The 144179-nt window shown below is 38.4% G+C and overlaps 1 protein-coding gene across 9 annotated transcripts; it reads left to right on the top strand.

Annotated features, from left to right (window-relative positions):
* The first annotated feature begins 26034 nt into the window (after nt 1–26034).
* ETV1 (ETS variant transcription factor 1) lies at nt 26035–91373 on the top strand. Of its 9 annotated transcripts, XM_059818426.1 has the most exons (13): nt 26035–26156; nt 26918–27005; nt 28769–28816; nt 38572–38625; nt 59628–59757; nt 61320–61508; nt 65841–66088; nt 78902–78969; nt 79640; nt 81360–81428; nt 84461–84630; nt 88389–88490; nt 91076–91373. In XM_059818426.1, exons 1-13 carry the CDS (start codon nt 26112–26114, stop codon nt 91295–91297), a joined length of 1434 nt encoding a protein of 477 aa, XP_059674409.1. In that variant the 5' UTR covers nt 26035–26111; the 3' UTR covers nt 91298–91373. The 9 variants fall into 9 exon arrangements, with proteins under 9 accessions (XP_059674409.1, XP_059674411.1, XP_059674412.1 ...); XM_059818428.1 differs by lacking the exon at nt 28769–28816; XM_059818429.1 differs by lacking the exon at nt 38572–38625.
* The last annotated feature ends 52806 nt before the right edge of the window (nt 91374–144179 follow it).

The raw sequence follows: 144179 nt of genomic DNA, 5'->3' as shown, positions 1-144179 counted from the left end.
CTGCAGCTCTTACATAAAATCCGTTATGTCTAGCTTGGTCTTTGACATTGCAAAAGCTTTGAATGGGTCTGTGCCTTAAGCAGAATTTCTTCTCTTTTGGCCAAAGTAAATTTACATCTTTTGCAAAGAGTTTTTACACCAACTCCATATTGGCTGAGGTGCATTATGCATGGTATTCTGGGAGCAACAGGCTCACTGTTTCTCTCTCTCTGTTTGGATGGGTGAGATAACAGTTGTGAAGTTTTCTCTCTGCCTTTACTTTTGGAAAATCCTAACAAAGATGTAGGAAGCTATTTTGGAGTGCAGAAGGAAGTTTTTACTTACCTTCTTTCTTTTCTCCGTGTAATTTTGTGTGTTGTGTGTGTATGCAATCCAAATCACAATCTATCACTCAGCATTTCTACTACAGAAGTAAAAAAAGCCCTCTTTCTGGAAAAAAATCAGCACCAGCTATCTGGTCATAACTGACAGAATACACTGGAAATAGAAAGTGAGTTTTCATACTGAACGTCCCCATTTCTGTTGTTTAGATAGGCTAGTAACATAGCCTATCTAAATATGCTGAATATTTACATTTTAAATACAAACCCTTTCCTTTCAGTAGCCAAATTGTGTATAGACTTTTTCCATTGACACCATAATAGTTGAGAAGTCAAAGGAAGTGTTGGAGACAGTGATCTATTACAATATCAATGGAAGTATATGAGCTCTGCAATTGGCATCCTCAGTGGAAGTTTAAAAGTCACTTTTGAAAAGTGTAAGATACATTCATTGACATGGATGGAATACATCTATAGATAGACTTGGTGCAATGTCATTTTGAATCATTACTGCATGTCTTTTGACAATTAAATCATACAATGCATGAAAGGTCATAAAAATATCTACAGTGCATACACGTGAGCATTTTAAAGAAAGCTAATTTCTTACAATATATGTATTTTGTACCTGTTACAGAACTTCATCTTAGTAAGTTCAGTTGCATGAAGAGTGCTGTGGACCTTAACTGGACTATTCACACGAGTAAAGCTACTGACATACTGCAAGATCAAATCCCGAGGACAGTAACCAACAGTTACTCTGTATGGCTAAAAGATCAAGAAATGAAGTGAGGAAAGAAAAAGTGTGTTTATTTTATTTTATATTTTTAAGAAGTTGGCTCAGAGTAAACATAATACTGTATTTGACTGCTCTACAGTTGGAAAGATGTCAGTAGAAAACAACTGTAATTAGAAGAAAATCCTATTTTTAGCTAACAATTTTCATGTCAGATTTTGGTTTCTTGGAATTTAAAGCAACTGCCATATGAAAAACAAAACCTCTGTAGAAGATGATGAGGGTAATGCTGATAACACAAAAATCCCATGGAATGTCTAATTACATGTACTGTTAAGGAGCTTCTTCTAGTAAATACTAATTTATGTCTTCAAGTTGTAGTTTCTTTTATATGGTCCACAACCGCAATAACCTCTTTGATTCATTTACATTATTACATCTCAAATATTTTTTCTAAAAAAAAAAGTTTAGAATGTAGCTTTTATCTATGTGCTACTTTATTTAAAACTCCATATGCAGCTAATGCTGATCTTCATTTGAATGCAGGTAGCTATAAATACCTACATGTGAAAAAAGCTACTGTCGTCATACCTGATTTTTAACATTCATTTCTGTAGTAAGGAGATGATACCTGCATAAACAATAAGAAAATATGGTGAAGGTTGTAAGACTATTAGATAAGTTTGCATTTGCCTTCATGGAAGAACCTATGTCTAGGTAATTATGGTCTTCTTTCATTATTATTATCAATACAGGACTGTAGACTATTAATATTGGACTGAGTACTATTTTATATTTCTATCTGCACTATGCCCCCTCGTGTTTTACCCAGTTACCTTCTCTTGGTGCTAGAGGATGAGTTTTGTGCAAAGATGGAAGAATTAAGTCATAGAATCATAGAATCATTTAGGTTGGAAAAGACCTTTAAGATCATCAAGTGCAGCCGTAAACCTAACACTGCTCAGTCCACCACTAAACCATGTCCCTAAGCGCCTCATACACGTCCTTTAAAAACCCCCAGGGATGGTGACTCCACCACCTCCCTGGGCAGCCTGTTCCAATGCTTGATAACCCTTTCAGTGAAGTTTTTCCTCATATCCAACCTAAACCTCCCCTGGTGCAACTTGAGGCCATTTCCTCTTGTCCTGTCGCTAGTCGCTTGCAAGAAGAGACCAACATCCACCTCTCTGCAACCCCTCACCAGCTTCGTCGCCCTTCTCTGGACACACTCCAGCACCTCAATGTCCTTCTTGTAGTGAGGGGCCCAAAACTGAACACAGGATTCCAGGTGCAGCCTCACCAGCGCCGAGTACAGGGGCACGATCACCTCCCTGCTCCTGCTGGCCACACTGTTTCTGATACAGGCCAGGATGCCGTTGGCCTTCTTGGCCACCTGGGCACACTGCTGGCTCATATTCAGCCGGCTGTCAATCAACACCCCCAGGTCCTTTTCTGCAGGGCAGCTTTCCAGCCACTCGTCCCCAAGGCTGTAGCGTTGCATGGGGTTGTTGTGACCCAAGTGCAGGACCTGGCACTTGGCCTTGTTGAACCTCATACAATTGGCCTGGGCCCATCGATCCAGCCTGTCCAGATCCCTCTGCAGAGTCTTCCTACCCTCGAACAGATCAACACTCCCACCCAACTTGGTGTCATCTGCAAACTTGCTGAGGGAGCACTCAATCCCCTCATCCACATTGTCAATAAATATATTAAACAAGACCCACCCTAATACTGAGCCCTGGGGAACACCACTTGTGACCAAATACCAACTGGATTTAACTCCATTCACCACAACCCTTTGGACCTGGCCATTCAGCCAGTTTTTTACCCAGCGAAGAGTGCACCTGTCCAAGACATGAGCAGCCAGTTTCTCCAGGAGAATGCTGTGGGAAATGGTGTCAAAATCTTCACTAAAGTCTAGGTAGGCTACATCCACAGCCTTTCCCTCATCCACTAAGCAGGTCACCTTGTCATAGAAGGAGATCAGGTTGGTCAAGCAGGACCTGCCTTTCATAAACCCATGCTGACTGGGCCTGGTTGTTGTTTAGTATAGAAAACAGAAGATTCCAGAGAAATGTTAGGGTTTCTATATGTAAAAAAGTTGATGCTGAAAGGGAAAGAGTAAGCTCTTTTCCTCTCGGGCAGTGATTAGTCTGACCATTAAGAACAACAATCTTACTGTAAAGGACAGTTAAGCACTGGAGTAGTTTGCTTAGGGAGATTGTGGAGTCTCTGTTGCTGGAGGTTTTTAGGAACTGGTTAGACAAATGCGTTAGGTGTGGGTTTTGTGCCCTGTGTGGCTTGGGTCTGGGGATGAACTAGATGGCCTCCTGAGGTGTATTCCAGCCCTATTTTTCCATTTCTTCTATAAAGGTTCCAGGACAGATAGCATGAAAACTGTTACTAAAATCTATTAAAACTATTACCATCACTTTACCCAGCAAACAATCTCTTTTAATTTTTTCAGAGATGACTTATGTTTATTGTGGCCTGATAGGTTTTATTATATTAATCCTTGTCATTTATCATTCACCGTCTACTTCTCTCCTACGTGTTTACGTATTCATTCCTTTGTTACTTAACTTTGACTTAGTAAGAAGAAAAAGTAGTCATCATCTTCAGTCCACAGAGCAACAAAAAAAGGTAACTGACACCTGTAGTGTCACCTGTCCATTCCTATCATGTTTTTATGTTGATGGATCCATTCAGCATTTTCAGTGGTCTGGTCAGTGCTGCTTTGCTGGCCTGAGTAACCCCTCAAATCTCACAGCATGGAGGATTTGTGGCATGCAGTTGAGATTAGATACCCTTGACAGGATTTACATAACCTCCACCACCCTGAGAGGAAGTGCTTTGATTTAGCTACACTTGAGGCCATTACCATATCAGAAGTTTTAGTCCTTTTAATCGCACAGTCATTTGCTATCTGTAATGTTAATAACAATTTCTTAAAAACAGAAATATTATATTGTACAGTAGCCTTATGAAAACTGGAAAGGGAGAAAAAGCCAAGAACAATTTGTCACAGCTAGCTACAAAAACTTGAAAATAGAAGAAAAATCTCAATTGAAATCTGCTTTGGATTTTATAAATCAGTGATTTGAAGAGCACTTCTTAAGGATCCCTCATACCACCTTTCTTTTTTCTACATGGAGACTGTGATAAGCATTTTACACTAAAAAGGACAGAAGCAAATTCTGTTCTGAAAAGAGAAACATTAATTTGAATAACAACTTATAATTGAATAAAAACTTACCAGATTTTTATGACATAATTTTATTTTGGCATTCCTTTGTCCTTCTTGTCTCTTACAGTTTGAGTATCTGTTCTCTAAGATTGGCACCTTCAGTCCTGAAATCAAATCCAAGCACAAAGAGTTATGTGTTCCTCCCATTAGAAAGTCAGATGTTTTTTAGGTTTTTGCCTAAACTAGGCACAACTTGTGTCATATGTTTACAATAACAGTACGTAATGACACTAGTCATATTTGCATTAGCAATAAAATTTTGGTGGGTAAGATTTTATTTTTGTAAGGTGTGAGACTGTAGAAGCCCAACATTACAATCAGCCAGTCATGTACCTGAAAACTGAGTGCACCCTGTTACAGATCCTGTAAAAAATTAAAGAAATTCTCGTGGCTTTGTTATTTACAATTAGCAAGTCCTGTTACTCCAAACAAGTATTTTACAGGCATTTGATTGTTCTAACACAGCATAACCTTCCAGGAAAACTTGTTATTCTGAATTGAATTACTGAAAGTTTAAATGTTAACTAATAAAGCCGCTTTGCTTTAAAAATCACTGTCACATTTCTATAGAGCCATTCATTAGTGTGCATTATATCTATACAAAAATCAACCCTATTTTGTTTACCTCTGTGCCACTATATTGCTTATTTCCTGAAGGCTTTCCTTTGGAATAACTGATGCAAAGCAGAAAAATGGAACATTGAGAGTAGAGGTATTGAAATTTGCTTTGAAATTTGAAATTACTGGAAGCATGTTTATGATATGACAAAAGCCGAGGTAGCTGAATATTCAAAGCTAATGCTTATGCTCTCCTCTTTGGCTTACAACTTTTTTTGGGGGGGGCGGAGGACATGGAGCACAAATTCAGCACAGTCTGAAACTTAAATGGATGATCCTTTAAGCCAAATTGTTAATCTACTATTAGAGCTAAATATTCTCAGGGAATATATCTTCCATTCCAATTAAGTTTAAAACAAGCAGCTCACCACCTTCACCTACAAAATGCTACAAATTTAAAACTCAATTTCGAAGGCAAGTTTTACTCTAATTCCTTCACAAAAGTTGATGTAGTAGTAGTAAAGCATATGACATATATATAAACATTTTATATGTGACATTAGGGTAAATATTCCTTAGAAAAGATGTACTGGGATGGTGAAAAAAATGGAATGTATGAAGGTTTCTTTTCATTGTGATTAAACTCTTTTGAAGTTAACAGAAATGTTTCCACCAACATAATATGGATTTACACAAAGATCTAAGGGACAGATCAAATAAACATGATAACTTAAAGTGAGTGTAGTAGATTTGTTGCCAAAGTTGAAAATTATTAATTCCTACTTCTCTGCTCTGTTTCTCTAGATGAAGTCAATAGAACAGGCATCTTCTTTCCTTTTTATTTTGAAGTTAATCAGAACTAGGTATTAATGAATGTGTAGAATTGAAAGGACAAAGCAGCTGAAGAGTCACCATGCAACAAAGCTTAACTGGCATCCAGAAACTTTTCAGCCCAGTAAACCTTCTTAAAGCCTTCTTTGGAGAGGTAGGAGTCGTGTCCACACCACTGCTTGTTACAGTCGGTTACGTCCCATGTGTTGGCACAAACCTACCTGTTCAAAATGCCTGTTGCTATGGCACTAAGATTAAAACAAGTTACAATGGTCTGAAGTGGACCAGTTTCCATGTATTTGGAGGCCATGTGTCAATGACAGTTAATGAATTACACTAATTTTTGAGAACCTAGAATTAGACTTGAAATACATGGGTATTATATTGTTTCCAAAAGCAATATACCGAAATTTTGTGTCTAGTAGCTACAGTGACATTTTAATCATCCTACAAGGAACACTATTTTGGTATGCAATATCTATACATGGAAGTAAACTATTTGCTTCATATGCAATTTTATGCAATTATTTTTAAGATGAAGAGGTGTTTTAATGCGGAAGGTAAGAGGAGTTACACTTTCTCAAGTATTACACAATGACCTTTTTTTAAAGTCCTCTTAAGCCATCACTAGAGACTTGATGATGCTCATACAAAACACTCAATTATTGATTTTTAAGCACTTTTAAGATTCTCAAGATGCAGTTTATATGCTTGTATAGTTTAGAAGATGCACCACAGCTCATGCTTTGGAAAAGATGACAGATATTTATGGCTGTATGTCACACATGACCTCCCAGGCAAATACTCCTATAGTTGAAGTGCAGTCAAATCAAAGGAATAGAAAAGAGTGAAATGCTTTAGCAATAATTAACAGTATCTAAAAACATCAGTCTCTAAAACCCAATAGACATGACAACATGAAGCACAAATGGCACTTTTTTTTCCATGTAATTTCTTTCTTAAAATGTTTCTCAAAATCCTTAGAAATTTTGGCAGACACTTCCTTTTAATTCATCTATGTAGACAAATGTCAAATCAGAAAAAGGTGTTTAAGCCCGTAGCATAAAGTGTTTTTGTTGTTGTTATTGTTTTTTTGGGGTGGGGTTTTTTAGGGCTTTTTTTTTTTTCTTGCATTAAGGAACTTAATATACAGCACTTTTTCAAGCAGGTAGTAGTGCTGCGGTTCAAGATGAGCTGAAATTTGTACGTGGTCTATTGGAAAATCCACAGGAAGCATTGCCTTTTTTTCTTGCTTGAGCCGATGTGGATTAAATTCCCCAAATAGGGACACAATCTCATTCACATACACTGATAATAATGTTTTCTTCCAAATTGTTGACATTTAGAACTAGATTTATATTTGCCTTTAGGCTTCTGAATATGTTGGTAATGTGTAGTCCCTATTGATTTCAATATGGGTTAGGAGCTACATATCCATCTGTCTTTAGACACCTTTATATCTGTCAAAACCATAGTTTTAACTCTCTAAATGCAAAGTATTTTCTTTCAAAAACATAGGGATTAAATCAATTTGTTGATAAGTCATAAGAATGAATGCTCTAAACCAAAAGTTTATTTTTCGTAAGTAAATCTAGATATAAATAATTTTCTCAAATATTTTAAAGTACTTCTCAGCTTCATTTTTAGAGTGAAATTTAGAGAGTATAAAAAGATAAACTTTTATTAATTTATATTTTGTGACAAAATTTTAAAAATCTATCCTTTATATACAAATACATATGAGCTGTACTTATTAATGCTATTCACAATTTCTGTTTGTAGTATGCTATCAGAAATATTTTAATAATTTTCTATTTCCTGGTTAACAATCTAGTCTCTAATAGAATTTTAAATAGACTTAACTGTAATTTTTGATGTGAGAAATGTTTGTTCACAGACAGGACTGAGGTGAAATAATTTACTCACCAATTTGATTTTTATGGTCAATGAGAATTTAAAAATTATGCCAACAGTTCTGCATACTACTATAAAACCCAAATCATGGGCTAACTTTAAGCTTGTTATTGTTATAAAATCTGCTACTTCTGATAGAATATTTTTAAAGTCACAATTGTCAGTTTTCATCAATGAGTTATACTAATATTTTTATAAATATTTCCATACATAATTAGTTTTACATTGCTTCTTTTCAGCAGAGGAAGGTCTTGCACAATATATCCAGGTGAATAAAGAGGATAGCTCAAGAACAGATAATCTGTTTTTACATGTCCAGACAGAACAGTCCATTTCAAGTTCATATATGTATAAAACTGAATGTTTGTTCAGACATTTCAGGGGAAAAACCATGTGTGATTTCATGACTGAGAACTTTCCCTGGCAGGCTCTTTCTCTGCCTTGTTTCTTTGTAGCCTCTATGTTGCAGTCTGTTAAAAGCCATGCAGTTTGGAAAAGCTTGTGTGCTTTGGCTTGGCTGCGGGATACTGGGCGGGGAAACCTTCCAGATGAACAGGGAGATTAGACCTTTCCCCGGCAGCAAGTGATCATGCACAGTTGGCAGAACCTTCTGGGGTACAGCATGCAGTAGTTGAGGTGCTCACGTTAAAGAATATTACTTATTCCAAAAAAATCCACCTTTAGAAATGTAAAGCTTTGCTTTTTCTAAGAGGAAAAACAAAAAGCACTCACTTCAATGAGAATTTGCAGGAAGTTCTTCTTAAGATATTGGCAAACTTGGGGTGTCACTGTGCAGATAAATAACAGACCATTTTGTCAGATACCATTTTACAGTTGGCTGTGCTCTAAAAAATTGCTCTACTGCTTAAGGATAGTACTTTAAAAAGTAGATCTTACTGAAACCTTTCCCAGATTTTCCTATTGACTTAAACCAAAAACCAAACCAAAAAAACAGCAACAACCCCCACACACATTCAGTTGCAAACAGCACAGATGGAATGTCTGTATGACCGGGTTGATCTCAGTTCTTAGGGATGGACATGGCTGCAGTATTGGAGGACAGAGGGAGGTGTGCTACGTAGCACCCTAACTGTTGTCTTACTACGCGACAAGGAGAATGTGTAATTCTGATCAGTATTGTTGGGCATGGGTGACATCCTTATCACCCTTCTACTTTTATGTTGTCTGTCCCCAGTAAATCCCTCTCTAATCTGTATGAGAGATCCAAGACTTACAGTCTTGATGAATCTCTGTGTGGTGTACTGGTTTATCACCTACAGAAATGAAGTACTGGCTGAAGTGAAGATTATAACTGAATGCAGTGGATGCTTGTTAAAATTGTCTATTCCGCTCTATTGCAGTTTCATAGGAGAGAACGGATGGATTAAAATGTGTGCTGATTACTATACAGCTGGGACTTTTTAACAAAACATCTGCATACTTGTGGTACACCAAAGAGCTAAGCTATGTTCTCAGAAGCACTTAAACTGTGAATCTATGAGGACTCTTACTTGCGGGGATGAGGTCCCAGTTTCAGTCCCTTGGCACACTGGGCTGTGTTCCTTGTGTGGGTGATGTTTCTGGGAAGCATGGGAAAGTTCTGGGAGTCTCCTTGGTTTGATATGGTCAAGAGAAATACAATGCACTCTGCTGCTTTTTGTCTCCTTGTTTCTTCCCACACGCTTGTTCTGTTCAAATACAGTAAAAGGAAAATACACCATATTGCATAAAAACCTCACAAACATTTGAACTGCATTCTCTTTCCACTTTAAGGAATTCATTTCCTCCAAATGCTAGGCAAATCAGGTGAACTGGAACATACAATTAACACAGCCAAACCAAGCTCAACTCTAAATACGGTCATTGCTACCACCTCATCAGTAGTGTGTGGTGCGTGTGTGCTGAGATCTAACATCAAAATTCATTTTGACTTGAAATGTGAGAATAAGTTTTTCCTGTCATCTCCATCAACATTTTTCAAACTTTTCACTGAAATTCTGAAGTATATATGAAAGCCTTAAGCAAAATTTCTGCCTGTAAAAATGTCAAATACCTGTTACTTTGGCTATGCCCATTCCATCTGACTATCTAGCATTGATATGATTACATTATTTTTTACTGTATGTGCTCTTTGTTTTGCCCATCTTCCTGGGGGAAAAAATTATGTACTTCCTGTAAATCAGACTCCCCAGGTTATATTCCATATCCACCACGACCTCACCCCTTCCAGCACAATGTTCTTCCTCTTCCCAGTTTCAGTGAACATAAAGGCTACAGAAAATTTAAAGATTTGCCTTCTGTCCTTCCGTACAAAACTAAATAATTGCATATGACAAGTATGTATTTTCCTAGTCCCATCTCAAGACCTCTAGACCCCACTAGTATTAGTTACACTGGGCATTACCAAGGACAGCCCTCTAGCTGTTGTATTAGACAAAAAAGTCCTGAGTTCATTATTCATAATTGGCATATCTATGGAAATTTTAGTCAGAACAAGAAAATTAATCTGAATTAGCCTAGAAAATCAGACTAGTATCAATAATTAAAATGAAAATAAAAACTGTCCTATCAAATTTGTACTGACAAGGCAAATTTTGGTTTAGAATTAGTGAAATGTGCTCTGCTCCAAGGGTCATTCACAAAATTTGACCAATTAAAGCAACAACATTCTTAGCCTTTTTTTTCTTAAAAAAAAAAAGGAAACTCAGATGAACCTTTCAGATCATGCCAAAAGTCATGCAGCTGATGACTATGGAGTGAATTGGTCAGCTCTTGAAGTTTTCCAAATCTCTTCTTTAGGGTTGCTAGATGTGGCTCATTTGATATTTAACATTTTTGATAGCTCTTTCTCTTTTACTATAACTGTTACTAAACCACTGCTTAAAAAAAATACTGCTATTAATAAACAGCATATGACACTATCATCATCAGTCTAAGTAAGTAAGCTACATTTTTTTTGTACTTGTCATTCTGATATTTACTAATTTATGTTAACAGTGATAAATAGGATGAATGTGGTTTTGTATTCATGCTGAGGTGAGTTATGTTTAGTGTTTCACTCTAAAGCCATGTGTAGTATTTTTGTAACAGTTGGTTCTGAGATGTTTGTACAGATAAGAGAGGACTTCTGAACATGTTTCTATATACTTATATTGCACCATTAAACATTCAGAACAGCAGATGATATCCATATGGAAAGCATGACAAATATGAGAAATGCTATATTCAGACAGAAAAAATAAATTGTGTTTAGTGGTCTTGCAAAAGCACCACTACAGTTGGCAGGAATACTTTTCTTGTTGACAGTCTTTGCTCAGAAGCTTAATCCTAAATGCTCATCAAGGCTCAACTGCACTCTTGCCTTAGAAGTGGTCCCCTAGGAAAAGCTGAGGGATGTTTGTCAGACAGTACTGGCAGCACAGATTTCTCTGCTATATTAAACCTAATATAAAACTGCTACTTCTTTAAATGCGCAATGTGGATACTTCTTTAGTTGCCATTCCAGCATTTTCCCAAAGTGCTCAATTCCCTGCAAGTCTATGTGGTTTTGTTGGTGTTTTTTTTAATGAAATGCCAGACGTATTTGCTGTCTTTTATCTCTGAGTGGGGAGGTGCTTGTGCTTTCAGGAGAAAACTCTGAATTTAAGCTCTGATAAGAGCTTTATGAGTGAGCTTGCAAAATTTCATAGACTGCACATCCCTGTAAGCTACATCTAGCTGGCTGCCTCACATGCAATAAAAGACCTATTGCTAAAAAGAGACACAGAATAAATGAGAAATATTTAGAAGTTATAACAAATTATTTCTAATATTCTTGACTTACTATGCTGTTGCAGCAAAGTGGCATGGAAAGACTATAGAAGAGCCTAAGCTAGTTTATGCAGAAACTACTTCTGTATTGTCAGATGCCTTCTGGAGAATCAAAAGCCGCTAGGAAGCAACGATTAGTTAGAAAATGGTGAAATCACATCCCTTCTCTGAAGCTGTCGAAGGAATTTTACAAACACTGGCTCAGTCTTTCGTGATCTGAGATCAAGTCCTTTCTTTAGCCCTGAAGAAATCAGTGCAGTCTACAGTCGCTCTTTTCTAGTAAGGAGGAAAGCTAAAACAATTACAGAAGCACTAGTTCAATCATCCTTCATTACTGTACCATATACTGGAAATTAGGCCAGCATCCCTCTTTGTAGCCGCTGGTCATTCCGGATTAAAACTATGTGAATAATTCACTTTTCTTGGGGCAGTTCCAAAAACTTGAAAGGTGAATTTGTTTCAGAACAGCTAAAATATTTTTTAAAATTCAGTCATTAAAAATAGCTATAAACTTAAAACCTATCATTTAGGGTAATTTGAAATATTTCTTTCTACTATTTTCAAACATTTTTAAAAAGTGTCAAGGACATTTGTAAAAGAAACCTAGTATTTTTTAAGTATCAAACCAAAAATGTTTTGATTTCTTTAAAATTGGGTGGTGGGCTTTTTTGTTTGGTTCGTTTTTTTAATGAGAGAAAATCAGGAATACTTGAAAAACAAATTAGTGATACATTTTGGTATACCTGAAACTGGACTTCTCGGCTGAAAAAAAAGCCTCATCTAGTAAATTTCACTGAGAGCTAGTATAGCAAAATAATACTTCTGGTGAAACTAGAAAAACTTGATGTGAAAAGCACCAGAATGCCTGCTACATGAAGTATCCAATCTACCACTTTTGAAAGTGGAGCTGCAGCTCAATCATCCATCCAACATTTTCCATTGGTTTACTTACTATCAAATATGTGACAGCACATAGGAAATGTACAATTTTGTGAGGGATGATTTAAAAACAATAACAAATATAGCTGCTTAATGGCTGTGGAATGGTTTTAAAGTCGTGGTGGTAACTATGAGAATTTCACAGATGAATTACCATTAGAGAAGACAGAGTATCATATTTAAAGCCCACAGACTGAGTAGCTTTAATTGCGCCCCCCCCAGTTCTCCACAGTATACAATATACAGTGATACAGAGAACACATTGAACTAATAAAAAACTGGACTAAAGCAGTAATAGAAGAAGTGATATGTATGAGCCAAGGTCTCAAATGTATTTCAAGTTCATGCTGAGGAGCTGCCCCACACCCAACAGATAAGAGAATTCAGGATTAGAGATGCCAAACAGTCCTGGTTAAACTATTAAAGCAAATGTGGTGGTGACACATTTCTCAATGTTTAGCATCATACTTAGACAATCTATCAAATTTTTTTTAGTAACTAGTAAAATTCATGGCCAAGTAAATGGTCTGCAGGCAATTCACAACAGCTTCTAACAGGTTCCGATCATGGAGGTGCCCACAGTAAGAAAGCAAGCACTCCTCTTCCCGTGATCTATTACAGAAGCAAAAGGCTAGAAACAAGGAAAATAGATCTCAAAAACTAGCCAGCAGCACAAAAATAAAGCTTGGGAAAATTTGCAACATTTATTAACAAAATATATTTAAATGTCTGGGAAGTTCTCTACTTTCTGTGAACTTCCAAATGCTATTTTTATATAAAAAAGGAATATGATAAAAGGAAGCCGTATTGATTTCTCAACTTGCCATATCTTTGTTTCATATTTTTCTTATTTCCTTATTTCCTCTGGATGAGGAAATAAGACTGTATGTGCATAATCCTAATAAAGGAACAGTGGAAGGAGAATGCCTTGGCAAACCTGTCTTTGGCTTCTATGTGTTAGTACAAGACAGAAGGAGGAAGGGGAGGATTTCTAGTCCCATTTTTAAACTCAGGATGATGTTCCAGGACCTGATATAGCCCTTTTAAGTAATAATTTTATTTATAAATGCCTTTTTTTAAATTCAATTTTAATTCTCTGATTTCTTTGGAGAAGCAAAGTTTCAGTTAAGTCATCAAGCTGAGTCAGAAATCATAGTTCAGAAAGCAAATCTAGGCAAAGTTCCCTACGAAAGTGATTGTGCATAGCATGATTACTCCTATAGACCAACAGATTCTTTCATGATCCTCTTTAGACTGTGAGAGGAAATGCGTTTTTAACCAGCTAGTACAAAGCGCTTTAAATGTAGACAAACATTTCTATATTCATGTCAGTGAAAATGAGCACGAACACATGGAGATCTCAAGTGCCTAGGAGAGATCCAGTAGGTGAATAGAAAACTTTTGATTTGTGTATGTGTAAAAGGTTTGTGTAGTGGAAGTTTCTTTAAAGAGGACACTGAGCTGGTGCTTAGTTAGCAATATCTGGCTTGAGAATAATTACTCTTTGGATGATGAAGGCATTTTTGACTTACTCAAATGCAGACTTTTGGCAGAGAGTGGATTCATCTTGCTTTTGATCAAGGTAAGAGAAGCCGCTTTGATCAAAATAAATGACATAAGTGATAAATTGAAATTTGAATGACATCATAATGAATCATGATGACTGTTAGTAACATTTTGCTACAGGTTTGTGAGATTGTGGAAAAAAAGGAGAAAAGAGTCCTTTTCATTATGGTTTTATAAGCAGACCTTAGAAAGTTGGAAAATTTTTTTTACAGAATCTAACAAAATAAATCTCATGGTATGTATCATAAGGTTGCTGACTGACGTCTTTGAAGGAACAAAGTATTTTTATGTCTGAAATGATAGGATCTATGGAAGATGTTTTCTTGAATCTAAACAATGGATTGGTGTGTCTGCTGCTTCTTTTTTTTCTGATTTTCAATGTTATGTTTGAAATAGAAATGCTCACCAATTTTGAACATCGAGAATTTCCAAACATTTGCTTCCCTGTTCTTTATTCTTTTCCCTTTTTGATTCTATAAAGATATACAGAGAACAAATCAGGAAATCTTAATTGTAGATATATTTATTCTAGTTCTTTATGGGAAACTTTCGGCTCCATTTAATATAAAAAGGTCTTAATGCATTCCTGTATGAATAAATGTGGGAAGATGTTAAGGGGGGGGGGGGGAATTTTCCCCTGCTTTTGTAACAATTATTTATCTGACATTGGTTGTCTTTAAGAGGTGACACCTTCTATTTTAGAGAAGTAATTTCAAATTTCACTTTCTTTAATTTTTTAAGCTCTTAGCTTCAAGGCTTAGTTTACTCTCTTTCTGTTTTTGCTGGTCTGGATTCAATATTTAACTCCGGAAAATGGATATGTACTTTATAGTCATCCATATTTTTACTGTGTGATTCAGCCAAAATACTTAGATATTTTGCCGTTTTACCATTACGATTTTTTGAAGCCTTTTTGAACTAATTTGACTTTATGTATATAACCATGGCATCCTTGTTGTCAATAGTTTCAGCTGAGTTGTATTATGCACGGCTCTAACAATTTACTCATTGCTTAAGCTTTTGAGCATTGTCCAAGAATGTCCTAACAAACTGACCGGTATCAGTCAAGTACACCCTTTTTACTATCCTAAGGATAGAATTGTGGATGGAATATTTAGGTTTTGAATAATTTTAGGTATGTCTGTGTGCCTAGGTGCTCCTTTGTATCTGTGTCATCCAAGGAACTTGTACCAAAGATGGCATCTTTATGATGATGACATGAACCTCCCTGGGAGGCAAGGGTGATTTTCAACCTGCATCATTTAGTTTTTGAAATCAGTATTTTGACACCCTATGAAAAGAACTTGACAGTAAAGAATGGCATCCAGTCCAGAGAATGAGGCAACAAAATCATTGTATCAACTTAGAAGACTGAAAGTCCTCCCTGGAAGGTTTTTCTTTGACTTGTAGTCCAGCGCTAGCCCTCAAACAGTTGGTACGTGTTTTTGCCATGAATTACATTTACAAAATGTAATTTAGTAATCATAGTTGAAAGTTCCATAATTCAGGTATGTTTTCCTCTGTATCTTCCCTGTGCAGGGGCGGGGGGTTGGGGAGGTGAGGGGGGCAGGGGGGAATAAAAATCACAATGACTCAGGGAACTGTGCTTAGTAAATTTGAGCTTTCCTTTGTGAGATGTGAATAGAAGCCAGCTTTCTTCCTTAGGCTGTCATCGAAAGCATAGTGATGATAATAGAAAGAGTCAACAGAGTTTGTAACTGGAACATCCTGAATAAAGTACCAGATTTCAGAGATTGTAACCTTAGATATAAGAAGTCTTACATTCTTATGGTTTTCCTGAGGCAAATCTACAATCTGAGGACTTTTATGTCATTCAGAGCTTCTGTTCTTATTTGCACTGGAATCTAACTGAAAGAGAAGATTTTTTTTTTAAATATAGCCTGGCCCTGTTCACAATGGGATTCCAACATTTCCTGTTAGAATGTGATTTACCAGGAATTTAATTAATCTCCAGTTCAAACTGTATTGCAGGCCTCTAAAATTAAAAAGAAAAATAAACGTAGCAATTAACATTGAAAGAGAGCTAAACTTAGCACTTGAAACTAAAATGACAATAAATAAAAATGAACCCAAACCAAAATTGAAAAAATGAATGCCAGTGAAGCTGATTATGTTCAAAAGCCAAATATGATTACTGTATTTTAAACCTTAGGTTAAGAAATAAAATGGATCATGATATGAATGGCATAATGTAATTACATTATCTGAGTCCTATCTAACATAAACTGTACCTTTTATATTGCTGTTTTTCTTAGAGATGTTTATTTCTTCTCCTTCCCTCTTTCTCAACCAAGATGTGATTTCGAAACACAAGCAAATAAATGTCAAATCCTTCTGCCTCTGTTCTGCCATTCCGTTTCTGAAATTCTGCCAAACTGAAAATTTCCATTCAGACTGACTGGCATTTGTTGAAGTGATTTTTTTTTTTTCTTATTATTATTATTTTATTTTAACACTCTTTTTCAAAAGTAGAGGAAACTTTGTGCAACCCTTGCTGTGGCTATGCATGACATTTTAAGGGCAGCTGCTTCTGTGGATCTTTTTCACAATAGTACATTTTTTCCTGCAGACGCTCTGAAAACCCCTCACAAAAAGCTTCAGTTACTTGTAAGTCTTGGTCTATGGTGTTTCCAAACTCATATGTAGAGCAGGTACCACCCAATTTAACACCATGCCAACCCAAGAAATACAGAGACCAAATAAAAAGCTACAGTAAAGAGTAAATAACATCAGTGGAAAATTTGTTAAAATCTCTACCCCCTCCTCCTCCTTTAAAACAAAACAGGAGATTGTAGAGACTTTGGCTTCAAAATATCTGCTCTACTGCTCAGTTACACTTTTTTAATGATAAAAATGAATAGGTAGAATAATATACACAAGGAAATAGATGGAGCAGAATGGCTTATGAAGAATTCCTCATGTAAAAAAGGCTTTTCATATTTACAGTAGAGTAATTTCTCCGGCCTGCAATGTGTTAGAAAGAAACATAAGACCATGAAATGTCACTATGCTACAAGAATCCTTCTCGCTCTTTGTGGACGCTACACACGCTGTTCGCTTATTAAGGCAGCAGACAGTTCTCAGAAGATGTAGTATTTTAGCTATAGAACCAATTTTTTTAATATACAATAATGGAAAGTCACTGGTGAATTCTTCTATGGATGTGCAGACCTGAAAAGCCTAAAACTGTGTGGATCCATAGCAAGATATTTCAGAGAGCAAGATGCTCCTTTTCTGGGCAGCTTCCTTTAAGTTGTAGTCATCTCATCTTGTTTACCTCCCTATGGTGAACCTGTAGCTGTAACAGCAGCAGTAGCAAGTGGGGCTAGACCATACTTGCCCTGTTTGGCCCTTATCGCATATAATGGAACTTCAATTCCACCTCCTGCTTTCCAGTTCCATCTTTTTTGTTCGTTTGAATGCAGGAGATTTAAAATATAATTTATTCTTCAAAACAGACAAAAAAACCTTAGGGCAAAATAAAATCCGATACAAACCAGTAATTTAAAGAAAAGAATGCCTTATTAAAACATGATACTTTAAAAATTAAATTCCTGACATTCAATGATTGCATGTTCTTTCCTTCTCCCCTCTTTCTCAAATACTGAAAACTAATGAATTGCAAAGTTGCGAATGATGGTAACCTTGTGCACTCTATGTGGAAGAAGCCTCTAAAATCAGAGCTGAGTTTGATGACCCACTATAGCTAGGTCAGAGAAGCAATGAAGTCCTTGAATATGACTGAAATCCTCCCAGCATGCAACATTTGTCCCCCTTACTGATCCTTGGTATACTCGCAAGAGCCTAATTTTCTTTTTTCAAAAAACATGGGTAATTATGCTTTCCTATCTTGCTAACAGATTTTGGGAGGTGCCAATCAAAGTTTTTAAGCACATTAAATTCACTGAATTAAAAGATCGCTTCCTGCTTTTAAATATTCTCTGCCTGTTATGTTTTATAATTCTAAGGGTTCAAATGTTACTGTGTTGGTATATCCTCTGTGATATTTATTATTTCTGTGAAGACTTGCATAACTCATTTTGGGGGACTCTTGCCTGTAGTTCCTATACATCCTACTCCCATCCATACATATCATTTTAGGCTCCATTTTTAGGTGATTTCTTCCCACCTGGAATTTCTTTCCAATGAGGAATTTACCACATGACTAAAATAGTTGTTCAGTCCTCAATCTAAACCTTGCTTTCAAGAAAACATTAGCTTTTCCCAGTCACTGCCTACCTGCAATTTTCTTATCTCTGAACATCACTTTCCCTTTTGGCACCTCTGCCTGCACATGCCATGTAATGCTACCAACGATTAGCTCCTTGTCTGTATTGCCATCCTCCCCCGGTTTCCACATTCTTCTCAACCATCTTTCATAGAAGGACTCTGCCTTTGGCTCTTTGCAATGTAGTTTACCCTAACTGTGCTATTGTCTGCTCTAGGTAGCTGTCTAACAGCTGTGATAGCCGTATGAGCAATAACGAAAGCCTGCAGTGCCCCACACTTGCTACTTACTTCCTATTTTGTATGAGAAAAGTTCACCTGGAAAGCTCTGGAACCTCATATGTTGTGTTCTTTCAAATGCCGCCTTAAAACCTCTGATTTAAAATGCTTCTGCCTGGCGTAGAGAGAAACCATAACTTGGTACTGCCTATTTCATTACCTCTGCCTCTCAAGGATACCAGTTTTGGGGGAAGGAGGGAGGATGCATTTTCATTTCTGTCTGATGAACGAACGGCTATGCTCTCTAGGGCAGAGACTGGCATCTTTATTGAGCACCTTCACAGGCACAACAGAGTCCTGGTGTAAGGCTGGCATTCTCAGCAACTGAAAATTACAGAACATATTATATATGGCAAAATTGAGAATGTAATGTAAATGATCTGATTATCCTCACAGAAGTTAACATAGTCCTTTTCCCCTCCATTAGCCACTCCATAACCCGTACATGCTCCCTACCACCAATGGACGCAAAAAATTAATTCCTCACCTGAACACAAATGGCAACACATGCCTCTCACCCTCTTGCCAGCAAAGCAGCTTCCTAATTAACCGGAGATTGGGGCAGGGTTTGTCTCTGAAACAGCATTTACAACAAATATGCTCTTCAACTAGTGTCACGGTTTACCTAGATCTTTATTATTTTTTTCTGCTATTAAGACAGGTCTTTACTATTTGGAAAAGCATTAAGAAATACTATTCACTGCCTTTTATTTGTTTTTCTTTCTACAAGTAATCTATATCTGCTTTTCAGTATCTTGTTATCTTATGTGCTTGGAGCTGGGCTTAGATTTTGTTATCTTTCTTTGACTCTAGTATTGTTTCTTTTGGAATACTCAGATGTTGTATTCAGACATCTGGGTTTAAGGATGGTAGGCATGCAAAAATGGATGGTTAGATCTTAATGGTTATAAGTGTTTATGATTTCACATGTGTATGCATAGCTCCAGATGGGAAGACTAGGATATATAGAGAGTCATAGATAACATATTAATAGTGCAGATATGAGAAGAGAAGAGAAGAGAAGAGAAGAGAAGAGAAGAGAAGAGAAGAGAAGAGAAGAGAAGAGAAGAGAAGAGAATAATTTAGGTTGGAAAAGATCTTTAAGATCATCAGGTCCAACCGTAAACCTAACCCTGCTAAGTCCACCACTAAACCATGTCCCTAAGCGTCTCATCCACACGGCTCTTCAATACCTCCAGGGATGGTGATTCAACCGCCTCCCAACCCAATAATGCCAATAATATGATGTAGTATCAACATAGCCATTGCCTGCTAATAGTAATAGTTCTGATCATCACTGTAACTGACAAAATTCATAAATGAACATTTGTAGACAGGTCATATTTTTTACTAGCCCAGTTGATGCAGTTACTAAAAAAGAGCAGATAAACTTAAGGCCCTTCTTTGGCTCCAAAAGCGGTTTTGGTTTTTTGTCATTATAGCACTTGTTTAATAAATGGCATTGCTTTTTCCTACAGACCTCTTGCTGCTATGTTAATATCTGTGCTCAAGCCCTGGGCATGTCCAATAGTGATCTTAAGTGAAAGTCTGTAATTCTGAAAGGGCACTTTGTACCATCTTTGTGTCTTCCGGATTTCAGGCTGTCAGGAGGGCTTAAATCATGACCAAAGCCATTTAATATGTACTGAACAACTTCTAAACAACAGATTTTCCAGCAAACTTAGTAAACATAATCTTTAAGCATTTCTATTCCTTTTCCTTCCTTCATGTTTGTCTTAGACTATAACTGCATCAGGAGATTTGAGGTTTTCTACAACCCCTATGAACTATAGTGGGGCAGAAATCTCACACAAAGTATGTGAAGGATTCTGAAGTGTTTGCATGATTCTCTCTTGGTATTCATAAGGGAGGACATGTAAATTAAAGCCATCTGTGAGATTATGGGTTGTGCACAAATTCTTTGACTGGCCTAATATCCAAATGACTTCTAGGCTACTTCATTATCACTTAATCATGGCTGGCCATTTAGTGAGCGTAATTTCGAGGAGAGCAAGCTGGGAACTTCACTGACCCTGCAAGAACCTATTACAATTTATATCTACATGTTCTTACTTGGTTTGTTCTTCCAGTGACTCATATATTGCTGTATTAGGTCCTGGGATAGTATAATTTTATTTTATTTTGATTTGCTCAGTTGATCAGAAAATGAGCATTATTGAGAAGATGATTTATACGAGTCAATCAAATGGTCATTTAACTTGTTCTCTGGTAGTTTGTGGTAGAGGACTGCTTACTGCTTTGGTTGTGATGCTATGCAGAGCTAAGCATTCTTTCGTGAGCATCATTTCACAGGTCTAGATGATCCACTCCTGTTTTGTAGCAACTGTTATTGAAGTTACTTTGTATGCGTAGCACGATTTTTGCCCTTCACCAATTCCGAGGGAGTTACATCAGGACAATCCAAGGAGCTAGGTGCAGCCAGGATCTCCACAATCAATAGTAACAGACTTTCTATTATTTTCAACAGTACTTCTCAAGTGAAGAAAGTATTGTTGTCTCACTTTATAGGCACAAAAAAACCAGTGAGATGGCAGGGATTGCCTGTGCAGGGATTACCCAGAAGACTACTAGCAGAGCCAGAGCAATACTGAGGTTACTTCGCTCCAACAAATGGGCCAGTGCTCTAAGAGAGTTGCCAGGCCTTCTCCTTTCTAAAGATTTTACAGTCAACCCTAAGTTTGAAGTCTTAGTTATGATGAAGGCTAAAAATACTATTAAACTAAATTTACTTTTCATCTTTCTGTAATAAAAGATTTGTTTGGGTTTTTGGTTTCTCGCACTGTTTGTGGAATATCTTAATTTTAGTTTTCCTGGCTAGCATAATTTTCTAGCACATAAATGTTTACTGAAAATTGCCTTGCATTGCCTTATCAGGTGAATGGGCATTTGAATGCAGTTACCTACGGAGGCGCCTAGGTTTGTGCAATGCTAGTTCTAAATTACAATGATGTATGCAATGTGTTATCAATCCATATGTTAAAAACAGTCAAATTGGGATTACTTCTTTGTTTTCTTTCCTTCTTTCTTTGAAGATACTTGTTTGCATGTACTTTTAATTCCACATCTGATAGTTTAGCATATGGATATAATCATCATGTGTTTTCTTCCTGCTGGTACTTTCCTTTTTACTAATTTAAGGTTCAGTGCTGGATGCTGCATTTGAATCAAAGGCTTTACAAAAAGCTATGCTGTTGGGCAAGTATCTGCCCTATTAATTTCTTCGTTTTTTCTTTTTAATTTTGCTACTATACGCTACTTTGTTGTATGCCAGTAGCATCATGATAAAATAAGCACTGTTAACCTGCTGAAAGAGTCAGCATCAGGAGGTTAAAATGTGGTCAAGGTTTAATTTACCAGACAGAAATCTCATTAGGTTTTCATGGTTTTGCTGTAGTCAGTCACATACTTAGTTGTTATTTTATTGAGTCTGCTACAGACTATGTTTTAAAAGTTGCTGCTCAACTGTTGTTTGGATTGATGGCATCCCTTTTGTTCTGTATCAGGCCCGTAAGTACATCACATTTACTGGGAAAATGCCTGGAAGGAACGGTTAGGCTAAACAGTTCAGAAAAAAAGTGGGATTTTTTTTAACTTAATGCTGTTTTGAAATTTACTTGCCTATTATATTTCAATTGTGACTATCCTTTTTCTGAAGGATTTTCTTTGGTGTAAGCATAATTTCATGAAGGTGTCCAAAAGGTTTATTTTTTCAGCATAAAGCATTTTTGAGTGTAATTCTCCATCTTGTTATCAAGTCAGTTCATATTCTTTTTTTTTTTATATTGAATTTAGATTTTATCATACTGGATTATGATGGTTATTTCTTTATTTAAAAATGTAGTTAAATTATTCTCACATTTTCCAGGAGAAACCTGTGTTTATCAAATCTTCTCTTTGCTCTGTCTGTCTGGATTTACTGTTATTTTTTTATATTACAGCAATTATTTGTAGCTCCATAGTTGTCAAATCAGGCAAGAAATATATATTTCATTGTCCTCTTTCAGATAAGTGTGTGAAGTATATATTGTCATTATGAAATGGAAATAATATATAATTTTCAATATATAGTGAAGCTTTATAGTGTAATTTAACATGTCTGTTTCTAAAAGAAAAAAGTGTCTTGCTTCTAAAGCAGTACCATTAGAAACACTGAATTTTTAAAGCAATTTTTTCTAGTCAAATAAATTCAGCACATTTTTTAGAATATTTTATATTTGGTAAAAACTGGTCAGTCCTTTCAACTAAAAAATAAAGTGATTTTGAGGTTATGTTTTAGTCTTCTAAAAGGATTATTTTTAAAAAAGATATTTAAGAGTACTGTTTTTTGAAAATAGAAGTTAAAACATAAAAACTTTATTAAAAGAAACAAAGTTGCAAAAATTCTGGACAAACATACAAAATTGCAAAGTAATTACTGGGACTGCACCAGTTTACATCTAAGACAGGTATGATCGGTGATGGTACAAGGCTGCATTTCTGCACACAGACCTTGGAGTGGGTTGCCAGTAGATATGGGGGTTGTTTTGTTTTTTTTTCCCCCTGTAAGCATCTACCTCTTAACAGTTAATGAAGTTTCCCTGAGTACCACTCAGCACTGTGGATGAACAGAGAGGAGGATAAAGAGGGCTTCAAAATAGCTTTACTCTTCCTTTCCCCCCAGCATGTGTGAAAGGGCCAGATAGGGGTAGGAGGGAAGGAAGAGGCCTGTGGTGTGAGGGGAACAGCAAGCAGTACAGTGTGTCTCCTGCCAGAACACCTTTAAGGCACAGCTTCTCTTGGAGTTACAGCCCAACCGGGAGCACAGAGAGCTCGGCTGTTGCAGAGTGCTGACCTCCTCCAGCTCCGTAAACTGGGGTGCCAAACCTGTGGCCATGGAGGTGTGTATGCTGGAAGGTGGCCACAGTGTGCCAGCAGCCTGTGAGGTGCAGGGAAGCGCAAGATGGGATGCAGCGGTGCAAATTTCACAGGCGGTACCTAATATCTGATGGGTCCGAGGCCCCTCGGAAACTTCAGTTGGGGCTGGTTTAATTAGCTTGTCTGACACACCAACAATTTTTAGTGCACTGTTTAAAGACAAGCCAATCCATCACAGATTTTGGTTTGGAAAGGGTACACAGTGAACTCTGGCGCTTCAGGAGCTGTTTGACGAGCTGGTCAGCAGGGTGGGAGGGATGACTGGAGACAGTAGCTTCAGTTCTGCTGGTCCATGGGTTAAAGTGGCCATGTGCTCCCCAGGGCCAGATCTGTAGCCACAGCCTTCCCACAAGGCCATCATCCCTGGCTCGGCAGCTGCTCTAGTCTGGGTATGGGTATAAATAAGAAAATGATGGCCTCGTTATCCAGGAAATGTCATAGCATTTGGTAGAGTTTTATTCCCCTATTGTATCACAAAAGTGGCTTACAGGAGCAGCAACTCAGAGACTTGGCCAAGAACACAATAAAATGATTACAGGTTTATAATGCATTTAGAATATCATTACTTTCATGTAATTCCAGGTGTGCTGGAGTGTGTGTGTGGAAACAGAAGCATCAAGAACACAGAAAGCAAGCTGCTGGTGGTGGACATTTTCCCTGACAAGGCAGTATGGGAAAGACAGAAGTGGCGGGAACATGGTGCTTCCCTCTTCCTTGGCTGGCTAGGACAAGTAGCAAGTGAATATGAATAGTGAGAGCTGAAAGGAGGAGAAAGGAAAAAAAACCCAAAACCCAAACAGGTTGTGGCAGAAAATAATATGCTCCAGAATAGAGTGTAGTGAAACAACTGTAATTTTCAAAACAAAGTAGTAGAGAAGAAGTAACCTGAATATTGTTAACACCGCTGCAGGCAATTTATGCAAAAGCAGGTTTCTTCTTCAGCTGCCTTTACACCCGCAGCTATAAAGAAAACCCTCAGCAAGGGCTGAGGGAAAAGTTGGACTTGCTAGCTTGGGGCTCTGCCTGTTAATTGCTGAGCTACATCAGATCATAAAAATCTGAAACTTCGTATCTCGCAGCAAGACAGCGTCATGAATACCTAAATTTACCGCCTGATTCCTGTGATACCTGGAATTCAGTGCTCAAAGAGAGGACAAATATAGCTGCTATATGAAACCACACAATCTGCTTTGGTGCATTTTGGCAGTTCAGAAAAAGCAGAGTTTTTGGACACAGCCCTCCAACAGCCACTCTATACAGAGAAAAGAAAGCTCACTTTCTTCGAGAAGTCCTCAGAACTCCTGAGCTTGATAGGTTCTGGCACCACTGCACCAAAAAAACCCCTAGATCCAGTGCCTGGCCGCTGCCAAATTCTGTCCGCAAAACCTAGAAATTATGTCATCATCGTAGAAATAACAATTGCTTTCTACGATTCAGCTAAAAAAAAAAGCACCCACCCTGGGACGCCAGCAGATCCTGACAGAGCGGTGCAAAGTCTCCGCCGATGCGGCGGGAGCCTCTCGCCGCGCTCACCTCGTCCTCACCTCTGGGCTCCCGCGAAGTTTTGCCCAACTGCGTTACCACCAGAAAAGGCGCGTGTGGGGGGCGGGTGGGTGTTGTTTTGCTTTTCGGAGTCAGGGAGGCGAAACTTTTTTTATTTTTTAAAATAAATTATGCGAGAGGAGGGGGTGACTTTGCCACCCGGGGGGTGTAGGAGACGGGATGTGCCCGCACCAGGATCCCGGCATCCGTGTGGTGGCACCGCCGCGCACCCGAGTTGCGCTTTCCGATCCCCCCCACCGCCGGCAGAGGAGCCGAGTGGAGAGCAGAGGCTCGCCCCCCGCGCTGGCAGCGGGGCCGGGGCGGGGGGCGGCGGGGCCGGGGCCGGGGCCGGGGCGGGCGGGCGGCGCGGCGATCCGGCGATCCGGCGGGGGGCGCGGGGAGCCAATGGGCGGCGGGGATCCGCCGGCGCGGCTCGGGGGCCCCTGGAGGAGGAGGAGAGGAAAAACCACGGGATTGAGCTCTGTCAGTGGCGCTCGCTGCTTCCGAGGGGGAAGTGCCGGGGAATAATTAATGTTTTTATTAAATTTGGAGGGAATTTTTTGCAGCCGATCGCCGCGCTTGGCCTTCAGGTGGGTCTTCCCCGCAACTTTGTCCGCCGCCGCGCAGGATTGCGTGGTGGTGGGCTGCAAAAGCGATCCTGGGGGGAGAAGGCGACTCGGTGCGTGTGGTGTGTGTGCGGGGGGGGGGGGGGGGGAGCGTGTGCGTGTGGTTGCGGCTGGCGGGCGCTGCCGCCGCCGCTGCCGTGAGGTGCGCGGCGAGCCCCGCCGTTCGCCATTACGAGTTGAGCACACGTTTGCCAGAGTCGGGGCTGCCACTTGCGCGGATCGCCCGGGGGATACGGCGGGGAGTGTAAATAAAACCCTGCCTCTCGCCTTGCTTTCTGCTGCTGCCTCGAAGTGCTTTTGCTCCGTGTTTTCTGGCAGAAGCGTGTAACCCAGGTGAAGGCAGAGAAAGGAGGGTTGTTTTTATGAATGGGACTCTTTGAGGTTAATTAGCTATGCAAATTCAAGCAGTTCATTCATGGTTTTTTTTTTTTTTTTTTTTAAATCTAAAAGCCATCTTGTATTCCCCTCTAGGCTGATTGGAGTCCAGATCCCGAGGAAATCTCCAGATCAAATGCCCAGTAAATAAAATACTGAGCTAAGACTTGTGGAAGAGCTGCAGAATGGATGGATTTTATGACCAGCAAGTGCCTTACATGGTCACCAATGTGAGTGATCAGTTCAAAGTCGGTGTTTATAAACTTGACTCCGACTTATTTCTGTGGGGGAGTTTTGCAGGCAGAGTATCTGCTTTGTTACCGCTGTAGGGGCGACTCTTCATTTGGGAGCTTTGCCTGCAAGATGAGCCTGTCTTCTTAGTTACTTCAATAAAGCATCATGTTCTTTTAAAGACAGTTTTGGGATGATTAAAAAATCATGCTCATGATTAGCAGATGAGAGGCAAGAGCAGCAGCAGCTGCATTCAAAGTTTCTGGCTGTGTTTGCCTGCAACACTCAGAAGAATGAAGTTGAGGCAAACGTGGTTTTTTTTTTTCCTTTTTTTTTTTCTTTCAGGACTTTGCAAACAATGTTATAAGCAACACAGGGAAGCAAAGCAGCCTATTATAGTCTCATATCTGGGTTCTCCTGCATAGCTTATGCAGAGGGGATTTATGTGCTATTGTGTAGGTTTGTACTTCAGATGCTAAAAATACATGGTTGGTATTGTGTTGCTGCTTGAACACATTATATATGTATCTGTACAAAGAGATATCTACATAAATAGAAATGTGTTGCATTTAGACACAGGAATCTTTTGGAGGTTGTTAGGTGCTCAGCAGTATCTTTTGCTAGAAATTGGAGGCTGCAAGATGATAATTTCCGTGTTTGAAAATGTAAAGAATTCATGCCGGCTTTGAGTATTCTTGATTAAATGAAAAAAACCCCAAACCCTCAGATTTCTAAAGTAACTGATCTTTCCTGTTTATAGAATCCGCGTGGGAGAAACTGTAATGAGAGACCGACAAATGTCAGGAAAAGAAAATTCATTAACAGAGACCTGGCTCATGACTCAGAAGGTGAGGGCTTGTTGTTGTTCCCCCCACCCCCCCCGCCCCCCACTTACTAATGCAGAGAAGCTTTTTGAGAGCTATTTATTTATTTATTTTGGAGATAAATATATCTAGATCAATCTGAATAAACAAGACAAGAAAATTGCATTTACTACTGTAAAACAAGCTGGCAAAGCCAATAAACTGATAAAGTTAATATTCTTTCCTTGACTTACCCTGTTGCATTTTAGGTACTGCTGCACATGCAGCACACGGATGTCATGCACTGAGGCCAAGCCTTTGCAGCATCTGACACAAGTCATGGCACCTGGCTTTTTCACCTTCAGGCCTCTTGAGATTCAGGGCTTTCCTCATTCTTCGCATCTTTTAACATCCTTTTCACTGGTGTGTGTTCACTGGTGGCAGCAGGAGTGCGAATGCCAGTGTGGAGACTGTTGGTTTTCACTCTAGCTTTACTACAGAGCTAATAGTTAGGGTCCTGGTGCTGGTAGCCTGTTTCTATTGCTGTAGGTAGGGTTAAAAGTCTTGTGAAATTTGATTGAAAAAGTATAGAGTGGACGAAGTTTTGGAGGGCCAAAGATTTGTAACTTAGTCCCATCAGTAGCCACTCACATGATTGTAGCTTGAGAACTGTAGTCTAGCAATAGCTGTTAACACTTCTTTAGGTTACAAGGTCAGTATAGACACTACGCCTACACCCCTGTAAGTATGTAAGACATTCAGGAAGGTATATAGAGGCCTACAACTTACCCCTGTATAAATCTTACCAGGGTGAGAACACATTGATACACTCTTCAAAATCCCTACTTACTTGTTTGGAAAAGTTTATTCTAGGGTAGGCTGAAAAGAAAACAACTTTCTGATTTTCAGTTAAATGATTTCCCAACATGAACATGAGGTATCAGTCCACAGGATAAATGAATAGCCTCTGTCATTTAAGTGTATGTAAATAGTTATCTGTCAGCATTCGTAATAGAGGAAGTCTCTCTCAAAATACAGTAGCTTAAAAATAAACCAGTTGTCAGTTCAAATATCCTACTTAGTAAACATAATTTTCATAACTGAGTTTCTGAGCAATGCAAGTAAGCCTAATGCTGCTCCGGTTTACACCTATTATAAGCAAATGATTTCAGCGAATTGCAAAAAAAGGTCAGCTGCTGCAAAACTCAGTGCATGGAGAAAGTGGTTTCACTTTAAAGAAGTACAGTGAGTACAGCATAGAGGAAATAGTGGTGATTCTCTTGTCATACAAAGTAAAACATAAGGGGAAGTACAAAAGATTTCCCATTTCTGTTTGCTGTTGCAGCATCTCAGGTCTTTGCTTTAAAATTTATATGATAGTTACAACCCTACTAATAAAAATACTCAGTCATTGCTCAGGTAGAATTCCCGTTGAAGTCCAAGAGAGCTTAATCTGGGGCAGATACTGCAGGAGGAGGCCTGAATTGTATAAAGAGAAATGGTTCACCTGTAAGAAAGATTATTATTTTTAACTTTTCTATGTATTGCTGAATAAGCCTTTTATACTATAGAACTTGATTAAGATTATGGTTGATAAAATAATACAGTAAGTACTTCTTTTTTTATTAACAAGTGTAGAAAAGTCGTTAACTGCAACCAGAAAAATATCTACTTTGTCTGTATGTTTGACTGCCAAAATAGAATTCACGTACATTGTTCTTCAGGAAAAATGTATTTTTGAGCATATTTTAATCTTGCGAAGAGATTAAAGGTGTGAGTCTTTTATCCATGTCTTCATCTTTTTGCAGAACTCTTTCAAGATCTGAGCCAATTACAGGAGACATGGCTTGCAGAAGGTAAGGGAAAAAACTGCCTGTAAAAAGAGGAAAAACAACTCTGGAGGGGGAAAAAAAAGTCCTGAACTTGCTGTCTTAATGTTCAGCCCAATTAATTGAGCTCTAAAAGAGCCACCTCATGTGTCATGCATACATTAGAGCCTCTGATGAGTTTGTCTTTGGGGACTCTGGGGCTGCTCTACCCAGTGTCATCACAAATTACCAGGAGAAATTGCTTCCAGCTCACAATCACATCTGCTTTTGGCAAGAACTAATGCACCAAGACTTCAAGTTCTAAGCCTCTGTTCAGATTTTAATTGCAATTGATCAGGTTTATATTATTGTACCTCGAGAGACTACATACAGCCAGAACTAGGCTTGCTGTTTCCTTTAGAGCAGTGCATAGAATTATTTGGTGTTCTGGTGGAGTACTTTTCTGATGGCAGAAATTAGTTTCTTTGGGTTCATCGGGACGGGATGCTTCAAGATTTAAGTGCAAGTGTCTTCTTTCCACCTTGTTCACAACACAGAACATTAGGTGTGTATGGAATACTTAAAAAGTACTATTTCTTTTTTTTTTTTCCAGAAACCTTTAAATATTTTGCATGTTGTTTTTGTCTTCATATTTATGGTTGTGAGATTGTGTACTGGGTGATTAGAAAACTGACATCGGTCTGTTTTACACCTGCTTGTGTTTCAAGTATTTCAAATAATCTTGCAAAGCAAATTCTACTAAAGAGAGAAGGTTTAAGAACAATAATGTAGAAATCTGAATTTAGAGTAGCTGTTGAGAGATTAATTTAACAATAACAAAAAATGAGCTGCTGCATTAAGAGAACTTTAATAAAATGAAAGGTAGCTTTCTGTTTGTTGAAGTGTATTTGTTCTCTTCAGTAATGTTTTCTGATTTTTTTTCCTTTGATATTTACAATACTGTTTATTTCAAACATAAAGATTTTTATGCATTGTCTGTTCTTAGTATTTCTGGTTGAATTTTTTATGTAAACTTCTGCATCTGAAATAAACATGATTTTGATGCAAGTTGACATAATCTCTCCAAATTTATCCTGATTTAAATGAATGTGAGTATTCTGATATGTTTAATTTTTATCATGTACTGGACTATGCATAGTTGTTTATAGAATAGATGTTATGCTTTTTTGGGAAAGGAGGGGTGTTGGAGTGAACTGCTTGCTGTTGGTTTTCATAGAAAGAGGGAAATATTGCTGATAACTACTTGCCTACATACTCGTTTTGTTTTAACAGCTTTTTATATAGTTAGTCAAGTTCTTAACCTATAAGTAATTGTGGGGGGTTGTTTATTTTGCTGACGGTTTTATTCTCCTATATTATTTTTAGCATGTGGTTATTTGGTATATAATCAAAAAGTCCTCTTTAAATTAATGGCTCAGAGGATATATTTTTATGAATTAATATGGTTCTTTCATAATCATTGAAAAGAGAATGTCCTGTACTAAGATCATTTTTGCAGTATAATGATCAGATACAACTGTAACTGTCTCCCTGTGGTAATTTTCCTAAGGATGTCTTTATTTTGTATCATCTCATTCATTCTAACAAGCCAGAAGTATGTTAAAATACTACTCCAAAGATCCTATTTTTTGATGGAGAAGAGAACTTTTAGTTTGATTTTTTACTGAATGGACATTTTTGTTTCTGAAAATGATTAAATTTCTTTGATCATAAGTTAGAAAAATACAGGCAGATTCATAATGCATGTCTAGATAATAATCTAAGTTTGAAAAATAATAAGGAATTTAAAACTGATTTAATAATTTCTGCAGGTACATAAATTACTGTAATAGCAATTTTTATTCCAGAGGCACTGCTTATTTTAGACTAGAATGAATTGTTTGAAAGCCTTTTTTTCTCTTTAGCTGAGTCTGTTTCACTTAATAAATTTAGACAGGTTTTGAGAGAGAAAGGTATCTAGTCCTGTGTCAGCTAGGTTAGGGAACCTTTGTAAAAGTAGATAGTATCATCTGGTAAGTATTTAAAAACTAAAAAAAAAAAGTCGCATTTTCATGTAGCAGAGAATAATAAAGCTAAAGAATGTTATATTTTTCCACAGCATATTACAAATAAATATTATAGATTTTTCAGTGTTGTAGAACTATTTTAAGAAATTTATGTGTTTCAGGCCATGCCATGGTTTTAGCTGTTCCATAAAACACAAACTTTGCACAGCTTTTCGAAAGGCTAAACTAAAACTGAAATAAAAAGTCAAGATGAGAAAATCAAATATTGAACTATTAACTTGATTCCAAGTTTTTATTAAAAAAACCCCACCCAAAACAACTTTATAATATACTAGTGTTTGAGGATATTGTAGCTGTGCTCAAATGTATACGTGGATGAGCTTAGCAAGGAAACAGATTTTGAAATCAGACTTGTTTACCCATTGTTAGATGTGTCCATTTATGTTCTTCTGGACCTTCATAGGCTAGAAGTCTGCCAATTTGGCAGCATCAGTAATGTTTACATATTTCTTTTCATAATGCTCTGGAGCCAGGGAAATGACCATGAAATTTTAAAACATCTTGACCCTTTTTAAGAAAAGCAGTGGCAGCTGACCAGGTTTCTCCCACGAGTTCAGATCCCCACTGGGGAGTAACCAGCTCAAAAATCTACTTAGGAGAAGAAAGTGAGTTGCATTTTATGACACACAAAAAGTGCTTTTGGATTTTTTTGTTTGGCTTTTCCTGAAGCTATCCTTACTACATCACATATTTTAGCCTGGATATTTTTACAGTTAGTGTCACCTGTGACAAGTTGGTGGTAAACAAGTAAACACAAAATATATGTATTCTTTTCCTAGTGAAAATGGTGGGAGGTTCATATGTATTAAAGAATTAATCCAAAATGTAAACAATTCAGTAACCTCTTTAGTATTTTATTACTCCATAATTAACAAGCTGAATACTACTTACAGAAAACTTACAAATGTATTTTACTAGCTGCATACTAGATCTTTATGGAAATGAGTTTTGCTTACTCTGTGTAGTATTAAATATGTAAGAAAGAATTAAATTATTTTGATGTAAAACTTACTCTGAATAAGATTCCTTCATGTGAATGGTTATGCTGGACAGAAGATAGATTATAACTATCTCCTGATGTCAGAAATTGAAAGTGAGAAGCCTTTAATAATTGTTTCAACCTTCAAACTTGAAAGGAAATAGTTAAAATTGCCTATTGCTAACCAAGGCAAATATTATTCAGATATTATCTTTTGGTTTATATTTAAATAACTTGATGGCAACGTTTTGTCATGATAATATTATAAAATTACTTTATTGATTCTGTGTATTTGGAATCAGATTGGTTTTGGCAGAGAGCAATTGTTCAGTGACTTGAAAAAATGGTTCAAATATTAATCTAATGGTAGCTGTTACTTCTTATTCTGCAATAAAAAGAAGAGAGAGAACAAATTCTTAGTGAGTGAAAGTCTCCTTTCCATGGTGAAAGCATTTGGTTTTGGGGGAATAATAGATTAACAAAAAACCAGATTTTTATTTAAAATGACTCTTTCAGATACTAGTTTCTCCTACAGCTTGTTAAACATATGTAAAAGGCATCTGAAGCAAAGACAAATAATGAATTTATGTGCTAGATCTGCTTCTTAGAGCAATAGATAATATGCTTCTCAGATGGTAATAAACTGAAAAATAAAATACAGTGTTCTTTGGGTGACTTGAAAAAATACAAAAAGATTAAGTGAACAGTAAGTTGTTTGAAATAATAGCTACAGGTAATGAGTTCATGCCTCTATTGCAGCTTAGCTAAATTGAGCGGATGGTTACTACAAGCTACCAGTATTTAAAAGCCAGTTCTTGGTATCTGAAAGTAAGTTATTTCTCTCAAATAATTAATAGCCAAATTTGGAATGAGCGTCAGGAAATAAGTTTCTGCCCTCTGTTCTATTGTGAAGCATGCACCAGCATCGCAGTGATGTCTAAGCTAGTGTTGACTTCTAGTTTATTTCTTAAATGAGGAGGTATGAAAATAAGTAGTTTCTAGTTCTCAAAGGATTATTTTTAATAAAAGAAAGTACTAGATCTTCCAGTATTAGTCTAGTTAGAGTGGCTTCGTTTAAATCAGTGAAGATGTGTAGCAGCTTACTCTGGCTAACTAGCTTTCTTCTGCCAAAAAGTTGTGAAATTTACCCAGTGTAAGGCAAATGCTATGTAGTCATATTTAAGAACTATCCACGTTTTTAGAGGAGCAAAAATAGTCAAGAAATGATAATTTAATAACTCCATGGCTGAAATCTGTCACATGGGGACAAACATTCTAAAAAACAGTGAAAAGATTTTCATTTTGGAATTTGTAATACAGAGAATAGCACTTTTTTTTTTTTTAATTCTAGTGATCTGACAGATGTGGCTTTCAAATACTCATAACTCTTGATCTTACATATCTATGCACAAAAAAAGGAGAAAAGTTAGATTAGGCAAAATAGAGGGGCGGAAGGGGGTGTTGTTTTAAAAAGAAATCCAAAAGAAATAAAGCTACCAGAAATCTACAAGTCTGAAAGTCTGTGTAGTAATAAACTTCCTAACGTTTTTCTTGTTTGCTGGAAAAGTAGACGCCTTTTACTCAAAATAATAATTTTCAAAGGCGTAGTGGGGTTTGTGAACTATGAGGAATGTAGCAAAATGTTAAATGCGAGTGTTCCTTTTAACCTAACTTTCTTCTCATTTTTAGTATAGCAGCAAATGAAGAGCAGATTCTGCAAAACCATCTTCATATTCCTAGGGATTATTCACATAAGGAAGAATTTTGAGATCTGGAGCTGGTTTTGAACTGCATTTAAGTTTATTAGTCAGAGCATCTTGCTTTATGTAAAAAGGGTTTTGGGTTGTTTTGACAGCAAATCCAGTGCTTATGGGAAATAATATTTTTTACCATCTTGAAATTTGTCACTGTTTTGCCTTCTGAATGCTCCTTTGTTAGAAACAGTTGTTCCCGTGGAAAAAAAACAAAACACAACCACAAAACTCCCCCCCCCGCCAGCTCTTTCAGGAATACTTAAAACTTATACAATCTTTCAGATATTCAGAAGTGACAACGAGTCAAAGAAAACTCAATAGACTCATTACTGTTGAGGCCTGAAGTCTTATTTTAGCTGAAGCCAAAATACTACTGTTCGTATATAATTTCCTGTCAATTTCAATTTCTTTTGCCACTTTGAATAAATCATTGGTATTTTAAAACTAATTGCTTTTAGCTCTAAAAGTGAAGCGTGAGGTCAGAGAACACAGTACCGCAGGAAGTGTTCTGCTACCCAAAATAAAGTTTTAAGTGAAGCGAGGAGGTTTGCAGCTTCTTGTTTTTCTGGAAAGTTTCTGTTTTTAACAGGAACACCTTTCCCTGGAGTGCAGCTGAGCTTTTGGAAGCAGTTTGTGATTGGGAGAAGGAAGAGTTAAATTTAAGCCCTTTATAGTTCACTTAACTTTTCATTTATTAAATACGTTCCTCAGCAGGTCTGTGCTGCATCTTGAGACAAAGCAGTGAAATCAGTGTGTTTATGCCTAAAGTTCAAGTTTACTTTGCTGTAGCTTTCTGGAAGGGTGTGACATGAAAAGCTTGTGGTTGGGGCCACATGGTTCATGCTGGACTGTGTTTTTGTGAATGGAGGCAGAACTCCAGTTCTGACTGCTTGTCTTGAGGAATTGCTTCGGAGATCAGCTGTCTCATTCACTGGCAGAAAGAATGACTCATACATCTTCTGCCTTGTTTGGCTCCAGGTCATTGTTACAGTGGATAGAGCTGGTTTTAATTAAATATTAACTCCTTTTGTTCTGGATACTTGTTAATGGGGACTTTTTATTTTTGTTTACTTGCAATGAAAGCAAGCTAACGGGCCCCAATTTTAAACTTTTTTTTTCCATATTGCTTTCCCTTTGCAAAATGTGCTGTCAGTTCAGCTTTTCAAAGGCTTTTTAAAGCTCTGAAAACTATAAACAAGTATTAAGTATTTTTGTGCTGTGAATGTTTGCTTTTGGCAAACTGATTTTAACTCAGTAGGTAGTGCAACTGTAAAATCTAAACTGATAACATCCTCAAGATTATCATTAACATTTCTGTACACTTCCCAAATCCTCTTGAGACATTATAGCTATAATCAGAAGAAAAAGAAAACTTTTGGTAATAATCTAGACTGAGCTGGATAGCTTATGCTGCAGATGTTGTCTGCTTCAGGAGTCTGAGACTTGATGGCTTTGAATGTGGAATGAACTAATGTAGCTGCTTCTGCTATTAGCAGTAAAAGCCACGTGCTTAATATCCTTCAAAACCTTTTATTAGTCTTTTAGAATATACTTGCCTTCTCAAACTCCCATAATTAGGTAGCTCAGGGAAATATTCTCATTCAGTCAGATGATCATTTCAGATATCTTTTTCAATTTTCCTCTGAATGGCAAAGTAAAAAAAAAAGTTTTGGTGATTTATACATTGTGTCTTGTGTAACGGAAGACCAATGAAGATTTTATGGCAGCCTTGCTGAATTGCAGTATTTGTGAATAAAGGAAAAGAGGAAATGAATGGTATACGTATAGAAGTGCACAGGCAGTTGCAACACTGCAAGTTACATTTTCCTTTCGGACATTCAGGTTGAAGTGTCTTTACCTGTCTGTTTAATTTGCTACGAAGTCTGCCTATAATTATCCAAACTCAAGGTACAAAAGCCCTCTTCCCTTTGAGTAATGGAATGATGTATCCCCACGATTTGCCCTCTCCCAGCAAAATGCTGGTGGAAGAAGTATATGTATTGGGCTGATGATCGTTGGCTTCTGCATTCTCATTTCTGCAGTATGATCATGTGTGAGTTTCAGTTCTGCTAGTTTAAAAATAATATCAGATTAAACAAAGGAATAATTTAAGTTCTCATTTCCAATAGTGGGTCCTACTAATTTCTTTGTATAGGCCTGGGGGCTCGTTTCTAAGGTACTGATGCTACTAAAATCAGATTCCAGTAGGAAATGTATATTCCTGGTATGAACATTTTGGATGTTGTTATTGTTTTGTTTATATTTGGCAGGGTTTTAAACACTTCTTAAGTTACTGTATTATTCCTTTTCCTACAGAGGCTTTTAAGGCTATGTCAATATTGTATTTAAAACACATTTTGACAGCATAGTCTCCACCTATTTCTAGAGTACTGATAAAGTGGTACGCCTTGATCTCTATTAAACATACTTTCATAAATTTCGGGGATCCGTGAATGAAGTACATTTTTCTTGTTTACTCCAGACCAAATCAAGGGTAATGACAGTGTCTCTAAATACTGTTTTTCCATGACGATTCAACCAGATGTATTTTATTTTTTCTTACTCTTTGGCTGGTAAAAAAAGGACTTCATTTACTGATATATATGTATATCTCTACAACAGATTTGTTCTGGAGTAAGTCAAGTTAAATTGATAAAACTATTATAAAGCATTGGTAAAGCAGTCTGGTGCACAGAGTATGCTCTAGAAAGTTATATAAGATTGCTGTCCCAGTTCCGCAATCACTAAATGTAGCCTCCTGATTTCAGCAGGAGGGTTTTTGTTTTCTTCCAGCCTTTTTCAGATATTCCGGATTCACAAATTAACATATATATATATGTATATATAAAAAATGTATGTGTGCATCTAAAAAATTAGTCATACCAGCCTCCTTGCTGCATTTGAAAATGATAGCTGGCTTAAGAAAAATGTGTGGGATGTGTCTTCTGTAAACACGAAATTACTTGATACAATCACTTTAACTCTGAATATACTCACAAGCCCTTCAAAAACAATTGGAAATGTAAGAAATCCTTAGAAACTGATTTTTAAGTACGATACCTTGTTTTCATAACTGGATTCTTCTGTGACAGTAAAATATTTGTTATTTTTGTAAGGAAAATGTCTAACATTCACATGCAGTGAATTGCATGAACTGTCAGAAATTGCAGAATGTTAGTACTTGGGCTCATATTGTCCCTGAGTTCATTTCTGGTAAAAGTCCTGTGGTTTCTCTGGAGGAGAGTAAAATACGTGTTTTATGCAGCTTCGAACTTTGAGGAGCTAACATGTCCTTAGTGGTACTGGTTTCTTCTGAAAGGATAGGTTATTGAAAGAACCGAACAACAAAGCAACAATAGCTATGCTTTTTTTCAGAGTAATGCTAATTACACTTTGTGTATTTATCTTATTCACACTTCTTTTCAAATCTGTGTTTGCAGATTTCCCAAGGTCATTTGTTCTCAAGGGGTATTTGCTGCAATTAAGACAGTAGGACTTTAAACACCTTATTTTAAAACCGAGAGCAAATAATTTTTCAGTATAATGAGCCTAATTCTGAACTCTTTGCCCAGGGAAAAAACTCTCAGTTAAGTCATTAGAAATATTTCCTGAGTAAGGAGTGGAGATCTGGTCCATGAAGAGTATTGTAATGCACATTGAAAATAATTGTTAGTGATTATAATTAAATATGTATTTTTAATTCAAACAAATTCTGTTACAACTAGTAGCAAATGCACATATATAAAGGGGAATGTACGCTTCCTAAACTTAGAAAGTGTTCTGAATGGCATCGAAGTTACATTTTACCATTTAACGTATTTAATGGTGTGATAGTCACAGTTTCAATAAATGATTATATAACCAGTATTTACCTCTCAAATCTTGTTGGGTAACCAGATCATGGCAGCTGTTAAATTTTAATTAAGATCATATGAATTATTTGTTTGTGTTTAGACAAGAACTGTGTAAATTGTAATATTTTCAAACATAATTTCATGCAGCTTTGCTGTAATGATTCTACTTAGTGTATGTTGAGGACAAGATGATAAAGTTCAGAGATGGTAAGCTGGATCTCTCTCGGGATGTACCCAGAACCAGTAGTGCTCTGAGGATGCCGCTTCTCAGCATAATGTTCTGCAGTTATTCTAACATGTTCACTTATAATATACTTTCAATGGTATTTCAGCTTAAATGTTTTAAATGAGTTTACAACACAGTATGAGAGATGGCTAACTCTTAGATATACAATGAAAAGGAACTGTGGTACCACAGATGCAAAATTATGTATCAGCAGACCGTGAAACAATTGTGTTTTATAGCTCAGGTTTGTGATGGAAGTTTCCTAAAAGCGAAGATGATCTTACACAAGGTGAATAGTTGTTAATAATGATTCTTGCTTTAAGTAAATTTTTTTTCAGTCTCTGAAATGTTGTCATTAAACCAGGAATTCTGCGGTCTGGTAAAATAGTTCTTTTTGAATATTTAAAAAAATAACAAAAAAACCCTACTGAGTTGGCTGACTGCCATGAAAAATTGGAATAACTTTTAAGTAAGCCGAAGGTGTGGTAGTTTGGGGTTAAAGATGCGTAAATGTTAAACACTAGGATTTGGTTTTATGCAGCTATTTTGAAAATGAGCACTGATGGCTTTTACCAGTGGCATGGTAGGTCCAGACCCTGGTACAGGGAGTGAGGCAGGGCTAGTGCCAGTGTCAGCCTTCACATCTTTCTGTCCCCATCACTCTGTGCCGGGGCTGCTCTGGACTCGCACTGCACAGCTTCACCCCAGGATTTATCTGATATTAAAATGGTGTGCTTGCCTGATTTTCATACTCAACAATGAGAAAAAAAAAATTTTAGTTTTTATCTTGGCTGTGCTTCAAATTAAGCACAAGAGTCTTTATTTATGCTTTAATGGCTTCTTTTAATTCTGTCCTTATTTTTGTGTTTTGTTTGTTTTTTGTTTTTGTTTTCCTTTCTTCAGCTCAGGTACCTGACAATGACGAGCAGTTTGTGCCAGACTATCAGGCTGAAAGTTGTAAGTATAGTATAAATCATCACTTTCTTAAAAATATGTACTTGTATATTTATATTTGGGTCTTCATATTTGTTATTTATTGTGTCGCCTGCAGTCATGTGATAGCTCCTTTTGCCAGTCAGTGACAGTGTGATGAACAGATAAAGCAAGTGGCGTTTTGATGTGCGACCAAAAGAAGTTGTTTGGGCTGAAGGTATAACCTTTAGCAGGGGGCCCTCTCCTATAGTTCCCACCCCCCAGCCCCAGGGAAACAAGGAAAAACTCATGTTGTGGAGGTGGAGGGAGTTTCTCTGTCCGTAGAGTGAAGAGAGGAGTGCCTTGTGCCGGTACAGATTAGATACTGGTGGGACATAGGAGGCAGCTGTGCTGAGCAGAAATCGGGCTGCCTAGTATGTTTTGTGTATCAATAAATAAATAAAATTCTCCACATAATCAATCAAATACATTCACTGCTGAAGCATTTTTAAGTCGTCTTAGCACGTGGCGTTTTGTTGCTCAGACAAAATTTCCCTTTGAATTAATGGGAGGAAGCATGAGTTACATTAAGCTGGATGCTTTGTATTGTTTGCTACTTTACTTAGCATGTGCCCAAAATTATTTTTTTTAGCCTGTACCCCTCAAATCTTGCCTTTACCTGCTAAAGTGCTACTATTCTGTTAAACACTGGCTCCCCTTCGCTGTACCTGCTCTTCTGTGCTTTTGGGTGGTTGCAAGGGTGTAGTGAAGAAACGGCATGAGAAACATTATCTGACAAAGTCACAGACTTCTTGGAACTTCTTTATGCATCTTTCTTCTTCATGGCGAGGCTTCTCTCCATCATCAGATGTCTCTTCTAAACAGTCTCTGCTGATTGCAGCAGAGCGCATGGTAGTTTTTCCATTTTGCTAAATAACTTAAATAATTTATCCTATCAGAGTGAATTACTGTAGTTCACTAAACCAGATAGCTGTTAAATACAGCATTCATGTACTGGAATGTTAGGATTAAAATTAGAGAGATTAGAAAGAATCGCATTAAAATACTCTTTAACCCAAAAAACAAATTCAGACTTGTTGAGTTTTCTTATAAATCTTTTAGAGGATTTTTTCCAATTATTTAGAAACTGTTTTAAGAAGAATTTATTGAGACTATTCATAACAATATTTTGTGGTGAAAGAAGGAAAAAAAAAAAGAAGGTTTTTGTGACCCCTGGACTCTGGTAGTATACCTGCAGAGCAACAATTTATTTTTGTTTTTCTCTAGAAGTTCCTATACATATACCAAACAACAATCATGGTAATTTTTAAACTTTTAAAGTTGCCCTTTGTAACAGATTGTGTGGTGTTTTTTTTTTTTTTTTTTTTTTTGCCTCTGGTTTCAAAGACTTTTTTAAAAAATTAAATTATAATATGAAAGCCAAAACTATTCTATAAGTTGAAAATCAGATATGTTATCCTACATATGGAGCTGTGTCCAAATATAGTCACGTATGTATACGTCCTTTGTGTAAGAGTACGAAGTTCAGCTAGGGCTTCTCTTAACCCACAATTATCGTTACAAAACAAGTCAATGATTCTTGGAAAATAATTTGTGAACTGTGAATGAAAAGCCCTATTGAAGCTGGTCATTGCTTTTGGTGATAAAGAAGTTCTCCTAATATGGCTATTTTATTAATGCTGTTGTATTTCAAGTTCCTTAGCCACAGCTTACACAGTATTATCAAAGGAACATTTATTTCTTCATTTCAGTTGGTTTCTTTATCTTAAGTAAAGGTCAGGAGAGCTTCCTGGAGACTTACTCTGGCAAAGGTTATGGAGTTTCAGACATACACTTGGATATAATGTATGTAGCTGTGGGCTCTGCGAAACAGGAATGGAGATCAACATAACCAAAGCCATGGGGAAATTACTGCTGCAGAAGTAGCACAACTGTGACTGTTTTCTCTAGGATCCAAACCTGCCTTCAAACTCTATTATAATGATATAATCTAGTAGTCTGTACAGTGCTCACCCTGTTACTGGCAGCAGCCTAGCAGAAACACTTGGCTATTTTTTTTTCCACTATTTTTATTTTTTTAAATACGGGAGAGGATGCGCAAGCTTTCATAGGTTCAGTGTTTAATACACTTAATAACTGAGCGAAAAATGGTGAAAGACAGAACTGTAAACCAGTGAAGGAGGTCACAGCCACTTTCTAATTCCGGGGCAACCAAACTGTGGTCAGCCACCTCATTTAAATTTGCTGCACAAATTTCATTTATGGAGCTGTATATAGGTAAGGGGGTATGTGTGTGATTTGCAGAATATGTAAAGAAAACTGAAGTGCTCCACTGAAACAGTTACAGTCTGCAGTCCAGGTACAAAAATTAGTGACATTCTATTTTTAGCTTCATTGCTTGAGAAACAGGGTTTAGAACTGAGATGGATTTGTGGTCTTAAATTGAAACTTGTAACATTGAAAGGAGTTCTAAGAAACTTCAGTAACAAACAGTAGCAGTGCTGGAAAGCTGTGGTTAAAACTTTCTTGCCTAGAAATCACCAAGTTAGTCAACTTGAAGCAAAGATGTAGCAGAGGAACTGATACTGCCAAGAACACCTGCTGTGTCCTAGTGCCGAGCAGGATCAAATGCCCCTTAAAGTGCCGTGGGTTTTGTTTTTCTGTTCTGTAATAATGATTTTTAACTAGTGAAACTGCACTGGTATTAGTAACTAAGGAAAACATTTAGTTTAGATTAGATATACAGTCCACTTTATCCACTTAGGGATTTAACTTCAAAGCTACCTTGGGACCACGAGTATTTCAATTATGAGTTGCTATTAAACTTAAATCAGTTTTCAAAAAGCAAACATAATATATGTATTTATAGTTAGGTGTGGGCTTTAGATATTATGAGTGAGATCAACAGCTAGCGTAATTTCATGTGATATTATTGACGTTAGTGGAATTATGCATATTTCTAGTAGCTAAGGATCCAGCTTGTCAAACTTCCCCTTAATGCTTTAAACTTCAGTTTACCTGTTTAAAGTTGAGTTTATTTTGTTACTCAATTATGTATTCTGGGAAGAGGCCCTTCCTCCCATAATAATCTTAGAAATGTCTGCACTTCCAAACCTTTCTTTTTTTGTCACAGCGTCCACCGCCCCATCTGGTCCATCTTGTGTTACCTTTTTATTAAACAATTTTCTTAACCTTGAATACCTACCACAAAGAACCATTTTGTAGCTTAGCCCACGGTGGAATGAAGAGTAGATAACAACTAGCCTGTTCGGATGAAATTGGAAAAACAAATTGCAGTTTAATTTCTCGTAACCTTCTACTTTCTGCAACGACTGAACTTTTTGAGTTCTAAGGGAGAAAAATGTATATAAAAAAGATTTTTTCAGCTTGCAGTTACACTGGAAAAATATCACAATTGCATATTAAATAGTGTAATTTTCTTACTTTTTCATTTCCATTCTCACAGGAAAGAAAAATTCCACAAAAAAGCAGGAGAAATCACTTTTTACAGGCATTTACTTGGTAATTCTGTGTTAGGCAGGTTGTTTTTGCCCCATTCTGAATCTGCTTCTATACTTCATGCGGCAACTGACCTGTTTGCTATATATTTACATGAGTTCCTAATGACTCTTCTTTTAGCAGTTATGTGAAAAGTTTCATAAAGCAAAAATGTGAAGTCTGTTTCTCTGAAAAGGTGAATGCTTTTGTTTTAACCAGTGTTCTGTATGTGACACTTTTTCCAAATTCTTACCTAATTCGTAAGACTTAGTTAAGCTGTTTTTCTGTCCATATAAAGTCAGTATTCACATGTCCAGAAGGCTGACCTGTGTTAACTTCCTCAGATAAGGTTTCCTATTGTTTCAAGTCCATTTTCATATACTGAGGAGGAGCCAGATCCTGAACTGGTTGTAATCAGTGGCAAGGCTTTCAGATACTGTAGAACAGCAAAGACTTTCCAATCTAGGAGTAAAAATGAATAAAGTGTTCAGTTTGCTCGAAGTCAATAGCTGTTGAGGTGAAGATTGCTTGCTCCCATTGTTTGGATGGTTTCTATGACAGACACAAGAGGAAGTAGGTAGGATTTGCTGATGTTTAAAGGATGTAGTTGGCAGAGAAAACTTGGTATTGTCAACAATACACTGATTTGTAATTCAACCTTGGTACCATTGGTTATAAATGGGGATTACCCTGCACCAAACCAGATTGCCTGGTGTTTTAATAGCATAATAATGTTTTGTTTTGTTTTAATAATACCTATTTACATTGGTCTGTTCTTCCAGAGTTTTGTGGTTTTTTTTTTTCTCTTTCTTCTTTTGCCCTAAAATGTAGGTTACCCATTTAAAATTAGTGATAAACTCTAGCTTTTTGCTTTTTATTTGTTACTGAATTTCTACTAATGAGGATTTGTTTGCTTCACCTTCTTGATCAGTTTCCTTCTCTTTCATTTTGTTCCTGTATTGTTTCCCTGACCATCACAGCCTTAACTTAACACTGCCAAGGGGTAAATGTTAATGTTAGACCACAGCTGTTGACGGTAAATGGGAAGGGCTGGCTGTAAAATCCGTGCTCCTCCATGTCTAATTAAACTTTAAGATAGGAAAAAAACTTTTTTAGTAGTGATTTTGTTGCTGATCTTTCACGACCTTTATTCTTTTGCTTACCTCTGTTTTTTTTCCCTCCAGGTTTAGCAAAGGAGCTCTTTCAATGTAGATGCCAGGAGCCTTAAATTATTCAGGGCTGTGCTTTTTAGATGCTCTGGCTTGCAATCTTTAAAAGCCTGTTAAAGAGAGATTCTTTACATAGGCTTCAGGTAGCTGTATTCTTCTGTCATTTTAACTAATGGCTTAGGATATTCCAAATGCATTTTAAATGAAGAAAAGCTTTAATATTTATTTACATGTTTGCAGCAAAGAAAATAATTATTTTTTTGGCACTATCTGGTGAAAAATGCTCTGTTTTATTTTCTTTCCCTTTCTTTCTGTGACTTAAATTTCAAAAGCAAATTTCAGAACTAGAAGAGCATTTCCTGTTTGCTTTAGTATAGCAAGAGCTGGTGAGAAATTGGTAGAGGTTTAATTTTCACTTACTTTGACGTATTTTGGAGAAAACAATCCACACGATTAAAACAAAGTCGAAAACACCAGAATAATGTAAGTTCTTGTAGGCCTGCTGAAGTCAAAAGGAGATCTGTTTACTGGGTTTGTTTTTATTTATGATGCAGAATAGTTTAATTTTGCTGCTTCTAGAAAAAATTTTAGTGGACTGAAAAAAAGACATTTTTTAACATGATGATTCACTACATAGGCAGCTGGTAGTCATTTCTTGGTAGTGCACAATGTCCTAGAAATTGCAGTTGGTGGTGTTTTGGTTTTCTGTGTGTGGCAAGTTGCATAGACCAGTGTGTTTTCAGGGTTTGGTTTTTTTTTTACAAATTTCCTTTATGTTTTTTTAGAGTCTGTGTGGTTGGAATCACCTTTTCTTTAAGTGTAGCTCTGCAAGTGTGGTACTGCAGCAGGCAGTCCGACAAATATCCTACAAGGTGGTGCTAGTTATTCTTGGTGCTTAGCTGTTCCCTGGTAGGGCTTTCTGCTGCAGCTGTGTTTTGTTTCTTTCCACTTGTCTTGAAACTACTTCCTTTCATAGGTCAGATGTTGTCAAATACAGAGACATTTACTGATTTATTTTAGTGCATGCCCGACTGTGACAGATTCTTTCTAAAGGGCTGTGACAGTCCAGTCTCTGTGGTTTGTTCCTGCCCTTAGCTTTGCATGACCTTGGGCATGTTGCTTAACATCTTTGTTTCTCGGTTTGAAGTAGGTACAGAAATGCATGTATCAGTCTGCTGTGAGATATACAGCTTTCTTAATGATCACTTATCTAGAGATCTCAAAAGCATTTTACAAAGAGAGTCCAATGCAATTGCTGTTGTAAGAGCTGGAGAGGTCAGACTGAGGAGTTGATGCTGACCACCTTATCTCCCTTCATAGTTGCCTTAGATAGCCTCACTTCTTTCATTGTGTCCCTGAGCACTTGTTTCCTCTGTTTAAAGCAGGACTGAAACTGTTACCAGCTGTTAACTTCCTTTTTTCTTTTTTTTTCTTTTTAAAATTCTCATTCAAAAGAAATTAGGAATTGGCATCTTTCAGAGAACTTTGTGGGCTCATTTTGTGGTTCATTGCTGGGCATTAGCCTGAGCTAATATGGATTTTTTTCCTCCTTCTTCCTCTAGAGGATTTCTGGACATATTTAAATCTGCCATAGTTGCGACCTTTTCCATAATTGCAAGATTTAATTCTTGAAAAAGTTTTACCAAACGGCAGACTGTTGACCGTAATGCCTTTAACTTGTGTTCTTAATAGTAGAGAATTTGTGGGTTTGCTTTGATTTTAATAAGCAGTTTATGTTTATTTGCTTTTCTGCTTGTATTTTTATACTAAATTTCCAGCTTTGAAGATGCAAGGACTTTAGGTTCTCCTGGATTGTAGTAGTGGTAGTGGCTCACAGATTATGTAAATACTGATGGTGGCAATAGCACTGTGAAACGAATTACAAGACCCCATTGGGTACACAGGTTTTGGTTTTTAAAACATTTAAAGCAGAAGCTATTCCTTTCAGAGTGCCCTGCATGCAGGGATGTGAATTTTATTGCTAACAAAAAGGTACCTCTGAGCATCCTGGCAGAGACAGCAGCCACATTATGCAACTGTGGTTTAGCTGCACCTGGCCGCTTGAACCTGATGGTCTCCACCTCTCTGGGTCATGGAGGAGCCGAAGCAGCTGGACAAGGCTCTTCTTGTGGGGTTTTTCCCCCCTGTCTGCCCCTTGGCATGCCCACTGGCATGTCCCTGCTCGGCCAAGCTGACTTAGTTTCCTTTCCTCAGAGCCCCATTCTCATTTGCTGTTTTATTGCAGATTAAAGGCTTGGGTTGCATGTGGAGGTTATCAGCTAATGAATAAACTTCAGTCATCCTGTCCTGTGATAAATTTGTCTCGTAGATCAAAGATGAAGCATGTAGACCTTTTTTCTTTCAAATGGTAATTTCTTAAGGCTGTCAGATCACTTCCTAAGGTCTGTTTACATAAAAACAAAAACTTTAAACATATTTTATTCAAAATGTTGAATTTTCATTTTTGAAAAAGACTTCCATTTCCTCTCTAAGGAAGAGTCCCCTCCTCCCTTCCCCATAAGGACTCTGTGAAGATCCCATCTGTGGAAATATAGGCGGGCCTCACACTGTAACTTGTAGTCACAGTAGTATTTTCTTAACATGACAGTTAGTTCTGTTTTAAAACAGACAGTTGTTTAGTTAATTTCACCAGGAATATGTATATGTATTAGAGCATCTGTTCAGTTCCAGTTGTATTAAACAAAGTATGCAGAAATTTGTTTCAACTGTATTTTCACATAGAAACCAAATAAGGCAGATTGAAGGGTCTTCGCGATTCTATTTTGATACAAAAACATTATTCTCCTTAAACTGCTTTCCACACAGTATTTTTGCAAAATGTGTTTTGTATTCCAAGAGCAGCCTAAATAATGATTTGAAAATCCATAAACTCTGAGATGGTGTAAAATAAAGAGGCAGTCTGCAAGCTGAGTGCATCCACTTCTATTTATTTCATATGTATCTTCAGGTAAAATGTTTTTACAGTATGTATGATTTTGTTGGTCTTTTTTCTTCTGCTTGCTGCCTCAGCAACTGAAGACAGAAGTCAGGCTCTCCCACAGACTGCTGTGAAGTTTTCAAAGTGTATAGCAGGAAAAAAAGGGAGGCGAGAGGGATAGTCCTCAAAACATCAGTTAAGCATTGGAGAGTCTGTCACACATTCATGTCATATAGGACCAATATCACTAGCCCTCTGTAAGCATACAGGAAAACAGACGGGTTTGTTTCAGGTTCTGTGTCCTTTTGTTTTGGTCCTATGCGTTTCACTACTGGAAAGTAAATACGGTGGATCCATGTATAAGCTGATAAATATGCATAGATGATGATACTAATTTTTTTGAGTTTCAGAAGTCATCAGTGTTCATTCTAGGAATGATCTAAACCTAGTCTAAGCTGGTAAATGGAAAACTGATTTATTTTTCAAGGCATGTGCTCGATTCTTTTCCCTGAGAAGGATTCTTTTCTTTTCCTTTCACTTATTCTTCATGTTCTCCTTGTCTTTGATACATTGCTCTTACCCATTTCTGGATTATAGTTTGACCTTGATGAGGTAAATAGAGAAGTGAAGTGTCTTGGTAAAGGATATCTTTATTCTTATGTATCTATCTGTTCTGTAAGCTGAGGATTATGCGTGTTAGAAAGGTGTGAATCATGAGCAACTTTATTTCTGGTTGTCTTTTTTCCCATGGCTGTTTATGAACTTATTCAGCAAATGTGGTTGCCAGTAAGTTAATGTAGTGAAATATTTTTTAGCAGTGACATTTACTGCTAAGTCCTGCAGTCACTGAATAGGAAGGTTACTCACTGGCCAGGGTTTTGTCTTTAAATTTATATATTATGAATCGTCATCAAGGACATTTGAAAAATTACATGTGCAAAAACAAATCCTGGTCTTGCTAATTTGATCCTCTTTCTCCAATGTTGCTTCCTTTCTGCTTCTAATGTATACCTAAAAAAGATGAACAGTTCAATTTTTTTTTTAGTACTCTGTCTTCATGCAAAACTGAGTGCAACGTTTCCTTATTAACCCATCCGTAAATAAAATTTCGCATGACCAAAGCACTAACATAAATGGAGACAAAAGAGACTTTGAAAAGTGTCATTATTTAGTAAAGACCAAAAGTTTCAAGCATTTGGGATTAGAATTTGGGAGCTGGATTTATACAAGTGTATGTGTAATTCACGTGTAAAATAATCATACATCTTCAGGAACAATTGGCTTCGGAAAAAATGTGCAGTGCATGTATCAGTAATGTACATTCAGTTGTGAGTCTCGTATACAATAAGAATGCTTTAAATAGCGGCAGAAGCCTTAAATATCTGTGCTGAGAACAAGAGCGTGGTTGCAGGTGGTCAAAATTCCACCGGCTCCAGAAAGAGCACTTTGCTCAGTCTTTGAATATTGAGCTACTTATTTAAGTCTTGACTTTATGTTCCCAGACGTAACCACTTCTGACAATGGCTTCTTTGTTTCCCTGTTGAATCAGTGATAAAACTTGTGAGCTGAATTTTACTGTTGACTTATTTCAATGGCCTGCACCTTTTCCAGTGGAGACTGCAGGTTTTGCAGTAGTTTTTGGTAGTAAATTAAAGATTCAGGTTTTAGCCTTGCTTTAATGAGCTGTAAACTAGATCTGTTAGAGTTGCCTTACTGGTGAGCATTTGTGAAAATTTAACATCGAAGCATGAAGGACGTACATGTTTAGAGTGGTGACAGTCTCGTTCCTCCAATGAAGTAAACAAAAATCGCATTAGGTGCCCTGAGTTACTGTGTACTTGTTTTATGAATGTATACATATTTTTATTGTTAAAGGCAAAATAAAATTCAAAATAATTTTCTGAAAATGTAATTTTGTTCCTTCCAGTGCCTATCATTGAGAACTGCTAAAATAAAAACAGATTGTAAATAATCTTTTAAATTAGTTGTTTAATTTATGCTAGAGAGAGCTCTCTGTGTAGTCCATTTCATTATTTATTGGCTTCTCTTGCTTTCGCATATCCTTGAGTAGCCAACTGACAGACAGGCATGATTATCCTTAAGGATAATCTTTTATTACGGTGCTCTTTCATTATGAGGATATTCCTGCTTTTATAGGGAAGCAAACTGACACACTGGTTATGAATCTCTGAAGGTTCTACACTTTGGCCACAACAACCCCAGGCAACGCTACAGGCTTGGGGATGAGTGGCTGGAAAGCTCCCCCGCAGAAAAGGGCCTGGGGGTGTTGACTGACAGCCGGCTGAATATGAGCCAGCAGTGTGCCCAGGTGGCCAAGAAGGCCAACGGCATCCTGGCCTGTAGCAGAAACAGTGTGGCCAGCAGGAGCAGGGAGGTGATCGTGCCCCTGTACTCGGCGCTGGTGAGGCTGCACCTCGAATCCTGTGTTCACTTTTGGGCCCCTCACTACCAGAAAGACATTGAGGTGCTGGAGCGTGTCCAGAGAAGGGCAACAAAGCTGGTGAGGGGTCTGGAGCATAAGTCTTATGAGGAGCGGCTGAGGGAACTGGGGTTGTTCAGTCTGGAGAAGAGGAGGCTGTGGGGAGACCTTATCGCTCTCTACAACTACCTGAAAGGGGGTTGCAGAGAGGTGGGTGTTGGTCTCTTCTCCCAAGTGACTAGCGACAGGACAAGAGAAAATGGCCTCAAGTTGCGCCAGGGGAGGTTCAGGCTGGATATTAGGAAAAAGTTCTTTACTGAGAGAGTAGTGAAACATTGGAATAGGCTGCCCAGGGAGGTGGTAGAGTCACCCTCCCTGGAGGTATTCAAGGAGCGTGTGGATGTGGCATTGTGGGATGTGGCTTGATGGGCATGGTGCTGTGTGGTGTTGGATGGGTTGGTTTTTGGTGTGTTGTGGTTTTGGTGTTTTGGTGGTGTTTTTTTTTTTTTTTTTTTTTTTTAGGTTGGACTTGATGATCTTACAGGTCTTTTCCAACCTTAGTGATTCTGTGAAGGGCAGGCTCCTAAGACTGAGCTACTTCAAACTAGAAGCAGCCTTCTGACACCAAAAGTTGCTTTGGTTACAACAAATTACATAACCAGAGATTAAATCCAGTTTCTTTCACATTTTGTCCAGCTGCAAGTACAAGATCAGCAGCCCTCTCATCTACAGCTGGCTATTAGCTCTTTGTATGAATACCTCAAAAAAGAGTGTGTGTGTGTCTGTGTGTGTGTAACACTGGGATATTATCTCACTTGGATATTTTAGTAATGGAAGTTACATAGTACTTAGCCATTACCTCTTACAATTTAAATTAAATTTTGGAAATTGCTGCAAATGGAAATCCTGTCCTCAGAAGAGTACAAAGACTCTGATTTAGTGGCCAGCTCTTCTCTTTGCATTTAACTTTATTGATAATTCCCAGGTAGGAGTACAATTTAAGCTTTCTTCCAGGCTTGGTTTTACATTAAGACCTTCTTCTTTAGTAGGAGCTTTAAAGGCGGATTGCCTCTCCTTGCACCCTGCCTGGGAGCCTTTGGAGCCACATACATTATAAGTAACTGTAGGAACAAATGCTCCTGATCTCCTCCCAGGATTTTAACACCAAAAGCTAATGCAGATGAAGAGCAGCTCTGTTTCTCTGTCCTGGAGGTTGCAGATCCAGTATAGAGGGATTAAAAATTCTTTAGATTCTGCTCCCCGCCCCCACCCCCCCCCACCCCCCCATCATCTTATGCTGTCCCTGGGTTTCAAATCCATTGCTACAGAACCCAGCTGGTTTAATTTTTACTAGGTTACTGCTTCCTCCTCCAGAGAGCCCTAAGCCTCTGTTTATTTTGGGGGCAGGGGGAGAGAGCGAGCTCTTCCTCCTGCCTCACCTACTCTCCTCTGACATCAAAGCAAGCCAGTTTGCTCCTCCTAGCTTAATCCTCCCTTTCTCCCTCCCACCAATGTTCTGCAAATTTCCTTGTATTCTCAGAGTTACCCAGTGTCCGTGGTATTTGTCAGCAGGTTAACTTTTGCCCTGGATGTACTTGCTGGGAGGAAGAGCCCCTCTGGCAGCGCTTTGCCCTCTACTGCCTGCAACTGTGAGTTTCATACAGTCGGACAGGTAACTGTCTGGAAAGGAAGGAGGGCACTGCATGAAGAGGACATACATCAGAATAAAACTGTGCCTGTGACAGCATTTCTGTGAGATCGCTGCTTTCAGAGGCTAAGAAACTCTGTCAGTAACTTCAGCTCCCACTGCATGAAAATGCCTTCTAGACAATTCTTAACTAGAAGCTGAAATCTTTTGGGAGTGGAGGAGAAGAGGGGTCAGCTAACCAAAATCGTGTCAAACTGTTCCTTTGCTTGGGAGTAGAAGAGTAGAGACAGTCTTCTAATACCATGTGCCAGTTCAGCCAGTTAGCAGCTGCCCAAATAGCGTGTCAATTTAGGCCAAAGGACCTATAGTGTCCTAACAAGGTTTTTACTAGCAGCCTCTTGAAAAGTTTGCCTTCAAATTGTTCTGTCTTTGGGTTTAGGTAGTAGGTTAACTTTCACTGATACTTAATGAAAGCTCCCCTCCCCTTACCCCTGCCCCCCAGCCAGGTGGCTTAAGCTTTTGGGTGGGCTTTTTAATTTTTGCTATACTGAACATACTTGCAGACTTCAATTTTCAACCGGTATGGTCCTTTTAAATGAGAAGCCAAGTGGCTACAAATACCTGAATTATCTCAGTGATGCCTTCAGCACTTCCAGCAGCAGAACGCTGCAGGTGTACCCTCAGTAACTCTAATTAGTATTTCAGAAATTGCAACTGCACAGACAAGCAAATGAGGGATATCTTGCACTAAAAATGGGGATTTGTAGCACTGAACCAATTATTAAGCTGTATGGGTGTGATGCCTAATATTGTGCCCCCTCTTCAACACTGACTGGGAACCCCTCCATCTCTCAGGAAGGCTGCATCCGTCGTGGCAAGGGGGTCTTGGGTTATCTGCCCAGAAATAGCAGAAACTGGCAAAAATTCGTAGTGTTTTAGCACACAAGCTTCAGAAAAGCACATTTCAGTTAAAGAATGACATTTATTTCCATTTGTGAAGAAGCATCTAGAAGAATTTCTTTGCTGAACGGGGCAGGGGCGTCACGTTTAGGAGTCAAATAAGCTGTGCTGCAGGGAAGTGGCATATGTCTGCATTATAATGATGATTTTGTTGGTCACTTTTACCCATGTACAAATGCCCTCATATAAACCTGCTTTATGGATAGTGACGCAACCTTGATGTGCTGTAGGTACAGTGAACCCATCTCTGGTGTCTACTTCAACCTTTTTTTTTGGCCTCTCCTGTTATTCTCAAAGGCTTTATGTTAATGCCAGATAATAGTAAAGATAAGGAAAAATTATGGTGGCTATACAGAATTAACATAATCCAGAGGTGAAGAGGTGATTCAATTAGTTTAAAATTTATTTTCATTAATACTTATTTTTTGTCTTTTAGTCATTAATCTGTAATGCTTTTTGCTTTAAAAAAAGGAAAGAAAAATAACCTCTCTTACTCCAAAGCAAGAGAAAGTTATTTTAACAAACAATGCTTGTTAATACAGATGCATTACTGCAGATTTTAAGGTCCAGAATTTCCCAATATCAGTTGTAGGAAAATATGCTGTTGTTTTCCATCTTGAAACTCTGTAGTAGTAAACAGGAATAAATTCCATCTTTTAGTGCAGTTCATCTTCACCTGCTTGCTACTTTTTCCTAATTCAAATTCAGAATCAGGTTTTTTTTCTTCTCATACCATGTCATCTGAGAACAGTCCATGTAGATTTTGAGGACAAAATCCCACAATTTTTGGCTGTGTTTTATTTTTCACCCTGCCCCCCCCCCAATCCCTCCCCACCCCCTGAGGATTTTAAAGACTATACTATTATGTAGCATTCGTGCAATGCAGTATTCAAGTAGACCGTTAATTGGCATGCACAGTATGGTATGCTTTAGGCTGGAAAAGAAAATAAGCAATTTGCTTCATTTTGCAGAGTGAGTTCTAACTTATTAAAGTGCATTTGTAGTTGCATATTTTCCAGTAAAGGTGACAGATTACTTCAGAGCTGATATTTTCTTTTTGTTAAACAAGGTTCTCAAATAGATCCATCTTGCCCACGTATTCTATTCTTGCCAGTTGGCTTTGAAAGCTGGTGCTTGGGCTCATCGTTCAGAACTAGCTTCCAAAAAATGAGGTCCCATGCTGTTTCTATCTATTGAGCTGGTAGGGGCTGGAAGGATCTGATCTGAAGCCAAGGCAAAGACTGAATTGATGGAATCATATCTAACGGGTTTGCCAAGTACTGCCCAGTCATGAAGTTCCACTTTTTGGGAAAGAGCACTGAGATGAGGGGTGGCAGAGCATTTGCAGTGATACCGGCTATCCTCAGATTTCCTTCCCTGGACTTAGAGCCAGGCCACCACGTAGGAAAGAACTAGCTTTTTGTTGAATGCATTTTTACACGTTTACATCTTGTTCCTGTCTTTTGCATGCTGCTTCCCTATTTTCTCCCCAGTTACATATATGCATTTGAAGAGGAAAAAGCTTACTGCCCTTTATCACGGTATTACACATATTTTGACCATACGTAATGTATCATTGTAGAGGCGTGCTTGCACATTCGGTATGCTTACTTCCATTTGACTCTGTGTGCACACACACAAACACCCAAACACACACACAGACTCTGTTTCAGGTGAATGGTCACCACTCAGTGGGACTAGATGGAGGCCAATTGTCTTTAGGGCTGAATTCTGCGTTTTAAGCAAGTTCTAGTTTTCTGGATGCAACCATAAGATGGAGACTAATACCAAGATCATGTACTTCTTCAAAAAACTACTTGGCAGGATTACTTAGATTTTTTTTTCCCCTCCCTTTTCTAGCAGCTTTTGTTTGTGAGATAGTGAAAACTCAGGTCTCTTGTCTATGTTCAGTTTTTATATAAACTGCCAGGATAGTCTCTGAAACCACAGTGATGATACACATCTGTGTGTCAGATATCCCATTTGTCACCAGCTTCTTCCAATATCTGGCAGAGAGCAGGACCTGAATGAAATCCAGTTGACTGGAGCTCAGCTAAGATCTGATAGAGGCAACTTTGATAGATCAAATGGTTGAAGAACTTGGTGGAGTCTGTGTAAATGTAATCTGTTCAGACACTTTTAAATAAGTCCACAGTCTTCAAGTCTTGCTCATCTTTGCAGCTCTTGCAGTGGTCAGAAGCAAAAGGGTTTTTTTGCCATTGTCTACGCAAGAGATTGCCTAGGGTGAAAACAATTGCGGATCTTGCCTCAGTCATCCATGCTTGCAATCACTTCTGTCTTCAGCTATTGCAGTGGTCTGTATGTGTAGGCTTTAATTCAAAATAATTGGGAATAGTTTAGCTGGAAAGACTCGGTTCTCAGGCTTTGCTGTCTTTCCATCCTCCTACCTCTCTTCATCTGTCACCTCTCCAACATTATGCTTTTATTTCAGTTTCTGTTAGTATACTAGGCGGCATTCAGCTGTAGCAGCAGTAACATCCAGAGTATGAAAGAATGGTCAGCTGGGTCTAGTACCTGCTTCAGCTGATTCCTCCAGTACATCCCAAAGATTACTGGTAAAATTTCTCATCTTAATGTATAGTGGAATGAAATGGAAAGAGCACCTTGCTTTGGCATCCTGTGGTCTTTAATCAGATGCCTATTAAATGGTTGTTGAAATTCAGAGTGCAGCTATCGACAAAGGTCTATAGCTCAAATCATAATGGTCTAGAAATAAATAATCAATAAATAGCTTCCAGAATGCAGAAGGTCATTGTTCCCTAAGTTCAATACAGATTTTTGAAACCTCTTCAGAAAATATGTATAAAGCCTGGTGTTCCCACCTAGAAGGTCATATAGGAAGTATTTAATTTTGTTGCTCATTGCTTCAGATATGCAAATACCTATACTAAATGTACGGTTCAAATGGTAAGTAACTGTTGCAGAAATAGAACATTTCACGCCTCATATGAACCACAATGTTGGGTTTGGATTTTTTTAAAATGTCTACTAATAAGAGCACCTAGGTCATTAATATCACCTGAGAAGTAGCCAGCACTTTATCCTCCTTGATGAACTGTTCAATAAACTGTTTGTTTATTGAAAGTAGATTTTTTTTAATTAAAATGCCTACCTGTTGTACTTACAGCATAAATAATTTCTTTGAATCATCAGGTGAGTGCTGTTAAGTTATAGCGAGCGAGAAAAATTGCAAAAACACGAATTAGGGTCCCTGTCCTTAAGTGTATTTCAGTTTGCATTTTGATAGCAGTTTAGAAATGTTATCGCCTGTTTTGTCACAGACATAATTCACATCTTTCTTCAGGCACTGTAAACAAGAGAAATGGTTTAATGGCTCCATAAAAGGCACTCTGTGCTGATAGCTGAGATTAGACCCTTTAGTAATGGATTTTTGTGTGTTGGGGGAAGGGGAGGACTTGGCAGAGGTAAATGTACTGGAAAAGAATCTTGGAGAGACTGATGTATCTGAAGTGCCTGCTGCGTTTCTGTGTGTATTGGGAGATAGATTTAAAGTGTGACAGTATTGGCTTTATCAGTACAGGGGCCTTCTCTTCTTGCTTTTGAAATTTTACCAAGTACTAACTTGGGTGACCTCAATCAGTCTAGCACCTGGAGTTGTAGTGGTATTAACTTAAACATTTTTACATCTTCTGTCTTTTCATCTTGCTTTTAAGAAAATCAAATCCCCTCTATTCAAATGTGTTCAAGAAATCTCTCTAAACTTACATTGCATATTAACAGTTTTGCCTCAAATCGATCATAAAAATGAATGAGTTTATTTACTATATCAGGTTTAGAGGGTGATTTGAGAGCATAAGTGTGAATAGCAGTTCAGAAACATGCAGCAGAAATGTTTAGGTTATGACTTACTGTGACTTCCTGGTTACTTCCTTTTCTCTGCAGGTACACAAAGTCCTTGAACTTAATACATATGAATGTAGTATTGCTTAGGAGACACTGGAGTTCACTAGCACAAGCAAGGTTGCTGCTGTCAGTTGATTTTATACCATATAGTAAATGCTTTTGCCCTACAAGTGCTGATGGTAAGGCGTCTTTGCCTCTTTGGTCAGTGGAGTCAAGATTGCCTGCCTTTAGCCAATGTCATTGAATTACCAGTAACATTTCATGCCTTTTAAAAATATGTTTAAATCATTTCTTCTTCTTCAGAAAATAAAATCAGATTTTACTTTGTGTTCTGGGCAGGAATCTGAAGTTTGAAAATTCTAAAGTAACTTTTTGCTCAAAGGAGAAATGACTTGCAATTTCACGTAAAATATTCCTTTCTTCTTCATCTTGAATAATCATCTCTTGAACTGAAAAATATTTTAAACCATGGCTCTTATATTTGATTCAGTGTCTTTCTGGGACTTTCTCAAAGTAAGTGATTCAGTTCTATCTATACAGAGGTTTCTCAGGCTAGAAAGCATATAAATCAGTCTCCTCTAAGACAAACCGATTTCTCCTTTAATTTCAGAGTTCTTAATACAATTGTTCTTCATTTGGGTCTTAAACTGGATGTTATTATGAACAAAATGTTTGGGGATTAGGCTGTTGACAGGTAGCAAAGGAGAACACCGCTTCAAAACAAGGGGTAGCAGGTTTCACCCTGTGTCTTTCCATGTTCTGTGAGAGTTTACTTCGTGGTGAAATTATTATTGTTTAGCATAAAATCTAGGTCTGTACAACAGCACATTATGTATAACATGCAATACCTCTTACTCTGATATGTTTATGCACAGAGAATATTTATACAGTAGTGTATTATACCTTAAATCAATTTGCTACAGATGGTAGCAGTCTTTCTGCTTGCCTTATATCTGCATGTTGGCTTTGGAGGAGCTCAGACAGGGTCCGCGGATTGAGTCCGTTCTGATACTGATAATCCTGACTTTCCCCAGTAGTTGAGATGAGGTGTTGAAGCCATCCATCTTGATACATGTTGTGAGAATGTTTGCCTTTCAAGTTTGGAGGTAGTTATCTGTAAGTCATCACTTGGGATGAAATCTTGGCCCTTGGTCACTTCTTAATAACATTGCTATTAAGGCAGAGTGCCCGTTAGTTTAATAGGGTTGAAACTCTGTTCTGGGGTTAAGTAAAATGAATTTGCCATCAGGAAGAAAGAAGTCGTGAGGAGCTGGTTGTTTGAAATGTCTTTTTGTTAGCTTGGATGTGTTGGTAGCTTGGTATGCTGCGCTAAAATTAGATTGTATAAATCAGCAACCTTGCTCTTCTTGAAAGAAAACGGATTGAAAACATAATATAAAATCCAGCTTAGCAAAACGGTGTATGTTTAAAATCTGCTGTAATAGGTGCACTATAAAATGAGTGTCACACTAAAATGAAGAGCGATGGGTGGAGGGTTTCTGTGATGATACGAGAACTGTTTTGAATGTTTGAAATTTTACTGTTGGAGTAAGTCTGTCATCTTCAGCCACACTTAAGATGTGGTTTGAAAGGTCAAGTAGCCTTCAAGAAAGCCCCCCAAAAATGCAGCAAGTATTTTTCTCAGGCTGTCTTTTTTCCTTTCTGCCTCTAAAAGTGTGCGCTTAAGGAGTTACGGATAAAGCTTAGCATGGTTACTGTGTCAGGGGACTGCCTGAGGAAGGCTTTAAATTTTACAGCTACATTATCTTTCTGGCCGTAGTTAAGATAAAGATCTAATATAAAATCACTTTGGACTGTAATGCTTTCCCTAAATGAAATGAAGGCGTTAACCTACTTGATTTGATACTTTACCCTAGCTTATAAAGCTGGGAGGAAGGTGAGGTAAACTTTAATTGAAACTATAGCACAGATGCCTTCTAGCACTGTGCCCTGTACCTTGCTAGGCCTGTACAGTAAGCAAAAATAAAATGTACCTCGCAGCCGAGGCAGCAGGCTGGAGCCGTGTTCAGTGAAAGTAATTTAATTAGTGTTGATCATGACTCCAGATGATGGTGATTTGATAAGGAATAATTTAGTACTTAACAGCCTTTTACATGCACCAACTCCATGTGGGAAGGTAAAGCAAATTGCACAAAATGAATGTGCTGCTTTCACTTGTGCCTGTGCCAGTGAGCTGGAAAACTGCCTGTTAGCAGACGTTCAGGCTCTCAGCGCTGTGATGAAATACCCAGCCAGTTCTCCGCACAGGGCTGTGGTGTGGGAGTCTCTGTACTCCCGTTATTTAAAAATAAATAAGGGAAGTAATTTTTCATAACAGATTAACTCCGAGGAAGTAGCAAAGTTAAAATAAAAAAAAAAAAAAAAAAACAGAGCAGCATGTGGTCTTTGTGCGAATATGTGATACTGGCTTTAAAAAAGAGTCTTGTTGCAGTTGTGTTTTAATTCTCTGATTCAAGTCAAAGAGATTGCCTACCTTTGCGTCAGAGCCACTGTCCTGGAGTTGTGGGGCTCATCATATGCATTAAATGTGCGGCGTGCATTTATCTGACCAAGACATGCAAGGAGTGTCAGCAGTAAAAGTTCACTAGCAAAAACCCAAAACGAACTACTGGGTGTCAGCCTGCTTTGCGAGTACGGTGGAAAGCTGGCTGGGCTACATTTTGCCGTATTATTAAATTTGAGAATCTTTATTCAAGAAGTCTGTAGGGTCTTTAGTGCAAGTTCAGTTAGTTTTATTCAGAAAGAGTTCTTTTCTTGTTGCGACGTTCACCACTTTTCATCTGTGTTTCTTGAGTTACTGTGCTGTGTGCATGTATTTGTGTACCTGTTTTACTGTCTGCTTTTCCGTTGTACTCTTTCCAGATAATTGACTATTATCCACCAAATATAATAGCTGGATAGCAGTTTTAGAGGCAATTCTTGTGATTTTTCTGAAAATATGTGGCAAAATAACACAGTGCTATCTTGGCAGCTGTCTTAGCTGAAAGGCAGTAGTAGAAGCTGTCACGTAATAGGGTACGAGAAGACCTATTTGTGAAAGAGTTCTCTGAATGTTGCCCAACTGTGGGAAAACCCGTGGTGAGAATCTGGAATCCAGATCTTACAGATACTTATAAATCAGAGTTTATTGGTTCTGATGCTCACTTCTTAGACAGCATTTCATTTACCTCACCCTCCCCACAGAACACATGTGTGTGTATGCAGGTGTGTTAGTATCAGAAAATATATAGAGTGTAACAAATTGTCTTTCCTAAGTTCAGGTGCAAGGGAAGGGGCAAGATGCTACTTCATGGTATATAATAATGGCTTGATTTTGTGCTGAGGTTCTCTAACAGGGACTGCTGCACGTACGTGGATTTCCACAGAGGCGCAAGTGTCTGTGTCAGGCTGGAGTGTAATGTTTAAACTACGGTGTTTTGGTGACAACATCAAAAATCAGTAATAAAATTATCTCTGAACTCTAGGCTTCTCAGAGTTCAAAAATGTATTTACAACCTCATTTTATTTAAAACTTGAAGGGTGTGTTTTCAAGCTGTTACATACCTGCCTTTTAGTCCTTTGTCCTCCTAGCCACTTACTTTAGATTTGTCTATGTCAGGTGAACTTTGAATTTTCTTCTGCTTTGATTTTGGTTAAGGTTGGATATGAAATAAGGAAAGTGGCTGGCTTAAACTAATATGCTGGTTAACCTTGTCTTTACCTTTGGCCTTTTTCTTAATCCAGACCAACTTGTGCTTCTAATTAATGCTGCATTTCTGTCACACTCCCTCTGTTCTTTTTACCTTTTAAAAAAGTATGTTTAATTTTTTTTTTCTCAATTTGTGTCTGTATCACATTTGCTATTGACTTTGGTAAGGCCAGGATTTTATCTTGTGTATTTCTGAGAAAAATTACTGAAGCCATTTCTTGTGTATTTTTTTCAGACGTTACTTATAACTAAAGGCACATGTAATCATCCAGTTTCATAAGTTTCACTGAAAATTTTCATGCATTCTGTGGGACAAAAAGATTACTGATCATGAACTTGAGGCTGATAGATGAGAAATTTATTTTGGAGTAATTTGTGTGGCACTCTTTGAAGTGAACTACTATTGCATTTATAGCTAAAAGCTACCTCACTAATATTACTTAGAAACATTTGGTGCCTGGGAAGTATTTTGCCTCTGACAACATTTACAGTAGTTAAGCCAAATATAAGTGGGCTGTTATTTTCCTGCTAATGAGATGGGATCCTGGCCATCATTCTATTAAACAATAAAAGTGCTAATAGCCAATGCGAAGGATCTCTGGTGTCTATTTTTCAGTTGACACCCGAAGAAATATTTGAAATGTTTATTTCCTATATTGTTTTTAGTATTACAACGGTTTAATTAATCATGTGTTTAATTAGCAGTGTCTAGCTTATTTGAGAAAGCTCATTGTTAATATTGTACTTGGGTTTTAATTACACTTTCTTTCTCTTTCCAGTGGCTTTTCATGGTCTCCCTGTGAAAATCAAGAAGGAACCCCATAGCCCATGTTCAGAACTTGGCTCCGCTTGCAGTCAGGAGCAACCATTCAAGTTCAGTTATGGGGAAAAGTGCCTGTACAATGTCAGGTAAAGCAATCAGGAGCATGTTTGTAGTGGGAACTGCTGATTTAAATGAGGACTGACTGAAGAGTAATAAAACCATAATAGAGATCTTATAAAAGTTACCCCTTCAGCAGATAACAGACTGATGAGATAATGCATTTAGCTGATGAACACTGATGGAGTTGTTTACAGTTGTATCAAACACTTACATAACCATTTTAAAGCACTGTTTTTCATCAAAATGCATATTCTCCATTCCTTCTCCATGGGAGATAGCCAGACGTTAAAAACCCGTGGTACAAGTGTGAAATAGAAGGAAGGAGTGTCTTGTTTTCTGTGAGTTGTGTTCAAAGTACTTTCAAAATGCATTACACGCATTAGGAAGGAGAGAGAGATCTGTGTAACAGGCAAGAGATTGGCAGGTCTGAGCAACCCATTAGGTATTTGACAAGTTTTGCAGATGTATGCCTGTATTCATGGGTGATTACAATTTCAAATAGTATTTCATTAGGCCCTGTATCTTTGTTACCTATTGAAAAGCAAGTTGTCTTCTTTTATAGGGATAGATAATAAAAGCTTTATTTATTTGTGAGTGGTGGAGGGGGCTTGATACCACTGCATTCTTTATTGACTTTCTTTTGGTTTGCACTTACGTGTCACTCCTTCCTTTAGTGTCAGCAGTGAAGGATTTCTTATTGACATTTCAGTCTATTTTAGAATCTTTCATCTAGCTTGTGAGTTTTTGTTCTCATTAATGTACTACCAAAACTGTTAGCACTTAAAGCATTTACATTTAACTTTTTGGATATTAAAGGGGGAAAAAAAAGGTCTGGCACATTTGCCAGTCATAGAGGAGTGATTTTGGTTTCAAAAATCAAATGCATACATTGATGGATTTGATGGGTGCTAGGGGACCTGACAGGAAAGTATGTAAGTTTGTGCTTACTATCTGCCTAATATCTGCATTTTTCCAGTTTAGAAAGAGGGATGATCAAAGTGTGCTCAAGTCCTTTCCTGATTTGGGACACCTTTGAAAATAGTGTCTATGTATTTGCAGGACCAGCACTTTATTTTTGAGAGAGAGGGGAAAAAAAAAAACCTGTCGGGAGAGGCTGCTGACATCCTAGTGTGGGTAGCTGAGCCAACATACCATTGTTTTTCTGGGTCAGATCCCTTCCCTCTAGCTGTATTGTTTTACTGCCTCACTTTGTGGTTTGTGCAAGCTCTAAAAAAGAGTCTTGACAGGCACTGCTGGCGCTTTGTGCTCTAGTCCAGGTGCTTCTACTTTTATGTATTTTGTATATCTCTTGTTAGAATGTCACTGTAAGACTGAATCCTTTAAAAATACATTTCTGTGCCCCAGAGAAGAAAATGCTGTGTTGAACCACTTGCCTCTAACATGGTTTTACTGTGCTCTTTGCAATGTAAAGTAGAGAATTCCTTTGCCACAAACTCGTTAATAAGGTAACTATAATAAAAAGCTTATAAATGTGACACTTGGGGGTTTTTTTCTGGATGTAGATGCTACATTTTTTTTTTTTGCAGCAAAAATAACCTGATCTTCTTTCCCCTTGCCTTACTGATAGTGCCTATGATCAGAAGCCACAAGTGGGAATGAGGCCCTCCAACCCACCGACGCCATCCAGCACTCCTGTGTCACCGCTGCACCATGCCTCCCCAAACTCAGCTCAGACGCCTAAACCTGACCGGGTTTTCCCTACCCATCTCCCTCCATCCCAGTCCATTCAAGACAACAGCTTCCCTATGGACCACAGGTAAAACACAAAACACATGCGGGACCCATGCAGAAGGCATTTCAGTTGTGGTTGCAAGTTTCTTACATAGGGTAGCACTGGCTTCCTGTCCACAACTATTCCCTTTCAGATTGGGGGATGAAGGTGAAAGCCAGCAAGGTTCAGAGTGTCAGAAATACGTGTGTTTTATGAAAGGCTGGCACCAGACTTAATGACTGCAGTAAGAGTTCATATTGGCAGTGACAGAGTTTTAATGACCGGCTTCTGTCTTGTGAGAGTGATTACAGGGATCATCTCATCTAGGCTCCCTTTCCCACGAAAGGTTGGACCAGATGGTCTTCCGAGGTCCCTTCCAACCTGAGCTATTCTTTGATTCACTTGAGGCTAGTAAGCCCTACGAGGTAATGAAGTCACTAGCAGGCATGATCCTGGCTATAAATATCTGGCCTCTTGCTAAGCAGTTTGCCTATCTAAGAGATAAGTGGCCCTGTTATGGTGTTACTGCTTTAGAATATTTTTTGGAAGGGTGGATCACTTTTCCAACTCCTTTTGAAATATGGCATTTCAAACAAACTAAGATGCCAACATAAACTGTGCTTAAATAACATTAGTCTGAGTAAAAGCCACAAGAGCTAGAGACTAGAATTAAAACTTAAACTGTCCTTAAGTCACCCTGTTTTGTTTTGATACATTAGAAATCCCCAGACAGCTGACTTATCTTTCTTAGCTCAGTTTTGCAACAGATATGCTCAGTGGATTTCCCTGATTTTTGAGGCCAAACACTTGTTTGTGGAATTCTATTTATCCTAACCTTTATTGCATGAACCTGTTTCTGTCTGCTGTGTTGTGTGATTGCTCTGAGCGTTTAAAATTTCAACTGTATGTAAAGAGATATGTATGTTCCGAAACTCGACTTAGCACTTAAACATCAGCAAATTAAGAAGGACCTGAAAAGAAAATCACAGTTGTTGGGAGTGTGATTTGCATGCTTCTGCTCTTGCAAGGGCTATTATCTCCAGGGATTTCTGCAGATCACTTCTGAAGGGGGTTGGTAAGGTTTATATTGCTGTTTTGCGCTCTGCTGAGATAGTTTTAAATATCACTCAAGGTTCTCTACAAGCCCTCCTGGTGGTTGAATCGGACCCTTCAGCTGCCATAGTCACCGTCTTTTCTCCCTCCATGGACTGTGGTCTAACCACGCAGGCCCCCCATGAAGCCAAGCGGTAGTTTTGATTACAGGATGGTGGATAAACGTGTTTCTGTATATACACCAAAGTCAAGTTGTCAGGAGACTGAAATCTCCAGAAGCTAAACGGCATCTGTGCAGACAGCAGTAATAAGATTTTTCAGATGAAAAAATCTTTTGTTTTAGAGCAACTTGTAAAGGGAGTACTGAAGCTGTATGTCAGCCCTAATTTGAGTATTTATAGAGCTTTGCATACATCTTAGTATATTTTTCTATACACATAACACTTGCTTTGTACAAGCTTTTTTGTAGGCTCTTTATGTGATTCCCCCCCCCCCCCCCATCTTTGATATTCATGTTCTTTAGGGCATTTTGCAGTAATGCTTCCCTTCTGTGATAAAACATCATGTGTCCTAGTGAAGTCCAAAATAGCTGACTCAGGCCAAAAAAATCATCTCATTTTCCTTCTTTTTTAAAGAAAGGTACAATTGTAGTGGAAGATACCTTTCCCCATTTTCTTATTTATTTTGAGTCTTCTCACTTCCAGTTGTTTGAAGGAAATGTGTTCTTCATATTTTTGTGAAATTCAAATCTTCCTGATTCACAAGGTGATATGCTACTATAATGAGTGTATTCAGAAAATGTCATTTAAACAAATGACCTGCCTATGTGATTTCATATATAAATCTATAACTCAAGGCATACTTCTTTGGAACATGCATTGGTGGCATAAGATAGTGTAGCATCTAGAACATACAGCCCATACATCTTCATACAGTGCATGAATATATGAACGATAAGTGGTCCTAACAAGTACCAACAGGAATCAAATCCACTTGTGTAAACAAATGGCTTGATTCCATACAAAGCTTCCAGTACAACAAGTATTATTAACTTCCTTTGAGGCTTTGTGAGTGAGCCTGTTTCTTATTTTAACTTCAAGTTGCAATTTTCTGATTCACTCCTTGACAGTTCTTAATGATAATTTCTGCTTCTTTTTTTGGCTAATGAAAAAAGGAAAAGAGGGAAATGAATGCAGTGCCAGTCAGCCTAACTGTTTCATAATACATTTGAGTTTCTAAGTTTATTTTCTGCAGGTGTAGGTGGAATTGCAAAACCCAATGTTACAGTGCAGTACTCTTTCTACTGCAAAATATAATGTTTACACCAGCATTAAAAAAATTCATTTTATCTTCACTACTACATTGTAATAGTTTCTATCTCTGTAGCTTCCAGAGTATTTGTAATTAAGCTATGACAGTAAATATTTGTCAGACCGAATTCACAGCAGTATTATGACACACGTTAGCGGAGTTTAAATTGTTTCAGAAACATGTAGTACATATGAGTTGATAGTCAAGGATTGTATTGCCTGTGCAATCAAACCCCTGCATTCTTCGTCACTCACCCAGTTTTCTCCAAGAGAATGTCTGCTTTTGCTTGTGTGAACTAAAGTTGGTTCAGATCCAAAGTACAGGAAGCTGAAGAATGATTAGTTCTTGGGTTTTTTTAGTGTGACAGTGAGAAACTTGCAGAGAAAGGCACAGGTTTTTTTGTTGTTTTTTTTTTTAAATCTGTCTTGTTAGTGATGAATGATAACAGGACTAGTAAGCAGTTTGTTGCAAACACGTTGCATCTGCTCTGGATTAGTGCAGACACAGTATTATTACAGTGGTGGTTACCACTACTGTGGTAATCTGCAGGAGATGACAGGAAGACTTTGTGCTGTTTATCGGGACATGGTGGGAAAATAGCATCCTTGTATTCTTCTCTATGCTTCTGAACCTGCAGATGTCCAGGTAATTACATTCAGGCTTTTCAGCTCAGTGTCATGGTTTAATTGCAGCCGGCAACTAAGCCCCACACAGCCGCTCACTCACTCCCCCCAGGTGGGGTGGGGGAGAGAATCGGAAGGCAAGTGTTCAGCCATCTCCTGGAAAGCAGGGCTGCATCACGCGTCACGGTTACTTGGGAAGACAAACGCCATCACTCCAAACATCCCCCCCATTCCTTCTTCTTCCGCGAGATTTATGTGCTGAGCATGATGTCATATGGTATGGAATATCCCTTTGGTCAGTTGGGGTCAGCTGTCCCGGCTGTGTCCCCTCCCAGCATCTTGTGCACCCCCAGCCTACTCGCTGGTGGGGTGGGGTGAGGAGCAGAAAAGGCCTTGACTCTGTGTAAGCACTGCTCAGCAATAACGAAAACATCCTTGTATTAGCAACAGGGTTTTAGCACAAATCCAAAACATAGCCCCATACTAGCTACTATGAAGAAAATTAACTCTACCCCAGCCAAAACCAGCACATTCAGGTAGATATGTTTTATGGAAGAAACAACAAGCATAGGTTCTCGAGTAGTGTTGCATGTAAATGAAGTTAATTTAAAACTGAATTCTCAGATTTTATTGCTACTGAAGAGCATTTGGGAGTAGTGAAAGGCCGCTTGTATGGATGACTTCTTTAGTGTAGAAATGACCAAGGGAACAAGTTAAGGCTGGAGGTGAATTCTTGGGCATTGTTTCTCCTAGCAAAAATTTGAGCCCTCTCCTTTTTCTGGGGTGCTTACATTCCCTTCCCATTAGAGCTGGAATGCAGTGCCAGCCTTGCAGGTATGTCTCCCGGGGTGCTATCCCTGAGAGGACAGAACTGTGGACTTTTACCCTGGAATGATTCCGGATGTTACGGCAGACATTCAAAATGTTTATTCAAAATGTTTGTGTTTGTTGTGGTCAGAATGGTTTCCGTGTAACACTAAGAATGGTAAGAGTAAATTAAGAGTACAAGCAATATGTCGCTAATACCTGTGAAAGAACAGAGAACTCTGCCTAAGCCTCCTTCATGTTACTATGGCAGGATGTCAGTCTTTCTACTGGTTTGAAATTGGTGCATTTCCTGTTTGCCTCTTCTGTTGAGGGAAGATATTGAAAGCAAAGAGGATGACGGTGGGGACAGGTCTTAGCTGGTATTAATAGGTGGGTTTTTTTGTTTCTTTGCTTGTTGCTGTCCTACAATGCAAGTGATCTTGATGGGAGCACTTGGCATGATCGTAAGCAAAATGTTTGCTACTGAGAAAGTAATACAGATACTAATCATGACCAGTGAAGATGTTTGGGAAATGGAATGTAGCTCAAGTCCTTTATGTGACCTCTCTAACTTGTGTTCTAGATTTCGCCGCCAGCTCTCTGAACCTTGCAATTCTTTCCCACCTTTGCCTGCAATGCCAAGGGAAGGACGTCCAATATATCAGCGCCAGATGTCTGAGCCAAACATCCCTTTCCCGCCTCAAGGTTTTAAGCAGGAGTACCACGATCCAGTTTATGAACACAACGCTATGGTTGGCAGTGCAGCCAGTCAAAATTTCCCCCCTCCTCTGATGATTAAACAGGAACCTAGAGATTTTGCATATGATTCAGGTAGGTGAGACTCTCCTTTATTTCTGCATAGTAAAGTAATAAATGAGTCCAGGCCAGTGCTATTGATGTTTTGATCGTATGAATTGAAATTTGCTCTTTTGGCTTCTAAGTTTCCCAAAGTAATTTATGTCTGAGATAGCTTACAAAGTAGTAAGATTGCTACGTAGTACAGTGTGACTCATGCCACCATTGCTTGCTCTGTAAAGGATTTCATTTTCCAGAACTCTCTGTCCAGAAAGTGCACAGGTTAAAGAAGCCGGAGAAGAAAAAATCATGGGTGCAAAATTGAGCTTTGCTTAAGAGGGGGCTTGTTCCGTACTATCTTGTCTCTGACCTCTGAATTTGTGTGCTCCATTTTACAAGCTCTTTCATTTGTCTGCCAGAAATAGAGGACTCTCTCTCCTCTTGCTTGCACTACTTTAAATCAGGAGTAACTCCACTGAAGTGGGGTTTATACAGCTATAAAACCAATGAGGGAGAAGAATCATCCAAATTGGTGTCAGCTTCTCAGTTTGTGCATACTGCTGTGTTTTGTGGAGGTACATAATCTGTGATGCCAGATTGCTGATGTAGAGAATACGCTGTTGCTATTAATAATGTTTATTATGATTGTGCTTATAGGGCAACTGGAATGGAGCCTTATTGCTCTATGGACAGTATAAAACAGAAGAGGTGGTGGCAGAGCCTGCTCTCAATAGCTTCTGGTCAAAATAGAAAAGATAAGTGATAGAAAGGATAAAAACATAAATCAAGGGAATAACATTGTAAATTTTTGCCATGATTTAAACATAGTATTTATATTGTACTGGGGAAAAGAGAGAGAGAATTCAGCAAGCAAAAAAGGAGTTTAGTAATGAGTACCAAGTAACAAGGAGAAGGAAGCTGGGGAGGGTGGTATGCAGAGAAGCTGAGATTAAAACAACATGTAGTGGGCTAGGTGGGGTAAACAGTTGATCAGTATGGAGCCAAGAAAATGCAATCGAAACATATTTTTCGGTTTCAGTATAAGTGATTTCTGCAGCTCCTCTTGAGTCTCTGCCTCTGTCCTGCTTTGTGTGTGCCACACTGTTGAAAGGGAGGGATTTCAGTGAGTCCTTACCATGCTTCTGGAGGAGGTGACATTGCTTTCATACACATGTACACTGAGTTGGGCAGGGGAATGGGTGGCCCTGTCTGACTTCAGTCTGACTTCAGTCTGACTATCTCTTCTGGGTGCTGCAGTACCTGCAGTGCTTTTCTGCTGGTTCAGTCTCTGGATAGATGCTTTTGCAGTTTATTTCCCAAAGGCTACATGGCAGCTGAGTTGAGGTCTCCTTTGAAAGTTTAGCCCATAACAAACTATCTTGCAATTTAGTACAGTGGAGAACAGTTTTTTATTGTCTTTTCTGTAGCTAACTTAACGTTGTCTGTTTAGTGGGGTATTTTGTGGTATTGTTAATGTAAAGTGCTTGTTTTAGAGTTGATCTCTATGTTAGAGCAGGGGAATTTGGAAAGCAGAGTTGCTTTCTCTTTTCCTATTCTTGACAAGCAAAGAACCAATCCTTAGGTAAATTTGAGGTAGGCCTATACAGTGAGGGGAGCAGCAGTGAAGTATTTCTCCAAGTTGAAATATAAGACAAGAGGAAAATGAGTTCAGATTACAAGGATCAGATCTAGAACTCAAACCATTCATTGATGAAGGTTCTGAGATATGTGGCTTTGGCAGTTGTGTATCTTTAGCCTTACAGAGCAGCATGGGAGAGGCTGTCTGCATAGTTAATGTGGCAATGGATAATAAATGGGGGACTGCAGCTTCAGGCACTGCCAGTCCCTTGCAACCTTCACAAGCACCGTTATTCATTCTGCTAAATTAAAGGCTGAAAAAAGGCCCTTTTGTAAGCATGCTTCATATTTGGCCAGGAAGTGGGATCTCCTTATTGCATACTATTACTTTAAATCTGGGTTGGCTGCTAGCATTCATCCTTCTTTGGAATATTCTTTATGGAAAAAAGCAGGAAATTTTATTCTGCAAGGAAGATGTGCAAACTTGTATCCAGTCCTGTCATGCCTTTTTTTTTTTTTGTGCCAGCAAGAACAACATTCCACTTTATAGTAATGACGTTCAAGCAAAATTGTTGTTTCTTTTGTAGATGAATAATTAGTTTTTAAAAATGTAATAGCTGTGTAACTAGTGGCCATGAAAAATTAATCTGTTGGTATCAGGAAGTACTTTTATTGGCCTCAGAATCACTGCATTTAAGTTGACACATCTGTACACTCCATAAATTGCAGTCAACAACTGTGGTCTGTTGATATTTTGTCTTGTTACCATCTGTTCTCTAGAAACCATCATTTTCCATCTTTGCTAAGAGTACATTAAATAACCCCTTAGGAAACATAATGTATTTGTCACTGAATCATTGATTTCATTTTTCACCTATGGATGTTCAGGGAAGGAGGAATGCCAGAGTGAAAAGTCTTTTTTGCATGGTATTTTATTGCAGCTCAAATAAGAATATAGAAACATATTTTAAAAGTTCATTGTAATACACCGAGGTGTTCCTTTTGGGATGTTTTTTGAAAGAGCCTCATAAAAGTTCATTGCTTTTGTGCACTATACTTTTATACTTTGTGGGAAGCTGGTGAATGAAAAGCGTTATTATGGAATGATTATAACCCTGTTAAAACATGACATTAATTATAACATGGGAAATGGCAGATCAATTAGTTGTAATTGTAATTGCAGGTATGCAATTTCTACTGCAGAATGTTTGAGATAATGGAAAAAGAAAAATGTCAACAGAGTAGAAGCTCTTCCTTATCCATCCACACTTCTAGAAGTCACAGTGCATCATATATGTTCAATCAATCAGACCTTATTTTCTGCCATGGATTATTTTTTTTTTTTCCCCATGGCTGCCAGTCAGATGTGTTTAGTACTTGATGCTAATCTAGCAACTTTAAGGACAAAGATGCAGCCAAGGACATATAGAGCTTTGAGATTTTGCATCATTAATGAATGTACTCCAGAAGGCTTCCCAAGACCTTGTTTACAAGGGCTAACAGCGGGCATTCCTGTACAGTTAGCACTTCTAGAATTTAGTACATGTGTTCAGGTACTTAAAAAAAAAAAGGCCAAACCTGAGATACCTCATCTATTCTGGGCTTTATTTTTAAGCAGGATCTTTGCAGGCTTGATCCTCCCTACTTAATATAGTGTATTTGCAAATATACTAAGTTATGACTCTAACTGTGCGTGTATCAATTAATACTAAAAATCTAGTTTTAAAATGACATCTTAAATATTAAGTTTAAATTTCATATTTTGTTTTGCCCAACTGAAATAGTTATTTTGGTTGGAAAGTTCTTTTGTGACCATGTCTTTGGGAACTTTGAAATTTGTCGCACAGTGGTGTTAGAGGTAAGTAGAGGAGGAATTGTTGCTTGTGTATACTTACTACTGATTGCCAGGAATTTATCTGTTGAAAACTAGATAGATTCAGTCTTTCCTGAGCAGGTTAGAGGCATTAGCAGGGCTGTTCTCACAGTTACATTTCAGGGTAGCCTCATGATAAATACGCAGGAACGGACCTTAGAAAATTTGGATTCTCTTCCTGTCACTTCCAGAGTTTTTTTCCAATATACTAGTCACATCACTTAAAGAATGAACTATCCAGCAGAATTATTAGCCTCAATGTCTGCTTTCTGAGTTGCTCATCTCTTTAATTCCTGAGGCCTCACAAACAATAAATACCTTGTGTTGGCATGTGACAATGGATGGGGAACTGCTTCTCTGTTAAGAGATGAGCGGAGACAGAGACACACATCAGATATACATATCTGTTTATTTTGGGTACCTGGTTAGGACTGGATGATTTTTAAAGAACATTGTGTATTACATATGTTCAAAGCTTAGCTCCTTTGTATTTCTAGGCAAGAAAGTAATCTTTTCCTTTCTTGAAATGTTCTGTCTCATTAAGTACACAACTTCCAACCTTTGTAACAAATGAAGCAGGGGCTCCATCTGCAAAGGCGTTAACAGCATGGGTCTCCCTCTCCCAAACAGTTTTGACCTGCGCAGTCGAGAGACAAGAGTGCCGGGGCAAAAGGCTGTTTCATAATTAATTTGCAACAAAGGAGTTGTATCAATGTTGCCCTAGAAGTTATAATTATGACATTTCTTAACCTCCTAAGTTTGCTCTTATAGATATAGGATGTTGCTAGCATTCTACCATCCATGTTATAAATGTGTATTTAGCTAATGACTGGGAACAGAATAAAAAGCAAGAGTCCTTTCAAATACCTGATGTGGTGTTTTTTGAAAAGCAAATCAATGCAAAAGTTAACGTGGAAAAAGATCCCTAGCAGCACATTCTTTCCTAGAGATCAGCTGACGTGTTCTTAAATTTGGGATTTTGCAGAACAGCATTAGAGAATGTATTGAATTAAAATTTCAAGGAAAAAAATATTATTTCTTAGAAGTATATTTGTTTGCAGATAGCTTTTTTTTTTTTCCTTTCCTTTTTAAACAACAGTTGGATATTCTATTGTACTGCTTGGAGGTAAAGTTTAGACATTTGGAGATGGTAGTATGAAGGAAAAAAGGAAATCTTAGCTGTCAGTCAGAGTCAGTGCAGGTTTGCTTTTTCCAGGGTATTCTCTAGTGTATTGTGACCAGTGCAGCATTTAAAATGACACAACGCATGGTGCTTCTCCTACTGTCTTTAATTATGTTGGCTAATTTTTGTACAGTGCTTTGAAAATGTAAAGTGCTGTATGAGTGCTCAGTATTATTACTACAATTATTCCCCTGGGAGATTATTTCACAGACTAATAGACTTCACGGTTAAGAAATATTTCTTGATCGTAAGCCTAAATTTTCCCTTTGATCAGTTCCATTCCCTTGCTCATAGCTACACCTCTTTGGCTCATCCTGAACAATTCCTTGGTATTAATGTACCACCTCTAAATCTCTGTAGACAGTTTGCATGTATACTCTTGGTCTGTCTGTGTGACTCGTCGAGATCTTGCTTCATAAATCCTCCAGCTGCTTAATCTTTTACTCAAATTCTCTCTAGGTTTTCTTTTTCTTTTTCTTTCCTTTTTTTTTTTGGTTTTTTTTTGGGTCAGGCTGCAAATATTTGCAGTATTTTGAAAATAGTTTTATGAAATGCTCTGTGAAACACAGCTGATTCCATCCTTTTCCTGGATATGGTGCTTCAGTACACGCATCACAAAACTGCATCTCCTTATGGCCTTAAAGAAATTCTTTTACACAGCAGTACAATTGTTCTCAGTGAAAATCCGGCTGGCATAAAGGCAGGAAGGGAGAAGGGATAGGGGTTTGCTTTTGAGTTCAGTAGCTTTAAGAAGTCTCCCCTCTTCATTTTTGGTTTTGCAGTTTTCCCGAGTCTCACTTCTGTGGTTTAAAGTATTTCCCCCTCTTGTTTCAGGAGCTTGTCTTTGCTGTGTTGCTTCAGTGAATGAGTGTGGATTTTGTTCAGTAGTTAAGCTGCACTGCACTTTGTACTTGCTCTTAAAACACAAATCTGCTGTTGGATGGTATGACAGTAGAAAATAAGAGCATCTGAGGGGGAAACTTGGGAAACCTGGACTTCGGAAGACTGCTATGAAAGGCAGAATTTTAACTTTTCACTTGCTTCCCATCTAGCTGATTTCCTTTTTTCACTAATTCTGTCTGAAAGAAATCTGTAGTTAGCATAGAATTAATTTTGTAGTATTATCTTCATGAACAAAGGAAAACCTGAATACCAAGTTAATGTGAGCATATAGGCAGGAGACCATACATCTATTTTTCCTTTCAGAGCAGACAATACGATCTGAAAAATTGTCCTGCAGTCCCTGTTTTTCAAAGAAATGGATAAATATCCTCTAAATCTACAGTTACAGTAAGTGGCACTGGCTAATGATTTGATTTGAGGATTGAGAGCGCAGTCTGGATTTACTCTTTGTGCATTAACGCAGGTCAAATGGACACAGGCTGCATTTTAAATCAGTAATGGAAGGCTGAAGCCTGCCTTAAACCAATCACATCAGCCTTACCCAAGACCGATTGATCCCGAGAGACTGAGCCTTGTGAGCATAGCTTTTATATGAATGGACTCTGTGCAGCCTGAAGTTTCATTCATAAAATGGATGCTGAAGGGGAAAAAAAAAAACAACCCACACACGCCAAACCCTGGAATGTCCATTTATGCGGAGCTGAAGGGTGTAGTGTTCCCTCAGCTGCTGCTTTTGCCAGTTGCCTTAAAGTAATGATTAATGCTCCTTGGCCCTGCCTGCCTGTAACCTGACACCATTTATGGCCTTGGTGTGTTTCTAATGTATAGTGAATGAGAAGGCTACATTCTCAAATCAGAAACATAAACAGGAACTGGTTGGTCTGAATTCCATTCAAATATGTCACTTCAGCCGTGCAGTGTTTGTCCAACTTCAGTTTTACAGGCAGGGGATGGGGCGGGGGAGAAAAAGCAACACAGACATTTTTGCAGCAAGATTACCAACAAAAGGAGCGAGGGAGGGAGAAAATGCTGCTGTCTTTTGTTGAATTCAAAGGGAAGTGATGTTTAAAACACATTTTACAGTTACTGAGGTTAATAAAAGCAAATACATGTTTTTAAAGTACGCTCAAAAGATCAGCTCCATGTGGAATTTCAATTCAGAGCTGAATGTATGAGCCTTTGTTTTCCTGTTCTGCTGTATAAAAAGTTACACATTGCCTAGACAGGCTGTTGACATCTGGTCTCAGAAAATGCATTAGATGTTGTCATAGATCTAAAAACCAAAGTTGTAGAAAGGAAGCTGTTTGCTTAAGGTTTTCTTTCTGTATGTGTATAATAATTCCACTTAGATGTGAGCTGGTACGGCCAAATCTAGTTCTCCAGTAGGGTTTTGTCAAGTGAGATGTAAGAAATTAAACTTATCACATTTTAATTAGCTATTTTTTAGAAGGGAATGTATGTGTATCTATGAGTGCACATACGTCTAGATTTTTTTTTTTTTCCTAACTGCTGGTACAAAGGCTAGTGACAGACAAAATGAAGAACAAAGCCTTCCATTCTGAATGTTTTTAAACTGCATAATGATTTGGGAAAAGAATACTTAATTTTTATGTTGATTTTTAGAGAAGATAATTACTCTGTTTTCACCCATGTAACTTCAGTGCACCTATGTTTTTCATGCTGAACCTGCTAATAAGAAAATAATGCTGACTTTCTTATTGCCAAGATTTTACCAATTTGTAAGACTCTGTTGTAGTTACATAGCTTCTGAGGTGATAGTGCTTTTAAAGGAGGTTGAACTAAAACGTAATCCACCCGCATTTGAGTTGTGAAATACGCTCAAGCAATTCCCATGTAGGGAGATTGTCATTAGTTCTAGTATTTCTACCTGAATGTCTCTTTGGAGAGACATACGAGTTTTAATCTGAATTTGTTCTGCAGGTTTACAAAATCATAAGGTTTCGTGATCAAAAAGAATAATTTGGTACTTTTCCCTGTAAAAAAACTCAGATCAAGGATTTTTCTTAATGATGCCTGGTGCCAGCTTAGCCACTTGTTGCGATCTAGTTTGAAGAATTGCCTTTCTTAGCTAAATCACATTTTCCAGTGATTTCAGTATTGCTCTTCACCCTTGAGCTGGTCAGAGCTTCTCAGTGGTGGTAAACAGCTGCTATGTTACCATGAGGCTCCGTTACCATGAGGCTAAATGTGTTTCAGTGGTGGATGAAGTGCCTTTTTGTAAACATTTTGTCAGCGCTCTTCGAAATCCATGAACAGAAAAGTTTCTTGCAGTGTGATTGTGATGTTAGTAAGTTTGAGTCCGAAAGCATGATGTGTTCTAGATCAAACATTTTTTGTTTTAAAAAGGCTACCTTTGTCTCTTCACTTGGTAAAAATCTCTCCTACTACACCAACCACCTGTCCATCTACCAGAGAAGTGCTTGCATTGCACAAGGAAGTACTTGGTGAAGCCCTGCAAAGCACTGAAGGGAGGACTGGCATACTCACAGTGTGTGTAGCGCATGGTCAGGCTGACATGTGTCAGTGGTGCTTGGGAGCTAGGTTGGTCCCAGCTACCCGAGGGGCTTGTACATGCTCTTCTGTGCCCAGCAGCACAAAGGGAAGGAATCTGCTTGCGCTGTATTTCTTGCCTATGGGAAGACAAGTGACACAGCACATTTAAGTCTCTCTGTATAGATACACCAACTCTGAATTGCTAAAATAGGAGCCAAAGCCCATGTAATTACTTTTCACACCAAAAGGACAATTGGGGAGGATATGGTGTAAGTTAAGTTACAATACTGGCTGTATCCACTGGGAACTGCTTCTGTTCTTAATATGACTTAGTTGGTAATAAAGTGTAAATCAGAGAAGTAGGTGGGCAAGCAGTAAGAAGGTTCCAGTTTTACTGTCTTCCCTTTATTTTATGCCTGTAGGGAAGGAGGCAAGTTTCACATATAAGTTGAAGTGTTTGATGAATTCAAGTGACTTTGAGACGAATTCGAGTGGCTGGACTGATGGGCCAAGGCCAATTGCATGTGATCCAACAAGGCTAAGTGCCGGGTCTTGCATTTGGGTCATAACAACCCCATGCAACGCTACAGGCTTGGGGAAGAATGGCTGGAAAGCTGCCCTGCTGAAGAGGACCTGGGGGTGCTGGTTGACAGCCAGCTGAATATGAGCCAGCAGTGTGCCCAGGTAGCCAAGAAAGACCCATGGCATCCTGGCCTGTATCAGAAACAGTGTGGCCAGCAGGAGTAGGGAAGTGATTGTCCCCCTGTACTCGGTGCTGGTGAGGCCACACCTCGAATCCTGTGTTCAGTTTTGGGCCCCTCACTACAAGACAGACATTGAGGTGCTGGAGCGTGTCCAAAGAGCAGCAACAAAGCTGGTGAAGAGTCTGGAGCACAAGCCTTATGAGGAGTGGTTGAGGGAACTGGGGTTGTTTAGGTTGGAGAAGAGGAGGCTGAGGGGAGACCTTCTTGCTCTCTACGACTACCTGAAAGGAGGTTGTAGCGAGGTGGCTGTCGGTGTCTTTTCCCAAGTAACAAGTGATAGGATGAGAGGAAATGGCCTCAAGTTGCACCTGGGAAGGTTTAAATTGGATATTAGGAAAAACTTCTTCACTGAAAGGGTTATCAAGCATTGGAACAGGCTGCCCATTGAGGTGGTGGAGTCACCATCCCTGGAGGTATTTAACATACGTGTAGACGTGGTGCTTAGGGACATGGCTTAGTGGTGGACTTGACAGTGTTAGGTTAACGGTTGGACTCGATGATCTTAAAGGTCTTTTCCAACCTAAATGATTCTGTGATTCCATGATTCTATGACTTGTAAACAGGCTCAGTGTGTAAGGCAGCGGTTCAGTGCACCATACCATTCACCTGAGCTGCCATGCAGAGACCAAGGCCGGGCAGGTAGCTGAGCTTCTTCACTTGCCCTGTTTCAGATTGTACGCACCTTCTAAGATTTGGTCTCCCATCCCTCTCTCTCTCTCTGCACGTGCACATATGTAATGCAGTACCTCTGTATCACGCTGTGCTTTGTTACATGCACACGGGCAGTGCCCTGGGCCTCAAAATCTTCAGATGGTGTTGATAAAGTGAACTAAAAAGTAATTCAGAGTTAGAGTGTAATGTAACAACGTGTCCTTAGTTAGGAAAGCTATGTAAGGTCAGAACCACAGGAGTGGCTGAAGAATAAATCCTGGTTCAGGTTTCCAGTTCCTGCTTTGCTCTGCATCATTCGGCATAAGATGGTCACTTCATTCCATTGCCTGCAGAAGCTTCATCTTCCCTGTGTCTCGCCTGGCTAGGAACGTGGGCTGAAATTCTGTTTGTTTCTGTGCAGAGTGTGATTGTGGGTCTGAAACCTGGTCCTTATCTCTGAAAAACAATTGGAAAAGAGGATTTAAGGATTCCTTACCTGCTTTGAGTTATGCAGGGCTGAGACAACCTAACCCTTTAAATTCTGATATGGTAATTAATATGAAATACTTCCTTACCAAGGGACCACTCAAGCGTCTTACTCGATAATGAAACTTAGAACCTGTGCTTGCTAAATTCAGTGGCAGATTTTTCTTGTCCTGAGGAAGTCTGTTTGGGCTTTTTCTGCTTTGATGTATTTTGATTAAGGCGCAGCAGAGCTTATTTCCAGTATTCTTCTCTGTGACATTCCCAGATGAGAAGGCATTTCTGCAGTGTCTAGATTACGTGCAATTTTAAAATAACACCTACTGGGAAAAAATGGTTTCAAACCAACATGATACAAGGCCATATTCATTGCTTTAAGATAACTGCTATGTTGCTGTTAGCAGAGGAGCAATGAAGAATGACCTCTAAGTATTCCAAATTAATAATAAAAGATATATTAATTTTTTTATGTCTCTGTATTTTTAGTTAGTTTGGGATTTTTTAAAAGGACTCTGCTGTTCTTGAGATGATGTTACTTTACAATGTGAACTACTTCATTAAAAGTCTGAAATAAGCTGCTTGTGTGTCCTAAATCCAGGCACACCTTTCGTCAAAGACTAAAAATTTCTGAAAGATGATAGAATCAGTCACCTCAAACACTTGGATTCTGCCCTGGAAGTATATTATACCTAGTTCTGTCTCATTTGTTGTCTTGAAACAATGCTTTAAGGAGAAGAAAACATATAATTGCTCTGTAATTTCTGCGCTAAAATGTTTTCTTTTGAAGTAGCTCCGCTTAGCTAGTAAAAATACTTCTGGGTCTTAGTCAAGCATTTAGTACAATTTAAAACTGCAATGCTAAATTTCATTGGTTGGACTTTTTATTAGATAAGGTAGAAATGAAAGCAGCAGGCAATTTAATTAGCAGTAATTTTTCTGGGCAAGTCATTACTTTGATGAACTTCAGAGCAATGTTTATGGCTCCTAATTAACCATGTTAGTCATTTGATTGAATAATCACTTTGGAAATGTTTCTACAATTTGATTAGAGTCTGACCCACTCTGATAGTCATAAATTAACTGATAGCACTTTAGGATAACAAGGCTCTAGTTACTTTACGAGAAATAAACTCTTCCTTGCTGTATTTTTCGGTCCTCTGTGGACTGTTTAAGCACAAGCTAACCAGAAGATTAAGTAATGTTGGTACAAACAGTGCTTGCCTTAAAAAGACTCCAGATGTTAATTATAATTGACTTAGGAGCATGGGAGATGAAACCCCAAATTGGCTAAGAGCACAACTTCTTGGATGTGTGCATAATTCTTTATTGTGTGTACTCTGCTGTATCACTTTGCAGGAGTGGAGTTCATGAGTCAAAAAGGGTTTTGCTGCCAATACTAGTGAATTTTTACCTAAAATAGAAAATAGCATCTGTTTCCGTTCTGCAACTTCCTCTTTCTTTACGCAGATTTTTCCATTCTCCTTAAAATTCAATCTGCTTGGTAACATGACTGATTCCTTGCAGGTGAACCACTACTTGTAGCCTTAACTTCTAGTCTACAGAGCTATACTTGACTCGTGTGATCACTGAATCACCAGTTCCTGTGGTTGCTCAGAATAGCTGCCTGAGACGTTAGAGATTCTCAAGGCCTGAGCAGGCAGGCCATGAGCATTTCACTGAGAGAGGAGGTAATGAAGAGTTCGGTACAGATGTGCAAGAGAGACCGTGGACTGTTAGAGGAAACTTATTATTACTGCCCTGTGTTTCACCTGTTTTGTGAAGTCGGTGTAAAACCTAATTTTCTTATCCTGCCAGATCTTTGATACTCATCACAAGTCAGCGAACAGTGAAATTTGGAATCACGGTCTGAAAGAGTCTGTAGGCAGTGTTGGAAAAATAATGTCTGCTCTTTCGACCTCTGTTTGCATGTCTTAAAGAGTTACAAGTTACTGGTAATAGATTGCATAGCTTAGGGTAGGACTTTATCACAAGATCAAATAGACTTTGTTAAGCAAGACTTTTGATATTCAAGAAGTGGGTTAAACATGGTCTAGAAGGGCAAACATTTATGGTGTATTTCTGTTTGTAAGTCCCTGTGCACAGGATGTGGCTACTTGGGGACAGTGCAAGACATGGGGAAAAAATAGAAAGACATTTAAAGAACACCATTTTCATTAGTTCTGTTTGTTTTTTCTCATTCTTCTTGGGGATTTGAGTAGATGTGGGGAATGGCAAATAAATGTCTGTATTACTTAGAATGTGCGCAGTAATTTTTTTTTTGGGGGTGTGTGTCTTTTTGTTTAAGGATGTCAGGTGGAGGGTGAAATTGATGCATCTGAATTCCTAGATTAAATGCTTAGCAATCACATAAAATTTCATTGACCCTTCAAATCCTTAACTGGAGTCTAAAAAGTAATATCCTACTCTAAATTCACTCTGGCATTCCTTGTATTAATGTACAGTTTATAAGTTTCCAGTGTGATTGGCAGGCTTTTCTGTGTAATTGATTAAAAATGTTAAGTCAAATTAGTTACAAAGATAGATATACAAGCACAGGATTTAAAATATTTGTACTGTCTTGTGTGGATTTTTTGGTCTGTGAATGATCTGAAGTGTAATTGTCATGGGAGTCAGCTTTTAGCAAGGTTGATTACAATAAGGGTTTGAGTTCAAGTGCCTATGTTAGATGATGGGATCTATGATACTCACATTATGATTTTCTCCTCTGCCATGCCTTGTGCGTGCTGCTCTGAAATGCCGACTGTGTGTTGACAGGTTCGCCCTTGCTGTAACTTGCATCTTTTTCGTTGCTCTTCTGCCCACAGCCTGTCTCATTGATAACCTCCACACTTTTAATTCCAGACAGTCTTTTGACTCACATTGTCGTCTTCTCCTTTCAGAAGTGCCTAGCTGCCATTCCATTTACATGAGGCAAGAAGGCTTCCTGGCTCACCCAAACAGAACAGAAGTTAAGTTTTCTATTATGTATCACTTTTGTATGAGAGGAATGTAAAATATTAAAAAGCTTGGAGGGATTTGGGGTTCACTGGTTTAATTCTGCTGGGAAGACTCGCATCATCTTTCTTTCCCTTCCTAGTCTTGAGTTTCTGATGCACTGATTTTTTTTGTAGCTTCTTCTAGTGCCACAGGTTGATCAGGATAGAAGGAATTTTATTATGAATTTACTCATTCTGCTTTTCAAGGCCTCTAGCAGTTGAAAGGAAGAGACGCTTAAAAATTTGTCCATTTCACCCATTCTGCTCAAGTGATATTTTCCAGGCTGTTGGCGTGACAGGCTCAGTTAACTGTTAAATAATCCATTTAATACTTTTAAAAAGTTTTCAGTGAAGGTTTTTGGCTTTTCCTTTTGTTATGATTTTTGCAATGTTTTGGTGCTCCTTAGGCCCAAATTGTACAGCCATATGATATATACCAAAACTCTCAGTGCCTTCAGTAGGGCAGAGCTTAGTTCATTGTCAAAAATTAATAATTCTGAGTAAAAGTACTTTATATGTATTAAAAATAAGAAGGCCAACAGAACTAAGAAAAAATGACCACTGAAAGAGAGGTTGTACCCTCTACTTTCCTGCTTTGGGGTATATTTCTTGTCAATATATGATTTTTGTTTGTTTGTTTAGGGTTTATTTGTTTTTCTTGCAAGGGGCAAATTTCACAAGCATGAGGGAAATTGTTTTTGAGATTGATGAGAATTTAGACAGATGTATCAATCAAAGTCTTCGTTCACTAGTGAAAAGACACAACTGGAACAATAACGAATCTGGCTAAATGCCCAGCTGCTTCTGGGGTAGAATAAAGGCAGAAAATAGAAATAAAAGCTAGTATTGAACAAAGAGGGTGAAACAGGAGATGGAAATTTATAATAGTCTTGGTATATGAAATTATATGAATTATAGAAGCTTGATAAGGGAGGTGGAAGACATCAGGGAAAAATCCATAAACTGCAGGGCTAAGGTCAACAGGTTTGAGTTTTAATCACAGCTTAGATAGGGAAAAAACAATCTTAGCCGTGTTATGCACTGATAAGTACTTGGAGGTGGTAAAATTGTTATGAATGACGTAGAAAAAGCAGTGATGTTTGATAAATATTTGGTTTCTGTATTTGGAAATCAGTCAATATGATTTTATGGAATAAAGGTCATGTTAAATCTGATTCTATTCTTTGTTGAGATTAAAAGTTTGATTGATAAAGATACTTGTATCATATAGTTACACTTCTTATGGCATTCAATTTGCCACTGCATTACATTCTGATTAAGAAGTTAGCACAAAGCAGTATCGACAAAGTACACATTAAATACATTAAGACCTGGCCAACTGACGGATCTAAAAGTGGCTGTCACTGGGCAATCATCTCTGAACGGATTGTTTCTATTATAGTTCTGTAGGAATTGATATCAGGAGTGTTGGTATTCAACATTTTCAGTAAAGATACGGAACAAAGTTAATAGATAACTTTGTGGCACAAAGATAGGCAGAGTGGTAAATAACGGGCAGGACAGGGCAGTCACACAAAGCAATTTGAATTGTTTGGTAATCTGGCCACATTAAACAAAATGTTTTTTTAATATGCTGAATGTAGACCAGGCCTATGGAACTGTGAAACAGTATATTGGAAAAAATGATTTTGAGATGGGCCACCTCCTCCTCTGGTTGGGAAACCAGCCCAACCAAACATTGCAACCGTATGGCAAAAGGGCCTTCTGAAGTATTTGCACAGTCAAAAGGAGGGTCATAGGGAGGCAGGAGAGGAGATGTTTTGTCTCACTAAGTAGCACTGGTGAAGCTGATACTGGCATGCAATACAGTTCTGGTTAAGTAAAACATTAAAATAATACAGAAAAGTCAGAGTGTGTACAGAAGAGAGTGCTAGAAAAAATGCAGGGTTGCAGAGAGTATCTTTTAACAACAAAAAATAAATTTAACAGAATGATCTTAATTGGAAGAAACATCAAGGGGGTGAATTCTGTGATTATGGGAGGAAATACCAAGTAGGGCTTTTTTAGTCTTGTAGGGAAAAGACCTGCAGGAACTAATGGTTAAAAGTCAAAGCCGTGCTAGTTCAAACAGGAAATGAGACAAACATTTTGGAATAAATCATAGAGAAAAATGGGTGCTTTTTCATTTTTGCAGGTGGAGATTAACAGTCTCTTGGGAATGCACACATTAATTAAACACCCGTGTACTGAGGCCAAAATGTTGCAATTGGGCAGTGTGTAAAGAATGTGGGATATTAATCTGATTCCTCTATGACTTAGTGTTCCCTCTGGCATTAAGCCTATGATCTCTTCTTTCTCCATGCATCTTTTATATAAACATCTCTCTCTCTTTAACTTACAGGCTGTATGTATGAAAAGGGACCTAGGCAGTTCTATGATGACACTTGTGTTGTTCCAGAGAAGTTTGATGGTATGTATGACACATCTCTCGTTCTTTTTCTTGTGTGGGGACATGAAAAAGGGAGAGGTGAGGGACTTTTCTCTGTGGCTGATCAAAAAAGCTCGGTAACGTTCCAATTTAGGATTCCTTAACACGCCATTTGCGGTGCACCCAACCAAAGCTGACCTTTGTTTCTTGAAACCAAAGTCTCCTTTTCAATAGGATGTCGTTCGACTTTTGCCAGCAAAAGGTGCTGTATCCAAAGTTGTGGCAGAGGAGCTCAGTTCCTGTACTGTTGAGAAGTAATAGGAGGATTTCCATTGCACTGATGATCACATACCACTTGTTGTTTGAGATTTAATGAAAGCTCTTCTGATAATTTACAAAACAGTGGAGAAACCAGCAGCTTTGGTTCTACTGAGGATTAAGCCTCTTGTCTTGCTGTCTGTGAGGTGATTAATAGTGGGGAGTGAGTGTATAGGGCATTTTTGTGTTTGTGTCAGTGTATTTGCACTACGTTACACATTCTACTCGTGGTTTATTTTTCAGTGGGATTGATAAGAAATCAATGATCTTTTCACAATGCTACCCATTACAACCTTTTTTTTTCCAAGAGGGATTCTGAGGTCAATGAAAAAAATGGCCCAAATTATCCTCAGTTACTCTGATGTAAAATCAGTTTCCTGGTGTAACTCAGTTGATTTCAGATTTATTTTATTATAGACAAAATAGATGGACTCAGTATTTCATGCCGGTGACTCTGTTAGTCTGCAACTTTGGGAAGTAATTTGGAGACCAATTACTTACATTTGCTAGAGTGACTTCTTTGTGTTAGTGTATGTATGTCCAGCTTTATTTATTTTCACAGGAAAGATCAGATACTTTCTGATAAACCTGTGAACAGCTTTCTGACCGTAGCTAAAAGTAGAGCTGGAGACCTCTTGGGGTTTTTTCTCCTGCTTTGTTTGTTTTCCCCTGAGAATCACTTATACGGATTACAAAACTATTGCATGTCTACCAGCATTTGTTGTGTTTGCTGAAGAATGGGAGACTCTAAAATGAAAGTAACCCAGAGAATTGCACATTCCTCAAACGGCGGTATCATATGCATTCCAGGCTTGGTAAGGAATAGCAAGAAATAAATAGAGGATTTTAAATAACATTAGACCTAACTGAAGATTGCTCAATTCCATATTGCATTGTCACTGGATTGACAAATTCACTGAAAGGGTGATTTATTGAAAGTCTACTTTATACCCTGGCTTTGGAATGTATGCTTCCCCCACCCCCTCTTTTTAAACCATGTCGTGTCAAGTTTTTTTCTTGCCCAGAAATAATTGTGGACCTGATCTGTTTTCAGTATCAGTGGCAAATTCATATTTACATTTATGGGAATGGGATCAGACCCTGTACTACAAGAAGTTAAAACTCTTCAGGAGTAGCACCTGTCTATATCTTTCTTGAAAATCCTTTTTGTTTGGGTTTTGTACAGGGAAGGGAATGAAAATAGAAAAGAAATACAAATAAAGTAAAAAATAAAAGTTTGGAAATATCTGTGTGCTTGCAAAGCAAGCAGTCTGCTGCTAGCTTCTATGACTGTCCATTGAGAGAACACCTTGTACTCTAGAAGATTGATGTTGTGATTCAAATAGGTGTGTTTATACATGTTTATACATGATGACTTTTGAGGAAAAAATAGCAGATATGTCGTCATGTTTTGGCCAGTAAAGCAAAAGTGGGATAAGCCCAGGACTAGTCTTGATGTTTCAGAAGTAGATTCTCAGCTGCTTCATTTGAAATCAAAGATCGGCATAGGCCAAGACTCTGATCCTCTCTAATACTGCACTTGCTATTTGCGCATTGCTCAGCTATCATTAAAAGAAAAATCCTGTCCTTGAAAAAGGCGGCCTTTCAGGACTGGAACTTGAACCTCACATAAACCAAAAAGCCTTGTGTTGATTTATTTGTTTTCCACAGCTATTGACTCAATTTTCTTTCCTGATTACAAAAGGAAGTGCTCAATTTTTAATATTATTATTCTTACTTTCACTACATGGAACTGTTCCGTAATGGCCATCAGAGCATCCTAATGTTGTGGTTGAATGTAAAGTCCTGGCTTTCCATATTAAACAGGTCACACTGCTTATTGGAGGGTATTGCTATTCCGGTAGTTGAAATGAGGAGTTTTACCAGCATATCAAGGATTGCTGTCATCAAGTGCAGAAAAAATATTCTCTGCTTCAGCATCAGACCTTTCAGCTGTTGTTGTTTGCATGAGTTGTTTAGTATAAATATGATTTAAAAACAACAGAGACACAGTATAGATGTCACAGGATGGTTTTTCACTGGCAGCTAGGAGAATATTATTGTTGCTTTTTAAAAGCTTCATCTGGACTTGAAATTTTAGAAAAAATAACTTCCTGCTTTTCAGGGGGAATACTAATCTAATATGTAGATATGAGTAAAAGTAATATGTGCTTATATGCAAGTCCAATACACCACAGAGGAACTCGCATATCTGCAGAATTTGCATACCTATACATAAAGCACATGCTGTTTAAATCCAAGTCAAATACTTTGTCAAATTTTCCTTAAAAGCATTTGCCTGCAAAAGAAGTTTCACTCCATAGGGTTTTGCAGCTTTATGAAGCATACATTACATTTCTAAAACTGAGGCTTGTGCAAAGTATAGTACACAAATGCAATTCTTCAGACATCAGAGTTGCTTACAAAGATAGTTCATGCTCTTTCAGATAGAGGATATTGCAAAATGGTTTACAAGTGAGATTTGCATGTATCAGAAGTAAATAGGGATGGGCTTAGGGAGTCTTCCATCAATCATGACTGAATTTAGGTACCTTTTAGGACATGACTATGTTATTGTAAGGGTGTTTACAATTCACAGCAGTCAGGGGAATGTTGCATTTGTGAGTGGCTGGGTATTAAGAATTCTTTCCCTCTGTTTTATTAACCCTGATGATTGCTTTGCCAGTTTATCTGACAAACTGGGTGTTGATGCTTTTTGCACATTGCTCATCTAATGCTGTTGCTGTTCTGTGCAGGTGACGTCAAACAGGAGCCAGGCATGTACCGTGAGGGACCCACGTATCAACGGCGAGGGTCACTTCAGCTCTGGCAGTTCTTGGTAGCTCTTCTTGATGACCCATCAAACTCTCACTTCATAGCGTGGACTGGCCGAGGCATGGAATTCAAGCTGATTGAGCCAGAGGAGGTGGGTTAGACGGACAGCATGCCCTGACATCCACTGTGCCGTCCTGCAAATTTAGTAGTGCTCCTTTGGATTTAGACCTTGTTTTCCTTCAATATTTTGCTTCAGTAGCACTTCAGAAGGGTGACAGAAAGGACTGGCAAGGGAAGGGCATCAGATAGGACAGAGGTGTGGTTAGGCGTAGACTTGATTCCTAGTCCCACAAAATAGTAAAAAATATTGCAAGTACTAGAGTCATAAAATACTCGGCATTAATTGTGGGGCCTGGATTTTTCAGAACCACTTAATGGATAGAGCTGTGTTCCAAAATCCTTTGAAAACTTGTCTCTGAATAGTCTTTTAGCACCAAATATTCTTCAGTGCTAAGATGTGGGAACTTGGAACTTTTAGGCTGTAGAGTGAAAGACCCCAAGTCTGACAGATGGCAAAAGAGGAGGTTAAGAACATTAGGCAGTAAAATCCCATCAAAATTATATAAACCGCCCTCTTTTTAGAGTTGTCTTCAGAGTCCTCCTGCTTATCTGCATCGTTAAATTGTTTAGTGCACGCTTAGGTCCTAGGCTTGCAAACACTCATGCACATGCACAGCTCCCCTGAACCATGAAGGACTCGTGGGGTAGATAAAATTACTTGTATTCACAAACATTTGCTGAAGCATGACTTAGTTCACTTGTGTGATACACAGGAATAAATTGAACATTTTAATACGTATACTTTTTTTAACTAGGTAACATTAAATAATCTATCCTGTGTTCTAAACAGCCATGGAAACAGAAAATCTGTTGTGCCTGAATTTTATTGTAATACTGATGTGCATGATTTGATTAGGGTTCTCAAAAAGCAGTATCATCCTGGTTTACTTTTTTTACCCCTTGGACAGGGTTGGGTAATAGAGGAGACCGCAGCAAATTTTCCATCAGGCTCCCCTCTGAGTTAGAGCTGAGTAGGAAGGTTTGGGGGTGTAAAGCTGCTTCTGCATTCCACCAGCTATTTCTGCCATTTGCCATCCATCTGCTGGCATAAGTGATGTGAAAGCTTTCTTGCATTTAAGTTACATCATCTGCCAACAGCCCTAAGGGGATGATAGAGTAGCTGGGGATGGAGACAGGACTGATCTCCCTTTCCTTCCCGACATGGTCTGGCTGAGGGGCAGGTTGCTGCAGGGACCCGTGTGCTGGTTCTGGTTTGTCTGAGCTTCCCCCGTGCTAGTGACAGTCACTGTGGCATATCCTGGCATTGTGCATCTGAGGATTTGACCACAGAACAGTCTCAGTTGATTTGATACCAAAACTTTGCTGGCAAGTCTGCAGCCTTAACAGGCTACATGGACTTCTTAGTTGTGTGGCCTGGCTCAGAACAGAGTGAAATCTTTGGAAAGGCTTTTGCTTGATTTTGGTGAATGAAATACCTGATTTTTTTTTTTCCGCTGCCCCAGTATCAGTATTTTTCACCCTCTTAGTTTTGTCATGTCTTTAAGGTATGTCCAAAGTTTTTCAAGATTGAAGAGATTTATTGAAAAATGGTTTCCAGAGATGATGCAAAAACTTTATAGATTTTATTAGCTAAGGAAGGGAAAGTAGCAAAACAAAACCCTAAGGTTTCCTTACTGTGTAATTCCCTGAAGAATTGGATATTCTGATTTAAGTTAACCAGATCCTCTGATTGTCTGACTTTGTAGCAGTTGCTTTGTGGTTTTGAGCAGCACTGCATCCAAGATCTGGAGGAGGCAGGCTACTTGAAACTTGCTTACTCCTGTGTGCTCTTAGGGAGTACAAAGGAGCCTAAGTTGTTTTCATATAAATGTCATGGATCTGACAGAAACTGTCGATTAAAGTAAGAATAGCCTATGGGAAGTTGCACGCTTCTGTTGATTGCCAAGTATAAATTGTTGGTTCAGCTGTGGCAGGTTAGGATGTCAATGAATGACATGACCTTTCCATCCCATCCCTTTTTTGCAGGTTTATGCCCTTGTAGAAAGGGTGACAACAAAAATGAGTATGTGTCAGCTCCTTAAGCACCATAGTCATTCAGAAAGTAGATAACTGTGAACTGTGGAGGCTAAGAATTTCGTGTAGGTCCATTTATGTTGCCTTGTCACAGGGACAGTAACCTTCTGCAGGAAGGTAGGGTGGAAGGCTAGAAGCCTGAATCCCTTCCACAGAGCAAGACTTGATAAATGCTGTGCAGTTCAGGGACAGGAAGACTCGCTTACCAAGACTACTTCTGGACGTGCTTGCTTATTTAGGAATGTCAAAATACCACACAATATAGCATATTCTCAACCATTATTTTGTTGTAGTTACGTTTGCTGTGTATTTATTTATTATGCAAGCCTGTTATGTTGGGGACTTTTAGGACTCTGATTAATGCAGAAAAAAACTTGGCAGGTATAAACAGAGTGATGTACGCATGTGTTACAAAGATGAATAGGCAAATCAAGGTTACACATCTAGGCCAAATCTACAGCTGGAATAAATTGACATGATTGGAGGTATGTTTCAATACAGCCATAACATAGCTGAAGTTAGCAGAGCCATGATAATTTACACAAGCCTGAAAAGCTGCACCACTGAAAGGAAATAATACTTTAAAAAGAAATTTCAAGAATTATTGTCCAGATGGAGATCAAAGTCATGGATTTTGCTGTTGTTATTTAGTCCTTTTCAGTTCTCAGTGCTGCATGTCATCTGTGGTTTGCATCAAAAGGCTCCAGACACCTATGGGAAAGTTTCGTAGAGCAGTCTGCAGAGAAGCTGCTTGGCAACTCTCTCCTTTTTCCAGAGCTGTATGCATATGCACCTCTCAAATATTTTTATAAAATGTGCTTTAAAGAGTTCATCAGCTCTGACTTTTTTTCCCTCTGGTGACGTGATAGTCATTTGTATAGCCAGTAATTGAAATGTCACCAACGGCCAGTTATAATTTCAGGTGGGGAATAAGCAGTTAAGCTCTTTAAACAAAAGGTCTCTTTGTCCAGAACTATCTTTGGCAATAAAACAGGAAGCATGAAGGCAAGTAGAAATCATAAGTCAGAGCAGAAGGCATATTGTTCTCTATGGAATGGCTTCACAAGTTGCTTGCAACTCCCTTTTTATTATTATTATTAAGGGAAATTATACAACTGCAACTATGAAATTTTTGTCCCATTCTTCATACTACCATATAGTTCTTCCAAGCGATTACCCTGCCTCCTCTGATAATTCATTTTCTTTGCTGAAGTAATGTTTAAGACTGGGAGCTGGCTTTTGACTTGTATCTCCTAATAATCTCAACATCGCTGTCATTCCAAGTACAGTCTGTATTCGTTCATGAACTAAGTGTGTATGCATGTGTGTTTAATATAACTTAGTCTTCTGACAGCAAGGAAAACACAGGAATTACAATTATCCACAGTATCAAATTAAAGTTTTCATCTTTCTTGAAAGTTTTCTGGTGGAACTTGGTAAATATTTTTTGTCTATTATCTCTTTATATGGCTTTATTTTTTCATTGGTTTTCTTTATTATAAACAAACAAAAAAACTCCCAGTCCTCCACCACATTTGCAAATAAGTCAGTCTGCTTCAAGTTTAATGGATGACTGTGTCCAATTAAAAATCATGGTGGTACATGGGAAATTCAGGTCATGGCAACCTTTTCTCTTGTGTTTATGTCTTGCACCTGCAGGGTTCCCCCTCCTCCATCCCCAAATAAAGTATCTGATGATAAGATCTGCTTGTTAAATGCATTTAACAAATCAATCCTAATCCATTTTTGTGGCAGGTGGCACGTCGCTGGGGGATTCAGAAAAATAGGCCAGCTATGAACTATGATAAACTTAGCCGATCACTTCGCTATTATTATGAAAAGGGAATCATGCAAAAGGTGAGTAGCTAATTTTTTTATTAAATTTCACCGGAGTGTTGCATGTTAATCCATAAGTCAGTTTTCGAGGAGTACTTGTAACTGCATTGCTTAGGTAGGTTTTTCATCTATTTAGGCAAACACTAAGCTTTTTCACCTACCAGGTCCAGTATATGCATCAAGATATTTTTTTCTATGTAAAAAAGTCTGTGGTTTTAGTTCACACAATGCACATTGGGATTATAGGGAAAGAGGTAACATTCAAAAATATCCAAAAGAGCTTCCTGGCACCTGGGAAAGGCAAACAGTAGAGTACTGTATGAATAATGTTTTGCAGAACTAAATTAGCTGCGCAGTGCTTGGGTACTTTGGTAAGTGCAAGATAGAGGAGAAAAATGGTACTTGTTAAAAGACCAAATTTTACCAATAGTGTTGTAGTAATACCATTTTTAAGTGGAATTTAGTATTTTATAGTAGGCTGAATTACGAGAAACATTTAACTATAATTTATGTATAACAGTCTGGTCTTGCTGACAGTATTCAACCCGTCCTTCCACTGTGCCTTGCTGATTTACATGTATGTTTTTAAATCTTGCTATGTATTACTATGTAGATTGACTGAGAAATGAGTAGGAGAGACACGTCTGCTACATCTACAAAACTGGCAGGTGTGATCAAAGATCATAATGAACACTTTGTGCTGTAAAACTTGTTCTGTATCTTTTCACATTAGTTTTGCGACCTGTGATGACTAACATGTTTAAACCTGCCATTTGCCAATTCCATGAATGGAAACAATGCTCTCGGCTCAAGTTACTGGGCAACTTTTCCAGTAGGTTTTGTGAAGTCTCAGTTTGGAGTTGCTTGTTAAAAGTTCTCTTGTTTTGATTAGGGGATGGTTGTATTGTTCTCCTTTTCACTAGCCAGGAGTCAGCTTGGACAACAATCTGGGCTAGTATTGGCTTATGGTACTTCAGTAGCACAGTGCCTCATCCATTTCTGTGTGTCACATAACTGTGCATTGAGTCTTTGTAAAGTGGACCAGAGACTGGGTCCAACGGGGGAGAAGCAGAAACACTTGATTTTGCTGGGTGGTGCTTCAGGCAGAGGAGTTCATCGTTGCAGGTTACAGCTCACCTGCATGGGCAATTGTGCCGGCACAGTTCAAAGGCAGCACAAAGGCAAGAATAAGTAGCACAGAGAGTGAAATAAGTTGAAAAGGTGGGGATGGGAATACCATAAGGCTGATAATGCTGCCCAACCCACACATCCATTTGATATGGAAAGTTTACAAGTACTTCTGACAGCTAGCTGGCTACCTCTTAAACTACGACTTCATTACCTACAAGAATGTATTTAACACACATTTTAAAAGCTAGTTTGGGTGCTTATTTTTCTAACATAGCAATGTTTGAGGTTTGCCCTGGGACCACCCTATTTGGCCAATTAGTATATGTTAAAAACTAATGGTGGTTGTAGATTCATAGCAGGTTTCTTTACTGCAAGGTTTGTGTGCACATTTTTTCCCCTTTTGTTTTAAGTTAAGCAATGATAACAGGTTATGTAAATGCCCAATTTCTGAACGCAGCCTTCAGTCTGTCAAACTTGCCGACGTGAATTTGATGAAAAAAATTCTACTGCAGATATAGCCTTTACCAAAACTTTACTTTATTTGTAGAATAAATAAGCTGAAAATTTAAGGAGGTGCTTCAGACTATTTTGCACCCATAAGAATAGAGTTAAGTTTGCAACACTTTTGCCACCTTCATTCACTCACTTCCAATGCTGTGCTAGCTGGAGTTGCAAGAAGCAGACAATATGATCTTTAATTTAAAATAATCTTAATAAACCGTGAGCATGCAATATGGTTCATATTTTTTAACATAATTCTTTAAATAACGTTCTTGAGAAGATGCTATATTGACTTTTTTTAAAAAATAAGACAACAATTCTGTATTGTTTTTATCATTCTTTAGCTTTTAGGAAGATGAAGCACAGACATTCGGTGCTATTTCTGAATAAGGGAAAACTTCAGGATCTTTGGACAAATTGCCCCTCCATAAGCAAATCCAAATGTCCCAGCTTTGCATGAGCAATTGCTAAGTACATATTAGCATAAGTATTTGCTTATGCTGTCCCTGTACAATCAGCATGCACTATAACTGAAGTGCCTTTATACTTAAGTATGCATAAAGTGAAATTCAGATCTCTACCATGCAATGTGATTCTTTTTTGCACTTTGCACACACAGTGTTGGACTTACTCAGTCATTTTATTTTGCCACTGTAGTGACAATTTGTTTACATTTTCCAGTAAGAACAGTTCCATTTGTGGTTAAGTATAGGAAATGATCACAAACAAATGTTTAGAAGTAGAATACTTAGTCCATCTTCCAACAGCATATCACGCATGGCAAAATCAAAAGCGTCCTGCACAGTCTGCTTCTGCAGATCCCTGTTGTCTTTGCTAGGTCATTGCCTTACCTGTTCTGCTGTCACATTATTAATTGTGTAACGAAGGTGAGTTCTTCACAAGACTGTTGAACTTGAAGTTGCAAAACCACAAGGCCTTACGCTGCACCTGTTCCTCTCTTCTGTTGTTCTAAGGTGGCTGGAGAAAGATACGTCTACAAGTTTGTTTGCGACCCTGAAGCGCTTTTCTCCATGGCTTTTCCAGACAACCAGCGCCCCTTACTGAAGACTGACATGGAGCGCCACATCAATGAGGAGGACACTGTGCCTCTGTCCCACTTTGATGAGAGCATGGTCTACATGCAGGACGGTGGCTGCTGCAACACCCACCCCTATAATGAAGGCTATGTCTATTAACAACAGTGACAGTGAAGGGGATGTTTTCCCCCTCCCTTAGGCTTCTCCTCTTTCACAAGACCCAGAGGAAAGCTGAATCGACTTCAGTTTGTTTTTTAAATAGTACACTAAAAGGGGCTTTTCCTGTTGCATTACTCCTATGGTCTGCCATGGACAGCGCACTTTATTGGAAAGGGGAGGGTTGGAACCTAAACGTTATTCTGTGTAACAGGAGGAAAAGGGTGGGTTTACTTTTTACTTAAGTTTGGGAAGGGAACATACAGGTTTTAAGTACAAAAAAGCTATATCATGTCTGTTTTGTTTCATATCAGCATAAGATATTGTACATTTTCTCTGGGTATCCGTAGTACAGTTAATTCTCATTGTGCAAAATAACCACTTGATGATGATATCAGCACAGCATGCCTAGGGCATTTGTTTCTTGCCATTCTTAATTGTCTTTCTGCAGTTATAAAAGAGAAGCAAAGCATACACCACAGCATTTAATTTAGAAGCTTGCAGTGGCAGACCTTGCTGAAAACAAACAGGTATTTCGAGAGTTTTTCTTTTTTTTTTTTTTCCTTTGGTATGGCCTCAAATAAAATCCTGTTTAATGACAGAGTGGCCATAAGTACAGAGTGGCCATAAGTACAGTGACCAAGCAGCAAAATCCCTGACCGCAGCAAAATCCCTGACTACAGACTGCAAGACACATGCAGTATCTTGTGCCATGTTGCTATACATATATGACCCATGCTATGGCTTAGACCTTTCAAGATCCATTTGAGGGTAGCAATTACATGTGGTAGGCTTTCTGATGATCATGTCAGCATTAAATACAGGATCATGATTGGGAGGGAGAAAACATTTTGTGTCCTTCCATTTCCTTTGGTACATAAATAAGTTATTTAATCAATAGGAATTAACTGTACTAAGTCACATATCTAATTATGCTGTTTAGACACAGCAAGCACTCCTTGAGAAAAATATCCAATACACTAAATAGGTACTTTAGTAATTTTTAGACACGGTACCCATTAATATGCATTTAAACCTTTTACTGCTGTGTTATGTTGATAACATATATAAATACTAGATAATGCTAATGCTTCTGCTGCTGTCTTTTTCTGTAATATTCTCTTTGATGCTGAATTTACTATGACCATTTATAAGCAATGCTGTAACTACAGGTAGCATTTCAGGACAAAATAGATGACTTGAACCATTTATTGCTTAGAAAATAGCTTACGCCATAGCTGTGCTATAAGCAGCTTTTATGCGCATCCACAAATGACTAGTAAGCTTCAGCTTGCTAAGGAAAGCTCTGCAGAACCTTTTGTAATTTTCGGTGGAACGGAGACTTAGACAAACTGTCAAAGAGTACCATGAATTCACTGTATGACATTGTAGTGCTGGCACTGATGTTACCAATCAACTTGTTTTGGACACTAAGTGTAAATGTGATCAGATATGCTCGGAAGAAAATTTAAATTTTGAGGGATTTTTTTTGTTGTTATTTTTTCAAATCATTTTATTTTTTGAGAGGGGTAATCTTGAACACAAGCCACACATGCTGTTCTGTATGTAAAACAAAAAAAAGAAAAAAAAGCCCTGACAAAGAAACAAGAGTTTTAAAGATTTATGAGCACCTTTTCTGAAATATAATACTTCCTAGTTTGAAAGGAGGAAGAGGGGGTAAGATCTGGATTTCTCTTTCTGCCCAGTGAAATTTAAATAGGTGTTACATGGAGTACCTAATTTTCTTATATTCCTGAGAAGTGGGAGGAAAATGAATGCATAACTGTAGAACAACAAGAATAATTTTCATCATAATGGATAGAATTCAAAGACAACCCTCGGTGGTGGGTTAATTTTCCATCCTCTGTCAGTTAAGACACTAGTTAAGCTATGAATATTTTAATATGCAATTAATCAAAAGTAAAGAAGTAGTGGTCACTAGAACCACAGGTGCATAAAAAACATTTGGGCAGGTATTTAATTTAATCGGATCCATAAGACAACATATTTTATGGGAGTGTATATATGCCTTAATATGTCACCTAATTCTGTCATCCATAGGTCTCAATGGCACTTAAATTTTCGGTGATCAACCCAAAATCAGAAGTCTAAAATTGCAGAATTAGCAAAAAGGAAAAGGTTGAGTAAGATTGTTTTAAAAAAAATGTGGTTTCCATTGAAATAAGGTTCAAATGAAACATGCTTTGATGAAAAGTCCTTGGACTGGTTTTGGTTCTTTAATGTCAGCACGGAGCGCCTCTTGCTTGTGGCAGGATGTGGGTATTTGGGAAAGGGGTTGGACAAAAAAGGAGGAAAAAAAAAAAGAAAAAAAAAGAGGAAAAAATGCATCAAATGTGTAATATTTAAGAAGAAATATATATATATATCTGTATACGGTAGTGACTCACTGAACAAAACAAGCAATCAGACCAACATTACATGATCTCTCAGCAGAAGACATAAAAGTCTTTCACTGAACTGATTAACCCTTTTTAAAGTGTACCTAAGGTTTATTTAAAGTCTGTTTTTATTCCACTTTTTTTGTTTGTTTGGGGTTTTTTTTTAGTTGTTTGTTTGGGGTTTTCAGGTAGAATAATAAATCTGGCAGCTGATTTCTGCAAGATTGTTGTGTATTGGATTCCTAACCATTGGGACTGGAGAGGCCCCTGCGGTAAGGTGGTTCTTTTGAAAGAGGAGATGATGATCTGTTCTTAGTGCCTAGAATGGCTTCCTGCAAAATGTAACAAAAAAAAAAAAAAGTAGTGAGGAGCATGTACAGTTCATATATGAGTTACAGCCAGGATTTAGGTTGCCAAAGCATTGTATTTGACTGACAAAAGGGAGGCAGATGGTCTCTGTAAATTTAGAGAAAGATTGATTCCAACTAAAATCACTTACACATTTTCACAGGGCATTTTAATACCCTACTGAATTTGAATATGGGGTGTTTGGGGCTGGGGTGGGGGTGCTGGGTTTTCATTTGGTTGGTTGGGGTTTTTTTGGTTTTGTTTTCAAGCTGTACCACAATGGGAGAGAAAATGCAGGCTTCACCTCTGGTTTTCGGAGGAGCTGTAATGGAGTTAGCTTGTGCATGTTTTTGCTGCCCAGAGCAGTGGGTGGCATCACTGCAAGACCCACGCACTGTGGTACAGCTGTAGGTGCTCGGGTTTCGTCTGCCATGACAGTTCAGTTGCGCCAGTAGCTGAATGGAGGTGAAATTCAGTAAGGACTTGGCAGATCCCCGTAGAATCCATTTGAGAGAGTTAAGATTACAGGTTTAGGGCGACACACAAATTTCGCTTTAGGTATATGACTTGCCATGACAGAGAGCCCAAGTCTTTTCTCTCCAAGGTCACACCAGTCTAACTTTACCACACACCAACTACGGTGCGAATCTTTACATTCTCTGAAAGCATGAATTTCATATGCTTGTCGGACCAAATCGGCCTGCTTTACTTATAATTGTCTGCTGTCGGAACTGGGGGAAATTGGGATACAGAAACATTAAGGATTGTTTTCTTCAGTAAATCTCTGTGAAGAGCCCTTGGGATTCTCTGGTACCTGGGACTATTCCCCAAGGATTAGTGCTCAGAGTTTTACTGCCCTTGGCATCTGACTGGTTTGGGCTGCAAATCTGTCTTCCCAGGACAATATAATCTAGTAAATATTTTTGCCTTGTATGGATTTTTTTGTTTGTTTTTTTAATAGCAGGAAATAGATCAATGTGTGCAAAAGGTATTATGAGGAAATCTTTGAATTGTTAATGGCTATACTTTCTCCTCTGAAGAGCATTAGCTTCAGTTCACATACTACAGGTAATAGCACCCACAAACAGCCTTATTCAGTGCTCACACTAATAGCACTGAGGACTTTTCCAAATAATCTCCTTGAAAGATGTTTTGGGAGCGTTAATTAATGTGGTATCTTACAATCTAAGAATCATCTCACTCTGAAATACCCCACTTGGATCTAGCTGTAAGAGCCTAGGAGATTAATTTCTCAGTTCTCTTCACTGGTTGGTTCGGGTTTTTGTTGTGTGTGTGTTTTTTTGGTTTTTGTGGCTTTTTTTTTTTTGTTTTTTTTTATCAGAGGCTACTCTGCTTGGAAAGGAGGTAGCAGGTGGGAGCATGTGCCTGTGCCTCACAAACTCCAGTTTAAAGTCCCCTGCATTTTGTTAAGACACCAGGCTGAGAACTGGAGCATCTGCAATACATAACTGAGCCCTGCCATCCTTGTTCTCTTACAGAAGAGGGAACTACAATGCATCATCTTCTGTTACTTCTGCTACAGGAGTGGTAATGTCTGGCAGAGCAGGGGGATGGAAAACTAGGGGCAGTAGCATTTTAAAACTACAAGATTATCCAGAGGATGTCTGTCAGATCCCTAAGAATCATAAATGCATCAGCAAAGTGCTGTACTGTAGCACCCAGCTTTCGTGACTGCGTAGGTAGGTAAAGTTAACTTCGTCTTTCACTTCAGGAGGTTTAAATATTGGGTTTCCCCTTGAACACCTATTTAATTTCTGTGGGAAGGAAATATCTCTGCCGTCTTCTTATATAATAGTCTGAAAATGCCTATGAAGAGTCTCACTGACATTTTCACAAAGAACTATTTTTGTGTGAAAATGACACAACAAACCACCAAAAGAAGGAGTAAATAAACTCCAAGAAGGTATCCATACATCATGTTTTCCAAAACTATAGTGTTATTTACCCTGAAAATGTATCACGTCTTTAATACTGGTGCAGTATTATCCTTATTATATACTTCCATTGGACTGACCTCAAAAACACACAGCATACCCTGAATTTTTTTTGGAAAAGAGCTTCCTGCCGTTAATAGAGGTTACAGGAAGGTACCCCTGAGGCAGGGTCACAATCAAGCATTTGGATCTGGTAAGCCATAATTCTGTCTGCTCTTGCAAAGCTCTGTGGGCATTTCTGCCCGTGTCCGTTCTTTTTAGTTGCATGGTAGAGAGGTGATTACAGCCATTGGTTGGTTTGAGGTTTTTTTGGTTAGTTTATGAGTAGCTGTGATTTTTTTGTTGTTGTTTCAGAAGAAATGCCTCTATGTATCTCTTTCCACACTCCAGGTAACCAGGTAGAAACTTGGGATCCAAAACAGCATTTTTGCTGTGTAATCCACAGTACAGGCTATGGCAGTTCCTTGCTGCTGCCCTGAAAAGGAAAGATTAGAGGTGCTATCTCTGTTTTCTTTCCCCCTCACCTCTGTGATAGGGCACAGCTGATCTATCTAAAGATAGTTTAAACCAATTCTTCACTCACTTGTGATATTTTAGTGAACAGTGTGCTCATTAGTTAGTTCAGTGGCACTTTACAGAAGCTCAGGTACAGAGAGTTGGGTGTTTTAGATGTACTGCAAAGGGCTCTCTAAGGTGGCTTTCAGTTAAAGCCTTGCATGGGGCATGGCTACGGCTACACAACCTAAACAGAGGCAGAAGGAGGTGTTTTTGCAGAAGTGCCAGCTCCTCAGAGCTTGAGACGTTTGCTCAAATATGCAGTTAAGGCTGTTGCCTGGCTGGCTGGGGTGAGCCTGCCCTGGAAGACCTGGCGAGGACCTCTGCGTACATGTAGAAAGCCAGAGAGACGGTGATCCCAGCATGCCTGGGTGAGGCACAGAGATGGGAAAAAGTCTGTCAGGGGCAATCTGGCCCTACCAACTATCTAATCCAGAGCTGATTAGTACAGGAAGGAGGAGGTTATATGACCGATACAGTAAATCACAGAGATAATTATTTGAAAGACATGCTGCAGGAGAATCATAAGAAATGATGGAAAGTAATAAACTCTGTAAACAGCAGTGATTTTTTAAGACCCCAGTGCTTGTGGGAGTGCTTCAGGAAAAGGAAGAGAGAAAGTAAAACACAGAAAGGGACAATAATATTAGATGAGAACAACAGGAGTCAAATGAACTGCATTAGGGGACCTGGAAGATTGCAGTGTTTTAGATAAGGAAGGGACTAAGATAAGTACAGAGTCAGTAAACTGAGATAAGAGCAAGAGAGAGAAGGTAATTGGAGGCAGTGCACTTTGTGGTCAGTGGGCCAAACATGTTAGACTAACAGAGCTGCACCAGGGATGTGCTTGGCCCCAGTAGACAGCAATATCAGAACTGACTTTGGAGTGATTGTTGATAATTTAGTGAAACCATCTGCACAGTGTTTGGTAGCTGTTAAAAGAGCAAACAAGATACTGGAATATGCAGAGAGTGTTCTGGGCTATAAATGTAGTAACTTTATTGTCCCACTGTATTAAAAAAAACAACAACAACAAAAAAGGAAGAATACCTTACAGGATAATGGGTCAGATCATGCATTGGTGTAAATCAGTTTGGTTTCCTTGAAGTCAGCTAAGCAGCTTTATGCTAACAGAGTCTGTAGCCTGTTTTTAGTAGTGTGTATGCCTATCTAGTGTGGTATATACACAGGACACTTTCAGTTGTTACATTATTCTGAAAGATACATAAAGGATAAAGACCTGGGGCGTAGGATGAGACCAATAATAAAAGATGAAATTACAGAAAGATGTCTTCTGAATTCTACTGATGTAGCGAACTCATTCCATTTCTGTATAAAGCTCTCTGCTGGAGCTCTATACATCCCTTTAATTCTTACAGTGGTCTTTTGTGACCAATGCTGTCAGACTGTACGTGCTGGAGTCCCTGCTACAAGTGGCTTAGCATTGGTGTCTGCAAAGGTGGCTGGGATTTATAGGGTCAGGCTGCCTTCCCAGCTGTTCATGAAGATCATGTGGACATTTAGAAGTCTTAAAGAGTGCACTAAGCTTCCAGTGATTCTCGGAACTAGCAAATTTCAGGTATGTTGCAGATTTAGCCACAAAAGCTAGACTTGCAAAGGAATTTCAGCCACTGCTCTTCTCCATATTACAAGGCTCTGTGAGCCCAGCTGTAAGTATTTAGGATATCTAAGGGCCTCCACAAAATCTTTCAAAAGTTGGTCTACTGAACCAGGGCTTCTTTGCTTCCTGCAGGAATGAAATAGGGGAGAGACAAAATAAGTGAAGAACTAGATCTGCATCTAAAGAGAAATAAAATGAAGAACACCTTTGTATTATTATTTTAGAGTTTCAGCATGACACTGCAGGAGGGAATTCATAGGAGCTGAGGCAGTCAAACATTTCCTTGGAGCCCAGAATAGACGCCTACACCCAGAAAAGGACTGTTAGTTTTATGCAGTGTATGCACATGCCTGCTCAGCATTCAAGCTCTCATGAATTTGTTTTTTGGTTATTAATTCTTCCTAATACATAGGAGACTATTCTGCTCAGTAACAAGTATCTTTTAGACACTCTAATGCTCTACTTTATAGTACATAAAGTTTCTTTCTGAATCTAGCCTTAATGACTGAAGCAGCACTGCCACATAAGGAAAGGTCAATTCCTGGAACTGTGCAATCCATTAAACTGAGTAGTTTCTATGATGATGATCTAGCCTTGGGTAAGTAACGTAGCTTGGTTGTGGCAAAACCAGTCCTTGAACCTCAGCTTGGCTTATTAATGTCAACTAAATGCCAGGAAAGCAGGTCCACACATCACATAACCTTCTCTTGCTCCTCTGACCACTTCTGCAGTTCTGATCCCCACATCTAAGGTTATGTGAGACGTAGAAAGATACTGAGAGATGTCGTAAGAATAAGCAAGGCTTACAAATGACCTTTGTATTAGCAGAAACTTAAAAAGATTCAATTTGTGACAGATAGTGGGGAAGGAATAAAACCAAGGTCTGTAACATCATGATTTTTTTGAAGAAGAATAGAGAATCAAAATTTACTGAGTCTCACAACAAGAATTTATTAGAGAGGCAATAGAAAAAAAAGTTGAGGCATTTAAAGAACATTAAGGCAGTACTTTATCACACAGCACAATTATTGATTTGTGAAATTTATTGATGTAAGCTATTTTGGGTGGCACAAGTCTTAAAAAAATTAAGAAAAATTGCTTAGGCAAATCCATGGAAGAAATGGCCAACAATCATTCTCGACTATGATGATGAAGTTGAACTCTCCAAATCAGGAAGTCCCTAATACAGAGACTGTCAAACATTTAGAGGACATGCCAGAGTCACCCTCTTCCCATACGCTCTTTCTAAACAGCAATGCTGGTCTATCCTGGGATGGACGGACCTTTGGCTACAGGTGACTTGGTATCCTCTGGAAGTGAGTATTATTTGAAATGAAGGCACAAAATTCTGGTGGCACAAGGTAGTGTTCTGTATTCTGCATTTTGTTTGGGTCCTGTGATTGAACTAAAAAGGATGTAACACAACTGGCTTAAGTAGTTTGGGTGTTTTTACACTAAATCCGTAAATTTGAACCTGGAATCCTTTGCCTCTAGGATTTGTTTTCCTCGGTAACAAACATACCCTTTACAAAGAGCTATTGTCAACTTGTGTGTGATTACTAAGCTGCTGACCTTGGGGTCAAGAGTTATTTTTAAAGGGAGAAGAGAAACACTGCCCCTTTTCTGTTTAACTGGGAACTGCATGTCTTTCAAATAAGAAAGAAATAAAAAAAAGAAAAAAATTTGACCAATTAATGAGTAATATGCCCATTTTATATCCCTGCAGCTTGACACTTAACATTTCACCATGATGTTTTCTCTCTGTGTGGCATTTTTGCATATAGCAAGCTAAGGCTATTTAATAACATATAGGGTTGAAGCAGGACTCAGAAGATATAACCCCCCAAAACAAGGAGAGAGAGAAACCCACACTAATGAATGTCTTTCCCTTCTCATATTGCCTGTAACTCTATCAATAACATATTCCATAATGCTCTGAGTTCCAGCCTCAACAGATAACATTAAGCAGTACATATCCTAATTTCATCAGACTTGGACTCTTGCTTAAAACCTTAGGTGACTTCATGCATTTATATCAACTGTATCAACAGACCAGTGCATCTGACTCTCTGAAAGCAGGTGCGGATCCACACAGAGATTTCTCATTACAAGATAGTTTGGGTTTTGATGGGATGGCTATGACAAACACAGACAGCAAGAGACCCAAATCTCTCACGTAAAATAATAGAAAAACCTCTGGAAATACTGTGTCTTCAGTTAGTAATATGTTTGGAAGACAAAAGGCAGGTTTATTTGGCTGATTTGTGTTACTTGGGGATGACCCTGTGCATAAACTGTAATGGGAAGTCAGTATTTCTGAAGATTTATGTAAGAGGATCTAGCCATAGAAGCGTAATCTGCTGACTTACTGTCCCAAAATGGTATCAGTCTAAAATATCATTGCAAGTGTGAGCTGAATTCTCTTACAAGCCCTAAGTGGGACAGACAGCAGTTCCATACATGAGTAAGACAGAGTGTCACATAGGGCTGTATCCAGTAGGGAAGAGCAAAGAAAGAATCTTGAGACCATTACGCATAAGAAAAGAAAATTATAGCTCTCAGTCTTGCTGCAAATTGGCAACTGCAAGCTGTAAATTGTAACTCATGAGAAGTAAAAATTAGCTTAGAATTACTTGCTCAGAGACCTTTAATTCTGGGGCATAAGATGAGTTCAGCTTCTGTTGGACTGTGCACCGGAAGGATCCCCTTTCTGTCTAGAGGTGTAAGTAACTCAAGCCAATGGATATTAGCACTATATGAAGTGGTCTCAAATTTCCTAAGAAAAAGTCCATCTGGAATGTTCAGCCAGATCTGTTGAAGAAAAACTCACCGTGTTAAAAAAATGCACCTCTATATTGATAAGATAAAAAAATCGGAATCAGTACATAGACAGCAACTTTATTGCTAAAGAAAATGATCCAGAGGGGCTTATATACATAGCAAAAAGGACATCAAGAAAAGCAAGCCAGTCCAATGTCTCAGGTTTTTAACATTTATATGGGTATGGGGTAGCTTCCTTTTTTTGCATGACCCTGCTTTACAAGGGAAAAATAAGCTTCCCCTTAAAAATGTAATAGCTATCAAACTTCCTAAGCTTTTTCTTTATTCTTATCGTTGAAAGATGAAATTCAGATTTAAAGCTGAAGCCTGTAGCAGACTCTTTACTGAATGCAGTCATTGCTATGCCGTAATTACAGAATACATCGTGGAGCAAAGTGGTATAATGTTCTTATTGACATGGATGTGAAGGAGATGTATTACCATGCCCGAGCTGCTTGTTATTTCCATGCTGTTTATTTCTGAAGGCAGAAGTACATTTTACAACTCCTCCCCCAAAATAAAAAAGGCTTTTATAGCAACATTCCCAAGCATCTGAGCCTCATATGCTGAAAAAAAAGAGAGAAAACTATTCTTCGAATGTTACAAAATTTTTGAATAATGGCACATTTGTCTGCCTATAAAGTTAATGACTGATGGAAAGTCTCAAGTCCTGACAAAGGATTTGAAAGTGAGATCAAGGTAGAGTGTCTTAAGGAAGCTGCAGATGCGTTAGCTAAGATTTGTGAGTTCACACACACATTCGAAGTGCTTCTTTCAAGAAAAGTTATCAATGGTTTCAAACATTTATAAGACAGAAGTCAATGTTTCCGCTCTTGCCTAAACTACTTCTAGAAGCTGAGCTAATGTGGTTGAATCTATCTCAAGTTGTTTTCTTGCTCTGTTTTGTTGAAACAATGAATATTATCTTGAATGTCTCTTATCATGGGTTTCTCTGGGCCCAAGTTGTCTGAGGAAATCTAGAGGTTCCTCAGCAGTAGGCCTGTCCAAACGTTTTGCAGTTGTGTTGTGGCTATGGAAATGGAGAGAATAGCAATAGGAAGTAAGAAACCTTCCACCTGCAAAAAATGGGGCTTTTGAGATGTTTTTATCATTGAGACTATCATATATCATTTTTATCATTTTTTTATTATTGAGACTATTTTCTGTGGAAAGACTCAGAAATAACCACTTCATGTTATAAATTTATCATGATAAGCCTATAGGAAGCTCTAAAAATGCCTTGAGAATGTAGGCTTTGAGGACTGGATATTAGGAAAAATTTCTTTACTGAGAGAGTGGTGAGACACTGCAATAAGCTGCCCAGGGAAGTGGTGGAGTCACCCTCACTGGAGATGTTCAAGGAACATGTGGACGTGGCATTGTGGGCCATGGTTTAGTGGGCATGGTGGTGTTGGGTTGATGGTTGGACTTGATGATCTTACAGGTCTTTTCCAACCTTAATGATTCTGTGACCTAAAATTGTATTTTGCCTGTCTGAAAATCTCAGGATCTAAAGACTTACTAAGATGTCAGTTACCACATTTTGAATGGTTTTCTAGATGTAGAAAACTGTTTTTAAGGAGGATCTGATCTTTAACCAAATTAGCCTATATTGATCTTTAGTCTGTTGTAATTTTGGAAGTAAATTCCAGATTCTGTGGGAAAAGGAGGGAAACTTTATCAAAAAAGAAAAGAAAGGAAGATTAATTTTTCCACAGTGCTGGAATGTGAGGTTGCCCAATGGAGCAGGAAAAAGAAAATTAAAAATGCATGGATAATTACAGTTGACATATAGCTTTGTGATTTACTACATGGATACTATTCATGTACATAGACTCTATAGGCACTTTATATAATAGCCATGTAATTAATGTATACATTATTAATATATAAGTGCTTCTATTAAGAGATGTCATTAATGATCCTGCCATCCTGAAGCTGTAAGAGACAACTTAGTGTGATCCCCATAAGACATTTGTTCCGGTCTGTCAGAATTACACAAAAAAGTCGGAGTAAATTCTTCCCAGTACATAAAATCTACTAATAAAACTGTGTGATATTTCAGAAGCAGCCAGTCTTATTGCCCTGGAAAGGGAGCACACGGGCTGATTTTTGGCGAGGCAGGCAGAAAAGATGTAGAAGTGGATCAAGGAGGACTTAAACTGAAAACAGTCAGAACTCTAGGAACAGACTAGAGGAAGAACTGCACCAATATACAATATAGTCAGAATAACAAATACAAAACTTTTTGTTTCTTCTTTTCCAGTTTCAAAACAAATGTGGAAATTCTTCTGAGGGGAAGAACATTTAACAGATTCCTGTTGCTGCCATAAGATAATAAATATATTTGCTGCAAGTTTCTGTATAACAATAGAAAAATTTTCAGCTTCCCCTGAGAACTGTGAAACAAAATGTCTTCACAAGACTTCAAGAAAAAGAATAATAATTAGTGAGTTCAAGGTTAAGTATAATAATTACAATAGGTAGCAGCAACTTCAGGATTGCAAATATAATCGACTCTGTCAAAAGAAGTTAGAAAGAAGAATATTTAGTCACAATGTTTCAATGTACACAGTTACACAGTTCAAATGCTTTCTCTGAGTCTGTCTTAAGGTCTACAGACTTGATGTTCCTCTGCCTTTTTTATACCTGTATGTGACGTATGGTTTCCTGAATCTGTGAACATTCTCTGGGCAGGTGGAAGCCTGAACTGTGAAGGGACAGAGATTAAGGGCTAAACACAATCTGAAGCATCAGTTTTTGTCAACATTTCCTGGCAGCAGAACTCCACTTAATGGCTTGGTAAGTTCTCCAGCATTTCACAGTGGTGCTATGAATTTTTCTGTACAGTTTAGATAAAACAAGAACCCTGAAGTCTGTTGAATTCAACAGGACTGGGCTCAAGATATCCCTACTCTACCTCATTATCATATGGATGAAGCTAATCTTGTATGCCTTATTGGGGGTTTTTTGTGTTTACTTGCTATGAGGACAATGATTCATTCTGCCTCTGCCCTTTCTTTATACATTTGTTCTTGTATAGAGGGTGTGAATCGAGCAAGGTCAAACCAATCAGCACAAATGCAAACGAAGATAAAAAGTAAAGAACTGGGCTGTGGTATCCAGTTGTTTGCTGTCTTCTCCATGCGAATCCAAGAGTTTTTCTTCCTCTGTGGTGTTTTTTGAGCTGTAACAGGCTATTACTTATTTTTATTCTGTATCTCTGTCACCACCAGAACACTGTAATCTGCTGTTTCTTCTCTTCAGATGAGAAAAATCCTTTTTTCTTTTTATCCCATGTACTTCACTTGGCTTGGGTGGTTCTTCAGTGTTTTACACTCTTTCATTGTGAAAATCCCCTTTTCAGGAAGCTAAGGCAGACATATCAACTTATTCAGATGGGTTAACATATCTTACAGGGAGTACTGTGGCAGAGAAACAATACAAAATGCAAGTATCTACAATATTTAGTCTTAGTGTATGACTTATTTGAGCATAAAGACCACTATAAGTCTATACAAGTATATTATGCATTATTAAATACATCTTCCTTGCTGAAACACATGGACAGAACCTTTTCAAACCCTTGGTTTTCCAGATCGAAAGGAAGGATGTTCATCATCGACTTGTGACCCAGGCAGCCTGGGTTGTGTTCACAGCACTGCTGATGCCCTGTTGCGTAGCTCCTTATTTTTCTGTTACCCCTCATGACAATTGTAAAATTCTTTGAGATCTACAGAGAGAAATATTCTGTGGCAGCTAAGAATTAATGCCATTGACTGGTTATAGCAGCCTTTGAAGTTCAACTTGCAAATTTTCAGTCCTGTCTAATACTTTTGGATCACGGGTTTCTTCTAAAAACAAGATAACCCTGGAAGATCTAAAACTAACATTGTATTTGAGATCTCAGAATTTTGGGGATGTCAGGCCACCTGCAATTGCATTTGAGAGGAACTGAAGTAAATAGTTTATATACGTAAATAGTTTTACTGAGCCTCACTCAACTCACTTTTTTCTTACGTATTGATAGAGTCATAACAGTGTTTCTTCATTGAAGCATGTCCTGCTTACACCTAAAGTATTACTGGGGAGCAGCTCCCTAAGGAAATGTTGTGCCTATTTTGTGACTAATAAATACATTATAAAGATTGCAAGAGAAGTATAAAAATATGTTTGCATCAGAGACGGTGGGAAAAGCTGATGCCTCTCAATATTATGGCATCAGAAAGCATATTTCCTACTTTATAGGTACATATTGAGATATAGGTGAGGAACAGTCCCACAAGGATTCATTTGATCTGGAGCTGAATCCAGCTGCATCCAGTTCAGCAGCTGTGTACTGGATGCAATTTCCTACTTCTTCACACACAGTCTCTAAGGAATTCTTCTGATGCGGGCTATGTGACCTTCATAAGGTGCAGTGCATTCAGGCAAAGCTCCTGCACTGAATCCCAACCCCACCTTGGTTGTCTGCTGTGGAATTTAGCAGCCCTGCAGAAGTGTTTTCCCAGGCTTCAGTTCTTTCCTAGACTGGAGGTCAAGATAGCTGGCAGGAGTTTGGTGGGAAGGGAGAGATACAGGTCCTGTGGACAGCTCAGTGCTGTGTTTTGGCTGAGCAGCGGTTTCATGCCACTGTGTGATGCAAGGAGTTTTGGGAGCCAAGTACTCCACTCTCATGTTTTGGTCTTCATCCTATTTGAAATTCCCACAAGATGTCTTGGCATCTGACATACGGGCTGATCCCTGATTTCTGCAGCAGTGCTGTCAGGACAGGGATCTCTTGCTAACCAGGACCCATAATGGCAGCTCCACTCAATTGGAAAGGATAGAATCCAGTTGATGATTTTGGAGGCTTTGTAATCTTGATAAGAGAAAAGAACAAGCAGAGTGCTTGCATATCAGATATACTGTGCATTTACTAGGAGCTTGTTCTGTCCTTGTACAATTCCATCTATCCCTAAGGTATTTTGTAGAATCAAAGGAATGATGGAGCAATACTGAACAAGTAACATTTTTACTACCATTCCCTGGCTCACAAACCAGGATCTGTCACATTTGCACAGTTTTTATTCATAAAGGGGGGGAATTCAGGACAGAACTTTGATTTTCACTCTTACTTTTGATATATTAGTTTAGCAGTTCATAAAAACAGGGGCTAAATCTACTATGTGATCTATCCAAATCACAATGGCCTTTCTTTGAACATGAGCTATCAAAAGTACAGCATGAGCATGGCTCATATGAGACCTCAAAATTTGTTTGCTTTTGCACCTAATGCCAGAACTTAAACTCTGTTCTCCTAAGGCTGAAAGGCTAATGTACTAATTTACAGTGTCATGCAGCTGCCTATTTGGTTGAGTTTTCTTTTCCTCTCACAGAAGGTTGATTTCCATAAAAGGGATTTTGATTTGACTGGGCTTGTTTGGACAAGATTTTATGGGATTTGGTTTAGTCATGGTGTTTGATGTCTCATTGCATAAAGAAATACAGCACAAGGACAGAGAATACTGTTTAATTTTTCACTAAAGAAGCCTATCACGTGTCTTTTTGTATTAAATATGTGTGCAGGTATGTTGTCCTGGGCTAGTGGAGTATTTTCCCATATCTAATGCTTAGCAACATTATGTTAACCTAGAGTTTTTTATCACTCTGGTATTTGTGATGCTTATTTTCAAGGACTACGTAGCGGAGGATAAAACTGATTGAACCAGATGATAGGTAGTAGGAACCAAGTTCTTCCTTTTGTTAGGTCCTGAGTTCATAGTTATCTGGGGAAAATATGTGATTGCTAGAAAGTTACTGCAGACGTTTTCCACAGCCATGTGTTAAAAGTGTGGTGGCAGGTACACAACCACCCCAACAAGACAAAACAAAGTTAAAGTAGTTGATAGATATACACTTGATCAAGGCATACAGCTCTTGAAGAAGTTAGTTTCTAACAGTTGATTTATAATTAGAGCTAATAACATTGATTAATAATAGAACAAAAGTGAAAGAACCTGTTGATCATCATTACTCAGATCCCTTTGGTGTTCTGGGCTCTCTAGCATGCAAGAAACAAAATGTAGAACAAAAATTTCCATCAGGAACCTGTAATGTAACTAAAGTAGAGGAAAGAAAAGTCTCAAAGCAGTAAACAAATTCATCTTCTTTAACTCTACTGGAGGAAATCCAAGTTGAATTCAGTCCTCTACAACCTTGCTGAATTTAAAGCCATTTGCAGGGGGGGGTAACTGATGGCAGCATTTGCCCCTGCAACTGATTTAGAAATACGTCTTCATCTGGCACAGTCCAGCAGAGATGAAAGACAGCAGCACTTTGTGAGCTTTACTGAGCAGAAAGGTTTAAAGCAGCAGACAAGCGCCATAAGATATTGTTGTACCAGTTTGTATTGATTGTGTTGGAGGGCACCTCCTTGTGGAAGAGGATTGATTTTTGGGGGTTTTCACAGAGAGATTTTAATAGTCTTTGTACTGCTGTCATGTCACAAAGGCCCACTAGCAATACATGTCTGATACCTCAGCTTTAAATGATCAGCCCTTCAGCCTCCAATAAACATCAATTAATACTGTATAAAAACATCTCCAATGCAGTTACAGTGAAAACTAATTTTTATAAGTTATAAGGTCAAATTCTGCACTCATGCAACAGCAAAGAAATCAGTACCATCCAGGAATTAAATTAGCTCAGCTTCAGAGAGAACTTAAGAGAAAGAGTATTCAGTTTCTGATTCTTTGTTAAGAAGGTCAAATTCTTTCTTAAACTCATGAAAATGTGAAAGCTGTTAATTGCAATCATTTGAGTCATTGGAGAGAAAATTGTTCCTAGCATTTTTTCTTTTGTTTCTTTACTCAGAAATTTCATGCCTCTATCATTTACTGAGGTAAAAATTCACAGAGAAGAAATGACTAGCTAGTTAACTTTTTCAAATTTGGGCAGAAAAAGCACTGAAAAGAGTGTGTATTTTCGTGCCTTACGTATGTTGGCATAGCCAAATGACTAGAATATTCCTAAAGGTTTGTCATAGATCAATGATACTACTATCAATACGATAGTAGCTTTTCATATAGAAAACTCCTGTAGAATTTAGCAGAATTGAATTGGCCTGGAACAGAAACGGAGATTTTGCCACAGAGCCAACAGGTAGTGCAATTCTCCTAGTTCTAATTTGGCTTTTAGAAGCAGCACTGACAATGCACATGCCTAACTTAGTTGCCCAAAGTCAGATAGGGAAAATATTCTTTGCTGCTTTACTTTTTGTTTTGTCTTAGCAGTGCTCACAGAAGCCTTTTGAATTTTCTGGAGGTGTATATGTGAGTTGCAGCCGTTATAATGGAAATTACAGATTAAGCCCAAATCAACATGGAGGTAAATAAAATTAATAGGAAAATTTCTGCTGACATCCATAGTAGGTTCATCTGAGTTAATAAGATTTCTCTAGTAAAAGCTTTCTTTTACTATATATTCATGCAGTATTTTGTGAAGTGGGGTCTGGAATCTGTTTTTTACTGCTGCTGCACTAAAAATAGCAGTGATGTAATGTACTTTGCAAATACCAAGCTTTACTGTGGAACCTACAGTTGTAGCTTCTAATTTTTTCTAGTTTGTAACTTTTATTTGTAACTCTCCCTGCATATTCACACAAGGAAAGCACAATTGCTTAACTGTTGGGAAAAGTAAAGATCAAAGAAATGAGAAGATGGAAAATGTTGGATGGCTCTTAAGAAATAAAGATGGCTTCTATTCAAAATATATCAAATAAACCTTCATTTAGTTGCTTGTTTGTATAGAACATCGAAGATGTGAGGGTGGACAGAAAAAAACTGTCTTATTTTTACTGAAATACAAATCTGGAATATTTCAAGACAAATCATACTCTGGTCATTATCAGAACCATCAACACTATTTTTTCCAGAACAAATATGCAAACAAAGAAAAGACTGCTTCTTTTGTACAATACTGATCAGAAAAGTAGAGAAAAGAGTAGAGAAAGTGCGGAAGACAGACAAAGAGAGAATGAGTAACACGACTTTATGAATCAGCAAGTATTGGCAGTGCTCCTTAAACTCTTAACCAGCTGGAAAAAGCTGGCTCTGACTGTAAGCTTGGATAAAGAATATTCTGTAATATTCTGCAGGATAGCAGAATAAGAAAGAAAATATATTAACTAATAGTTTGAAGATGAAAGAAATTATAAGATTAGCTAATATACGTATACAATTATTTATTTATCTGCTCTATGTTTTATATTCTATATTTTGGATATTGTACACGGGGAACAACTACTGTCTCCTCCAAGCATGTGAATCCTGATTTCTGATGTAAGATGATGGTAGGGCTTTTCTTATAGTGCAGTTTTCATCTTTCCTTCAGCAGTTTTTTGGGGGGAATGGAAAGATAAATTCATTTGAAAGAGACTAGCAGAACAGTAGAAGAATATTGAAGTGATAAGGTTTTTCCCATGCAAACCCTGCATGAGAACATTCTGCCTCAGAGTTAATTTTGAAAGCCTGTGTTGTTGTTTTGTGTGTGTATATATATATATACACACATCTGACCCAACCTGAGAAGTTTTTAAAAGGAAGATGCAATGTGAGAACAACGCTGACATTTTGGGATAAAAGCAATCAGATCCAAAGCACTTTACCTAATTAAAATAGTGGATCTTAAAAGTTAGGTTAAGATGTTCAGGGATCAACTGCATAATTCTGTCACTCAAGGAGAACAGAAGCCTGATCACAGAAGCTTATAAATATCATTATTTAGAGACAGAAAAATACTGTACATGGGTTATCTCACCTAGCTCTCTGCTATGTGACTGTTTCATACAATATGCATTCTACTGTTTTAAAAATACATCTATTTAACTTTGAACTCTGCCTTTAAAATCAATGTTGAGTAACTGAGAAAATATTCCCATGCAAATACGATGTTTTATTCTTAGAATTAGTATGGAATAGGTAATGAGAGCTAGGTAATGAGTTGTGGTTGTATAGTTGATACTGCATAAAATTTAACAGCTACTATTGCATGTCTGAGATCGATGTGAAATCTTTTCTTATGTAGTCATCAAACATCTAATGTGATCATGTACAGAACCAAATAAATCCATAGCGATCTCTTTCTAGTCCCTCTGCACCATTAGAGATACAGCTGGATTGTGGTTGTAGGACCTTGCAAAGATCTGTGTGTGTATCAGCAGATATATTTCTCTGTCAGGAAGGTAGAGTGATGGCAATTACAGGTCAACCATCTGAGAAAAGATGAGAAATGAATAAGCCCTAGGGCTCAATTCTTAACCCAGAAACATGAGCACGTATGGTTGGTTTGCTGTGTTCCTTGTCACTTTAACTCCTTTGGTTGCGTGATGTTATCAATGATGCAGTATGTTTTCATACTTAACAGTGGAACTGGTTCCTAGATTATATATTTTCACCTTGGTATGAAAGAATTTAGCTAGGTGACTTTTCTTTAATGCTTATCAGGGGAAAGTATGCTTAAAATTTGTTGTCAAATATTTGTCATATGGACTACAGACAGCTAAAAAAAATGAACGAGCCACAGTGCTGTGTGCCCAGAGACTTGTCTTTTCATTCTGATCTTTACCTGACCTACTTTACAAGGGTGGCCATCGTATTAATTTTCCTGTGCTCAAGTTCTCTGTCTGCAAAATGGGAGTAATTGCATTGATTTGATATTCCCAAATGAAGTATATTATTATTTAGCATAGCAATTGATTATACAGCCTCCTACAAAGACTAAGGTTTTCCAAAAATGGCTCCAGTGGGGGTCGAGGGAAAAGCACCTAAGCATCCAAGAAGAACTGGAAACTCAAAAACTGTTATTAAGCTGTAGACTGATTTTCGGAGCATGGTTGTTGACATCCATAGGACACATGTAAGCGTGTGACCACCAGGGAAAGGCAGAGGACTGGCAAGTAGGGGGTGATCAGATGAACATGTATACTTCCCTAGAGATTATCAAGGGGGAAACAAAAGGAAAGAGAAAGTGGAGTGGACGGAGAGTAAAGAAAAGGAGGAAAAGATCATTCTGTGGCTAGAACCATAGGAAGAATAAGGATTGTTGGAGAAGGAATAGAGATTAGGAGAATATCTAGAAAAGACTACGAATGGAGAGAAGTAGAGAGTCATAAGTGAAAAAGAGGCAGATACACATGAACGAGGACTCCTTATTAATAATTTCTTTCTGAACCATCTAGTCTTGCAGCAATTTGTACACAGAAGTACTTACTGCAGGATGTGATGTGGTCATGAAAAAGCAAATGTGGTTCTAGACTGGATCAAGGAAGTTATCACCATCAGAAACTGAAAACCATCAGTCCCATTGCTGCGTTGGGCTGTGTTGGTTATGTACTTCCAAAAGGACCTATAACTACGACAGATGCACAGAAAGGAATACTCAGGGCCTGTTTTTTCTAGATTGGTCACAGGACTGGAGAGTCTGTTATGTACCAAAAGACTTGAATGAGTACAGTGGTTACAGCCAAAGAGCATATGATTAACGTCTATAAATACTTCATGTGGTTCTAGGCAGCAGCTAGTGCCTTGAACTGCTCCTTGGTTCTTGTCCCTCAGTTCCTAGCTCTGGTCCTATGTGGACCATAGTATCTGTTTAAGATTCTGATGGAATAAGTGACATTTTCTAGGGGGTGCATCCACCACTGTCCTTGTGAAGTTGAAAAAAGCACCATAATATGACTCATTTAATGTTAGAAGGCTTTTGGCTTTCTCATCAGCAGCTTTTACTCATTTCCATATACACAGTAGATTTAGTTGTACAGAAGCTAAATACAGGGTCGGACAGTGTTAATGGTGGAAGAATGCTGCAATTGTGCATGATGTATAGTTTTTCAGGAGAGTCAGTCATGGTGGAATCCAGTCAGTGAAATACTGCTGAAAGCTACTTGAGGCAAAAATCTGCTGAAATCACAGGAGTTCAGACAGGATTTTCAAAAGGGAAGTATTGAGATTCTGAAAGTTACTAGAAGTTGCTGCTAGCTAAATGAAATGGATTTGGTCTCAAAAGTATGTATTTGGAAAGTAAAAAACCAGCAATATTAGCCTACTGGATTGTTATACTTTGAATAACTCTAGAGCATTCTGGGAAAAAAAAAAGGTTGTATTTAAATGGACCATGGGTACTAATTTGTAACTATAACACTGATGATATTTTTATGCTTATTAGCTCCTATAATTTCAGAGGAAGATTAAGCTTTCCACAGAACACATAAACATTTTGTTTGTTGTAACTACAGATTTTAATGGTTGAAAAACAGGCTCATCCATCTGTTGGAGACCAGCACAACAAATACCTTGAGTTACCTGTATAAGCTGATTTCTCCGTAAATGTAGTTCTAAACAGGCACAACGAGAACTGATAATACTGTTCATTTTTTAGACAGGATGTCAAATTTAGGGTAAATGATGCTAAAAAATATCGTAAAATGGTCCCTAGCCTCTGTCAGTGCAATAAAATGATCACAGCAGTTTTTTTCTCATCAAAGCAGATGGCTTTAATGATTTTTCAAGCCATGCTTAATTCATCTGCAAACAACAGAGATCGGTTTGCAAATGTGTACTGAAAGAGAGAGTTGTTACTGTTCATAAATGCTCTGTAAGTTTGTTTTGCCCCATCATTAGTGGCAAATGGTGTTTACTTAAGGTAAATTATTTTTGTGAACCGTCTCAGAGTCAGTGTTGCAGTTGCAATAAATTACCTGTAAAATGAAATGAGCATCACCTGGTTAATATGGCTAGTACAATTGACCTGATGGAATAAGTAAAATTATCTATTTTCTTTTGAATTAAAATTGCATTATAGAAATGATTGCCATCTTTCCCAAATACTTGTTCGCTTTGCACTATAAAACTGAATGTTTTATTTTTTTCATAATTTTCTATTGTGAGTTTGTTATTGCTGTAATGTTGTTCTTTAACACCAGGCAGAGAAAAACACATGATCAATTCACATATGGGTTCATATTTTAAAAATAGCTTTGTTATTGTATGGTATCAGAAGTTAGTCAGAGAAGAACAGTTGAAGAACCAGTCTGTATATGATAACTTACAAGAGAGGAAGCTTTAAAATACACTGAGTAAATAAAAATGTTGATTCTGGCTTTTTTATGTCCCTAGAAGAGGAAATTCAGTTATTCCCAAAATTATACCATTCCTCCATTTTCCTAGTGACTGAAATATAACTGGAAAAAATGTTTGTGTTCAATGAAACAATGGGTGTATTTCTGAACATTGAAACTGTTCTGAAGAGGCTTTCTCCCATTAAAAGTTCTGGATTTATCAATAACTATGTTGCTCCAGGCCATAAAGAAACTGAAAATTTCGTTTCTGTCTATAGATACATATCAAAACTCTAAAAAAAAGAGTTTTCTTTTCCAGAAAAGGCATTTATCACTCTTAGATGTGAGTAATGTACCCAATTAGGCCATACAAGACTTGTTTTCTTTCTAAACTGATCTTGGTTGAAGTTAAAATATGTCTCATGATATATGATTGATGGCTTGCCAGCTAAACCATTTAAAATGTAGCAAGAATAGACAAAGGTGTTGGGATGACACTGACTATAATAAATAACATGAGATATGTGTTAAGAAAACTGTGAAATTAGATATTGAAGAGCATTGATGCTTGGGGTTGTAGATGTTCTTGATTTCAAACTGGAATTATAAACAAAAGAAAGTTATACTAAATCATTTAAAAGAAAGTTGCAGGTGGCATTCCGGATATGAACATTATATGTTTCTTTGTAACGCTAATCTTGGACAGTCTAAACATTCGCACTCAAGCCTTATCGAAATGTTCAAGTGTTTATGCAATTAATACGAATTATTCAGTTCCTTTCTATGTCATATTCTGTACTCTTCCAAGTCACTCCCATCTGAAGGTGTTGTGAAGAGCCATGGTCTCCACACCGCTCGGGTCAGAAAGGGAAGCTCAGAGCTATGCCTGCATAGAGAATTTGGGTATGCAGAACACAGCTAATCTCAGCGGTGAGGACACTTGACTAAATCAGTAGCCACACAAAAAGAATTTATTGACCACCCCTATTTCAACAGGTGGTTATGCAAAAAGCCTCTTCTGATTTCAGTGGGCAGATTTTTCAGACCTTGGCTTGCAGTCCTGATAAGATCAGCAGTAAGAGATATACAATGTACATATGCCAATATAAAATTTTCGTTAGGCAGACAATAGAAGAAATACCTTCCAAATAACACTGTTAGAAAGAATATTTTGAAATTATCCTTATTTCAAAACCTTGCTGATATAACATTATTCCTGATGTTGGTTGTCTGGGAGGAAGATAGCAAGCCCCTACATGCAAAGTTGTGACATTTTTGAGTCACAGCAATTAGTTCAGTTATCCAACACAATACAAGTGAAAGCGAGAAAGAATGGGCCAGAACAGGAATAATCCACAACATGCCTTTCAATTCAGATGGGGGTCAGGGTTATAAAGGTTGCATTCAAGATGTCAGCAACAGTGTTAGAGAGCATAATTTAGCAGTGATGTTCATGACTAATGCCAGGAAAGAAGCTGGCATCCTACAAGAAATACACTTGGATAGAACACAGCTCAAGACATTCAAGACCTGTCTGAGAGGTGAAAACCTAGATGAAAATGCAGCCTCAGAGTATAAATGGAGGATCTGTCTAGCACTATGCTGTTGGCATTCTGTTAAAAAAAAACCAACCCACAACAAAAACCACAGTTGGAAGGTGGGAGGAGGGGATTGTATCCTGCTAAACTGTGAGTTTCAGTAATAAGGCTTCACTAAGAAAAGTGCAGCATAACTAAATTTAACATACATTCTAGAAGAGCAATCAAATCATATAGCCCGAGCTTCAGTGAATAATTCATGTGAAACCTGATGAGATAAAAGGACTGACATTAGAGAATACCATAAATAACATACTGTAAAAAGTCTGAAGACCAAAGATCTAGCCTTTCATCAGCAGATATAAGGCAACATCCCCCTTTGGAAATGCTGGTTCTTCTTCACTCAATCTAGTCAACTTGCATTTTCACAGTTTTTAGTTGGGAAACTGACAGAAGGCAAATTTCCCAGAAGACAAATTTAGTATTGCTAACTTGCTACTAACTTGCTACTAACTCTAATTCTTGCCAATTCTCTTTTTTTTCTCAAATTGACATTTTGCTGAACAGCATAATAAATATGGGACTTTCTGTCCATTCACTGTGAGCACCACAACAATCTCTCCTGTCTGATCTATAATCCACACAACACCTTTAACCATTTCTTCTTTTTGGTGTACACATCTCTGCCTTCTCATCTGAGTCTCACTGCTTTTCTTGATCTGGTCTTCTAGGTTTGGGAAGAGAAGTAAAAAGGACACACACACACACACACACACACACACACACATGCACACACTGAAAGACTGAAAGTCATTTTGCTGGGAAAAATGAACTTTTTTTGAATATGTCTCTGCTGCAAAAGATTAATGGAAGTGAAACAACACTTTAAAAATGGTGATAATCCAGCACTGCAATGGAACTGGTGGCTGTGGCATATCTGCTACATTGCCTAAAAGCCCATCTCTGTCTCTTCCACTGCTATATAGCTATGCTGCTCTTACCTGGGTTTTTGCCTTTTTTTTTTCCTCCCCTCTTTCCCCCCCCCCCCTTTTTTTTTTTTCCTCCTGGCCTTTGCAAGAACACCTCGGTGACCTTTGTCATTATGCACCGAACTGCAGCAGGAACAATGTCCATTACTGCTTCTCCTAATGAAAAAGGACACCAATGCCAACATAGTTTACTACAAAGCAATGCTGAAGATGATTGTAAAATTTCTTTACGTTGTAGGTGTGTTATGCTATGGTGTGAACGTTCTCCGAGGTGCAAACTGCACTCCTTCCCAAGCATTTGCCTTAGCCAACATACTTCTGACTACATGTTGGGATGGGATGCAGGTGTGGTCCCTTGTTTTCTTTGTAAAGAAATACTGATATACAGGCAATAACAGAGCATCTGTAACTCCAACAGATTCCTTTGGTGTAAACAATCAGAAGACCAGGATGTGTGGTGGCCCACTGGGTGTGTTTCCACTGGTGGGAAAGGGTCAGCTGGAGACCACAGTGAATTGCAAACTATGCAGGTGCAGTATATATGCTGGATTGTTCTTGAGTTCAGAGTTTATACTTATGTGCTTTTCTGGACCAAAGCCAAGATGCTCAGTTCTATGCAAACCCAAAGCACTTACAGCATTTAAACTAGATCTAGTCACACTATTTTCCATTAACATGTTAATTCTGTTGAAAAATGCAGATATCACAAAAAAAAGAGTAATTTTTTGCAGGAGGAAAAAGAATCAAAACTACATATATCATTATGGTATGATAACTCTTATAATCTCTTAACAAAATTTTATTTTGTTAAATTAAATCAAATTAATTTATTTTCAGATAAGTTTAATATAAATAGCAATTTCTGTTTTAGCTTTATGGGAATGATAGTTCAAGCAATTGACTTTTACATGGCCTGGGTGGTTTAGAGCATTGTCTTGTCCATGTTGGAAAGTGGTATTCCACTTATCCCAGCTGCTTATAACATCTTTGGAAATCCAAAAAGAGTGGAACAGTATCACATGGCTCTGTGAGACATAATCAAACTAGACAGACAGTTTCATAGAAGAAAAAATGTCTGCCAGCTTCTCTTCTACTCGCTATAATGAAGTATCATAATGAAATTAAGTTTGATGCTGAAATGACCAGAAGCAAATTGTTTCACCTTTAGTACCATGAAAGAAATTTTGTTGCGCTATACTGTATGAGTAGTTCTGTTTCAAGTTGTCACCCCAATTTGGAATCACGATAAATGTTGACATATGGCCATTGCCTATACAGCATCTCCCCACTCCTACTTAGCTCTCAAAGTCTTTTCTTCGTTGTCTGTCAGAGCCATTGCATCTTAACGAACATTTTCTAAACCAGTAAAACAGTCTCCCACAGCCCATTTGGATTGCTGTGGTGGGCCAGTGTCTGTTTCACTGCAATGCAGTGGTAAGCCACAATGTCCCAAGAGAAACTAGACTTTCTGGAATGCAAAGCTGGCATTTGTCATTTTAGTCTCCTTCTTGTACCAGATCCACGGAGAAGGGCCAGAAACTAACTTTGATTAACTATTGGATTCATTCATGTGGCAGCTCCCTCAGATGATACTTCTTTTTTTGTCTGTGAAGTTATTTCCCAGGCTTTCTATTTATAATGCTTGTAATGTCCCCTACTGGTGGTTTATTCGTGGAGTGTAGTGGTACAAAAATATGTATTAGAAGCAGACAATATTAATCCTAGACATGCTGGTTGTCTCTGAATTTTATTGAGCAATTGTTTCTCTTGCCTGCAGGCACTGATTCATTACAACCAAATCCAAAAAACAGCCTTGGATTTCAAATAAGTAACTGAGGTCAGAAATTTGGCATGAATCGCTTTAAACCAATAGTGGAGGAAATTACTTTATTACAGAGTTAGGCTGATATTTTCAGAGGCAAGAATAACTCCCATTAACATTGTTGGCAATCACACAGCCTAATCCCAAGCACGTAACTTAGAAAACTTCCCCCTGTGTGGACAAGTGTTCTCAATGAGTTTCTAAATTTATAGAAGCCTCAAAAGCCCATAGTCTCTATGTTTTGTTGTTAGAGTCTACAGTTAACTCCCAAAGGTGGGACTCCAGCATAGCAGCAAGCAGCATTTTTACTAGGCCAACAACATTTAGCAAAGAAACATTAACATGTGTATATTACACATTCTTATTTTTACACAAAATTTTCGTGATTCCTTTTTAGCTCTATTCCCTATAGATGTCTGAAGCACCACCGCTCTAATCTCTACTGACTAAGAAAACGTGCAGTAGATTAGGCAGTAGTAATGATTACCAAGTGCTGGGCCCCTGCTGTTAAACTCAAATGACAAGCTCATCATGAGCTCTGTTTCTCATGTTCAGCTGCTTTACTTCATTATTCTCCAAGAAGCAAAGTTGGCAAGTCACCACTCTGCTCTGAGAACAGAGTGACAACATAACAAGAAAAGTCAAGGCTTAAATAATGATTTTCAGATCACAAAAGGGTCATGAAAAATGTCTTCTTGGTTTTCTGTTTGTAACTTTCAAGGACAGTATGAAAATGACTTCTAAAATAACAGCAACAACACCAACAAGTTGCCGTGACCTATAAGCTTGTCTCATAATATCCATTCTCTATAGCTCAAACAATCTGTCTGAAATCTGAACACAAGTCAGGGTCATAGTACTGCCATGTCTTGGCGTTCACGAAGCAGAAGTTCCTTGTTGAACAATTTTATTCTTGAATAATAGGAAGTTGCAAAAGCTGTTAACATGTCAGAAAGAGAAGAAGCTGGAGCAAGAGCCTAACATCTGGATATATCCTGAAGAAGCTCCCATTTCTCAAGAAGGTGAGTGTATTAATTTCTTTACTGTTATGGTATTGCCATTGCTATTAATTCCCTTTGAATAAAATTCAGCCCCTCACTCTGCCCACCTTCACAAAGACAGAGCTTCCAAGCTGTCTGTTGAGAAACCTTGAGTCAGAGAAACTGGCAACTCCTCCACGTTTACTGTCTTCTGGTTTTGAGGCCTCAATCTGTATACATTCATATGCAGCTACATTAGGTATATTCCAGTGGCTCCTGAAATATTGGTCTGCTTGTTGCTGGCAGACAGCCCCTGTATTCAGTTACAATAATTTTTTCCTGGGAGGGAAAATGTGGAAGAGAGAAGGTACTGTCTGCAAAGTAAGTAAATAAATAAAAAAAATGCACAGAACAGTCTTCTGAAATCCTCACCTTCCTCTGTCCTGGTTCAAGCAATAAAGACTATGTGAGCCATGACTGATGGATATGCCTCATCGAGTACCTGGCAACATGGTTGCACTCATTTGGCCTTTTAGTATGAAGACCAACACAAGGATATCGTAACCAGGAGTGCTCAGGATCCCAGCTTCCTTCAAGGAGGTGGAAATTGCTGCTCATTGATAATGCTTAGGTGGCACCAAATCTCTTGGGGGATTGATGTAAAACCAGTCCTGAAGCTGTGTGTCCTCTCTTTGGTTGGTGTTTTGGGAAGGAAGAAGCAATGGCCAGAAGAAGCTGATAAACTATGACAGGAGCAGATCTGGTATGGACTACAGAGCTAACCTGGATGGTGACATGAAGCAGGGGTGGAGATCTACAGGGCTCAACCCAGTCTGTGAATGAGAGTAGTGGTGTGTGGTTACTGTTGTTGTCTGGGTTTGGCCAGGATAACAGAAAGGCTGTTTGGTCTTGATAGAGTGAAAGACAAATGTTTGGAGTGAGATAATATTTGCCTGAGAAAGACAAATAGGGTGTGGATAACTAGTTACGTATGAAAGAAGATAGGAAATCTGTGTAAGTCATGCAGGACAGGTGGGTAGGCCAGGGAAAGTGGAAGAAAAGCAGTTACCAGTTGACAGCTGGGAGGACAGAGAAGACAAAGAGTGGGAGGGAAGGGGGCAAGTGGAAGTCTTTACAGGGAAGGGAATGTGAAGTTTCAGGAGTTTCCAGTATTTTTAACTCCATTGGGAGTAAAAAGGTAATAGTGGCCAGAGTAGGAAAACATTGTTGTGGCTGATCAAGCTATCTTCCCGCAAATTATTTGATAAAAAGATAGACATGACTCCAATAATGCTTTTTTTTCCCCAGAGAAGCCATTTAGAGATGAATTTTCACATTACTCTTCCAAAGAAATGTCATTTCTTTAAGACTCTGGGAAATACAGAAAGTCAAATTTTTGATCCACTCATTCTCATACTGGGTTTTATCCATGTTGTTTTAGAAAGGATGCAATATTTTTAGATTAGGAGAACCAGATGCTATTCCTTACTAAAACTTCTGAAATCCTCTCATTTTAAATTCTTCATTAGTTTGATAGCTTCACCCTATACAGAGGTACCTTAAGAAAAAAGTGTATAACCAAAGAAAGTCAGTTCTCTGGCACCAAGGTTAGATGAAATATCTACTATATATCTGTGGCAAGAAAGAACCACTTCAGTTATATCCTTTTTTTTATCTTATTGTCAGTGTACAGTTTAGATTTTGTAAAAGTGGAATCTATTAACCCTGTGCTTCAGCTTTACTATATGAACAAAGAAAGGTGATGTGGAAGGACCGCTTTGGACTGAATACATAACCCTGCTTGTGACAATTGCCCAGCTTCTCCCTGGCAAGCCCAGTCCTCTCTGTATTCATTTCAAAGCTGATGTGTGCAAATTGCTTTGCAGTGGTAATAAATATATTCCTGGTAAAAGGGGTAAAAGTAAATTGATTTCCTCTTGAAAGTTGAGCCTGGTGATGAACAGTGCAGGCTTATACAGTAACTTTCTAAATTCTGTAGCTTCTAGGAAGGTGAATCAGGACCCATGACTCAATCTTTAAGATACTGTATCCCTAGGGTTTTAATGAGCCTAGATAAAGAGTGTGTAGTGATTCATATGACATCCCAATAGGTGTGAGCTCAGATATATAGCTGGAATGAAACAAGGTTCTATGAACACCACATTTGGAAAACAGCGCAATATCAGAGTACGGGTAATTTTCACAGAATCAGAATGGCTGAGGTTGGAAGGGACCTCCGGAGGTCATTTGGTTCAAATCTCCTGCTCAGGTGGGACCACATGGAGCCAGTTGCTGAGGACTGTGTCCAGACAGCTTTTGAATATCTCCAAGAATGAAAATATTTAATTAAATTTTAAATTTAACTTTTGAGTTTCTGAAAATGCTCCTCCTATTCCACTTTATATCTGTTATTGAAGCAGCAGGTTGTACACTAACACGTACGGTGAATTGCTGGGAACTCACAAGTAGACTCAAAAGCTTTAGTGTGAGCGTATATTTACCCCATCACTCAGGGTGTTGGTTCACAGCAAGCCAAGGCCACAGGCCTGCCTGTCTCTCCCCCAGCCTTTAAAAAGAAAGTGATTTTCTGCTGGCTCAGCTCCATGAACTAAGTCACTATCAGATCACAGAAACACCAGCATAGGTGAGAAGGAGGGAGTGAAACTGTATGGCCAGGGCAGAGATGAGGGGGAGACAGGACTGTGGTAGTTTGCATTTGAGTATGACTTCACAGTCCCATGTGTTTGACATAACGGGGAGAATTTAAATACTGTGGAAAAAGATGAAGTGCAGATTATTCTCATCTTCATTCTTGTTGACGAAGAGCTGATTCCTCTCTCCGTCCGCAAAGTGCCTCTGGCGTCTAAGCAAGGCAAATATTCAAGTATCTTTACTGAATTTTGAAAGTAGTCTATTGTAATTGCAGAGTAAGGTAGAACACAGTATAAATAACAATGGCAATCACATTGATAGCTAGGTCTTTCCTATCCAAACTTACTGTCTTCTTTGGTTTACCCTTAGGTTTTTATTGTAAGAGGTTAAATATTTTAATTCATAAAACATGGACAAATTGAAGCTAAAGTATCATCTCTTATTCCATGTCATGGTCAGCTACAAGAGTCTAACTGAGTTACTGCAGTGACTTCAGAAGTAACGAATTATGATGTTATTAATGTAAGTAAGTGAGAAAAATGAATTAGATTGAAGTGATTCTTGAATTTGCTCTTTCAGCTGTTTTGGATTTTATCAGAAGAAATTTACGTATCTCTTCCTTCGTGCCATGTATATTCCAAATTTTTTTCCCACCTGTTATTTCTTTATAGAAACATCATTATTTCAACCACATCACTTTTCAATGTAAAGCCCTACATGGGCAGTGATTTGTGAAGGATTACTTGAAAAGCTTACACTATAATTGCCTCAAGATAAAAAAAGGAAGGGGGAAAAAAAAAGCTTACAGTAAGGTAATGTATACTGGTAATATCAAATTGATTCTACATGGAGAGTGTAAAGCCTGCTGTCTTTGAAGAAAAAATATTGTTTCAGTTATATATGTCAAAGAGCAATAATCCATCTGCAAATAAGCAGTGTCTTGTATGTAAAATTTCATCCAAAAACTGATAACAAAAATAAAATTCGTAACTTCCATTATTATTATTATGCTTAGGGGTAAAGGGGCCATTTTGAACCAATGAAACCAAAGAAATTTCTTAGTATGATTAGCATACCGACAGCAAAACTGTCTTTGCATCCCCCTGTATTACCAGTAACTTTATAAATCCTGAGGCTTAATCATCCAAGCTGCTGTTCACTGTGTGCCTGACCAAGGGGACTATGTACCACCTTATACATACGATGAAAACAGGTAGAATAATTACACTAATCTCTCTAGCTATACCATTGCAACCTCCTTAGGTACAACTTACCCGCAGTGAACTGAAGCTAACCGCGCATTTTACTCAATCCTGCACAAGTACTGCACTGCTATAGCTGGAGGAAAAACACCACTTTGTGCATCATTCCTGTAAATATAGGGACTGTTAGAAATTCTCATGGTTTAACCCTAGCCAACAACTAAGCACCACACAGCTGCTCTCTCACTCACACCCAAGTGGAATGGGGGAGACAATCGGGAAAAAAAGGTAAAACCCATGGGCTGAGATAAAGACAATTTAATAGGACAGAAAAGGGAAAAAAAAGATAAAAGAATATACGAAACAAGTGATACACAATGCAGTTGCTCACCACCCACTGACCGATGCCCAGCCAGTTCCTATGCTGTAGCCGTGCCCCCCCTGGCCAACTCCCCACAGTTTTTTTTTTTGCTCAGCATGATGTCATATGGTATGGAATATCCTTTTGGCCAGTTTGGGTCAGCTGTCCTGGTTGAGTCCCCTCCCAGCTTCTTGTGCACCTCCAGCTTCCTCGCTGGCAGGGCAGTATAAGCTGAAAAGTCCTTGACATAGTGTAGGCACTGCTCAGTAACAACTAAAACATCAGTGTGTTATCAGCATTATTCTCATCCTAAATCCAAAACACAGTACTATACAGCTACTAGGAAGAAAATTAACTCTATTTCGGCTGAAATCAGGACAGAAATGTGAAAGAGGAGTATGCAGTAAAGCTGATACGTGCAACTGGAAAGCATATGTGCAGGGGCAAGCAGGCTGTTTCAAAAGTGAATGCCATAGGAGGAGTATAAGATTTGGTCTTCTCATCACCTCTCCATGCAACACCATGAAACACTGATGCAACACACAATGTGCTGTTTTGTGCTCTTTGACTTCCGTGATGCTAAACTGTCTTTAAGAAAATTAGTGTGATTTCTGTTTGTGTGATACTGCAATGTACTGAGCTTCCCATGCATTTCCTCTATGGGACAAGCTTTTTTTTCTTTAGCTATGCACTTCTTCATACCAGTGTCCAGACATCATAGGACTTATGCAGACCTGTCTTAAGCCTTCATAAAAATTTTTAATATTTACCTCCTTCCTTGGTTGTGCTAAGGATGAGGAGCAAGGATCTGACAAGGTTCAGGACTCTCTTGCTACAGGTCCCAAAAGGGAAAGCTAGCAAGATAGGCTATGGAAAATTGGACTAGCTGATTGTGATATTTCTGGAGGAATAAGAGGATATGGTGGGGACTTGTGCTTCTTTGGGGTTCCCTTTCCTCCAGAAGTCACAACCCATACACTCCAAACTCTTTCTAAGTGGCAGGTACAAGCCTGGCTTTCTTGGGACTCGGCATAAGCAAAAGAGCCAGTGGAGTCATGGCTGCTCCAGACTGTTGCGGTAGTTTTGTGCCTAGATCTGATCTTCTTTATAGTGTCAGAGCTCTGTAATAACAATGCTTTTTTTGTATTTCTTGATGTCTTTGATAATTTTGCTGACCTGCTAGTCTTCTTGGCCAGATTCTCAAAGGCATTTATATGCCACCTCACTTTGAGCATTAGATAACTAGAAGCAGGCTGGGCGCACAAACAGGTTTGAGGACTGAGTGCCTGAGTCCTTTGCTGAGCACCTTTTGCTGGGCATCCTTTTCAAGGGATCCCTGCCTTTCCTTACTTTCTTTGCTATGGTACAGGCTTCAGCTCTGTGTTATGCTGCAGCGTTTACACATTACAAACAGGCAGCCTAGAGTATTTTACTGCAAGGTCAGTTCTGGTGAACTTCAAATTGAGCATAAAGCAGTTTTCCTATTGACTTCATTTAGATTTAGGTCAGGCCTAGATGCTGGGGGCAGCGGGGGCGGGGGGCATATATATTTTAAGGATATAGAATTATGCAAAGTCCTGCATTTGAGTAATGGGAAAGTAGCGGATGATCCTTTCAGATAGTTACCTGCATCTTCTCAGTTATGTGAAAGATGCTCTGTGTTCTGCTTGGTGCTGTACTGGGTACCTGAAAATGCCAGCTGGGCTAAGTGGTGTTTTTAGTTTCTGAATATGTGTATGTAAGGTACATCAGGATGACACTCAGTTTCACTTGAAATTGTATCATTTGACATCAGTGGAAGTGCCCAAGACAGGAGCTCCAGCTTTCATCCAAAAGATTTATGGATGGCAAGTGTTTTGACAGAAGGCCCTTCAATTCAGTGATTAATTCCTTCTGTTGGTTTCATATAGCTTAGGACTAGGGAAGAAGGTTGGCTTTTTGCATGTAACAATGTACCTGTGAACTCCGGATTTCCTTAAAGGAGTGGCCCAGGCCTAAGTGTGCTGTCCAGGCAGAGGAAGTCAGGGCACAGGGAAGGAAGGATGGGTAACATACTGTGAGTGGCTAGCAAGTGGAGAGAGGCAGGTGACTAATAACTGTAATTCTTTACAGCTATAAAACCATCTGAAAATTTGAATGAACTTTTAAATATTTGTAAAGCTGTTACTGTTACAAACAGGCATTTGTTGCAGTGAAATTGAAGCAAACAAGCAAATCAAGTAAATCAAATAACTCTCTCTCTTCTAAATATTCGGATTTTGATTGGCAGGTCTGAACTTTTGACAACCTAAGGATTCAAGTTTCTTCTTTGGAACCAGCTGATCCTTTTCCCAAAGAATAAAGAATAGACTCAAGCTAAAAAACAAAAAAAAGCAGAAAATAAAAGGAGAAAGAAGAAAGCAAAATAAACCTCAGAAACCAAGCTAAGTCTTTCTGACTTCTATTCTCTCTCTCTTTCTCTCTCTCCCCCTCTCTCTCCCTACTTTCTCGCTCCACCACTTGACTGTATCATACTGTGTTGCTGGTTGCTGAGGTGCTGCTTCACCTTCTGCAATGTTGCTTGATCTTTGATTTCCTGTGAAGCACAATGAATCTTACATTAGAGTGTGCAGAGTCAGGTGGTGCACCATCTGTTCCCAAGCTCCAAAAACACTGAGTAACAGAGAGCAACAGAAAGCAACAGCTACACCAGTTTCATCAGAATATTCATATTCACACAGTAACAAACAAGCAGATGACTCTGTTTTCAAGCATAGAAAAGCATTTCAGTTTTCCAACAGTTACCTATTAAATCTAACATGTTGAGGTGGTTTTTAAAAATTTTATTAAAATACATTTAATATTCATTAACATGGCTCAGTCATAAAATATGTTAACCAATTCATACTACTTAGGTGGTTTGATGTTACGGAGACCATGTGACATAGACTGCAAAGTAGTGTTAATTTAACTGTATTTAATAGCATCTGTTCATGCAGTGACCAAAAGATATCTGGAACAGCTGCAAAACTCTTACTAACACAGTGAAGCACAGGTAGTGCAGAAGATCAGTGAATCCCTAGCTGCCAACCTATGATAACACTTTTTTTTTTTTTAATGTGTACTAACATTATGTTAAGAAAGCATTATGTGTACCTGACTTGCCATTAGAAATCTCTATGCTACCTTACTAAACATTGATTACGAATCACGGGCTACAACTGCTTTAACTATATGTTTTCTTAACTGCGGTTTAATCAGACAAAAAAGAAGTACCTTGAGTGTCTTAGAATACGCTTATTGGCTGAGAATAATTCAGATACAGAGTCAAAGTTGCTAAGGCATATGCTTCTAATTCTTTAATCTTCCTCTCTGTATTAATGCTAGAACAGCTTAAGTCAGATTTACAGGAGCCCAAAATTGCTTTAACTACTTTGCTAAACATTGTGCTTATTATAGAAGAAACTAGAAGAAAGATTTATCACATTTTTAGAAACCATTTAAAAAGCTTCATTGATCTTCCTGTACTTTAACTTTCCAACACGCTTGTTTTGAAGCACTGTATGAAAAAGGGAATATAAATGTTCCAAAAAAAGTGCTTCTGCCAAAAAATGAGGAAATCAGGGAAGAAAGAGACTTGTTTGACACTGGTATATCAGTACCGTCTCTAAAGCCCTCCATCTCTCAAAATTCAGCACTGAAAATAAAGTGTATGTCATGGCTAGGTTTGCCTATTCCCAACTGAGTTCATGATTTGATGACTGATCTTGAGAAAGTTACTATGTGCTATAGTTTATTCAGATATGAGTAGGGACAATTACAATAATTTTGTACATACAGGATTTTTGACTCTGAACTGTTCACGTATTTTACAACCATGCATTTATCTTGCTTTATAAGTTCCTTGAAAGATTGCGTATATCTAGCTGTATGCAAAAGTATACTAATATTTGTATTATTTTACATATGTGCATATGCATGCATGTGCTATATGGATTATATACAATATGTATAAATGTAGCTATGTAGACAGAAAATATACAAAACTCCCTTGTCATGCAATAAGGTAACTGCATTGTTGTAAAGCATTTGAAGTTGTCTGCGTCAAAGACATTGTACTAGCACAAAGAAAAAAAATTCTGCCTAAAAAAAATGCTGAGCCCCTCACTGTTGCAAACAGGGCAATGGTTAAAAAGTCAGATGACTTAAAAAGCTGACACAAATATAGTCTGTGGGCTTGGCAAAAGTTGGAAGCAAAATTGATTTTGCATTGTCTGAGTTTGGAATGACTGATGTTAAGATCTAGCTGTTAGTGTGCAGAGGAGCTAAGACTTTTGACAGATAGGGATAAACACAGAATATGAAAGTAAAATGCAGTAAGAAAAAAACCTGTTAAATTAGACATGACTTCTGATTTTCAGCCTGGGCAGAGCTCAATGCCTAGCTGGCTCAGCCCTATGTTTCATGTCTAATCAGGATGATCAATTAAAAGATTTCTCATTGCTTAATGTGCAGGTATGTCCTAGATCAATGAGGCTTAGAAGTCCTGCAGTCAGATGTCCTAAGCTTTTAACCTTTGATAATTGAGCTGTAAAAGGTGCTGCCTTCTCACTCTTCTCCTTGAAGCCTTCAGGAACATGTATCAGTTTATTCTTTGCCTGTTAATTGTTTATCTGAATGTAAGAGAGTCTGACCCTACATTCACTGAGCTAAACAGCAATATTTCCATTGAACTCATTGGATTTGACTGCACTGTTGCTGCTTGGGGGTCAGTCCTCTCTGAACCAATGTAAATACATGGGTGTCATCTATGCTGGAAAAAAGCAAACAGCCGGACAGAGATAAGCTGTTAGTAGGAGAGTAGGTCTGATATTTTTCACCGGGCTATGTAGCAATATCTGTGAATATAAAGCACAATGTAGAGAAAATTGAGCTACCTTTAAAGGAAGAATTAGAAGCAGTCCAGCTGCAATAGCTTCAAGTTGCATCCTGGCTAATTTATTTTGCTCTGCAAAGTGAATGAGGGATGTCTATCTAATCCGGCTCTCCTACAGCTATAGCATGGCTGCAAATGATTTACTCCTTCATCTGCAATGAAGCACAGCCTCTGGTCTAAAAAACAGGCTACTGAGACAGAGTTTGGGCTGTGAATTTGTCCCCACTACCACTGAAGGTCTGTGGCTGAGCTAGAAATCAGGGGCAAAACAGTGCTCTATTGTCGTGGTTTAACCCCAGCCGGCAACTAAGCCCCCCACAGCCACTAGCTGACTCCCCCCAGGCGGGATGGGGGAGATAATCGGAAGAGTAAAAGTGAGAAAACTCATGGGTTGAGATAAAGGCAGTTCAATAGTTAAAGCAAAAGCCATGCACACAAGCAAAGCAAAACAAGGAATTCATTCACCACTTCCCATGGGCAGGCAGGTGTTCAGCCATCTCCAGGAAAGCAGGGCTGGATCACGCGTAACGGTTACTTGGGAAGACAAACACCATCATTCCAAATGTCCCTGCCTTCCTTCTTCTTCCTCCAGCTTTATGTGCTGAGCATGACATCATATGGTATGGAATATCCCTTTGGTCAGTTGGGGTCAGCTGTCCCGGCTGTGTCCCCTCCCAACTTCTTGTGCACCCCCAACCTACTCGCTGGTGGGGTGGTGTGAGGAGCAGAAAAGGCCTTGACTCTGTGTAAGCACTGCTCAGCAATAATGAAAACATCCCTGTATTAGCAACAGGGTTTTAGCACAAATCCAAAACACAGCCCCATACTAGCTACTATGAAGAAAATTAACTCTACCCCAGCCAAAGCCAACACATGTATCAAGGTGACTGGAGCCTTGTTCCTGTTCCTTAGGAATAGCTTTAGGCTGGCTAGGGATCCTTGTTGTGTGTTAAGAAATGGACCCCTTCCTCCCCAAATCACACATTTGTGCATGTAGGTTCACCAAGCATCGTTTGTCCCGTTCTGTTTGGGCCAAGTTTTTAATGGGTCCTGTTCGTACCCTTTTCAGATATGAGAAGGATTTTCTGAACAACATAGTGATGAGTAGGGCTGCTAATGTTTTCCAATAGCTAGTCTCACAAACAATCAATTTAAGGTTAACTGAAGTGATAATTACTTTTTTTTCTTAAAGCGAGAGTGGAAGGGGTGTGTGAAGCCTGTAAGTGCAAAAAGTAGTCCTGAGGGTGGAAAAGAGATTATCCTTCAGTTCCTTCAAGGTGCTTTGGGATGTCAGCTTCTGTTCAGGAACTCCTGGGATCATGTCCTGTCAGCAATTGCTATCGAATCCCCTGAACTGGGGTGCAGACACGTCTGGGGAGGGACTACGTGCAAAGACCAGCCATTTGCCAGGGTATTGGCACTGCAGGCAGCACAAAGTGAGTATATCATGCTAGGAGAACATGGACAGAGTTGGGAGGGGAATCTGGGATGGTGTGAGCTTGGACTTGATGTACATATCTGTTTGAATTTAAAACTTTAACCATATAATCTTTTTCTCTGCTGCTTTTAAAAATTTCATTATCTATTGCAATACAAGCCTAAATTAAAATTAATGCTGACCCATTGATTTGAATAGGTGATGACTCTAAACTTCAGGGAGCTGAATTTGCCTATGTTCACATTTCCTTCAGTTACAATGACAGTGGTTTTACTTTAGACTAATATTATCTGGTACATATTTATCTTTCTGCTGCCAGCTAGGATCTCCATGGAGAACCTGAGAGATTGTGATGTAATTAGTAGAGATAATTTCCAAAATACCAGAAGTGAGTAAAGTTCCAGGCAATCCCTTCTCAAATTTACTTGCCAATTTTTTTTGCTAAAATGTGTTATGATTCCCATTTGTTTAATATTTATGAAAAACTAAAAAGTACTTACCGGTATCTATACTCTGCATTAATCACATTTTTACTATTATACCAGTTTATTGCTTCATTAATTAATTAGCATTAATTAATGAAGTTTATATTTATTATTTTGTAAGTGTATTCATGTATTAAAGGCAGTTTTTTAAAGAAAGTGGCAGTGAAACATTTTGAGGCCCACATATCATTGAAATAGATGTTGCCCATCTGCCCCTTAAATATATTGTAAAAACTTGCAATGATAGATGCAACCTGCAATTATCCCACAGGTGAAAATCTGTTGTGTAACAGATTTCAGAGGGCTGCCTGATACAAAACGCTAGCAATCTCTATCACTGTGTACCAGGCTCTAAGCCCTAGCTGAGATTTCACCAGGCTGGATGTGTTTGGTCTGATCAGAATGATAGTGAATCACAGTTTAACATATATTTTCTTTTATTCAAATTACTGCAAGGATCAATCCTGCTCATTATGAGATTTCTGAATGCAGAAATTCATGCTAGGATATACACACTAATAACTACATTATTACAAACATAGGCTGACAACTGGCTTCTCATTGACAAGAACAGTAGAAAGAATTTTACTTACTTCTTTTGACCAGATTAAGTCAAATGTTTGATATCACCCTCATATTTCGGAAGGTAAAATCACACCAATTGTTCATTCTGTTATAAATAACCCCTTAAAAAATATAACCTCATTTTGTGCTCTGCCACCTGTGCTTAAGGAGAAAAGTGCATCTAGATTCAAGCCCGGTTGTGAATATATATCAGTCATAGGTTTTATACACAGTTGACAAAAAACCTTATTTGTCAAGATATATTTCCTTTATCCCAAGCTAATAACTAGTTTCATTTGCATCAGCTTCAGACAGTATGTGCGAAGCTGACACTGAGATTTTGCCTTTCCTGACTGAAAACAGGCAGGTAAAAAAAAGGAAAAAAAAACCCAGTAGATTTTAGAAAAATCCTAATTGGATGGTGTTCATTTTGCTGAAGAAAATTCTTGCTCCATTTGCAAGACAGTTGATCTTGACTTCTTTTTTGACGTGTTGTATCATCTTTCGAGAAGATACAGCACGTCTTGAAATACTGAGGTATAAAAACTATAATACTGCTTTACTGGGGGTTAAGTTAAAGCAGCAATGTGCAATACTTAATAACTTCTCAGCTATGTATGTTCTTATGCTTTCGCATGGGTGTGGTAGCTTACCCATCAGTAAGAAGGCTACCATATGAGGTAACATGCTTTGTTGCTTAAAGTGCCTACAGATAAGTTGGGCTTTGAACCTAGTCTGTTGTCAAAAATTAAAATATACAGATGACTTTTGGCCCTTGTATGTATTTGTTAGTGATGTTTGACAAATAACTCATTTTCACTGTATTTGCCTGATTTACTTTAATGGCTCAGGAATGTGAAATAGCACTTGCAGCCCTCTTAGTAATAAGAATAGTGTTGGATATGAAAGAGGACAAAGCAAAATTATTTTTTCACCATTTGTTAAAGAGTTACAAAAATGCTTTAGATGTGGGTAAATCTGATAATTCTATAAGTTGAAAAATTTCTTGAATATGAGGGTAATTTGGAGTTCAAAGACAGGAATGTGGACTTGCCGTTCCCCTGTTCCTACCAGTAGCTGAGCTGAATGTTATAGTAAACTGGAAATGACAGACCCTTTATATTTAGGATACATGGAATAATGGAAGGAAAATATTGGGCAAACTCTTCAACTTGACAGTGCTTCTGTGAACTTGCCCACCAGTTTTAAGGAATACTGACATTACTTGGGTTTCCTTATAATAAGTGGAATGACCCAAGAGTCCTCTATATTTGTGAGTACATTAGTATTTTGTTTAATATAAACCAGACATAATGTAAGACTTCACAGTACCATTTCCCAGATTTTGTATGGCCAGTAAAACAAGTAGTTCTGCATTTAAACTGTTTACTCAGCTCTTGACATCTCTATACATGGCCACCACCACCACCAAAAGTAAACACCCTCTCAAACACAGGTAAAGTAATACCATTTTTCTACTTGTCCTCCTGTTGCATGCTATACCTTCTAGATCAGCAAGAAAGTACATTTTCATGGGAAAAAAACATCCGCAGTTTACAACGGATGTTCAGCTGGAAGCGTCCTAAGAAATTTGCACCACAGGATACAAATCCACCAAGATTCACAGAAAGGGCAAGTCATATCAAAAGTTAATAGTATCTGAAAAAATAGTGCTGGATTTTTCAGGAATAGTGTATTACTGCAGGTCAATACTCCCTAAATTCATAAGCTTTTAACATCTCCACGTATTCTGCTGTACTCTGCCCAATGATGTATTTTTTGTTCTTTGCAGACTATCTTTAATTGGAAAATTGTTTAATAAATCCTCACATTTTATCTCATCAAAGAGAGACATAGCGTGTGTAAATATTCATTACCACTTCATGTTTAAAACCACTTTGATAAATTAACTTCATAACCTTTAGAGAACAGGAAGAGACAGGAAGCCTGGATGTAACAGAGACAGTGCATAAAAAAATGGAATAAAAAAAATTGTAACTCAACACAGTCATTCGAAAACGTGCTTAGAAAGATTTTGATTGTGTCTATTAGTTGAAAGGAGATTCACAGCAGCTCTCTTAGAGGAGAAGATGAATTATCTTCTTAAGCTGCCAATCTCACTCTTCTGTCTGTAGAAGTAGCTTCGTCCACTGGCTTAATACAACTTTAAGGTTACTGTGACTCTAACTCAAGTGGATATTTAATAAACACAAACAATGACATACCTTAGGAAAGTTCAGCTGTCCTAGACAAGTAGCAGATAATATCTCTGCATGCTGACCACTGCTCACCCTTGCATACCAAACCCTAGCCATCTAAGACTTTAGTGACAGCATGTCTTAGCCCAGATTTGACAACGCAGTCTGATCTCCTGTAAAATGCTGTTAAGATAATTTTCTAAACTCATTTCTTCAGTCCTTTAAAGGATCACATTGCTCCTTTCTCTGCATCTTTTCCACATTTATTGTGTGAGGTCTGCACTGCTTACCTTCACCCTTAAGGTTCTCCAGAGCCTCTCTCCACCCCTCCATATCCTTCCCTATTCACACCTGAGTCTTCACTATTCACTTCATGTATCTTCAATCACCTTTGTGCTTTCTCTCCCTCTGCTCTTCATGCTGGGGAAAATCTCCCTGTAACTGCATACACAGCTGCTTTATCATCCTCCTTTCACTCCCTCCTCAAAAACCTTTTCGTTGGGGCCATAGATCTTAGTAAACTGCTGACAACAATTATGATGTGAATGTTCTTTGACCCCTATCAATCTTACTGACCAATATTGTCTCATTTTTTCCCTTGTATTCCCCCATATGTCTATATGTATCTGTTGTCTCTTATCATACACTTCAGGTACATCTCCGTAATATTTACAAAGCTAGCTGCAGAATAGAGAGAAAATACCTGAAACAACTTTAAATGGAATGGTTTGATCACAAGCAGTAGTCTCATATACAGTATAGACATGTCCTTAAATTGTAAGCTCGCTGAAGCAAAGACTGTTTTTTTGGCAAGAGTGGCATAGCTTCAGTTTGTAAATAGGTCTCCTAAGTATGAAGGCAATGCAAATAATTGCTAATAATGCCAACAAAAATCCATCCTGTTACCAGACAAGCTGATTAGCAGCTGAAGCGAAGGTAGAGGTCTTCTCTGCATGAAGTGTTGAGAAACAAGCAAATAAAATATCCTATATCACTTTGTACCAGCCCTCTTCAAGGTTTGCTTGTGCTAACGCTTAACAGCATATGCACATCATGCAATTTCTTCTGGTTTAATTAGAGATCTGTGAGGAGTGAATTCTCTGGAGATAAAATCTTCTGCTTATCCTACCCACTAATTATCTGCTTTTTCTTTGAACAGATATTTGATATTAGAATCTACTGTTCTTGAGTAGGAAAAAAGTTATTCTGACCTTTGATGTGACATAATGCATAGTGAATGAATATAAAAAATGTGATGAAATGTAGTTAGATGGGTCTTTGGAGTGCTCAGATATACAGCACATAAATAAAAAGAATTATATGAGGAACCCTGAGAGACTGCTACCTTTTTTTAAAAAAGTACTAATATCAATTTAACTGCAAACGACTAGATGCTGTTATTCACAAACCAGTGAGGTTTGTTTTCTTAGCTAGTTTGGTTCATTTAGTTTTTTGCTGAAAAAAATTGCCAATTGTTTTACAATAGAGTAGGGCATTATTTTTCCTCTCTATATAAGCGTTGTATGAGAAATATTTCAGGTGCTGATGCATCTTAAAAGAACTTTTACAAAAGTTAAGAAGGTTGAAGGGCAAAAATAATTTTGGCAAAAAAGTAAAAAGAATGGTCAATATTAGAAAGAAGACGTACTGGCACAGGAACAATGATTAGCAACAGCTAGGTGCTACTGTTCGGATGTTATGGGTCAGTTTTGGTGATGTTAGTATTTCCATGTTTTCCTTCACAATGCTACTGGATGAATCAGACTTGATTTTGCTGTAAGAAATACATTTACGGGGATCCTTGATACAGTATAACAGGACTATAACGTTGTATTATAAATTCTCCTGAGGAATTTGAAACAAGAAGGTAGTACAAATTGTGGCCAGTCACCACTTCGCTGGTTACAGACGGAATAAACAGCCTGCTGGTCAGCGTTGGCCATAAAAGCTGCATTTGCTTTGCCCTCAGCCTCACGCTGCTCAGCTGTGCGCGGCGTGAGGTGGTGGGAGGAAGCAGGCACCCCTGGGGCTCGGTGGCTGGAGCAGCTCCTGGAGCTGCTAATTTGATGGCCCCTCAGGCTGAGGAGGACATGGTCCCTCTTCACGCTCCTAGGGGAGCGCCTCTAATCACTAAGCTATTACATGCGGTTCCTCGTTTGGATTTATTTTTGAAATAAAACAATGAGGTCTGCTCAAAGAGCAATTGCTAAAGCTTCCCTCAGGAGAGGATTTGGGGCTGAGGGTCCCAAGTGGAAAGGGAGTGTCTGTCTGCTTGCAGCCCACACCTGGGAATCGAAATTCCGGAGGACAGAAGGGATTGCAGACATGATTGGCATTTCCTATTAGCTAGACATAGGAGATTCCCAGCTCCTTGGGAAGCTTCCCTTCACTATATGATTTTTTTGGGAGCATCTTTTGGAGGTGCCTAATTTTTCACCTAAATGGCTCTGAGAGGTTAGGCATCTAACTCAGGTCTCAGGACTCCACTTGAGGGGTTAGAGGTGTCTGGCACTAGCAATAACGTGAATAGTAGCAACAGATTCTAGCCTTGACTCATGCACTCTACCTTCACTTTGATTTATTAATTATCTAGGATCTGATAAAATATGACTCTCTTCAAAGGGCTCAGGAAGAGGACATTAGGATACAGGGAACTTCTAGTTTTATTATTAGACAGTGTCAGGTTGTTCTTACTCTGACCACTAAACTCTTCACAAGGCAGTCACCGACTTCATAAATTTCTGACCTCTCCTTAATACGTAGCACTTATGTAAACCAGACAGAGGACCAAAACTGTAATTTCATGTGTAAGAAATCTCCAATCAGAGGCCTTGCACCAGTTTTATGCCAGTGTGACTTCCTGAACTTCTGAGGAGTTACTTCTAATACATACTGATCAGATGAGATCTAAATCAGACCTATAATCACAGAATCACAGAATCATTAAGGTTGGAAAAGACCTGTAAGATCATCAAGTCCAACCATCAACCCAACACAGCAGGCAGTTCAGTTTGCTACCCTCACTTCTTTGTATTCCAGTCCTTATAATAAAGTTAATGTATTTATGAGGAAGGCATAAATAAAATACTGTAAAAGTGCTGGAGAAGGAATATTTTCCTTTAGACAAAGTATATATATATAGAATAAAACAGACTTGGTCACTTGAATAAATCCCATGATACTTTCACAGAAGTAGGAGCATTAACCACAAAATCCCAGCAGATTTTCTTTCCTCATTCTTTCCATTAAAGGATCTTACAAATGGAAGTTAGAATTACTCTCACCTGCACCTGGAGCCAGGCAGGTTTCCTAGAAGCCCCCACCACTGAGACTGACCTTTCAGGGATGCTAGTTTGCATCACTGGCATATGCGGAAATCATAGCTCCCAATGAATGGGGACAGTTAATGACATTTGTACAGACAAGGCCACTTTGTCTGATAAAACGTAGATATCTAAATTCAAAAGAGGGAGTCAGAGAGTCTACTTTCCATCACTGCCTAACTCTGATGACCAGAATGAAAACAGATAAGTGGGACAGCAAATCTTTAGCTTATTGATTAAGGACACTGGCATGGTGCGTGCGAGATCTGGATTTTGATCTGTGTTCACTGGACTGCGTGTGCCTTTTTACATTCAATAGTCTGGGTGAACAACAAACAGACAAATAGGACCAGACTGTGAGAGCAGGCCCTCGTCTTCCGCTCAGATAGGCACCGTCAGAGACCACCGAGGACCATCGCTGCCCTCTGGAGCCAGGCTGCTTGTCCAGTCCTGTGGCTACTGAATGGCTGCCTGCTCCCAGCAGGGCAGCACAGCTGCTGCGAAGGGTCCCAGCACCTTTGGGACTCTTCTGTTCTGCATGGAGTCTTCCTTCTGGAGGTGGAGATGTACACCTGAACCCCTCAAAGACTGCTGAGGGACCTGAAACACGATTTCATTGACTTATAGGCAGGACTGTTATGAAAAAGATACGCTGTACTATGAGAAGAGACAGACTCCTCAGTAATTTTGTATTAACCAGAAGGGCAGTTCTGAGGGCTGCTGTATCTCAGCGGGGCCTGGTCTCTTGATCTTGAAGGGTTCAGAAACAAAACTTACAAAGTTTGAGCCATACCCTTGCACCCAGGTCTTGGTTCCCTACTGAGTTTGCAGGAGCATAGTCCCCTGCCTTGTAAACTACCTGCCTGTCTTCAGAAACCATACAGGGAGCTGGGCTTCTCCACATGTGCTCAGGCTTACCGTCCTGGGGTGAGGGGGCACCTTCTTAGCCAGTGGGAGGCCTACATTTGATTTATTATTGAGGTCTTGAGTATCACTTGGTGTTAAACCTGAGGCTACCTCTACATTTCAGTTGGGGTCTAGAAAGCTAAGCCCTAGAATAATATTTCATCTTGCTGCTGGAAATGGTGTAGTCCATAATAGGTTTAGGCTAATTTACCATGTCTAGTTTACATGGTGTTTGAGCCAGATTGCCTTAAGCTACGTAAAGGTATTTCTATATCAGTCTGATGTTTGCAACACAGTGTGCTTGATTGTGGAACCCTCCACAGACTTAACTAATTCAGTCTTGAACAGTAGATAAGATGAATCATGAATGACTTACTTTTGTAATAACATTTCTGATTAAAAAGTTCAAATTTCAGATCACCTTTTGTGATGCTGGTCCAGCTACTTTTACAAAAAATACTTTAAAAGAGAACCTTTTTTACCATGGAAGAACTTTCAGAAGCAGAAAAATGTAAGAAAAGCTTGACAGACAAAAAATGCTGACTCTTTGATATCCTTGATTAGAAATCCCGTAATTGGGTATCATGCCAGTTATCATGTTACTGGCAGCAGTCATTGGGAATACATCTAAATCTATTTTCTTTCTTTCTCTGTCAAACACTGTCATTCATTTGGGTGCCTATTCATGCATAATGTGATAGCCCTGGGGTGCAATTAATTTTAGCATCTACAGAACTTAGTATAACAAAAAACATTGGCAGTGTCATGTGCTTAAGTGACAGTTGTATTATATCACCTTTATTAAGAAAAAAAAAAAAAGGAAATTAGCCATGGACACAAATATAATAATTAACTTAATAATTTACTAATGAAGTCAGTTATATTTTCTCATAATGCATTCTACTATTCTGTCACCTTCCCAACTGTTTCAAATCTTTGGAGGACTGCCTAGCAGGAAAGGTGTTCAGTTCTGAGGAAGGATGGAGGGTAGATAACTCTTAAAGAAAGCTAAGCAGAATTGAAGTTGACTGTTATGCAGCTTAACATAGGATCTTGATTTACATGTTTCCTAAGCAGATGTGGAAGAGATATTCTATAACTTAGGCTAATACGTGAAGTAGCACTAACAGTTTTCTCTGTGAAAATAAAGAAAACCCATCTATCATGGCTAAAATTTCGAGATTCACACTCTAAGCTTAAAAATGGTCTTATTTTCTTATCTTTCTTTTGGTTACCAGTGACAGCAAAAAAGGCCCAGCTCACTCAATCCAGAAGTTCTTTGCAAAATAATAAAATAAAATGATGAACAGAAAACTGATACAGGGATGAATTATTTTTTCCGGTTACGGAGAGTGTATCACAATAATGGTCATCTTTGAGGATGGTTCTTCCTCACGCAGAAGCTCCAGGGTCCTTATTTTTATCCTGTAAAATAACCATTTCTGTTGCACGATGTCTTTCTAGGTGTAAGATCCACCATTCTAACAATTTTCAAAGTATTTTACAAATGTGTCTGTTTCAGGCATAACAGTGGTGGAGGAACAGAGATGAGAACTGTGATCCAAAACATCTCAGATTACCTTTCCTGCCTCTTTTCCCAGGAGATGAGAAAAAGGCAAGGAGTCTTCTCACCTCAGCAAGATGTTTTCCTCCGTCATCCGGTTGTGGGCACTAAAGAGGTAATGTTTGTCAGAACTGCTCCCATTTTTCCAGCCTCTACCATAATTTGTAAGGGGAAGGTCCAGCCATATGGATTTATCTTTCTCTCCTTTCCTTTCTTGAGACGTAGGAGGACACATAGAGGTGTGGTTCTTACTGTCACATGCTGACATGGTAGGACTAGTCTATTGGGTTACTATAAGTAACAAAACAATTCTTTGCAAGGGCATTGGGAAGATATTGAAAAAAGAGAAGAAAACAACTCAAGCTGTGTATTGAACTAGTGCAGATACTTTTAAATATATCATTGTAATAACAATTTTAATTATTTTAAAATTAATTAAGATTCAGTCATCTTTTGAAGGACTAAGGACAAACCAATGGTATCATGCAATGTAGTGGTACTTCTAACTCTACTTTTATTTTTTTTTTTTTAAATAAAGAAACAATTATTGCATGGTTAGCACTATTAAAACTATAAGGGCCAGATGGAGCTCTTCACTTGAGTAAAGTCTGAAATACAAAGACTTAAGTAAATGATACAGTAAAAGCTTGTTAATTTTCATTCTGCTAATCTGCCCACTGCATAATTAACACACAAAAAGACATTCTCGTCTCAGCTTCTCAGCAAGGATTTGATGTTTCAGTGTCGTAGTATGGTTTTGAATCACGAAGAATTCGTTAGTTTTACAAGCTATAATACAGAACATTTAGCATGGGTTAGCATTATAATTATTATATGGTAGTATACATTATATTATAATATTATTACATTATATATTGTTATGAATTATATCCACATTATATATGTAGTATTGTTATAAACAGTAATTGAAATGTTAAGGTTTTTTTAAAATGTAATTGCTTCTTCTTCTTTTATATAATTATTTCCCTGCCATTAAATGCGGGCATGATGTAGTCAGAAAATTCATCTCCTTCCCCGTGAATCTCTCTCCAGCTTTTATTAATGAAATTGTTAGACCACAGAGATGAATAAGTGTAGGGGTTAATGGTGACTAGTCTCTCATGCTTTCTTCTTTCCTTTCTTAGGAGAGATATGGGAGGCCACTTAGGAACTGTGTTTCCTATTGCCCTAAGCAGACCTGGTAGGACTAATCATTCCTTGCCCTACTTAGTTATTGTTGGTAACTGTGTTGTAGGTCTAGGCTACTAGCTAGGATATTGGGGAGATTTTCAGAAGTAAGATGAGAACAACTTAGGTTATCTACCAAACTCTCATAGGTAGATTTGAAAATCATACCATTAAAGTTCGGTAATCTTTTGATGATAGAAAGGCAACTGATTTACCTATGTAAAATGTAATTGCCATGCTGCTATGAGACCTGATTGTTATTGGCTTTAATCCAGAATATACATCTTCCCAACCTAAAATATTTTGATAATTTTCATTAAAAGGGCTCCCTCTGGGGAACAGGTCTATATTCATAAAGCTCAGATTCTGGTGGCTCAGATGTTGGACATAGACTTGAGTCCTTCCTTTGCCTTTATCTGATTTCAGCTGATTATTATTTTTAATAATTCAAATAATTGCAAGTGAGGTAAAGCCTGAAATATGACTCTGGTTCTTCCACTTATTCATTATAGTTAGTCTCTCATTTTCTCAAGAATAACCAGAATGGTAGTGAAAAAGTTTCAGAATTATTCTTTTTGACTGTGTCATAAAGTTAATTTAAAAATATCATGCTATGATTATACATGAGGTAAAAAAATAGGTGTTTTTGTCCACCATCCAGAAAAAAATCTCTTCAATATCTCTACTTAAGGCTGACGACAACAGGAGTAACATTCCGTTCAGGCTAAACTGTCTACTTTTCCAATAGGAGTGACATTTTGAAAGAACAAACAGAATATTCAGTGGCATAGGGAAGAAATTTGATGAATTACAATGCACCTTGTGATGCAGTATCAAATGCATAAGGCCAAAGAACATCAATAAGTCTGAGTGGTGATCATCTCTCTAGAGAACCAAATGCTGCTGGCTTGCTGTTAGTATATGCCCTCTGCTAGAGAAGCCGTTGTCTGACAATGACAATCTTACTTGCTACCCACATTTTATACTGAAGGAGGTTGTGATAAGACAATCTATTCAGTCCAAATGCCCTGAGCCTCCATACTGCTTGGAAAGCATTTTGACCATTTTGGTAGAGGATAGTGCAGAAAGCATGCCTAATGTTATCAGTAACTTTCCACATGTGATTGGAAAAAGGAGCTTGAAAAAGTCCGTTCTGCTATGTCAACAAGGTGCATTGTTTTGTTACTGAATCAAAATTAGCCTCTGTTGGTTCCAGGATGGGAAAGCCCCTTCAAAGGCTCCATTGCAAATTTCATGCCAAATACTGTAGTGCTCTTAGGGATCTATTCAGCTGAAATTATATGCTGGCTTCTATGGATCTGGCTTTTGTACCCAGATGAGCCATTCAGTAGGGAGACCAAATAGGGCAAAAATGCATCTTTGTTGAAACAAGATGGTGTCTCCCTGGCTGGGCTAGATATGTGTACGCGTACATATATGTATTCTACCTTCTACCAGTGATCCAGGAATCACAACATTACAGAAGAAATGGTGTTCCAGGTAGCTATAGGAAACATGGCTTAATTTAAAAAAAAAAAAATCTTCTCCTTCTTCAGCTAGCTTAATGATGGTATATTCCTTTAACCATTGGCACAGAAGCTCAGTGCAGACACTCTCATTCCCACATACTTGGATGAGAAGCTGACCTATTGTACTCAAACGTGATGCACATACTGATTCTCAGCACGCCAACACTCATCTGCTAGGATGGCACTGTGCCCACTGCAAAGGTGGGACGCCATTCTCAAGAGGCCTAGGTGCCAATTGCACCTAGATTTAAAAGGATAGTTTAGAGAATACAAAAGGTGACACTTTCTTTGCGGGTGCCCTTTCTGATGCCACAACCTGGTTCAAACGTTGTTTGTCTGCGCCAGACAAAATTTTGTTAATTCTGCCTTATAGCAAGTATCACCAGAAATATGGTCTTTGAAAAGATTCATAGACAAAATTCCAGACAGAAGAAAAAAATTCCTAAAAACGTTGCTAGGCAGAGTCAGCAACCATAAGGTAGAAACTCCCCCAAAGTTGCCCCTACTTTTAAAAAGAAACAATTAGGAAACTGCTGAAGTCATAAAAGCCAAGAAACAAGTATCTGGAGGGAGGGGGTCACCACACCCACTGCTTCATACAGCTGTGTCTCTCCCTTCTCAGCTTTCCTTGCTTTATTTTGGAAAATGCAGTTTCTTTCAAATCAAAGTGGTTGCACACAAAGCTCAATATGCAATCAGTCAGATCTGCAAAAAGACTGTGTGTACCAAAACAAATGCCCGTATTCCTCTCCGGGAGAAATAAAAAAGAGCTGGCATGGGGGAGAGATATGATTCTCAGATCACTTAAGCTTGTTTCACCTTTGGCTTAGTCATCTTTTAAGGATAGGAAATTTCAGTTTACTAAAATTTCTCGGACATCCAAAGTCTTCTGAATCTTTCTAGAAGGAAGGAAATACCATGCTCTGATATTAGATGTCCAGATATCGATAAACTTGTATCAGAAACACCCTTCTGTGGGAAACACGTGGGTGATGGCAGTGGGAAATCACACAGGTTAAGGCTCTGCTGGAGGCATCACAACCTAGCACATGTTAAGGGGCCCTGGAGAAGAAAAAGTAGGAAAGTCAGCAGTGGTAAAAGTGAGGGGAGGCAGAGTTGGATGAATCTTGTTGCTGAGTTTGATCTATTTAACAAAAACACCATTCTCCAGGTCATCATCCATATCACTGCCTTATCCTGTTCAGTATTATTGGATTTAAGTCCCCAAAGCGGGTCAGGTGTGTTTGACTACCCAGTCACTGCTGAGGGAAGAGTGACACACAGAGCGTCAGTGACTTTTGAAGGGGTGCCCACTGCTTTGCAGGAGCACATCTGCCAGGGCCCGGGTGTGTGCTGTCATGTCCACCGCTTGTGTCAGACATGTGTCACTTCTGAAATCTGAGGGAGCGAAGGTTTTTCTCAGTGTCACACTGTCGAGGAAAGTTGAATTTTTGTCCAGTGTCTATGTTATACTTTTCACACTGAATGCAAGAAATGTTGCAATTCTTCAGGCTGAGCATTTTAAGTTAGGTTTTAGTTTGCACCCACATACATGTCTCTACATTTTTATTTTACAGTGGGCAGAGGAAAAAAAAAGAGCTTGTTTCTGTGATATGCCTTTTAGAACAAATGTTGAAAAGTTTGCACTGCACATTAATGGAACAACGTCCTTAAAACTCCAGTGCCTTAAGCCTTAGCATTTAGTCTTCACTCAGATCTGTGCCAGAACATGAAAGCAGAACCCCAAATGGCCAGTCTGTAAAGATATTCAAGTTACAACTTCAGCAAAGAGGATGAGGGATCCCTTATCTCCAGATAGAAGCCTTTCACATGTGACACAGAAAAGGAGAATATGCCTACACATCTACACCAGCAGGGAAAAATTCTACAGTCTTCTATATCTTCCTGAGAGCTCAATTCTGTTTAGAAAGTTTCAGGAGCAAGTCTAAATTTCTTCTTACTTTCTGCTAATTATGTTGTACGCTTCCCATTTTCCAATTTTGAAAGTATGACTAGATGTCTTTCTGGAATGGCTGCCGTGATCAGACATTAACACACATTATCGAGCTCAATACAGGGTTAACTGGCTGAAATGTAATGGCTTGTGATTTACAGAGGTCAGACTAATGCTCCCTTCTGGCCATCAAACTTTATGAATCTGATTTTCTCTGAAAGGTTTTGGTCTCCTCAGAACATTATTTATAAAATAAACTAACTGGAATCAGAAACAAGTTTGAAAAGAAACTGCTTACATCTCATTTCTGTTTCGGCTGCCTCTCTTGGCCATAGCACAATGAAGATATGGAAAATAATCTGCACATTAAGCATGTACGCTTAGCTAATTTTACAAATAGCTTTGAGGTTATATTTGTTATGTCTGGCTTATATATAATGAATGGGTTTATTTTCCTCTCTTTCCTCCTCTTTGTTTTCCTGCAAAGCAGAGACTGTGCAAGTGGCCTACACCCCCAATCAATGGTGTCTGCACAATTAACTACTAGAAAAGAGCCAAACCCACTAGGTAGCTGACAGCTGCTTGAATTTAGGCTGACACCTTTAAACAGGAATAGAGATAGCAAATGTAGCTGATGCTGGGATGTCTCCATGGGGAATACGGTAGATTAGCTAGCTCAGGATGTAACTTCTGTTGCATAAATACAAACTACTGAGCATTTTATGGGCATGATCCTTTGAAGCACCAGGCTGTCAGCATCTCCAGTTCCCACTGAATGTACAGGCAAAATGAAGATAGCTGTGTTATCTGCTGCATTTCCTTACATTTTCTGCTTTTGTGGATCAGGCCAATCATTTTTTAAGTCCACTCTATGGAGCTAACAGGAGAAGTCTTTCAGATGCTTAATTACATAGAGAAAGGAAGAAAAACAGACAATGGACAAAAAGAGCATAGAAATTGATCCACTGTCTAACCACAGTGAGGTAGAACTGCGGGACTGAATTGAAGTGCAATAGTTTGTGACTGGACGAACTCCAGAAGCAACTCAGACATTAACGTGAAGCACTTTGACTTTCAATAGGTCCCCTTTCCTTTCTTTCTTCCTTTAGTCTCCTTCCTCCCTACATCACAGTTTATTCAGGAAAGAGTTCTAGAGCTGAAAACCTTAAGTCTAAATGAAAATGGTGCCAGATGCATCTTTTCATGTTACAAATCTTTTCAGCACCTGATGAGAGATGTAGTGACAGACATTAAAGACAACACACACCTAAAAGGACCAGCCCAAGTCACTGTGCTGTCATTTTAACCTTTGTCATAGTCCATTCAGATTAATCTTCTCAAGAAGTAGCTAAGATTTCCTAGATTGTTATGATAGATGCAATGATGAGTTAGGAACTGGAATATGATTATTTATCTTACTACTGTGTGTAACATATCCTACTAAGGATGGAAGCATGGAATTGACACAGGAGAAGCAGTCTT

The sequence above is a fragment of the Gavia stellata genome, chromosome 6, assembly GCF_030936135.1.
Source record: "Gavia stellata isolate bGavSte3 chromosome 6, bGavSte3.hap2, whole genome shotgun sequence".
Classification (NCBI taxonomy): domain Eukaryota; kingdom Metazoa; phylum Chordata; class Aves; order Gaviiformes; family Gaviidae; genus Gavia; species Gavia stellata.
Note: the sequence above shows the minus strand (reverse complement) of the source record. Positions and strands in the feature narration are given on the sequence as shown.

Bases quoted from the DNA above. Each gene is read 5' to 3' on its own strand.
- ETV1 (XM_059818426.1), top strand. From the start codon at position 26,112: ATGGATGGATTTTATGACCAGCAAGTGCCTTACATGGTCACCAAT. The intron at 28,817-38,571 runs GTAAGGGAAAAA...TCCTTTCTTCAG, and splicing joins GGAGACATGGCTTGCAGAAG to CTCAGGTACCTGACAATGAC. The intron at 84,631-88,388 runs GTGGGTTAGACG...TTTTTGTGGCAG, and splicing joins AGCTGATTGAGCCAGAGGAG to GTGGCACGTCGCTGGGGGAT.